Source organism: Erythrolamprus reginae, chromosome 10 (genome assembly GCF_031021105.1).
Source record: "Erythrolamprus reginae isolate rEryReg1 chromosome 10, rEryReg1.hap1, whole genome shotgun sequence".
Lineage (NCBI taxonomy): Eukaryota > Metazoa > Chordata > Lepidosauria > Squamata > Dipsadidae > Erythrolamprus > Erythrolamprus reginae.
The window spans coordinates 4,531,753-4,660,933 of NC_091959.1; the positions used below are offsets into that span (position 1 = coordinate 4,531,753).

Sequence of the window (129,181 nt, forward strand, 5' to 3'; positions counted from 1 at the left end):
GCCAGCTGTGAAAAGATCGGCTTGGCTTCCTTCCATCCCCAGATACTTCCCCCAGTTTTCAGCACCAGGGCAACTTCCAGGAACGGCTTTATCATCAGGCCCCCTTCCAAATTAACAGGGGGAGGGGGTCGCACGCAGGGGTGGGCACCTGGGCCTGGAAAGGGGCAGTGGGGGGCGTGGGGGGGGCACTCGACCTTTCCACACTTACTGCCTGCTCTCACCATGTTTATTTCTCCTCCCCTTCCGCTGGTGGAAAGCTCTTATGCAGAGGTCGGTCAAACTTGGGCAACTTTTAAGACGAGTGGACTTCAACTCCCAGAATTCTCCAGCCAGTTACGCTGGTTATGCTGGACATGCTGGCTGGAGAATTCTGGGAGTTGAAGTCCACAACATAGAAACATAGAAGATTGACGGCAAAAAAAAAAAGGCCTCCTGGACCTGGTCCATCTAGGCTGCCCTTATACTATTTCCTGTATTTTTATCTGAGGATGGATATACTGTATGTTTATCCCAGGCATGTTTACATTCAGTGACTGTGGATTGACCAACCACGTCTGCTGGAAGTTTGTTCCAAACATCTACTACTCTTTCAGTAAAATAATATTTTCTCATGTTGCCTTTGATCTTTCCCCCAACTAACTTCAGATTGTGTCCCCTTGTTCTTGTGTTCACTTTCCTATTAAAAACACTTCCCTCCTGGACCTTATTTAACCCTTTAATATATTTAAATGTTTCGATCATGTCCCCCCTTTTCCTTCTGTCCTCCAGACTCTACAGATTGAGTTCATTAAGTCTTTCCTGATACGTTTTATCCTTAAGACCTTCCACCGTTTTTGTAGCCTGTCTTTGGACCCCTTCAATTTTATCAATCTCTTTCTGTAGGTGAGGTCTCCCGAACAACAACTCCCAAAATTCTCCAGCCAGTTATGCTGGTAATGTTGGACACGCTGGCTGGAAAATTCTAGGAGTTGAAGTCCACAAGTCTTAAAGTTGCCATGTTTATTATGTATTTCATTTTGTTGTGAGTCTGAGGAACAGACAAACAAGTAATCCAGGTTCGCCTGGTGCACCAGTTGCGGCCCTATCTGGACCGGGAGTCACTGCTCACAGTCACTCATGCCCTCATCACCTCGAGGCTCGACTACTGTAACGCTCTCTACATGGGGCGACCTTTGAAAAATGTTTGGAAACTCCAGATTGTGCAGAATGCAGCTGCGAGAGCAATCATGGGGTGTCACACCAACACTCCGCAGTCTGCATTGGTTGCCGATCAGTTTCCGGTCACAATTCAAAGTGTTGGTTATGACCTATAAAGCCCTTCATGGCACCGGACCAGAATATCTCCGGGACCGCCTTCTGCCGCACGAATCCCAGCGACCAGTTAGGTCCCACAGAGTGGGTCTTCTCCGGGTCCCGTTGACTAAACCAGTGTTTTTCAACCAGTGTGCCATGGCACACTAGTGTGCTGCGAGACATGGTCAGGTGTGCCGCGAAGAAGGAAGCTCAGGTTCCAGTCTCGCAACTTTTTGCTGAGAGAGAGAGAGAGAGAGAAATCAAGAGAGAGAAAGAAAAGAGAGAAAGAGAGAGAAAGCAAGAGAGAGAGAAAGAAAGCAAGAGAGAGAGAAAGAGAAAAGGAGAGGAAGGGAGAGAGAGAGAGAGAAATGAGCCAAAGGGGGAGGAAAAAAGAGAAGTGAGAAAATGATTGAGACAGAGAATGAGAGGAAAAAGAGAGAAACAAAAGAGAGAGAGAGAATTGAGTCTTGATTTAAAGCATATGATAAAAAGCAACCAAAGAATAAGAGAAAACCCCCAGCCCTCACCTGTTTTTGGAATTGGTTCAAGAGTGTGTATACACACACACACACAAGGGTGGGGAGGAGACAGGGATGGAAAAAGAGAGGAGAGTGTCTTAGGGTGTCATTTTGTGTCAATTTGGTTGGTGGTGTGCCCCAGGATTTTGTAAATGTAAAAAATGTGCCGCGGCTCAAAAAAGGTTGAAAATCACTGGACTAAACAATGTCGTTTGGCGGGACCCAGAGGAAGAGCCTTCTCTGTGAGGGCCCCGACCCTCTGGAACCAGCTCCCCCCTGAGATTAGGATTGCCCCCACCCTCCTAGCCTTTCGTAAGCTCCTTAAAACCCACCTCTGTCGTCAGGCATGGGGGAATTGACACTTTCCCTCCCCCTAGGCTTATAAAATTTATGTATGGTATGCTAGTATGTATGATTGGTTTCTAAACTGGTTTTTTTTAAATTAACTTAAATATTAGATTTGTTTACATTGTATTATTATTGCTGTGAGCCGCCCCGAGTCTGTGGAGAGGGGCGGCATACAAATCTGATTAATAAATAATAAATACATAAATAAATCCAGAGACCTGTTAATCTGTCAAGCTTTTTTAGACATTAAAAGTGGTGAAGAGCATAAAAATAATCTTAGAGAAGAATAAAAAGTTTATCTTTCTTATCTCAAGCCGAGCAGTGCATCAGTACTTTCTGCTTTGGACCTTGAGCCCAACTTTCAGGAAGTCGGTCTTACGGGCAACGTCTCTGAAGTTTGGAGAATTCTCACTCTTTCCGGTCAGACCGAATCTTATCTGTGGCATTTCCTAGTTTTATGCACAGGGAAAGTCTTTCATTGGTTCGATTGGTTTATAAAACCCTAAAGCCATGCCAAAGCTTTCACATAAAAATCTTACTTTACTGCTTGGAAGAAAGGCTTCCGGTGGTTAGTATATCTCAGGGAAGACAAGACTTGTTTCTACATAACATAAGAACCTAAGAAGAGCCATGCAGGCGTCTGTAATATGGTAAATGATTTAGCTTTACTAGATAAATGGTCAAAGCAATGGAAACTGCAGTTTAATGTTTCCAAATGTAAAATAATGCACTTGGGGAAAAGGAATCCTCAATCTGAGTATTGCATTGGCAGTTCTGTGTTAGCAAATACTTCAGAAGAAAAGGATTTAGGGGTAGTGATGTCTGACAGTCTCAAAATGGGTGAACAGTGCAGTCAGGCGGTAGGGAAAGCAAGTAGGATGCTTGGCTGCATAGTTAGAGGTATAACAAGCAGGAAGAGGGAGATTGTGATCCCCTTATATAGAATGCTGGTGAGACCACATTTGGAATACTGTGTTCAGTTCTGGAGACCTCACCTACAAAAAGATATTGACAAAATTGAACGGGTCCAAAGACGGGCTACAAGAAAGGTGGAAGGTCTTAAGCATAAAACGTATCAGGAAAGACTTCATGGACTCAATCTGTATAGTCTGGAGGACAGAAGGAAAAGGGGGGACATGATCGAAACATTTAAATATATTAAAGGGTTAAATAAGGTCCAGGAGGGAAGTGTTTTTAATAGGAAAGTGAACACAAGAACAAGGGGACACAATCTGAAGTTAGTTGGGGGAAAGATCAAAAGCAACATGAGAAAATATTATTTTACTGAAAGAGTAGTAGATCCTTGGAACAAACTTTCAGCAGACGTGGTAGATAAATCCACAGAGACTGAATTTAAACATGCCTGGGATAAACATATATCCATCCTAAGATAAAATACAGAAAATAGTATAAGGGCAGACTAGATGGACCAGGAGGTCTTTTTCTGCCGTCAGACTTCTATGTTTCTATGTGGAATCGGGCCAAAGCCCATTGAGTCCAGCATTCTGTGTCCCACAGTGGCCCACCCATTGTCCATGGGGATCTTGAGCAGAAAGAGAAGGCAAGACCCTCCCTTTCCCCTGAACCCCAACAAATGGTACTCAAGGGAATCCTGCCTGCCTCAACCAACATAGAGGCGGCACTTGGACATCTCCGGGACCGCCTTCTGCCGCACAAATCCCAGCGACCAGTTAGGTCCCACAGAGTTGGCCTTCTCCAGGTCCCGTCGACTAAACAATGTCATTTGGCGGGACCCAGGAGAAGAGCCTTCTCTGTGACGGCCCCGACCCTCTGGAACCAGCTCCCCCCAGATATCAGAGTTGCCCCCACCCTCCTTGCCTTTCGCAAGCTCCTTAAAACCCACCTCTGTCGCCAGGCATGGGGGAACTGAAATTTTTTTTCCCCTTCCCCCTAGGCTTATAGAATTTATACATGGTATGCTTGTTTGTATGATTGGTCTCTTAAATTGGGGTTTTTAGATTATTTTTTAATATTAGATTTGCTGCATTGTCTTTTTTATTGTTGTTAGCCGCCCCGAGTCTTCGGAGAGGGGCGGCATACAAATCTAATAAATAAATAAATAAATCTGTTTCAATAACCACTGATACACTTGGCATCCATGAATCTGTCTCATCCTGCCTTGAAGCTCTCCAGGCTGACAGCTGTCACGACCTCTTCTGGAAGGGAATTCCATCAACCAAGGACCCTCTGGGTGAAGAAATATTTCCCTTTATTTGTCTCCACTTTCTTACCTATGAGCTTTAGGGAGGGCCCCCCTTGTCCTAGTATTGTGTGATAGAGAAAATAATTCTTCTCTATCCACCTTTTCTATCCCATGCATGATTTTACACACTTCGATCAAGTCACCCCTTCAACGCCGTCTTTCAAGGCTGAAGAGACCAAGGCGTTGCAACCTGGTTTCATAAGGGAGGGGCTCCATTCCCTTGACCATTCTTGTTGCCCTTTTTTGCACCTTTTCCAGTTCCATTATATCCTCCTTGAGGTCCGGTGACCAGAACTGTACACAGGACTCCAAGTGTGGTCTCACCATCGATTTGTACAGAGGCAATACAACACTTACCAACTTACTTTCGATTCCCTATATTTCGATCGATGGGACGGTTGTTGTGTACAGCAATGCCTAATGCTAGGGTAGGCAAAGTTGGCTCTTCTGTGACTTGTGGACTTCAACTCCCAGAACTCCTGAGCCAGTCATGCTAGCTCAGGGATTCTGGGAATTGAAGTCCACATGTCATAGAAGAGCCAACTTTGCCTACCCCCAGAAGTGGAATGGACCACCTTTGAGTTGTCGAGGATTATTTCAGACCAAAAGTGAGGGACAGGTCAGAGGTCAGCTTCTAGTGGTTATTTGGGCTGGCTCCATCAGCATGCTGACTAGGGAATCCTGGGAAATGAAGTCCACCCATCTTAACGTTCCCAAGATAGAAACATAGAGGTCTGACGGCAGAAAAAGACCTCCTGGTCCATCTAGTCTGCCCTTATACTATTTCCTGTATTTTATCTTACAATGGATATATGTTTATCCCAGGCATGTTTAAATTCAGTTACTGTGGATTTATCTACCACGTCTGCTGGAAGTTTGTTCCAAGGATCTGCTACTCTTTCAGTAAAATAATATTTTCTCATGTTGCTTTTGATCTTTCCCCCAACTAACTTCAGATTCAGAAGATGATGGAAGTGATGGATTTGTGTTTTATTTTTACAACAAGGGCCACCAAGCTTGGCAACTTTAAGACTCCTGGACTTCAGTTCCCAGCATTCCTGGGTGTGTTGGGGAATTCTGTGAGTTGAAGTCCACAAATCTTAACAGATTATTAGAGTTTGTTGCATAAAATGAAATCCAGAAGCAGGCACAGATAACTGATTCAGCTGGAGTTTCCTGCTAACCTGTTGTCTTTTTTATTCTCCCTCTTCCCTCTGTGCTGTCGTTCAGGGACACCCATCAATCGCATCCCAATCATGGCCAAGCAGATCCTGGACCTCTACATGCTCTACAAGCTGGTGACCGAGAAAGGAGGCTTGGTGGAGATCATCAACAAGAAGATCTGGAGGGAGATCACCAAAGGCCTTAACCTCCCCACCTCCATCACCAGCGCAGCATTTACACTTCGCACCCAGTAAGTCCTGGCAGGGCTGTGGATGGATGGGCAGTGCAGGAGGAGTCGTCCGATACCTTCGGCCCCATCAGGGAGTTGTAGTCCACAACTCTTAGGAATTGCCAAGGTGGCACACCCTGTCCTAACATTTTTGTGTTCTTTCTTTCTTTCCTTCCTCTCTCTCTCCTTCCTTTCTTTCTCTCTCTCTCTCTCTCTCTCTCTCCCTCCCTCCCCTTCCTTCCTTCCTTCCTTCCTCTCTCTCTCTTCTTTCTTTCTTTCTTTCTCTCTCTCTCTCCCTCCCTTCCTTCCTTCTTCTCTCCCTCCCCTTCCTTCCTTCCTCTCTCTGTCTCTCTTCTTTCTTTCTTTCTTTCTTTCTTTCTTTCTTTCTTTCTTTCTTTCTTTCTTAATTGGACTTATATGCCGCCCCTCTCCCTGGACTCCAGGCAGCTCACAACATTTAAGTAAAAAACACAGCACATAAAACACTTCTAAATCAAATTAACATAATAATCAATTTTAAATATTCTAAAAAAGCAAAACGTTTAAAAATCAAACATTCAGATACACTCTACAACATCCTACACATTCACTGGCTGGGGTGGCATAAATCCCTCCCTCCCTCTCTCCCTCCTTCCTTCCTTCTCTCCTTCTTTCCTTTGACCTATATGCTTCCCTGAGTGTTTAAGGTTGCAGACCTCTGACTTAAGACTCACATACCATGTTACAGTGCTTTCACATCACTGTATCAGCTGTTTTACAGAGTCAGCCTGTTGCCCCCAATAATCGGGGTCCTCCGTTTACTCCCCTCGGAAGGCTGGAAGGCTGAGTCAACCTTGAGCCTAGTGAGATTCGAACTGCCAAATTGCAATCCTGCTGTTTTGTCTGTGGCGCATGACAGGGGGAGGAAACCCAGCAGTTGGGCTTGGATTTGTACTGTTTTTGTTGTTGTTGTGAGCTGCTCCGAGTCTTCGGAGAGGGGTGGCATACAAATCTAAATAATAATAATAATAATAATAATAATAATAATAATAATAATAATAATAATAATATAAAAATTCTCTGGCACCTCCCAACAGCCTTTTCTGTTTCTCTCCCCAGGTATATGAAGTACCTCTACGCCTACGAATGTGAGAAGAAGTCCTTAAGCTCCCCTGCTGAGCTGCAGGCCGCCATCGACGGCAACAGGAGGGAAGGCCGGCGGCCCAGTTACAGCTCCCCCTTGTTCAGCTTCTCCCCCGCCACCCCGGGACCGCCTACGCTCCTCTGTCCCCCCAAGATCCGCTTCCCCCTTGTTAGCCTCACTCCCAGCAGCACAACTAGCAACCCACACCTGTCTCCAGCGGGCACTCTCAGGAAAGGTCAGCCAGAGCACCATTGTGGTTGTGGTTGTTGTTGTTGTTGTTACTGTATTTTTTGGAGTATAAGACGCACCTTAGTTTTTGGGGAGGAAAATAGGGAAAAGAATCTGCTTACCAGGTATTCATCTGGCTAGCAACCTTAGTCTGGTCAGCTTCAGCACATTATTTGATCCCCTGGTTAGGGCTTAAAAAAACTTTATTCAGAGAGAGTAACAATGAAAGAGCTTGCAAAAGACAGTAAGAGCTGAGAATATCATTAGCACCTGGAAAGAAACAGTCGGAGCAAGTAGAGCAATGGAAAAAACCCTGCAAAGACTTAGGGCTTGGAAAACATTATTTGCAGTGAGTAACAATGAAAGAGCTTGCAAAAGACAGTAAGAGCTGAGAATATCATTAGCACCTGGAAAGAAACAGTCGGAGCAAGTAGAGCAATGGAAAAAACCCTGCAAAGACTTAGGGCTTGGAAAACATTCTTTGCAGAGAGTAACAATGAAAGAGCTTGCAAAAGACAGTAAGAGCTGAGAATATCATTAGCACCTGGAAAGAAACAGTCGGAGCAAGTAGAGCAATGGAAAAAACCCTGCAAAGACTTAGGGCTTGGAAAACATTATTTGCAGTGAGTAACAATGAAAGAGCTTGCAAAAGACAGTAAGAGCTGAGAATATCATTAGCACCTGGAAAGAAACAGTCGGAGCAAGTAGAGCAATGGAAAAAACCCTGCAAAGACTTAGGGCTTGGAAAACATTCTTTGCAGAGAGTAACAATGAAAGAGCTTGCAAGCAGGAAAAAGCTGGGAACATTGTTAGCACCTGTTTGGAAAGAAACATATTCGGAGCAAGTTAGAGCAATGAAAAAAACCCTGCATAGACTTTAGATTAGATTAGATTAGATTAGATTAGATTTATTAGATTTGTATGCCGCCCCTCTCCGGAGACTTGGAGCGGCTCACAACAGCAAAACACAGTACAAATCCAATGATTAAAAAACAGTTAAAACCTTTAATATAAAAAACAGTCATACATCCGAGACAAACCATACATAAAACGGAACGGCCCAGGGGAATCAATTTCCCCATGCCTGACGGCAAAGGTGGGTTTTAAGGAGTTTACAAAAGGCAAGGAGGGTGGGGGCAGTCCTGATCTCCGGAGAGAGTTGATTCCAGAGGGTCGGGGCCGCCAGAGACAAGGCTCTTCCCCTGGGTCCCGCCAGACGACATTGTTTCGTCGATGGGACCCGGAGAAGGCCGACTCTTTGGGACCTAATCGGTCGCTGGGATTCGTGCGGCAGAAGGCGGTCCCGGAGGTATTTAACCCTGATCTAGGGTAAAGCATGGCTTGTTGGTTGAATGGTTGCTTGTTTATTGCGGGAACCGAGTTTGCGTCTTCCCACATCTCCTGAGAACGTCTCTCCCCGCTGCAGGTGATGGCCTGACGTTGACCACCTCCGCGCCAAACCGTCTCGCCATGCCGGTGAGCTTGGCCAACCCGCAGGCCAGCATAGCAGCCACCCGAACGGCCACCTTGGAGCAGTTGAAGGAACGGCTGGAGTCCGGAGAACCAGGCGAGAAGATAGCCCGGATGACCGAGGAAGAGCAACGCTTCGTCCAGCAGGCCTTCCAGAGGAACCTCTTCAGCATGGCCCGACAGCTGCCCATGAAAATTAAGATCAACGGCCGAGGTGAGACCGCTCACTTGCTCCGGTTCCCCTCGCTTGCTCCAATCCAGTGGCAACCCCCCATGGAGTCTCTGTTTAAAAATAAAAATAATTAATTTTTATAATATCAATAACAATAGAAAATACACACAACTTATAACAATGTGCTCGGTGTTTAAGTGCCCGCCACTAGACAATATTCAAGCCCCTCCACCAAAATGGGGGCATATTTTGAATATACCATTTTAACTCAAGAGCAATATATCCATTTACATATTAAAAAGTGGTTCTTATTTATTGTTTATAGCTTGGTCTTGAATTCTACTGACCACTTTTTTTTTTAAATTCAATTTTTTAATGCCGCCCTTCTCCTTAGACTCAGGGCGGCTTACAACATGTTAGCAATAGCACTTTAAAATATATATATATATATATTTGTATGAAGAGCCAAAAAATTTCCAAACCCCAGGTTCGTATCTAGAAATGTTCGTATCACGGGGGGTTCGTATCACGAGGTACCACTGTATAATTAAAATAATTAAAATCACTTAATTAAACACAGCAATAGCACTTTTTAACAGAGCCGGCCTATGGCCCCCCACAATCCGGGTCCTCATTTGACCCGGAAGGACGGTAGGCTGAGTCAACTGTCAGCCAGCCAGGACCGAACTCCTGGAGTAAGCAGTGAGTTTGAGAAGGGAGGGGAGAGATCAAGGGTGAACCTTTTCTTTAAGAGTAGATAAGCTGTTCTATACATTACAAGCCTCAATCAGCCCTCCTTAGTTCTTCTCTCCATCTCTCTCTCTCTCTCTCTTCCCCTCTTCAGAAGATAAAGCAGATCCAGCAGCAACAACAGCATTCAACTGGACCCCTTCTGGCTTTGGCAGCATCAACATGTCAGTGGAAATAAACGGCACAATCTATGCTGGTGAGAGCATTGGGAAGGAAGCCCAGGGGTTGAAATTGGGAGGGTGGGTGCAGAGGGAGGCCCCCCCCCCCCCGAACTACCTCTTTGGGGTTCACAGTTGCGATCTCTCTCAGACCTTATTTCGTGGTGGCCACTTGGGAGGTTTATCTGTGTCCTCAGGGGTCACCCAAGTGGTCCTTAATTAATTAATTTATTTTATTTATTTATTGGATTTGTATGCCGCCCCTCTCCGGAGACTCGGGGCGGCTAACAGCAACAATAAAACAGTGTACAATAGTAATTCAATACTAAAAACGATTAAAAACCCATTAATACAAAACCCATACATACATACATACCATGCATAGAATTGTAAAGGCCTAGGGGGAAAGAGGATCTCAATTCCCCCATGCCTGGCGGCAGAGGTGGGTTTTAAGTAGCTTCCGAAAGGCAATTAATGGTTCCTGCACTCTGTAATTTTTTTCCCCTCTGGAAATCCATTCCTAACCCCACCCCACTCAAAGGGTGTTCATCCCAAACTCTACAGCTAAAAGTATGTGGAGATCCTCAATCATCTAGATCAGTGTTTCCCAACCTTGGCCACTTGAATATATTTGGACTTCAACTCCCAGAATTCCCCAGCCAGCGAATGCTGGTCATGACCTTTAACATGGCATTGGACCAGATTACCTCCGGAATCGCCTGCTACCGCACGAATCCCAGCAACCAATAAGGTCCCACAGAGTGGGCCTTCTACGGGTCCCGTCGACTAAACAATGTCGTTTGGCAGGCCCCAGGGGAAGAGCCTTCTCTGTGGCGGCCCCGGCCCTCTGGAACCAATTCCCCCTGGAGATTAGAAATGCCCCCACCCTCCCTGTCTTTCGTAAACTACTCAAGACTCACTTATGCCGCCAGGCATGGGGGAGTTAAGATATTCCTTCCCCCTAGGCCATTACAAGTTATGCATGGTATGTTTGTTTGTGTGTATGTTTGGTTTTTATAATAAGGGTTTTTAGTTGTTTTATTAATTGGATTGTTACATGCTGTTTTTATCATTGTTGTTAGCCGCCCCGAGTCTGCGGAGAGGGGCAGCATACAAATCCGATAGATAGATAGATAGATAGATAGATAGATAGATAGATAGATAGATAGATAGATAGATAGATAGGTGATATGATATGATATGATATGATATGATATGATATGATAAGATAAGATAAGATAAGATAAGATAAGATAAGATAAGATAAGATAGAGGCCAAGGTTGGGAAACACTGATCCAGATCATGGTTGTCCCCAAGGTGTTTTTTCAGAAGGCAAACTGGGCTTTCTTGGGGGTTTTTTCCTTTGGAAGACATTTCTCTTCTCATCCGGGATGCTTCTTCAACTCTGATCGGATGGCGGAGAATGGAAGGATGTACACTCCTTGCAGACAAGATGGCCGTTTGCATCATTTTAGAGCAGTGGTTCTCAACCTTTTTAATGCCGCAACCCCTTAATACGGTTCCTCCTGTTGTGGTGACCCCCCACCATAAGCCTAGTGCCAATTCTCCCAACAGAGCTTTAAGCGGATTGGCAGGAAGGTCAGAGGGACACTCCCCCACTGATTGGTCGGATTGTAAAAATATGTTCCAAGGTGCCAAAATAGAAGCTTTAGTTCCTTAACAGTATGGGAAATTTGTTTTTTTCCCAGGGTCTTAGGCGGCTATTCGACCCCCAAAGGGGTCCCGACCCCCAGGTTGAGAACCACTGTTTTAGAGGGTCATCGAGGCCACTTGGAGGTTTACCTTTGTCCTTGAGGTCGACCCGAGTGATACTTTTTTGCAATAGCGCATTTGCGAGTCTTCCAAAAGATAAAATGTAGTTGCTTGCTGCGCCGCTTCCACTAACTCTCCTCCTCTTCTTCCCAACCCGGCAGGTGTCCTCTTTGCTCAAAAGCCCGTCGTCCACCTCCTTGCCGGCTCCAACACCCAGAGCACCAGCGGTGGGCCGAGCAGCAGCTCCCCCAGCCCCACTTCCTCCAGAGGCACCCCCAGCGCCGAGCCCTCCACCAGCTGGTCTCTCTGAGGGCTCCTGGCTGGCTCGCTCTCCAGCCTCAAGCGGCTCCTGTGTCCCCGGGAGAAGTTTCTTCTCAACCACCCTCTCCCGCCTCCGGGAACCCCCTTCCTGCCCCCTCCCGGGCCAGCCGCCGAGAGGAGCCGCTACTGTCTCCACGCTAGCGAGTTTTCCATCCGGGACGATGGACCTCGCCGGCTTTTTAAGCCTTTGTTTTTCAGGTCTTGCCGTGTCCTCCGTGACGATACGGGAGGGGAAGGGGACACGAGGCGTGTTTCAATCAGGGATTCTCTGGAGAGGCCAAGCAATTTTTTCTAGATGACTGATCATGGCCAGGGTTAGGGTGGCGAAAGGCCCCCGGCGACAATACCCGGAAGCCAAAAGAGTGGGGGGGTTGCTTTCTTTTTTTCTTTCACTCTCTTTCTCTCTCCTCCCTTTCCAAATAAGCCTGCCGTGTATTGACAATCCTCCCCTTATAGCCCACTCCCCCAAGGCAGGAGGAAAAATGTCTTGATCCCCTCTTATTATCCTTGCTCGGCGTCCTTATTGCATCCGTCCCTCCCTTCTCCCCTTTCTCTTTCCATCTCTCCCGACTCCCTGCCATTTCCCCGAGCTCGTTTGAAGAATTATTTTCAGCACAAGAAGTTCCCGGGATGGGGGGACCTTCCTTTGCGGCTATTAAATCCTACCTTCTTTTTTAAAGAAAACGAGAAAGCGATTTCCTGGGCAGCCCATTTCAGGAATTTGGCCTCCGGTCTGAGACTTAGCGGTTAGAGGACAGTCCTGGAAGCTACTTCTGCTCATCACCAGGTGCCAGAGGTTTTGCCAGATCGAATCTCAGTCAGCTCAAGGTTGACTCAGTCTTCCATCCTTTCGGTCAAATTGAGGACCCAGATTGTTGGGGGCAAAAGGCTCTCCGCAAACCAAGAGGGCTGTTAAGCACTGTGAAGCGGTATATAAATCTAAATGCTATTACCTGGAGTAGAAGGTCTCGCCTACCTGCCAGAGGCTGTGGGTCTCTTTGCTTCGTCCCTCCTGTTTTCGGACTCAAGCGTAGGAATAAACGGTAGGAAGGAAAGTCCCTCTGGTTGAGAAATAGCAGCGAAGGCAGAAATGGGTTCGACACTGGTGTTTGCTTTGAGCGAAAGAGAGATCGCGTCGGTCCTGATGGCTTCCTTCTCATCCTGCAGAATCCCACGTCTGTTTTCTCCCGTGAATAGAAAACGGGCTCTTTTCGGGGCCTTTCTGGCGACGAATCCCAGCTCTGCAACCTGTGATGTTTTCCCCAAACCAGGATGTGCTGAAAACTAGCTTCTCTTTTTATTTCTCCTCCCCTCTTCTGACAATGCAATCATTGCCTCTCTAATCCTAACTTAACATCATCTTGGGTTCTTGTTTTTAAATAATAGCCGCTTTTTGCTCCGGTCAGCAATGTTCTCCCCGAAGGGGGAAAAAACGTCCCATCCTGGTCATATTCAGTCATCCTACATAAACTGCGACAGCTTCTCCCGAGCAGATGAAATACCTCAAAAAAAAAAAATTAAAATAATGTACTTATTGCTGTGTTGTTGGGTGGGTTGGGTTTTTGTTTATTTTCCCCTGTTTTGTTCCCCCCCCCCCTACCTCTTCTGGAAGGATTTGCGTATGTTAAAAAGCTTCTTTTTATATGTCTCCTCGACTGCTTTTTAGTTTGAATTTTATATATTGTAGCACCAAAGAGACACCAAAACGAGAGAGGGAGAGAGAGAGGGGGCAAAAGAGGAACAAAACTTTTTCCCCTGGCTTGAAGTAATGGAGGTTTTGGGGTTTTTCAGTAGGCCAGGGAAGCGCTTAGCACAAACCATCGTGGGAGAGAAATTAGCATTGATGGCAGGTTAATTCCTTCCGTAACCCAGAAAAGACTTTACTCCTTCTACAGCAATGTTTCTCAATCTTGGCAACTTTAAGACTTGTGGACTTCAACTCCCAGAATCCCCCAACTGGAGAGGTAGGCAAAGTTGGCTCTTCTATGACATGTGGACTTCAACTCCCAGAATCCCTGAGCTAGCATCATTGTCTCAGGAATTTTGGGAGTTGAAGTCCACAAGTCATAGAGGAGCCAACTTTGCCTGCCCTCTGCCCCAAATGAAATCCACTCGGCTGAGTTGAGAAACATGACCTTATAGCAGGGGTCCCCAAACTTGGCAACTTTCAGGACTGGTGGACTTCAACTCCCAGAATTCTCCAGCCTACTATTCTGGCTGGGGAATTCTGGGAGTTGAAGTCTACAAGTCTGAACGTTGCCAGGTATGAAGACCTCTGCCTTATAGCCCTGATGGCATCGTGCCACAGGTAACGCAGAGAGCTATATTGGAGGGCATGCGAGACTTTGCCCTGTGTCAGCTCTGGCGCGCATGGGTGCGCTGGCCAGATGATTTTTTTCGGCCTTGGAAAAGGCCGTTTCGCCTTCCAGGGGCTTTGGGGCAGCTTCCCTGAAGCCCCGGAGGCAAAACAAATCACCCAGCGGACAAATCAGGAGTTTGGAAAAACGCACTCCGGTTTGCTTGTTCTGCTGGGGTTTTTTCCACTCTGGAGGGTTCAGGGAAGCTTTTTCGTGCAAAAATACAACCCGATGGGCAAACCGGACGTGCGTTTTCCAAACTTTTCCTGTTGTGCTGTTTTTTGCACTCCGAAGCTTCCCTGAACCCTCTTTGTCTGGGGAAAATTAACCTCCCACCACTGCTGCTGTCTCTTCAGGACGCCTTAGGTCCCTGTTTTTTTTAAAAAAAATCCTGCCCCAGCCATGCCCAAATTTGCATCCTTTGCAGAGAAAGGTGTTGGAGTCCCTGGAAGTGGCTTTCGCAGGGGTGGGGTGGGCAGCCTTCATTCCTTGTAGCAACGGGACGCAGCTAACCGGAATCCAAGCAGGGAGTAAAAGAGTTTGTTCCTCTCTGGTGGGGGTTTTTTGGGGTGGGTGGGTGGGTGGGGACGGGAGGGAGGGGTTGAACTAGATTTCAAGAGGGTTTGTAACAATATATATATAAATACATAAATATATACCTCATTCAGATAAGCTGCGGCATCACACGTGGGCTCCGTTCATTTGGGGTGGGGCTCTTTAGTTTTGCTCTGCTCGCCGCTTTTTTTTTTTTTGGACTATGAAGCCCCTCGGTTTCAGGGCTGCCCACCGTGGTGGTGGGGGCGTTCCTCTCTTCCGTGGGATTTCGGGGAGGGGTCCGTAAGCCAGCAACAGTACGCCTCAATTGGGGAGAGAGGGGTGGGGATTCTTGCTGGCGGCAAGGGAGGGGAGCCTTCACTCTCCCCTTAACCTCACTCGGGATGTTAAAAAGATTGTATTGGCACTCAGGACTTTTCAGTACGACGGGAAAGGCAGATATTGCATTTTCAGAGGGTGGCTTCCTTCCCAGCGTCCCTTCGACCCCCCAAAGGTCCTCGTAGCAACTTGGGCAGGCAAATTGGGCGTTGATGGGAGTGTCCAGCTTCTAAAACACCTAAATCAGTGATGGTGAACCTATGGCATGGGTGGCGCGCAAGCCGTTGCCCTAGCTCAGCTCCAACGAACGTGTGTGTGCCGGCCAGCTGATTTTTGGCTCACAGAGACTCTGGGAAGGTGTTTTTGGCTTCCAGAGAGCCTCCAGGGGGATGGAGGAGGGTTTTTTTACCTTCTGGCTCCAGGGAAGCTTTGGAGCCTAGGGAGGGCGAAACGTGAGCCTACTGGGCCCACCAGAAGTTGGGAAACAGTCCATTTCCAGCCTCCGGGAGGGCGGAGGGAGCTGTTTTTGCCCTCCCCGTGCACAATAGTTTGTGTACACGCTCTTTCGAAAAAAAGGTTTCGCCATCACTGATCTCAATCTTCACCTGGACTCTGGGCTGCTGCGCGCCAAGGATGCTTAATTCGGTCCAGCCCAACTCCGCATCCTTTTGAGCAGTGAGATCTCTGCTCTTGGAATCAGCCAGCTGAGGAACGCAGGGGGCTACCCTCTGATATTTCAAGGGTCTTTCTCCCCACTTTCGCCCCTCAACAAACGGGGGGACGGCGCTTGTAGGCAGCCCCAGAAGTTGGATGGACGTGACCTTCCCTTCCAAGCGGAAGGAGTAGGAAGGTACCACCCCCCCAACCCTGAGCCCCAGGAGAAGGGCGGCATAGAAATCTGAATTAATAAACTAATAAAATAATAAATAAACCCAGAAAGATCTGCACACAAGACCCTATGCGGCCCTTTCCGACTGCTGCTGTTCTCTCTTTTTCCTTTCCTTCCCAAGGGGTAAGAAAAAGGAAGGAAGGTAGTAAAATCTCAGATCAGGTCTTGACAGCAGCCTTGGAAAGAGTTCCGTCTTAACTATTTAAAAGAAAGAAAGACAAAGTGATAGCCTAGATGGTGAATAACTAAAATACCTCAGATGTTTTTTTTTTCCTTCCAGCAAAGTGTCTGTATATGTTGTCGTTGGGGTTTATTTTTTTCGTTTTGTTTTGATTTGTTTATTTGTTTTCTATCTTAACAAGTTACCTGAATGTTTATATTCCAATAAACTTCTACCTCTTCAGATCGTGGCTGATTTTATTTTATTTTTATTACATATTAAGTATGTAATATAGAATAGAATAGAATAGAATTTTATTGGCCAAGTGTGATTGGACACACAAGGAATTTGTCTTGGTGCATATGCTCTCAGCGTACATAAAATAAAATATACATTTGTCAAAAATCATGTGGTACGACACTTAATGATTGTCATAGGGGTCAAATAAGCAATGAAGAAGCAATGTTAATAAAAAATCTTAGGATATAAGCAACAACTTACAGTCATACAGTCAACATGGGAGGAAATGGGTGATATGTAAGTATTATTATATATTAAGTATGTAAGTATGTCAAACCAGGCTGTCCAGCAAACCTGGAAAACAGGGAAATTAGCCATTCTGGAAATATCGGAATTATCGGAATTCATGAAAACAAACCCGGAATAAATCAGGGGGGAAACCAAATTGTATTAAAATGTGTAAACATCAGGGGGAAATCATGTTTTAAAAAAAAAACGGATCGCGCTGCCTGGCAGAGTCAAGCAAAAAGGAGCATAATTCTGGCTAGCGATATTTCTCCACGGCTTAGCCGTTTGGTATGACATCGTCTACGATCGCGCCTTAACTAGATTGCAAGTTACAGGGAAATATCGGGATTTCAAAATGCTTTCCCCCTGGACCCGCTGTCAAATCCACTGAAAAAAAGGTGAGAGGCATTTTGGATGCCTCAAAAACTTCCTGTAAGATTTATACAATTAAATATTAAATGTATACGATTAAACATTATATGTATACGTTGGGTTGTGAAAGCCCCAACACTCAACACCTTCAAAAAGAGATTGGACTGCCATCTGTCTGGGATATGGTGTAGAGTCCTGCTTGAGCAGGGGGTTGGACTAGTCACTGGATGACCTGTAAGGTCCCTTCCAACTCTAATAATAAATAAAAATAAAGTTCAATATCTTTACTACCAAATATTTCATAGAATGGCTCTTTTATTTTTATTTTTTCTTTAAATGATGTTGCAGGGTCAAAACATTGCTGGCTTTCCTAAACACAGGCACTGAATCGTCGATCCAAATTAGCAAAGAGGATTCAAACAGATCTAAACTATGGGCAAAGCATCATTCTATGCTCACCTTTGGTTGTCAGATTTGGGCAATGCAGTGTTAACGGTCTCTTTGGCAGGCTTTTAAGTCAATTTTTTAAAAAATCCTTTTGAAGCATTTTAATCTTATCGTTCAGCTCGCTTTGTCTTCATCTTGTTTGGCAGTTTTGCACAGTAGGCCTGATTTAATCGGGGGCTAATTTGTGGCTCTGAATATGTTATTGTGAATCCGATTGATTAACGGGCGACAAAGATAAATGAATAACCAGTTAATCCTGGTGCCGCCGTGTCCTTTTGAAGCGAGGGAATGCCGACTTGCACTTTGGCAAAAGAATCCAAGGGAAATTTAGATTCTGGTCTAATCTGGCACACAATCCATAGTTACTTTCATGGCTAAGGCTCAATGGATACAAACGCTCTGCACCATGGGCAACTTTATACCATGTTTCCCTGAAAATAAGACACTGTCTTATATTAATTTTTGCTCCAAAAGTTGTGCTACGTCTTATTTTCGGGGGGTGCCTTATATTTCTCAAATAAGACAAATTCACAGGCAGAAAAGCTGACAACCCCAAAGAAAGTGTACTGTACGGTACACTGATTACGGTACGGTACCTGTCAGTATGGCACCCACCCACACAAACGACGGCACTTATATGGTACAACAGTATACTCCCGCTATTGCAGCTTCCGGCCACCAGAGGAACTACAGTCTACGCACTGTAGTGGAGACTGTAGTGGCGGTGAGACAGCAGCAGACTGTGTCTGCTGTACTGGACGGTACAAAGCGATGGGAGGGGCCAGCAGGGGACGCCACATTATTACGGCACCGCTATGAACAGCTTTGAACGGTACCGTATGTTTTTCCACCGTACCGTATGTAAACTTGACTACGCCTTATTTTCAGGGGGTGCCTTATATTAGCAAATTCTGCAAAACCTCTGACATGCCTTACTTTCGGGGTACGTCTTATTTTCGGGGAAACGGTAGAAACATAGAAACATTAATGGGTTCCTGCCTGTAGGGGTCACTCTAGAGTGGTAGCGAAAATGGACTTCTGAGCGCAGCTCCGCATCGCCAGCAGGCGTGCATGCGCGTCGGTGTGAGATTTGTCTTCCCATGCAAATCTTGCGCAAGGGTGCTCATGCGCGTTAAATTTCCCTGGTTTTTAGACTTCTTTTGCTTCTGCTCATGCGCGGAAGCAAAGAAATAACAAAAAATCGGCGAAATCTGCCGTGCGTGAGCGTCCTCGCAGGAGATTTGGCTTCTGGTATATGTGCAGGAGCTGAATCTTGTGCCGACGGGCACCCGCCAGTAACGCATGCACCTGAGCCGCCCACCGGGAGTCCTAGCGATGGGGAAGAGCTTTCCTTCCCAAACTCGGATCTCCTGCCTGACGTTTCTTCTGTCCCGGGAACCAACCGTGGTGGTTTCCAAATGTAAAATAATGCACTTGGGGAAAAGGAATCCTCAATCTGAGTATTGTATTGGCAGTTCTGTGTTAGCAAAAACTTCAGAAGAAAAGGATTTAGGGGTCGTGATTTCTGACAGTCTCAAAATGGGTGAACAGTGCAGTCAGGCGGTAGGGAAAGCAAGTAGGATGCTTGGCTGCATAGCTAGAGGTATAACAAGCAGGAAGAGGGAGATTGTGATCCCGCTATATAGAATGCTGGTGAGACCACATTTGGAATACTGTGCTCAGTTCTGGAGACCTCACCTACAAAAAGATATTGACAAAATTGAACGGGTCCAAAGACGGGCTACAAGAATGGTGGAAGGTCTTAAGCATAAAACGTATCAGGAAAGACTTAATGAACTCAATCTGTATAGTCTGGAGGACAGAAGGAAAAGGGGGGACATGATCAAAACATTTAAATATGTTAGTTAAAGGGTTAAATAAGGTCCAGGAGGGAAGTGTTTTTAATAGGAAAGTGAACAGAAGAACAAGGGGACACAATCTGAAGTTAGTTGGGGGAAAGATCAAAAGCAACGTGAGAAAATATTATTTCACTGAAAGAGTAGTAGATCCTTGGAACAAACTTCCAGCAGACATGGTAGATAAATCCACAGTAACTGAATTTAAACATGCCTGGGATAAACATATATCCATCCTAAGATAAAATACAGAAAATAGTATAAGGGCAGACTAGATGGACCAGGAGGTCTTTTTCTGCCATCAGACTTCTATGTTTCTATGGTTACAGATCCCTTCGGTTCTCTGGCGATTCGGGCCTCTCTCGGAAAGGGGACCATGGTCTTGGGGGCCCAAAAGGCTTGGGGGACAAGAACCCTGGGCTTCGGGGCCCGGGTGAAGCTCCTTCGTCCTCTACGTGCTTTAGGGGGCCTTTGAGAGAAACCACGGGAGCTAACGAAAGCTTGTCAGATGCTGACGATGTATCGGAGAGGGTCGGTCCGTGCGGCTCAAGAGAAGCGTCAGAAGGGAGAAGCACCACCCTGATGCTCAAAGAGGGGTCCCTCTGATCCTCCTCGACGCAGGCTGGAAGCGCTTCCTGGACCTCTACGTGGTGGGAAGAGGATGGAGCATCATCCTTCGGCGAGGAAACTTCCAGGATCTCGTGGCAAGGAGCCCTTTGCGCATCCTCCCATCCAGGGCTGGTGGGAAGCCTTGCAGCCTGCAGCTCCTTGGGACTCTCTTCCGACGGCCGCTTGGAAAGCTGGCGGATCTGTTGAATCTGTTCCCGGAATCTCAGTTTTGCTGTTGAGAGGAGATTAAACCGAGTTTTGTTTTAATGGCCAGTCATTCACTACAAGTGGTCCTCGACTTACAACGCTTACAGCACTCAGCTGAGCGACTGTTCAAATGTCTACGGCATAGATCTATTTTGAGCTTATTATGCTCTCATCAGTTAGACATACCCTTATGGGATTTGAACCTTTAGCCAACTGCATACAAAGCAGGATATAAACCTCCAAATCAGCTTTTACCAGGGATAATTGCATGTATGCATGTATTTATGTAGCGCCTCACCTTGCGTTAAGTTCTCATTTTTCTCTTTCAGAGTTTGAATTTCACAGGCCATGGCGGAAATCTGGAAGTAAGAAAGAATGGTGGAAGGTCTTAAGCATAAAACGTATCAGGAAAGACTTCATGAACTCAATCTGTATAGTCTGGAGGACAGAAGGAAAAGGGGGGACATGATCGAAACATTTAAATATATTAAAGGGTTAAATAAGGTCCAGGAGGGAAGTGTTTTCAATAGGAAAGTGAACACAAGAACAAGGGGACACAATCTGAAGTTACTTGGGGGAAAGATCAAGAGCAACATGAGATAATATTATTTTACTGAAAGAGTAGTAGATCCTTGGAACAAACTTCCAGCAGACGTGGTAGATAAATCCACAGTAACTGAATTTAAACATACCTGGGATGAACATATATCCATTGTAAGATAAAATACAGGAAATAGTATAAGGGCAGACTAGATGGACCATGAGGTCTTTTTCTGCTGTCAGTCTTCTATGTTTCTAAGAAGGAGCCCAGAACCTTCTAAGAGCCTGCAGCCAGATGATGAAAGTAACTCTAGCTTTACTTTCGGGTCTTATTTAAATTATTTTGATCTTGGCTTCCCCCCCCCCCCTTTTTTTTTTTTCCAAATAAAAATTGAAAACCGGTCATTGAACACTTGCAACAGCCTTCTCCAGGTCGGAGGAAAACCCGGGAATTATCATTTGAACTTCACCAAGGAAAAAGAAAATTAAACTAATGTCGTAAAAAAATTGCAACCCTCAGTATCCTTGCGTTACTCAATCATCGTTTAAATGGGTGGAATTTGACTGCAAGTGTGATATACCGTTCATTTTTCAATAACGGAGAATTTAGCAGGGTTGCAGTCTAAACCCATTTCACGAACCCCCATTTAAGAAAGGAATTGAATGAAAATAAAGAGAAGTGATACAGAGAAACCTGGATTGGTTTAGTATCTAATTGTAAGTAAGCTTTACTGAATATAGCTACAGTAAAGTTCCTGTAAATAGAAGAATAAGAAAATATTTTGCACTGAAGAATGAAACTGTTTTCTACAAACATGTCTTCATCATTTATCTGCACTGGTTCACTTAATTGCCACAGTATATTCTGGTATTTTACCAACAATCTTCTTTCTCTGTGGTTGGTTTTGAGGAACGCAGCCTGCAAATAGGTTGTGCTTACCACATCGGTTTTGGCTTTCAGCTGCTGCCGTAGACTCTGTCCTTCCTCCCTCTTGGATGCGTCTCCAACTTCCAAATGCCTTTCTCCTGTTCTGTCGGGCTCTCTGGTAGACTCCTCCCAAAAATTCACAGGTACAAATTTCAGACACACACACGTTTGAAAATTCAAAACAATGTTCTTCATAATGAAAAGTCACTTAAACTAAGCCCTCTTTTTGTATAGCAAAGAGCACAGGTCTCCAAACAAACTGGTAATTTGTACAAGTCCCTTATCAGTTCTGTGGTACTTAGCTTGCAGCTGTGAGGCAATTCACAGTCCTTCTTCTTTCACAAAGTGAAACACACTTTGCTCTGGTTTAGTTTCCAAGCGGGGAAAAATCAGCACACAAATGTCAAAGTCAGTAAAGCAGGCACGAAACATAAGGATCAGATAATCCTCCACAATGGCCAAACCCACAGGCTGCTATTTATAGCAGCCTCACTAATGACCACAGCACCACCCAACCACAGGTGGTCTCATTTTCTTTGATAATAATCTCTCAGTTGTTGCTGCCTATGCATCGCTCTCCGCATGCGTGGCTGTATCATTAACTCTTGTTCTGAATCCAAGGAGGAGCTAGAGAATTGATCTCCTTCTGAGCTGTCTGCCACACTCTCCTCCTCCCTGTCACTCATGTCTTCTTGGTCAGAGGAGCCTTCATCAGCGGATTCCACCGGGGGCAAAACAGGCCTGCAGCATGTGGATGTCTCCCCCACACCCACAGTCCTTGGGGCAGGAGCTGGGCCAGAGCTAACCACAACATCTTCTGAGGAAGGTCCAAGGGATTCCTGTGAAGTGGTCTTTGGGAGAAGCAAACTGGAAGTCATGCTGGTGGTTCTTCATTTTCAAGGCTGAGAACCCCCATCCTCAAAATCGCATCTTGCGAGAAAAACCAGGGTGGTTTGGAACAAACTAAAGCATGGCTTGGCCCAGCATCCTCATTCCTACCCTGTGTTACAGTTAGGGGTTGGCAATATACAAAGAAGCGAACAATGAATGTTTGTTTTTATTGAAGTACTATAGCTTTAAGAGGCACTGTTGCATATTGCCATAAGAGGGAGCCAAAGAGCATGATTTTTCTCTCTTTGCTCTCTCTGTTCATTTCTGCTGATTCACTGTGACTGATGTAGTAAGAGTTTTGTGTTTGATGACTTCTGCATGCACAGAAGCAAAGAAATCACTGAAAATCGGCAAAACCTCATGCGCGAGATCATCCGTGCAGCAAGAATTTGCTTGCTGCGCATGTGCAGAAGCCAAATCTTGTGCTGAGAGGCATGTGCACTCCCCCTGGACATGCACGCACCCATGAAGGTCCTGGAGAGCATGCCAGTAGTGGCTGGTAAATGCAACTCCCGCCTCCCTCCAACGTCCCTAACGGTATCAACGCAGCTGGGGTTCAACAGGTTGGCCCATCAAGACGATGGAAAGATGGAATCTCACCAGTGCTCGCGGAGCATTCTGAAGGGCCGTTGAGCTCTTTTCCTGATGGTCCTTCCTGGCTCCTGCTTGCTGTTGCCTCTGTCGGAAGAGTTCCTTCAGCTTTTGGAGAAGAGAAACAAATGGAAATAAGAGTCCAGCTAATGACAGTGATACCCAGACCTGACGGGTTCTAGAAGCTATGGAGGCCATATTAACTAGATCAAGTGGGATCTGCAATCGAAGAATACGGCGCAGCTAAACATGGAGTTATAAAAGTTCTGTGATGCTTCAGGTCAGGGATGAAATTCAAAATTTTTCCCTACCAGTTCTGTGGGCGTGGCTTGGTGGGCATAGCAGAGGAAGGATGCTGCAAAATCCCCATTCCCTCCCCACTCCAGGGGAAGGATACTGCAAAATTTTTGGACTCTTGATTTAGTTTGGATGACATGAAAAATCTCCGAAAATTAGGAAAAAATATGGTGGCATGCACAGACTGGCACCGGAGCTGTCGTGCCTAAATTACATCATCGGCAGGCTACTACCGGAGCGCCCAAACTGGAGCGCATCGGTAGGACTCCACCAGGGACACAATCTGAAGTTAGTTGGGGGAAAGATCAAAAGCAACGTGAGGAAATATTATTTGACTGAAAGAGTAGTAGATCCTTGGAACAAACTTCCAGAAGACGTGGTTGGTAAATCCACAGTCACTGAATTTAAACATGCCTGGGATAAACAGATCCATTGTAAGATAAAATACAGGAAATAGTATAAGGGCAGACTAGATGGACCATGAGGTCTTTTTCTGCCGTCAGTCTTCTATGTTTCTGCTTCAATGGTCTTCTCCTTGCCCCTCAACGAGATGGTCAGAGGGAGAAAAGATGGGAAGGTAAACCCGGACATCTCACCTGCTCAGTCACTGAATGATGTTGTAGCCTGAGACCTTCCAGCTGATTCCCAACACTCTTGGTCTCCAACCCACCAGGACGCCCCTAGAAGGAGTGGGGAGGGGGGAATAAACGAGAACTCTGGGTCAGCAAGAATGCCAAAATTATAGAATGAGCGGGAGGACTTTAGAATATTATAAAATATGGGACAAACTTTATAAAGGGGTAGAGGAAAGAAATGGTAAAAGGAAATTAAATTATAGAGATATTGAAAAGAAGTTAATAATTGTAGCAGTTGTAAATGTAATGTCCAGTAAGATGCGCCTGTCGTGACCTTCGGAGTCCATCTGCCACCCCCAAATTACACCCTGCTCCGAGACCCACATCTTAATAATCTTAATATGTTAAAGGGTTAAATAAGGTTCAGGAGGGAAGTGTTTTTAATAGGAAAGTGAACACAAGAACAAGGGGACACAATCTGAAGTTAGTTGGGGGAAAGATCAAAAGCAACGTGCGAAAATATTATTTGACTGAAAGAGTAGTAGATCCTTGGAACAAACTTCCAGCAGACGTGGTTGGTAAATCCACAGTCGCTGAATTTAAACATGCCTGGGATAAACATAGATCCATCGTAAGATAAAATACAGGAAATAGTATAAGGGCAGACTAGATGGACCATGAGGTCTTTTTCTGCCATCAGTCTTCTATGTTTCTATGTTTCTATCTCTAGAATGGGTGAAAAACCAGGTCTAAATACAAATGCTATTGCTATGTCTCCAAGCTCACCTGTCTCATAGCAAAAAAGGATGTTGAGACTAGAAAAAGTGCAGAGAGGAGCGACAAAGAGGATTAGGGGACTGGAAGCTAAAGCATAGGAAGAACGGTTTCAGGAACTGAGCATGAAAAGAAGGACCAGGGGAGACATGATAGCAGTCTTCCAATATCTCAGGGGCTACCACAAAGAAGGAGTCAATCTATTCTCCAAAGCACCTGAGGGTGGAACAAGAAGCAATGGGTGGAAAGTAAAAAAGGAGAGAAGCAACTTAGAACTAAGGAGGAATTTCCTGACTGTGACAACCATTAACCAGTGGATCAACTTGCCTCCAGAAGTTGTAAATGCCCCAACACTGGAAGTTTTTAAAATGTTGGATCTGTCTGAAGCAGGGGGTTGGACTAGAAGACCTCCAAGGTCCCTTCCAACTCTGTTGTTGTTATTATTAAGTGGGATGGAGTATGGAGATCCCTTCTACATGTAGCTCAAACATTATTATTATTTTATTATTATTTATTAGATTTGTATGCCGTCCCTCTCCGAAGACTCGGGGCGGCTCACAACAACGATAAAAACAATATTATAATGGCACAAATCTAATATTAAAAATAACTAAAAACCCTATCATAATTAAAACCAAATAGCACATACATACCAAACATAAATAATAATGAGCCTGGGGGAAGATTTGAGGTAGGTGCTGGATCCAGCTGACATGGCTACCAGATCAGAACTAACCTTCTCATAAGAGGTCCCTGGACTTTCTCTTGTTATCTTCGGCTCTGATGAAGTCCTCGTCTCCAACATGGCTCTCGCCTCATCTTTGCCATGCCTGAGGTCTCTCAACGCTTGGTCCCTGAAGACAAGAATTCTTTTGAACTAAACCGCAGAGCAGATGGTTCCTCTTGGAAACTGTACTGAATGCTTAGGCTTTCGGCATAAAAGAACCCCACAAATCAAAATGAAGAAGCACAGGAACTGAATTGAAACATGCCTGGGATAAACATAGATCCATTGTAAGATAAAATACAGGAAATAGTATAAGGGCAGACTGGATGGACCATGAGGTCTTTTTCTGCCGTCAGTCTTCTATGTTTCTATCTAAAAATATAAAAAGCACTTTTTTAATTTCCTGAAGAATATGGACGTTTCTCTTCCTGGGGAGATCTAGTGGTTCTTTCTACCTTGAGATCCCTGCCTTGCTGCCTTGCTTTCCTTACTTTTCAATAAGTTGTTCCTCCAAAACACGGACCAGTTGCTGCAGCCTCTGCTTCTCCAAACTCCATTCGGTGTTCTACCAAGAAACAAGAATGCAAGTCAGCAGACAAGAAGCTTGCCAGCCCTGAGATGGTGCTGCAGTGGTTCTCCAGGGTATCACTTGAGACTTAAAAACATAGCACTGGCTGTGCCAAGTTCCAAAAATGACCGAGCAATAAAGGAGAAAAGCAATGGGTGGAAACTAAACAAGGAGAGAAATAACTTTGAAATAAGGAGAAATTTCCTGACAGTCAGAACAATTAACCCATGCAACAGCTTGCCTCCAGACATTGTAAAGTTTTTCTGATTCACTAATTGCCACCATATATTCTGATATTTTATCTAATCCTCCTGTGTTTGTTTGTTTTTATTTATTTTATTTTATTTTATTATTGTATTGTATTGTATTGTTAATTTATCTCTCTCTCTCTCTCTCTCTCTCTCGCTTTCTATCTATCTATCTATCTATCTATCTATCTATCTATCTATCTATCTATCTATCTATCTATTTATTAGATTTGTATGCCGCCCCTCTCCGTAGACTCGGGGTGGCTAACAACAGTAAAAAGACAATATGAACAAATCTAATATTAAAAGTAATATTAAAAACCCCAATTTAAGAAACCAACCATACATACAGACATACCATGCATAAATTTTATGAGCCTAGGGGGAAGGGAATATCTCAATCACCCTATGCCTGAAGACAGAGATGGGTTTTAAGGAGCTTACGAAAGGCGAGGAGGGTGGGGGCAGTTCTAATCTCTGGGGGGAGTTGGTTCCAGAGGGCCGGGGCCGCCACAGAGAAGGCTCTTCCCCTGGGTCCCGCCAAATGACATTGTTTAGTCGACGGGACCCGGAGAAGGCCAACTCTGTGGGACCTAACTGGTCACTGGGATTCGTGCGGCAGAAGGTGGTCCCGGAGATATTGTGGTCCGATGCCATGAAGGGCTTTATAGGTCATAACCAACACTTTGAATTGTGACCGGAAACTGATCGGCAACCAATGCAGACTGCGGAGTGTTGGAGTAATATGGGGATACTTAGAGAAGGCCATAATTGGTCTCGCAGCTGCATTCTGCACAATCTGGAGTTTCCGAACACTTTTCAGAGGTAGCCCCATGTAGAAAGCGTTACAGTAGTCGAGCCTCGAGGTGATGAGGGCATGAGTGACTGTGAGCAGTGACTCCCGGTCCAAATAGGGCTGCAACTGGTGCACCAGGCGAACCTAGGCAAACGCCCCCCTCGCCACAGCTGAAAGATGTTTCTCTAATGTGAGCTGTGGATCGAGGAGGACGCCCAAGTTGCGGACCCTCTCTGAGGGGGTCAATAATTTCCCCCCCCCCCAGGGTTACTCCGGACAGAAAGTTCAAAAGATCAAGTACAATTAAAAAGCCCAGAAAACAAGGAGGAAAACTACCCAGAAACTGTTGGCCACACCTTGGCTTGGAGAACCTGGTTCTGCGCTCTCGTTTTCTCCAGCTCTTCTTCCTTGGTCTTCAAAACGTCATCTGCTTCCTCCCATCGGTTTCTCCAGTCTTGGGAGATGGACTTTTGGTCGTCCAATTGCTTGCTCAACTCTTCGGATTGTCTTTCAAGGTCCTGGCAGTGAACCTGTAGTAGATCCTTCTCCTTCTGCAACTGGATCTGAGATTCCCTAGGGAACCAAAGGAAAAACAAGGTAGAAGGTCCATGGAAAAGCTTTCGGTTTAATAAAATTGCAAGTTTACAGTTTGGGCTTGACCTCTCAGCGGCTTTTGATACCATCGACCATGGTATCCTTCTGCGCCGACTGGAGGGGTTGGGAGCAGGAGGCAATGTTCTCCAGTGGTTCTCCTCCTACCTCTCCGGTCAGTCGCAGTCGGTGTTAGTGGGGGGTCAGAGGTCGACTCCGAGGTTTCTCCCTTGTGGGGTGCCTCAGGGGTCGGTCCTCTCCCCCCTGCTATTTAATATCTACATGAAACCGCTGGGTGAGATCATCCAAGGGCATGGGTTGAGGTATCATCAGTATGCGGATGATACCCAGTTATACATCTCCACCCCATGTCCAGTCAGTGAAGCAGTAGAAGTGATGCCGGTGTCTGGAGGCTGTTGGGGCCTGGATGGGTGTCAACAGACTCAAGCTCAACCCCGATAAGACGGAGTGGCTGTGGGTTCTGCCTCCCAAGGACAATGCCATCTGTCCGTCCATTACCCTGGGGAGGGAATTATTGACCCCCTCAGAGAGGGTCCGCAACCTGGGCGTCCTCCTCGATCCACAGCTCACATTAGAGAAACATCTTTCAGCTGTGGCGAGGGGGACGTCTGCCCAGGTTCGCCTGGTGCACCAGTTGCGGCCCTATTTGGACCGGGACTCACTGCTCACAGTCACTCATGCCCTCATCACCTCGAGGCTCGACTACTGTAACGCTCTCTACATGGGGCTACCTTTGAAAAGTGTTCGGAAACTTCAGATCGTGCAGAATGCAGCTGTGAGAGCAGTCATGGGCTTCCCTAGGTATGCCCATGTTACTCCAACACTCCACAGTCTGCATTGGTTGCCGATCAGTTTCCGGTCACAATTCAAAGTGTTGGTTATGACCTTTAAAGCCCTTCATGGCAGCGGACCAGAATATCTCCGAGACCACCTTCTGCTGCACAAATCCCAGCGACCGATTAGGTCCCACAGAGTCGGCCTTCTCCGGGTCCCGTCAACTAAACAATGTCGGTTGGCGGGCCCCAGGGGAAGAGTCTTCTCTGTGGCGGCCCCAACTCTCTGGAACCAGCTCCCCCCAGAGATTAGAACTGCCCCTACCCTCCTTGCCTTTCGTAAACTCCTCAAAACCCACCTTTGTCGTCAGGCATGGGGCAATTGAGATATCTCCCCCAGGCCTATATAATTTATGTATGGTATGTTTGTAGGTATGTCTGCTTAAAAATGGGGTTTTCTTAACTACTTTAAATTTAAAATTGTAAATTATTAGATTTATTATGAATTGTTTTATTATGTTGTGAGCCGCCCCGAGTCTACGGAAAGGGGCGGCATACAAATCTAATAAATAAAATAAATAAAATAATAAATAAATAAATGTCCATCCTTGCATATGTTGTGAACAGGCAAAAAAACACAGAGAGATTTGTCCTTCTGAAAGGATTTGATTACTTCTCCCAAGTTTGGAAGGAGGTCTGGATGCTCCTCACCTGAGATTTTCACACCTTCCTTGCAGAGCTTTCCTGGTGGTCTCCTGGCCCTGTTGCTCCTCCGTTCTTTCGAGAAGGCGCTTCTCCTTCTCTTCCAGCCAACGGGTCCGCTCGTCCTCCAGAGCCCGGATGTGATGAGCATGGGACCTCTCTTCCTCCTCCAGAAGACGAAGTTTCTCCAAAAGAGCTTCCAGCTTTCCGTGGCTCTCAGCTGCAGCAGAAGAACGATCTGCGTTCGCCTGGGAGAAGAATTGCGAGAGCGAAAGGGCTCAGTTTTATAAGAGCCCTTCATCTGGGAACCCACTTGAGCTGGGTTCAGCTGGGCATAGCTACAGGTACGTTCCCCAACTAGGATCCTAGACCTTGCTCCTCCTTCTAGCACTGATGAGATTACCTAGTTGGGTAAGGAAACGTCTCCAAGAAAACAAGCAAGCTCAGAGAGAACGAAGGACTCTGCAATTCAACCCTGAGCTGCAAATATTCTATGGAAGAAACACAGAAATATTAGAAGACTGACGGCAGAAAAAGACCTCATGATCCATCTAGTCTGCCCTTATACTATTTCCTGTATTTTATCTTAGGATGGATCTATGTTTATCCCAGGCATGTTTCAATTCAGTTGCTGTGGATTTATTTACCACGTCTGCTGGAAGTTTGTTCCAAGGATCTACTACTCTTTCAGTCAAATCATATTTTCTCATGTTGCTTTTGATCTTTCCCCCAACTAACTTCAGATTGTGTCCCCTTGTTCTTGTGTTCACTTTCCTATTAAAAACACTTCCCTCCTGGACCTTATTTAACCCTTTAACATATTTAAATGTTTCGATCATGTCCCCCCTTTTCTTTCTGTCCTCCAGACTATACAGATTGAGTTCATTAAGTCTTTCCTGATACGTTTAAGACCTTCCACCATTCTTGTAGCCCGTCTTTGGACCCGTTCAATTTTGTCAATATCTTTTTGTAGGTGAGGTCTCCAGAACTGAATACAGTATTATTCCAAATGGGGTCTCACCAGCGCTCTATATAAGGGGATATTTTCTCACGTTGCTTTTGATCTTTCCCCCAACTAACTTCAGATTGTGTCCCCTTGTTCTGGTGTTCACTTTCCTATTAAAAACACTTCCCTCCTGGACCTTATTTAACCCTTTAACATATTTAAATGTTTCGATCATGAAGAAGAAGAAGAGGAAGAGAAAAAGGAGGAGGAGGAAGAGGATGGGGGGCGTTGGAAGGGACCTTGGAGGTCTTCTAGTCCAACCCCCTGCTTAGACAGGAAACCCTACACTACTTCAGACAGATGGTTATCCAACATCTGCTTAAAAATTTCCAGTGTAGGAGCATTCGTAACTTCTGCAGGCAAGCTGTTCCACTGATCAACTGCTCTGACTGTCAGGAAATTTCTCCTTAGTTCTACTAGATAGTTCGATAGTTAGACAGACAGACAGACAGATGAGAGAGAGAAAGAGAGAGAGAAGAGATAGATAGACAGACAGACAGAGAGAGGAGGAACACAGTTCATTCCCAGAAATGGGATTTACCCGTCTAACCGATTCCATCTCCTCCTTCATGAGGACTATCTCCTCTTCCTGTTGATTGGCCCAAGTCTTATTCCTTGCAAGCTCTGATTTGAGAGCCGAGATCTGGTCTGCGTATTCTTCTCGATTTTGTTGTGCCTGCTTCAACTCCAGGCTGAGGTGCTGGACTTGCTCAAGCAAGGCTGCGTTTTTCTGCAATAAAGTTTTCCCGAGAGAGAGAGAGAGTTTTCATAGAACCATTTTTCATCCATGTTTATTTATCTACTTACTTATTCATTCATTCATTCATTCAGTTTATTTATTTGTTTTGTCATGTACTTATTGATGGTATACAAAGATATAATAATAATTATTATAATATAATCATTCATTCATTTGAGACATTTATATGCCATCCAATTCCAGCAGGATTCTGGGCAGCTGACAATAATCCCAATCAATTAAAAACAATATAAAATACAATAGCAATAAAACAGCAAATGACGACGTAAAATACATTAATAACCCCATACATACTGTCGATCATTCCTGATCCCAGGCCTGCCGGAAAAGCCAGGTCTTGACGGCTTTTCAGAAGACCGGTAGAGTGGGGATAATATGGAATTCCAGAGGCAGTTGATTCCAAAGGGTCAGAGCCACCACAGAGAAGGCCCCGCCAGCTGACATTGTTTGGCAGATGGGACTTGGAGAAGGCCAGCTCTGTGGCCCCTTATAGGCCCATAAACTACAGACAAAGGTGTCCTTCGAAAAGGAAAACAATACAAGGGCAATTTGTTGCCTTGAACCAAGACTTTTAATTTTAAAAAAAATACCCACCTGTTTGATGTGCTTGTAAGCAGCTTGGAGTTGGCGCCTTTCTCGCTTGGTTTCCAGGGAGTTTGGGGCTGTTGGGCGGCTGGCTGAGCTCGGCTCTCCCTGAAGACGCAAAGGAAGAGAAATGGGCTTGTGTTCTTAGAAATAGCTCTCAGACCATCACGTATAACAACGGGGAAGTCCACAGAGCCTCGGAGGCGCAGTGGTGAAAGTGCGGTACTGCAGGCTACTTCTGCTGATCGCCGGCTGCCAGCAGTATGGCCGATCGGATCTCAGTGGGCTCAAGGTTGACTCAGCCTTCCATCCTTCCGTTATTTGCATTATCTCCTGTAGCCATTGGTGATACGGCTACAGGAGCCTTCGAGTCTTTGGAGAGGGGCGGCATACAAATCCAATTAATAATAATAATAATAATAATAATAATAATAATAATAATAATAATAATACTTATTATTATTATTATTATTATTATTATTATTATTATTATTATGTCAGTACAACACAGCAAACGAGATCACTATGCTGGATTTCGTATTTCATCACCAGTCGGGCGCTTCCCAAGCACCTAGGACTGCGGGATGTAGCGGCGAATTATGTTTGCCGATCCCAGTAAAGCGGCCTTTTGCAATTGGCAGGTGGAGATTTTGTCAATTCCAATGGTTTTCAAATGTCCGCTGAGATCCTTTGGCCCTGCGCCCAGCGTGCCAAGTACCACTGGGACCACTTTCACGGGCTTATGCCAGAGTCGTTGCAGCTCGATTTTTAGATCTTCGTATTTCAATAATTTCTCTAGCTGCTTCTCCTCAATTCTGCTGTCTCCTGGGATTGCGATATCGATGATCCATACTTTCTTTTTCTCCACGATCACAATGTCTGGTGTGTTATGCTTCAGAATTCGGTCAGTCTGAAGTCGGAAGTCCCACAGTTTGTTTTGCTTGCTCATTTTCGACCACTTTATATATAATTATTATTACTATTACTATATTACTATTACTATTATTATTATTTATTCCAAAGTTCAGACTAACCTCCTTGACGCATTTCAGCTGCTGCACCATCTCATTTCGTTTTTCTTCTAAGGTTTTGATGCACTTCTTCAAAGCAGTCAGGCTCTGTTGAAGGTTTTTCAGCTCCAGGCTGACGTCCAAAGTTTCCTGGGTCTGAAGAGAATGTTCCCATTATTTTTTGTTTCAGCCACCATGGCGCAGTGGTTCGAGTGCAGAACTACAGGCTACCGCTCCAAGTCTCCGGGGAGGGGCGGCATAAAAATCTAAATTATTATTATTATTATTATTATTATTATTATTATTATTATTATTATTATTATTATTTCTGCTGCCTGCAATTCGGCAGTTTGAATCTCCCTACCTTGCACAAGAGCTATTTGTCTGTCCCTCTATATAAAAAAGGCCGTGTGTTTGTGCTCAGTCACTCATGCCCTCATCACCTCGAGGCTCGACTACTGTAACGCTCTCTACATGGGGCTACCTTTGAAAAGTGTTTGGAAACTTCAGATCGTGCAGAATGCAGCCGTGAGAGCAATCATGGGCTTCCCTAGGTATGCCCATGTTACACCAACACTCCGCAGTCTGCATTGGTTGCCGATCAGTTTCCGGTCACAAGGTGTTGGTTATGATCCGTTTCAATAACCACCAATACACTTGGCATCCATGAATCTGTCTAATGCTGCCTTGAAGCTCTCCAGGCTGACAGCTGTCACGACCTCTTCTGGAAGGGAATTCCATCAACCAAGGACCCTCTGGGGGAAGAAATATTTCCCTTGATTTGTCCTCACTTTCTTACCTGTGAGCTTTAGGGAGGGCCCCCTTGTCCTAGTATTGTGTGACAGAGAAAAGAACTTTTCTCTATCCACCTTTTCTATCCCATGCACGATTTTACACGTGCACGACAGTACATGTGCACATGCCCACACCCATAATGCAATATCCTTCCACCCATGCATGCACGTACAACCCTCTATGCTGCACTGGTTTTTTTCAGCGCTGTTGTAACTTTGAATGATCGCTAAATGAAGTGTTGCAAGCCAAGGACTAGCTGCATTTAATTGTGCCCCGCTGCAGAATTGCAAAACAAACTGAAGTTTGGGGCCGTTTCAGAATCTAGATGTTAAGATTTGGAAGGTTTTTCCTTACCCCAGGTTTGTTCTGATCGAAACCTTGGGAAAACAAGCAGTGGTCCCTTTTGCCAAGGTACGACTTTGTCTTGACCAGCTCCATTTCCATATTGAAGATCCTGAAATACACACCGAAGAAGACAATGGATTCGATAAGAGTTGAAATATTAAAAGGAAGGAGAGATGATGGTTAGAATATCTCTTATTATTATTGCAATTGCATTATTAGGGGATTAGAAAATAGAGATAGGAAATGGGAAAATAGCAGGGGTTTAAAAATCCAGCAGGTTCTGATAGGTTCTGGAGAACTAGTAGTGTAAATTTTGAGTAGGTCAGAGAACCAGCAAATATCACCTGTGTCTGGTCTCAGAGGGGGTGGGTGGGAATGGAGATTTTGCTGTATCTATCCCTACCACGCCCATCAAGCCACACCACACCCAATTAATATTTGTTGCCAGGCATGGGGAGTTAGGATATTCCTTCCCCTAGGCCATTACAAGTTATGTATGCTATGTGTGTATGTTTGGTTTTTATAATAAGGGTTTTTAGTTGTTTTATTAAATTGGATTGTTACATGTTGTTTTTTATCATTGTTGTTAGCCACCCCGAGTCTGTGGAGAGGGGCGGCATACAAATCCAATAAATAATAATAATAATAGTAATAATAATAATAATAATAATATACCCTTAGATACTATGGTTTTATGTATGGATTGTTAGGTTGTATGATTGTTTTTCTTTTTATAATGAAGGTTTTAAATTGTTTTTAATATTAGATTTGTACATGTTGTATTGTTATTGTAAGCCGCTCTGAGTCCTTGGAGAGGGGCGGCATACAAATCTAATAAATTATTATTAATATTATTATTATTATTATTATTATTATTATTATTATCATCATCATTATCATTATTATAATTCACGTTAAAAAAATTCACCACTGGAAAATCGTATTATATATATTGACACATAATATATCATCATTATCTATATGCAAATGATAGAAGTTGAGAAATTATTATGCATACATAAACAGCACTATTATTATTAGTATTGTATCTGTTGTGCAGATATTTGTCTGGTTCAGGGTGTGGAGTTTGTGGTGGGTGGGGCATTTTATTTTATTTTATTTCTGATTGTTATGTGTGGTGGGACTGGTCTCTTGAGTGTCACGTGACTTTCGTTGTCAGTGACAATTCCTTTTTATTGACGGTGACAATGAAATATTTAAATTTAAATACAGTGATCCCTCGATTATCGCGAGGGTTCCGTTCCAAGACCCCTCGCGATAATCGATTTTTCGCGATGTAGGGTTGCGGAAGTAAAAACACCATCTGCGCGCATGCGCAGATAGTGGAGGGTCGCAGCCGGCCTGGGGGGCTTTCCAGCACCCCCCCGAAGCCGGGCTGGGGGCTCGGGGGGTGCTAGGAAGCCCCCCAGGCCGGCTGCGACCTTTTAAAACAGCAGCGCCGCGTCCCAGCTGACTTCTGAAGCCAAAAGCCAAAGGCGAACTTCCGCGCTTCAGAAGTCAGCTGGGACGCGGCACGGCTGTTTTAAAAGGTCGCAGCCGGCCTGGGGGGCTTCCTAGCACCCCCCCGAACCCCCAACCCGGGTTCGGGGGGGTGCTAGGAAGCCCCCCAGGCTGGCTGCGACCTTTTAAAACAGCCGCGCCGCGTCCCAGCTGACTTCTGAAGCCAAACGCGGAAGTGGTAAAGCAAAAAAAAGGTGCACGTATTTTTAATTTATTATTTTTTGTAAAATCGCAATATAGCGTTTCGCGAAGATCGAGATCGCAAAAATCGAGGGATCACTGTACTTCGACCCAGACAATACATTGTGGTATAGGGAAAAAACCCGCAAAGTATTTTTTAATTAATATTTTTGAAAAACCGTGGTATAGACTTTTCGCGAAGTTCGGACCCGCGAAAATCGAGGGGACACTGTACTCCTGTTCTCCAAGTAGAGGGCTACTCACTTGTCATCCAGTTCCCTTTTTCGTTCCCTGCCTTCTGAACGAACAACTTCCAGCCACTTTCTTTCCTTTTCCAGGTAGGTATAGGAACTCTCCATCTGCTGCAGGAAAGACAAGGGTCAGGTGAAATTTCACAGGCAGGTCTATGCATTAGCCAGAGTTTTGCGGGAGAGGGAAGAAAAAAAATAATCGGTATTTTTCTCCTTAACGATTTCGGCAAAAGAGAATTTGCCTTAGAAAGTCTTTCATGGAGAATATCATTCGCCCCATTGTATAAGGTTTCTCGTCGCGAATTCTTGCAGTTAGCAATGTTAGCAATACTGTTGTTACGTGAATCTGCCTTCCCCGTGGAAGTTTATGCACTATTTATTGAATGCTTACGTAGTTTTTTTATTGTCCTTCCTTCTCTAGTATCTTAGTATGATCCTTAATTACTTTTTGTTCTGCCGGGCTCTCTGGTAGGAGCCTCCCGAAAGTTCAAGGGTAAAAATTTCAGACACACACACACACGTTTGAAAATTCAAAACAATGTTCTTTATCCCAAAATTCAAAATAAACTAAGCACTCTTTTTGTATTGCAAAGAGCACTTGTCCCAAAACAACTGGGTAGTTTGTACAATTAACCTTAAGCAGTCATTAAGTAGCTAGCAGTTGTGAAGAAACCTCACGCCCCTTCTTCTTCCAACGAGATGAGACAGACACACACACACACACACACACACACACACACGTTGCTCTGCTTTGTTTTCAAAGGCGTGAAAAATCAGCAACCCAGAATTCCTGACGAACTGCGATCAGATACTTTTCCACAACGGCCAAACCCACATGCTGCTATTTATAGCAGCAGCCCTAATTACTGGAGCCCCACCCAACCACAGGTGGCCTCATTTTCTCTTGTAATAATCCTTCATTTGTTGTCTCCTATGCATCACTCTACGCATGTTCAGAATCCAAAGATGATACAGATGATTGATCTCCTCCTGGGCTGTCTGCCAAACTCCCCTCTTCCCTGTCACTCACGCTTCCTTGGTCAGAGGAGGCTTCGTCGGCAGATTCCATCGGGAGCAAAACAGGCCTGCGGCATGTGGATGTTTCCCCCACATCCACCTGCACATTCCTTGGGGCAGGAGCTGGGCCAGAGCTAACCACAACAACTTTTAAAATAGGAAATAATTAAATAGCACGCTTTTACCCACAAACGCTTTCATTTTAACCATTATCTAGAATTGAAGTTTTATGGCAATTAAAGAAAATTGAGCTACTTGCTTAATCTGTTATCATACTGAACCTTGTGGTCAAAAATTGGAGAGGTCGTTACATTACCTTCTGTTTTAGGGAAGAGAGCTCAAATTCCATCAGGTCGACTTCCAACTCGAGGTTCCGCGCTCCAAATTCTTTCGGTGGTCCCGCCAGAGAGCCGCCCGCCCCTCCGAGCTCCCCATTCCTTAGCGACTCTTCCAGGAAGTTCCCCTGCAGATCTGGCTGTGAGCCGCTCCACCTTTTTCTAACCAATGGCGAATCGGAATTAAAATCCTTTGTGTTGGAGTTAGGAAGGTGGGAGAAGGAATTCCGCCTGGTAAGATTTGAACCTGCGGACTGCACGGGGTACTCCAGATTCCTTGGGACATCTCTGCTAAAAATAATAAATGCGTAAATAAATAAAGAGCTGAAGCAGCTGCTTGGGTGAGAAGGGAAACATCTTTGTTAGGACTCTCCCCATAACTCAGTGTTTCCCAACCTTGGCAACTTGAAGACATCTGGACTTCAACTCCCAGAATTCCCCAACCAGCATTCGGAATTCTGGGAGTTGAAGTCCAAATATTTTCAAGTTGCCAAGGTTGGGAAACACTGCCATAACTATTGGGTTGGCAATATATTGCTGCAGGTGTTAAAGACTGTCACAAGAGGGAGCTAGAGTTCATATCTTATTTCTTTGAGTCACTCTCTCTGTTTCTCTTTGTCTGGTTACTCAGTGATAGGTTTGCTTGGCATTTTCTCTGCAATCTCTTGGTATTATAGTCATGTATTACAGCTAGAATGTGTTTAGGCTTAATATCTTTGTTTGCTGATTATGACAAAGACAATTGCTATTGCTAACATGTTATAAGCCGCCCTTAGTCTAAGGAGAAGGGCGGCATTAAAAAAATTTAAATAATAATAATAATTATTATTATTATTATTATTTATTAGATTTGTATGCCGCCCCTCTCTGTAGACTCTGGGCGGCTCACAACAATAATAATAACAACGTGCAATGTAACAAATCTAATATTTAAAAGAAAGTATCTAAAAACCCATCATTTAAAACCATACAACACAAGCATACCATACATAAAACTATATAAGCCTGAGGGAGTTGTCTCAATTCCCCTCTGCCTGGTGATATAGGTCGGTCTTAAGCAATTTACAGAAGACAAGGAGGGTGGGGGCAGTTCTGATCTCTGGGGGGGGAGTTGACTCCAGAAGGCCGGGGCCACCACAGAGAAGGCTCTTCCCCTGGGGCCTGCCAGACGACATTGTTTATTAAATAAATTGGTAAGAAAGACTTTTAAATAATATTTGGACTGTTATTCTGTCTCGTTATGTGTATGACTTTGGACTGTTTATCTGAATATGTTTATTTATCAAAGTAATTCATGTTAGTATATCTGTGTGTGGCTGAACTATTATTCACAACTAATCTCAATCTAAACAAAAGAGTAAAACCCACATTAGATTTCATGCCAAAGCTTCCCCACTTGGTATCCAGTTTATTCCAAACCTACATTCTGTTGTTGGCTTGATTATCAGGCTGGGACCCCACAGACATGGCTCTCAGAGGCTCAAGGTATTGGAATTTCATGCTGGTTCCTCCTAAGCTGCTTCGTGGGCTGCTGAACTCCAGGGCTGCTGTTACCCCATTGCTCATTAGCTGAAAAAGGAAAATAAAGAATTTCAAAACTCAGTCGGGACAATGTGACCATCCTAGACCAGGACAAGAGGGCAGGGCAAGAAATAATGGGTGGAAACTAATCAAGCAGAGAAGCCACTTGGAATTAAGGAGAAACTTCCCAACAGTGAGGACAATTCACCGGTGGAACATCTTGCCACCAGACGTTATGGCTGCTCCATCACTAGAGGTTTTTAAGAAGAGACTGGACAGCCACTTGATTGAAGTGGTACAGGGAAGGGGTTGGCAACCTTAAACACTTAAGAGAGGCATTTGTGCCCATTTCCCACAGAAAAGAAAACACCGGGAGCCACAAAACTCTATTTTCTGAGCGGCCAAAAAAATAGCATACGTAGTTATTATTACAGTGTTCCCTTGATTTTCGCAGGTTCAAACTTCGCGAAAAGTCTATACCACGGTTTTTCAAAAATATTAATTAAAAAATACTTTTGTGTTTTTTTCCCTATACCAAGGTTTTTCCCACCTGATGATGTCATATATGTCATTGCCAAACTTTTGTCCACCTTTAATAAATATTTATTTTAATAAACTTTAATAAATAACCCTGGTGAGTAATAATCTAAATGGTTGCTAAGGGAATGGGGAATTGCAATTTAGGGGTTTAAAGTGTTAAGGGAAGGCTTGTGATACTGTTCATAGCCAAAAATAGTGTATTTACTTCCGCATCTCTACTTCGCGGAAATTCGACTTTCGCGGGCGGTCTCGGAACGCATCCCCCACAAAAATCGAGGGAACACTGTATTATTATTTATTATGCATTGGATTTGTATGCCGCCCCTCTTTGCAGACTCGGGGTGGCTAACAACAATGATAAAACCAGCATGTAGAAATCCAATTAATAAAACAACTAAAAACCCTTATAATAAAACCAAACATACACACAGACATACCATGCATAACTTGTAATGGCCTAGGGGGAAGAGCTATCTCAACTCCCCCATGCCTGGTGGTATAAATGAGTCTTGAGTAGTTTAGGAAAGACAGGGAGGGTGGGGGCAGTTCTAATCTCCGGGGGGAGTTGATTCCAGAGGGCTGGGGCCGCCACAGAGAAGGCTCTTCCCCTGGGGCCCGCCAAACGACATTGTTTAGTCGATGGGACCCGGAGAAGGCCAACTCTGTGAGACCTAACCAGTTGCTGGGATTCGTGCGGCAGAAGAGGGTCCCGGAGATATTCTGGTCCGATGCCATGAAGGGCTTTATAGGTCATAACCAATACTTTGAATTGTGACCGGAAACTGAGCAGCAACCATTGCAGACTGCGGAGTGTTGGTGTGACATGGGCGTATTTAGGGAAGCCCATGATTGCTCTCGCAGCTGCATTCTGCACGATCTGAAGTTTCCGAACACTCTTCAAAGGTAGCCCCATGTGGAGAGCATTACAGTAGTCGAGCCTCAAGGTGATGAGGGCATGAGGGACTGTGAGCAGTGAGTCCCGGTCCAGGTAGGGCCGCAACTGGTGCACCAGGCAAACGCCCCCCTCGCCACAGCTGAAAGATGTTTCTCTAATGTGAGCTGTGGATCGAGGAGGACGCCCAGGTTGCGGACCCTCTCTGAGGGGGTCAGTAATTCCCCCCCCCAGGGTAATGGACAGACAGATGGAATTGCCCTTGGGAGGCAAAACCCACAGCCACTCCGTCTTATCCGGGTTGAGTTTGAGTCTGTTGACACCCATCCAGACCCCAACAGCCTCCAGGCACCAGCACATCACTTCCACTGCTTCGTTGTCTGGACATTTACTGCGATAGGAAAAGCATGGCCAGAGCCGAGAAGGGGAAAAAAGGGGGGGGGGAAATCGATTTTTTTCCTATCAGTTTTGCGTACCTGACTGTACCCGTAGGAGCCCATCACTGCTGATAGACCACCACGTTTCCTCCGTGTATCTTTGACTACTCAGAGATTACTCTGCACACACCTTAACAGTGCTTACCTGTGATGGAAAAGGACGCTTTGAAGGAAGGGTCTTTTCTGCAGCCAAAAGGGATTGAGAGAAGGACATGGGGTTCTCGCTGATATTTTCTGAGTCTTGACTGGGAAATCTTGAGCTTCCCACCTCCACAGAGCTGTGCTGGAAACCTCCATCGACGCCTCCGTATCGGGAAGGCAAACTCTGAAATCCAGTCCACTTACGGAGCAACATTTAAGGAGTTAAAATTGACGTCTCTTTCCTAAGCAATGGGGCCGAATCAATGAGATGCTCCAATCTGGAATTCTGGCTGACGGAGGTTTCTGAATCCAGTCTGAAGAACATTATTTATTATTTATTTATTTATTAATCAGATTTGTATGCCGCCCCTCTCCGCAGACTCGGGGCAGCTCACAGCAATAATAATACAATGTAAACAAATCTAATATTTAAGTTAATTTTAAAAACCCCAATTTAGAAACCAATCATACATACTAGCATACCATACATAAATTTTATAAGCCTAGGGGGAGGGAAAATGTCAATTCCTCCATGCCTGACGACAGAGGTGGGTTTTAAGGAGCTTACGAAAGGCTAGGAGGGTGGGGGCAACTCTGATATCTGGGGGGAGTTGGTTCCAAAGGGTCGGGGCTGCCACAGAGAAGGCTCTTCCCCTGGGTCCCGCCAAACGACATTGTTTAGTTGACGGGACCTGGAGAAGGCCAACTCTGTGGGACCTAACTGGTCGCTGGGATTCGTGCGGCAGAAGGCGATATAAAAAAAAAGGAGATATAAAAAAGAGCTGGATATAATAAGGAAAAGATAGACTCTGGGGCAGTTTTACATGGAAAAATTCTACTGAAAGAGGAAAAAGAAACCAAATTTTTCCCAAATTAAATAAGGACTTTACCCCAACACTTTACCCTTAGATTATCCACGGTTGACCTATCCAGAGGTCAGTAAGGGGCGAGTATAAGTGCACTAGAGTGCCTTCTGTCCCCTGTCCTATTTATTTATTTATTTATTGGATTTGTATGCCGCCCCTCTCCGGAGACTCGGGGCGGCTAACAGAAACAATAAAGCAGTGTACAATAGTAGTCTGATGCTAGAAACAATTAAAAACCCATTAATATAAAAAACCAAACATACATACATACGGTACATACCATGCATAGAATTGTAAAGGCCTAGGGGGAAGAAGGTCTCAATTCCCCCATGCCTAACGGCAGAGGTGGGTTTTAAGCAGCTTACGAAAGGCAAGGAGGGTGGGGGCAATTCTAATCTTTGGGGGGAGTTGGTTCCAGAGGGCCGGGGCCGCCACAGAGAAGGCTCTTCCCCTATTGCTCTCCTATATCTCCTATACCTTTCTTCTATTCCTATATCTCTTCTTCTATTCTTTCATTGATATGTTCTATTACTATACCTTCTTTTCTATTATCTCTTAGGTATATTTTACTATGAGTATCTCCTCTATAAACTTCATGATGTATTTTACTATGCGTATATAGATATATACCCACCAAAACCCTCATTGTGTATTGGACTAAATAAATAAATAAGTAAGTAAATAAATAAGTAAATAAATAACTGTATAGCAGACTCATTGTTTGAAAGAGATCCCAGGGAGGAGGGGAAACTGATTCGCACATTCAGCCAAAACTCTGTAGAGGAACAGTTCCATAATCAGAAATAATTTTAATTAGAAAGCTACGTTTTTTTCCAGACTGTTCGATACATTGCAGCAAATGAGTTCAGCATGCTTTTTAAAGGGAAAAATTGCAGAGAAAAGTGATTTTAAAAAGCGACGATCCTTCCGGCTTACCTCCTAATAATCAGGGCTACCAAGCGGCGATCTCAGAATAAACTGTGGCATGAACAATATCCCCACTTGATCAGCTTGGCTTCTGTAGGCACTAGCTTTCTTCCCCCAGGCCAAGAGGAATAGGGCAGTTGCTACTATGGGAACTGTGGTGGCAACTCATCTTGGCACTTACTCACTTTCCATTGTTCAGGAAACGGGTAGGTTTGAAACGTGGTCACCTGCCAGGTTAAGAACAACAGGAAAAGAGCCAAGCGGAGAAAAGTAAACAGGGCTGGCTGCTCCTTAAGCTGCGAAGGTAGAATAGAATAGAATTTGAAATGAAAGAATAGAATAGAATTTGGAATAAAGATTTAGATTTATTGGATTTATATGCCGCCCCTCTCCGCAAACTCGGGGCGGCTCACAACAATGGTAAAAACAATACATAATAACAAATCCAATACCCACCAATCCAATTACAATGTTAAGCTAAAAAATTAATAAAAAACAACCCCAGAATATTAAAAAACAAGCACACAATCAATCTAACACCAAAACAACATGGGCAAGGGGGAGATGTTTCAGTTCCCCCATGCCTGACGGCAGAGGTGGGTTTTAAGGAGTTTGCGAAAGGCAAGGAAGGTGGGGGCAATCCTGATCTCAGGCGGGAGCTGGTTCCAGAGGGTCGGAGCCAACACAGAGAAGGCTCTTCCCCTGGGTCCCGCCAGACGACATTGTTTAGTCGACGGGACCCGGAGAAGGCCCACTCTGTGGGACCAAACGGTCGCTGGGATTCGTGCGGCAGAAGGTGGTCCTGGAGATATTCTGGTCCGGTGCCATGAAGGGCTTTATAGGTCATAACCAACACTTTGAATTGTGACCGGAAACTGATCGGCAACCAATGCAGACTGCGGAGTGTTGGAGTAATATGGGCATACTTAGAGAAGCCCATAATTGCTCTCGCAGCTGCATTCTGCACGATCTGAAGTTTCCGAACACTTTTCAGAGGTAGCCCCATGTAGCGAGCGTTACAGTAGTCGAGCCTCGAGGTGATGAGGGCATGAGTGACTGTGAGCAATGACTCCTGGTCCAAATAGGGCCTTAACTGGTGCACCAGGCGAACCTGGGCAAATGCCCCCCTCGCCACAGCTGAAAGCTGTTTTTCTAGAGCAGAATTTGGAATTTGGAATAGAATAGAATTTGGAATAGAATAGAATAGAATTTGGAATGAAAGAATAGAATAGAATTTGGAATAAAAGAATAGAATAGAACAAAACAGATTTTTAAAATTGTGATTGGACACACAAGGAATTTGTCTTGGTTCATCTGCTCTCAGTGTACATTAAAGAAAAGTTTGTCAAGAATCATAAGGTACAACACAATGAAATCATACTAGGAACCGGTCAATATAAATTGTAAGGATACAAGCTGCAGTCATACAGTCATTTGTGGGAGGAGATGGGTCATGCGCATGATGAGATTAATAGTAGTGCAGACTTAGAAAATAGTTTAACAGTGTTGAGGGAATTATTTCTTTAGTAGAGTGATTGCATTCAGGGGAAAAAAACTGTTCTTGTGTCCAGTTGTCTTGGTGTGCAGTGCTCTATAACATTGTTTTGTGGGCAGGAGTTGATGCAGTTTGAAGCAGCAAAGATGGGCAGTTTGATACGGTAGCAGTGGCTACCCAGATTGTTGGGGGCAATATGCTGATTCTGTAAACTGTTTAGAGAGGGCTGTAGAGCGTTAAGTGCAAATGCTAAATGCTAAGTTACTTTTTCAAGGGCTGTTGTAACTTTGAACACCTTGGTCTCTTCAGCCTTGAAAGATGGCGTTTAAGAGGTGACTTGATTGAAGTGTATAAAATCATGCATGGGATAGAAAAGGTGGATAGAGGAAAATTCTTTATCGCACAATACTAGGACGAGGGCCCCCTCCCTAAAGCTCATAGGTAAGAAAGCGAGGACAAATAAAGGGAAATACTTCTCCACCCACTGTCCTTGGTTTATGGAATTCCCTTCCAGAAGAGGTCATGACAGCTGTCAGCCTGGAGAGCTTCAAGGCAGGATTAGACGGATTCATGGATGCCAAGTGTATTTCAGTGTTATTGAAACGGATGTCCATGTGCTGCCTCTATGTTGGCTGAGGCAGGCAGGATTCCCTCGGGTACCATTTGTTGGGGGTCAAGGTAAAGGGGGGGTTTCCTTCTCTTTCTGCTCAAGTTCCCCATGGACAATTGGTGGGCCACTGTGTGACACAGAATGCTGGACTCGATGGGCTTTGGCCTGATTCAGTAGGGCTCTTCTTAGGTTCTTATGAATGGTCACTTGTAAGTCAAGGATTGTTAAGGGGCGTACATAAATACACCAGATTGTCTACCATCCTCTGTCCTAGAGTCTCTCCTATATATCATATATCTTCTATCTCTTCTATCCATCATATCTCTTGTATCTCTTATATTTTCTGCTATTCTCTCTAGTTATATTTTACTCCTATATTTTTCTTCCATACTCTGATACATTCTACTCGTATATATCCTCTATTATTATTGTGTATTATTGTGTATTGGACAAAACAAACAAAGAAACAAACAAACAAATAGATTATCTGTACACAGAATAGCCATTTGCCTTAATTGTTTTGGTTTTTGTATAAATTATATAACGTTGGAATGGCTTCCCAGTTGACTTCGATCTCAAATGCCTTCAAATGCGGTTCCGTCTTAAGTTTAGATATAGTTTTTGCCTTAAGTTGACTTAATTTTTTTATGCTCCATTTTAATTAGTTAGGAGACCTTTTTAATTCCTTTGCACACTTGATGATATATTTTCCCTACGCGTCCCTCTTGGTAAAGCTGCACGGAGCCCTCAGAGATTCGGCAGCGTATAAATTGCAACAATAACACTCAACAACAGCAACGACAATAACACGTCTCCCTTGGCCAGCCTACGCTTCCTTGCCGCAGTCCTCCGCTACCACGGAGTCGTACGCCTAGAGCGGACCGACGTGGCGTCGGGCCAAACGGGGAGGACCTCGGCGCTTTAGCCGCTCTAGCCCGCGCGACGAGATTCTCCCCCGCCTCCTTTTACAGCGCTCAGAACGACCGACTGCGCCTGCGCGCGAATTTCGCTTTTCCTCCTCGTCGGTGTCGGCCGAGGAGCCGTGTCGGAGGGCCTTGGAAGGGCCGGAAACCGAGGTGAGGGGCATTCGTTCGCTACCGGGTATCGCTTCTGAGGCGGAGAAACTTCCCGAAAGCGGGGGAGGGAAAAGAAGCGGGAGAGCCGGGCCTAGTCGGCGTACTCCAAGCCCGCCACTTCTGAGGGGAAAGGGAGGCTGAAAGGAGTGGGCGGAGCTTAGCGGCCTTCGCAGGGGAGCCGGCCACGCCTCACGTTCTATTCCCCCCTCCCCTCCCGGGAGAGAGAGAGAGATTTGTCTGCCACGAATTCGGTCGCGCGCGGCGCTCTCGTCTCAACTCTCGCGGGAACACAGGCGCCAGCTGGGAAGACGATGTGGACGGGCCCCCGTTTTTGGGACGCCGGGTTTAGGGGGCCCCCGCGCGCATGGGACCCCCGCCGGGTAGGGGCCCAGGAGGGGAGGCTTCGAAGGAGCTGGGTTGCCGCCCTTGCGGCTGTCGATCGGGGCAGGGCCCTCCCGACGGGTGCGGCCTGGCCTGGCCTAGAGGGGGGAGGCCTCCTTGGGAGTGGGCAACGTCGGGACCGGCTGGGCAGGCGGGCGGGGAGGGCGCTTCGGGCCTATTGGAGGGATGTAAAGGCTCGGGGAGGGGGAGATGCGCTCCTGTAAGGCCTGTGGCAGCTCCTGAGCCTGAGCTCCTTTAAAAAAAAAAAAATCACGTCATGAAATACATCCTATCAAGATTTGGCCCAGTTTTTTCTTATTCTCGCTCCTTAAGCCATGATGGTGAGGTTCTGGATAGTTGGGTTTTACCCATTTTTGTGCCAACAGGCCTCCCCCTCCCCAATTCGTCTTTAAAACGCGATCTACGGGCAGTCCTTGACTTACGACTTACGAACGGTTGAGTGTGGGGTTTTTGAGGGCTGTTATTGCGTTTTATATTTCTGCGGTTTGATATTGTGATCTTTTTTATGCTAATTTTAATCCCTGTTGTTATTGGGAGCCGCCCCCCAGAGTCCATTGGAATTGAGTGGCGAATAGAATAGAATTTTTTTATTTATTAGATTTGTATGCTGCCCCTCTCTGTAGACTGGGGCGGCTAACAACAATAATGAAACAATGTATAACAAATCTAATATTTAAAATAATTAAGAGACTTATTTAAAAAACCGGACATACACACAAACATACCATGCATAAATTGTATAGGCCTAGGGGGAAGCAAATATCTTAGAGGTGGGTTTTAAGAATTGAATTCTTTATTGACCAAGTGTGATTGGACACACAAGGAATTTGTCTTGGTGCATCTGCTCTCTGTGTACATAAAAGAAAATATAGATTTGTCAAGAATCATGTGGTATATAAACTTCACTAAGTAAATAAATATACTGCTCAAAAAAATAAAGGGAACATTCAAATAACACATCCTGGATATGAATGAATGAAATATTCTCATTGAATATCTCATTTGCACAACTGTATTCCATTTGCACAACAGCCTGTGAAATTGACTGTCAATCAGTGTTGCTTCCTAAGTGGACAGGTTTGATTTCACCGAAGTTTGATTTACTTGGAGTTATATTCTGTTGTTTAAGTGTTCCCTTTACTTTTTTGAGCAGTGTGCTAAAGAAATAAATCAGGGAGTCCAGCGTTTGTGCTGAGACATTTGTGAAGTGAATTCTCCTCTCCCCCCCCCCCTTCCATGACAGTTCTGGCTGCCATGAAGTGAATCGCTGGTGATGGATTGGGTTAAATAACTGCCTTAAATGGCGCTTACTTATTATAGGTAAGTGGGGGTACTCCCTGACTGACCACAGCAATTGAGCCCAAAATTTTGATTGCTAAGCGAGACATGGGTTAAATGAGCTTTGCCCCATTTTTGCAAACCTTTCTGGCCACCTTTGTTAAAGTGCATCACTGAAGTTAAGTGAGTAACGCCATTGTTAGGTGAATCTGGCTTCCCCTTTGACTTGGATTGCTAAGGAGGTCGCAAAAGGGGGAATCACCTGATCCCAGGACACTGCAAATGTCATAAATATGAACCAGTTGCCAAGCGTCTGAATTTTGATCACGGTGGTAAATGTGGGAAATGGTCATAAGTCGCTTTTTTCAGTGTTGTAACTTTGAAGGGTCACTAAACAAACTGTTGTTAAGTCGAGCACTGTATTCTTTTGTGCCATGTGAAATAATGACGCATCCCTGGGGTGAACCAGGCCTTTGGTTCTTGTTTTAGTTGAATGGCTTAGGTACACCTGCTCTTCAGCCTTCTGGCCACTGTCCAGGTGTGTCAGACTACAGGTGTAATGGACACCTGTAACTTGGAAGGCTGTTAGTGGTCAACTCAATATGGTAGTGACTGCTTTGAACCATGGTGCCTTTTGTTATTTTAGTGCCAAATATATAAATTAATTTATTCATTTATTGAATTTATATGCTGCCCTTCTCTGAAAACTCAGGGCAGCTCAGGCACAACATATAAAAAACAATACAAAAACAATTCTAATCCCAATTATAAAATTGATCTGAAAAACCCAAGTTATAAAATCATACAACCCCACTCATTCATATCACAATTATACTGATGGCCGGAGCAATAGCTTGCATGTTATTTTTACAAATTTTAAACTTAAGTTTCTTACGTGTGTACATTTTCTGATCATGCATCAGCTACTACTTTGCTTTTTAAAATGTAAACCTTTATTGTAAGAGGTATATGTAAATTTCTAGTGGGAAGAGAAAATATTAGACAAAGGGCACTATTGTTTTTTTTTAATCCCAGAGTCATTTATCCCCAGTTCTACAATTGGGACTTTGAGAATAAATTAGAAAGTAGAATCTGATTACCAAGGCTTAGGAGTGGTGGAATATTTTTTTAACATAATTGTTTTGTTGACACCTGGTATGGAAGAATATTTGGCTGGAGCTTAATTTTATGAGTAACCATTCTTTTCTTGCCTTAATAAATGGTTAGCCTTATAATTTAGAATAAAATTTCTATCTTTAAACATTAATCCCACACAACTGCTTTTTATAGATACTAGTAATTTGTACATACTTTAAGCATGTTTATATAATACTAATTTTTAGTACATTATTCCTGCAGCTAGTAATTTTTTGTTACCTTATTTGTTATTTCATGACTTTGTTATTTTTAGTGAATTATACTGACTTAAGAAATTTCTGGTTTTGTTCTATTTATTTTAGCAAGTCAAAACAGTAATTGAGTTACTCTGACTTGCAATCCTAGCTGTTTGCATTACTATTATTTCTCAAACAAGCTTACCACATAGAAAGAAGTAACAATACCCTTAATGATGTACACAGTGACTCTCATTAAATTTATCTTGTGTCAGTTATGCTTAGCTTATAACATTTCCAACAGAACCTTAATGTAAATAGGTAATGTTCCTTTAACACGAGGTGCTCTTAGACAGTCTGTCTGTTGCTTATGTCATAAAGGTCTTTTTAATGCCACGTAGGAATATTCTTGAATTTGATGCTGTGCTAACCTGTCTTCTTAAGGATATTCTACTTTTAAAAAAATCAGTATAATAAGATTTTTGATGTTTGTGAATGGTGGCAAAAAGGTGTGAATTATTGGGATGAATTTCTTGTGCTGGAGAGGTGGTTTCTTCCGTTCACACGCGTTGTCTCCCCTGTGTTTTCAGATGCATCACTGTAAACGTTACCACTCTCCTGAGCCCGAGCCCTATACGAGCCATAGATGGAAGAGGCGGCGGTCTCGTAGCAGAGAGCACCATGAGGGAAGACCACGCTATCCCACTCTCCGGGATTTCCCTAGGAGGTCGCGTTCTAGAAGGTGAGCTGCTTGAAACCAGCATTTGACTGCTCGATAGTAGATAATGATCTGAAAGGGGAAATTATAAGTGCGTTTGCTTGGAGATACTTTATCATCTACTTTATCATCTAAGGGTTAAATAAGGTTCAGGAGGAAAGTGTTTTTAATAGGAAAGTGAATACAAGAACAAGGGGACACAATCTGAAGTTAGTTGGGGGAAAGATCAAAAGCAACATGAGAAAATATTATTTTACTGAAAGAGTAGTAGATCCTTGGAACAAACTTCCAGCAGACGTGGTTGGTAAATCCACAGTAACTGAATTTAAACATGCCTGGGATAAACACATAGAAACATAGAAGACTGACGGCAGAAAAAGACCTCATGGTCCATCTAGTCTACCCTTATACTATTTCCTGTATTTTATCTTACAATGGATCTATGTTTATCCCAGGCATGTTTAAATTCAGTTACTGTGGATTTACCAACCACGTGTGCTGGAAGTTTGTTCCAAGGATCTACTACTCTTTCAGTAAAATAATATTTTCTCACGTTGCTTTTGATCTTTCCCCCAACTAACTTCAGATTGTGTCCCCTTGTTCTTGTGTTCATTCTCCTATTAAAAACACTTCCCTCCTGAACCTTATTTAACCCTTGAACATATTTAAATGTTTTGATCATGTCCCCCCTTTTCCTTCTGTCCATATCCATCGTAAGATAAAATACAGGGAATAGTACAAGGGCAAACTAGATGGGCCATGAGGTCTTTTTCTGCCATCATTCTTCTATGTTTCTATCTCTGTGAGTTTCAAGAATCACAGACAATTTGAGGCACAAAGTTAGTGCTATACATATCCAACACCCGCCTCTCCCATCTTTCAGGTTTATATAGAGTTGAGGAATTTTGCTTTCACGTTTGGTGAGGATGGGGGAGAATTGTTGACCTTTTTTTTCATCACTGATGATGAAAATGCTCCTCCTTTTGGATGGAGCAAGATTGCTGTTGTGCTCTTATTTTCTTTTTCTTGGGTCAACCCACAGCTTACAGAGTCTTGGTTCCTCCAAAGCAGGGCGCTGTAGTTAATTCTATCATTGCATCAGATTGTTTTAGATTGTTGGTTGCTGGATACAAATTCAGATAAGGGATCTTTCCTGCATTCCCTGTTTTCCAAAACGTATAATGAAACATTAGTTGTCTGAGTTCTTGTTTGTGCAAATAATACATAACTAATTTTAGGAAGAACTAGGAGGCTTTTCAGATAAAATGAAGAGGGGTGGGAGAACCTAGACATAATATTTAGAATCAGTATATCAGTAAGTATCCACCACTGCATGGTGCCTAGCAGAGAGCTTGTGGCATTTTAAAGTGAATTTTAAAATCCACTCCCACTCTTAGCGTCCAAGCAAAGCTTTGAAAACTGGCTTGGCTGGTTGGCCTGAAGGAGAAGCTGTTGGCTGGAGGTGGTTGGTGCACTAACAAGAGAAGGAACTCCACCTCTCCCCTCCAAACCCTTGATTTTTAGTTTGCTTCATTGTTGTTTTGTAATTGTAATCTCCTTTTACATTTATAATAGTCAAATGCCTGTGGGTTTTATCCTGCTGTAAATCATAAATCATTCTGCCCTCTTAACAGAAATAGATCAGAGACAAATATAGAAGTCATCCCTCTACCATTCACACTCTGAATCTCTCCAAACCCTTTGAAGTTTGGCCTATGGGACTGGAATTAAAAAATGGAATGGAAATGAGATACTTCTGGGGAGCAATCTGCTAGGCCAGTGTTTTTCAACCAGGGTGCCGTGGCACACTAGTGTGCCGCGAAACATGGTCAGGTGTGCCGCGAAGAAGGAAGCTCAGATTCCGGTCTCACAACTTTTTGTTGAGAGAGTGAGAGTGAGTGAGAGAGAGAGAGAAATCAAGGAAGAGAGAAAGAGAGAGAAAGAAAGCAAGAGAGAGAAAGAAAAGAGAAACAGAGAGAAAGCAAGAGTGAGAGAGAGATAAAGCAAGAGAGAGAGAGAAAGAAAGCAAGAGAGAGAGAGAGAAAAGGAGAGGAAGGGAGAGAGAAATGAGCAAAAAGGGGAGGAAAAAGGAGAAATGAGAAAATGATTGAGACAGAGAATGAGGAAAGAGAGAGAAACAAAAGAGAGAGAAGTGACTCTTGATTTAAAGCATATGATAAAAAGCACCCAAAGAATAACAGAGAAAACCCCCCCAGCCCTCACCTGTTTTTGGAAATGGTTCAAGAGGGTGTATACACACACAAGGGTGGGGAGGAGACTGATGGAAATAGAGAGGAGAGTGTCTTGGGGTGTCATTTTGTGTCATTTTGGTTGGTGGTGTGCCCCAGGATTTTAAAATGTAAAAAATGTGCCGCGCCTCAAAAAAGGTTGAAAATCACTGTGCTAGGCTTCTTGCTCCCCCTTCCCTGATATGTGGCTGAGATTTGGGCAGCACATCCTCTAGATGTGGAAGATTGACTCCAGCGTCTGCTTCAACATAGAAATTTATCGTTCTTAAGAATCACACCCCTGTATTCCTTTGCATGTTGCTGTGGAACTGAGAAAACCAGGCAACGTTGTAGTATTCAGCTTTAAAGGCTGCCAAGGTTGGCCTGGCATAGGTTGTCATTGGCATCTCCACAGTACAGGGTGGGCTAGAATAGACGAAATCAAATAAGGACACTTAAAGGTCAGATGTGACCTACAGTTATAGGACGGTTGGCTTTAGCAGTGCGCATCGAATTACCAATTTCACTTTTATACATTGCTTGGAGTCCTGAACTAAGAGAAATTGGCAGATAAGCCTGAACAGGCTGTTTCATTGTGAACAACGAAGGTAATGTGCAAACTGCTTTGTATTTAAGGTACAATTTGTGATGAACTGAAATTAAAACTTGCACATGAGACACTACAGTGAAAGGTTTTGTTTTGCCTGGGAACGCCCTTTCTTCAGAATAATTTTCTGTATGTTTGTGAGGATTGAAAATTGAAAAAGGCTCATTATAATAATTAATAATAATAATTTATTGGATTTGTATGCCGCCCCTCTCTGCAGACTCGGGACGACTAACAACAATAATAAACACAGCATGTACAATCCAATAATAAAAAACAACTAAAAACCCTTATTATAAAACCAAACATACACACAAACATACCATGCATAACTTGTAATGGCCTAGGGGGAAGAGCTATCTCAACTCCCCCATGCCTGGTGGTATAAATGAGTCTTGAGTAGTTTATGAAAGACAGGGAGGGTGGGGGCAGTTCTAATCTCCGGGGGGAGTTGGTTCCAGAGGGCCGGGGCCGCCACAGAGAAGGCTCTTCCCCTGGGGCCCGCCAAATGACATTGTTTAGTCGACGGGACCCGGAGAAGGCCAACTCTGTGGGACCTTATCGGTTGCTGGGATTCATGCGGTAGCAGGCGGTTATCCTAAAAGAGACTAAAGAGATAATAAAGCAAAGAGACTCTACATTGTTTGCTGCAATTTGTGTACCAGAAAGTTATTTTCATGAGTGAAAAATCTAATACTGGGCCCATAAAGCCGTTGATCGCCATGCAGAGAGACTTTTGAATAAAGAGGCCCCTTGATCTTGGAGGCTGAAATTCTAGCCTCAATTCAAATAGGGCATGGATTTATACATATGTGCCAGAAATATCTGCTCTTCTCCAAATCCTAATTAATTGTTCTATGTGCTACATACTGACCCTTCTGTTGGCAATTAACAATTCTAGTATCAAAGCTGTTTAGGACAACTCAGACAATTGTAGATTCCTTAAAAGCCTGACTGATTTTTACTTCATAGGGAAATATATGCTGGCGAAATGGGGCAAAATAGGAATAATGTGGGAAAGTTTGTTATGGTGGACTATAATCTCAATGGAAGCCTGCTTCCCTGCTTCTTTAGTTGTTTGCTTAGAAACAGGTGTAGGCAAAGTTGGCTCTTGTATGACATGTGGACTTCAACTCCCAGAATTCCTGAGCTAGCATGAGTGGCTCAAGAATTCTGGGAGTTGAAGTCCACAAGTTATCGAAGAGCCACCTTTGCCTACTCAGAATAATTTTTAATAGAACTGCAGCCACAGAATAAACAATCCTAAACAGCTTTGATACAGAAATATGCTACAGTCAATGATGTCATGAGACCTAATTGGCAGGTGCATCTGCTGACCGGTCAGTTAAGATTTGTGTGTTTGTTAAGAGTTGTTTTAGGCAGCTGTTGTGTTGGCAGTAAGTTAATGTCCTATGTCCATTTTGCCCCCCGTTTTGTTTGCAATTCAGCCAGGACAGATTGCATTACCAGAGAGGGTACCGAGACAGGACGGACAATGAACTGCACAAGTTTGAAGAGCAAAGCCCGTCTTTTGTAGAGGACTATTACTCTACCCGTCGTTCACGCCACCACAACAGGAGATCTCGGGAGCGTCACCGGACCAGGAAGCACCAACATCGCTGCCGGAAACGTAGGACCAGGTCATGTAGCAGCACCTCCTCGGTGAGTAGCATCCAAAACGAATTCAGGAAATGTACTAGGGCCCAATGACCTTCTAGCTCTTTTTCAGCTTTGATTAACATTGGGTGAGTACTTCTAATCGCTATCTTTTTTTTGTTTTTTTCCTTCCCCTCCTTCCCCTCTCGGTACGGTTTCTTAAGAGTTCTTGTCTGGTGCGATGCTGGTTAAGTTAGGCTTGGTAACCCAGCTGTGAAAAAGCTTGTAGTGGATGAGAATCCAGTGAGGTGTTTTTCTGAGCTGCACTGGGAGGTGACGATTCAAGGGGCGTTTGTGCACATGACTCAGGACTTCCTTCCTTTTCCATTCTGAGGCGTCCACCCCATAATATGCACGGTGACGCTTGGTTAGCTGTCCTCAGGGCCTCAGGCTGTTCCTCTGCCTTTGCAACAGGACAGCTTTCTTAGCCTTGGACCCCAGCCAAGTTGTGTTGGACTTGGCTGAAGAACTTCCACTTCCTGTCATAACAGCCCCCTTGGAGACAATTCTGGTGAAATCTAGACCCTGCGGAGTATACAGCTAGTCCTCGACTTACGACCGCAACGGAGCCCAATATTTCCGTTGCTAGGTGAGACATTTGTTAAGTGAGATTTGTCCCGTTTCACAACCTCCCTTTCCATGGCGAAATCCCAGCAGTTGATAAGTTAATAATCCGGGACGTTAAGTAAATCTGGATTCCCCCCCCCCATTGACTTTGCTTGTCAGACGGTCACAAAACGAGGACCGCATGACCTTGAGACCCAGCAACGATCATGAACCAGTTGCTGAGCACCTGAATTTTGATTGTGAGGATGCTGCAAAGGTCATAATTGAAAAACAGATATATGTCACATTTTTCAGTGCCATGATCATTTTGAATGGTCACTCAGTGAACTGTTGTAAGTTGAGGACTATCTGTATAATCAGCCTGAATAACCTGACGCCTGGCAGCCTCCTAGTTACGCATGGCAGCCCCCCAAGGACTCAAAGAGCTCCAGTTGATGGGAATTTGAGTAACTGCTGAGCAATAATACAGGTCCACAATGTAGATTCAGCCTGTCAGAGGTTTGGGGGAACACAGACAACATACAGGTTTTCTAGCTCTGGTTACAACTATGTTCCTATTTAACATATTTTTAAATTAAATTAAGAAATAGTTCCCAAATCTCATCCACAGATTGGCTGTAAAGGAAACAAGTCATTTAATAACAAAACAGCAGCGACTTCTGATTCATACACCTCTCAGGTCCCTAAAGCTGGAGTCCAGGGCTGTAATTGCTCTCTGCCCTTACACACCTAGCAAAGGGGAGGGAGCTTTGTGGATGGTTTGAACCAGTCTGTCCTCTTTCCTTATCCTGTTTTTCAATTACACTTGCTAATATCTTACAGGTTGCTCATTATAAGTCTCCCCATTCCCTCCACAACCCTTCACTTGGAAATTTGTCCCACTAAGTACGATTTGCAGTGTTTAGGATACGGAGTTTGCTCGGTGTGACCTAAACCGTTCTGTTTTCTTAACCTTCTTTAACATGTTTAAGGTTCTTAAAGATTATCTCATCTTGACTGTTCCAACTATTTTCTCTTAGACCAATACTCCTAGTTGTTCTCCAGGGGAAGGTGAAACAAGGGGAGGCAGATTTCAAACGAACTATATAACACTTTGCTTAGATAAAAAGGTTATGATAAAATGGCAATTGGGATAGTTTTTTATAATAGCGGAATTAGGATTGTGTGGCTGTTTTCTTCCCATTCCTTCAGTACACTAGAACCTAGTAGCCACAAAGGACTCCTTTTCCATTTTGGTATCCCCCCCTCATTCTTCAAGAGGGCCAGAAACTTTCCTGAGCATTGGGGTGGTGTGGGACTGACCCCTATGACTTTAGCTGGCTTTTGGCCCTCTATAGAAGAGCCAACAGTCACATTTTTAAAATGCTCCACTCCCACAGGATTCCTGTCTAAGTATTAAAAGCAAAGGAGAGATGATACCAGGCTTATCAAAAGATAGAAAAAATTAGGTTTGCAGTGGTTTCCACCTGATCAGGAGGGTGCTTCAAAACTGAACAGCCACTGGGCTAGCAGGGGGCAACCTAGGCTGCTGCTAATATTTTGGGGGGATTGGGGTTGTTGATAGAGGTGCTCCTTCCATTGAATCCTCCTTTCCTGCGCGGCTAGGGTATCTTCCCTTAGTGATTAAGAGTTGGTGGCAGTTGAGGCCTTGGGGAGCCTGCCCAGTCCCTGGGCGCAGGCCAGCTGCTTACCCCTACTGCTCCAGACCTACTGCTGCGAGACTCCAGCCCTCGCCTGCCACATAAGCTATTCAGTTTCTTTACATACCTGTAGCTGTTTTTTTTAACCTTTGTTTTGAAAGTCGGTTTGTGTCTTGACGTGTCCCTTGCAATATCCCTATCGTTATATATGCTGTGTGCCTTATGAATTGCTGGGATCTGGAAAATCCAACCACCGGACGCATCGTCGTCTCTCCGCCTTTGAATGACAACTCAATCTGCCAATCGGAAACTGCCCGCTGTGTGCGATTGGTCGGATGGCGTTTCGGGGGGCGGTGTGTACAGAGAAGCCAACAGAGCAATAAGCGCAGCAGGAGCGTGGAAGATGACAAGGAAGGTCACCTGGTGTGCAGGATCGGCGATTGGCTCCAAGAGCGATGTACAGCCACCTTTCGTAAAACTTTACCTCTCTACTTTCTATCCCCATGTTAGACGAGATCGCTCTCAGTGTACGGGAGGGGTCTCTAATGTTTTATTGCTTGTAAATGGACTGAACAGTAATTGCTTGACTACAGAAAACTAGACAACTTGTGCGTTAAAAGAGTGTTAGCAGTCAGAGCTTTTCTTGATATTTTTTGAACGCTGTGAAATTGCAGGATCTCCCACCTCCGTGCCCCTGCCCGTCGCTCACATCCGCCTCTGTTTTTTCTCCTAGACGAAATTGTGGGCAGCCTTGGCGAAGGGACGTTTGGCAAAGTGGTGGAGTGCGTGGACCATGCCAGGTAGGAGTTATTTAAACGCCTGGCCGGATTATTAAGGCTCTTCTCCCGGAGGGCAGAGATCTGTCCTCTTTACCTCGAGAGCAGAGGTCAAAACCTTTGAGCTTTCCAAGGCCACTGATAGCATGTTTATGTTTATTAGATTTGTATGCCGCCCCTCTCCGTAGACTCGGGGCGGCTCACAACACAATAAAAAACAGTTTACAACAAATCTAATAAATTTACAATTTAAAATATTTTTTAAAAACCCCATTATTCAACATCCATACACACAAGCATACCATATATAAATTGTATAGGCCCAGGGGAGATATTTCAGTTCCCCCATGCCTGACGACAAAGGTGGGTTTTAAGGAGTTTACGAAAGGCAAGGAGGGTAGGGGCAGTTCTAATCTCTGGGGGGAGCTGGTTCCAGAGAGTCGGGGCCGCCACAGAGAAGGCTCTTCCCCTGGGGCCCGCCAACCGACATTGTTTAGTTGACGGGACCCAGAGAAGGCCCACTCTGTGGGACCTAATCGGTCGCTGGGATTCGTGCGGCAGGAGGCGGTCTCAGAGATATTCTGGTCCAATGCCATGCCAATGCCTAGGTAAGCTAATTTGTGCTCCTACTGAGAAGCCACAGCGCATGCTATAAGTGGCCTTGGAAAACTCAGGGGTTTTAACCCCTGCGGGCATATTTTTCATCTTGGGCTTAAAGAATAGAATAGAATTTTTATTGGCCAAGTGTGATTGGACACACAAGAATTTGTCTTTGGTACAAATGCTCTCAGTGTACATAAAATAAAAGATACATTTGTCAGGAATCGTGGTACAACACTTAATGATTGCCATAGGGGTCAAATAAGCAATGAAGAAGCAATATTAATAAAAATCTTAGGATATAAGCAACAAGTTACAGTCATACAGTCCACATGGGAGGAAATGGGTGATAGGAATGATAAGAAAAACTAGTAGAATAGAAGTGCAGATTTAGTAGAGAGTCTGACAGTGTTGAGGGAATTATTTGTTTAGTAGAGCAGTGTTTTTCAACCAGTGTGCCGTGGCACACTAGTGTGCCGCGAGACATGGTCAGGTGTGCCGCAAAGCTCAGCAAGAGAGAGAGAGAGAAAGAAAGCAAGAGAGAGAGAGAAAGAGAGAGAGAAAGCAAGCAAGAGAGAAAGAGAAAGAGAGAAAGAAAGTGAGCGAGAGAGAGAGAAAGAGAGGCAGGGAAGGAGGGAGAGATAGAAAGAGCAAAAAAGAGAGGAAGGAAGGAAGAGAAAGGAAGAGGGATGGAGAGAGAGAGGAAGGAAGAGAGAGAAAGAGGGAGAGAAATAGAGCGAAAGGGAGGAAGAGAGAGAGAGAGATAATTTTTTTTGTCTAAACTTTTTTTAGCCCCCCCCCACTCCCCCCCCCCCCACTCAATGTGCCCCATGATTTTGTATATGTAAAAAATGTGCCGCAACTCAAAAAAGGTTGAAAATCACTGTAGTAGAGTGATGGCGTTTGGAAAAAAACTGTTCTTGTGTCTAGTTGTCTTGGTGTGCAGTGCTCTGTAGCGATGTTTTGAGGGTAGGAGTTGAAACAGTTTGTGTCCAGGATGTGAGGGGTCAGTAAATATTTTCCCGGCCCTCGTTTTTACTTGTGCTTCCCCAGGATGATTCCAAATGGGTGCAGCCTGGCCAGTTGGCATTGAGATTCCCATATTTCATCAGAAACGGCACAGAACTTTATATCATCACCAGCTCCTTCTCCCCCTTGGATAGTAAAGGGAAAGAGGGAAGAAAGAGAAAATTGGGAACGCGAGAAAAACTGCCATTTCCAAATTGGTTTAATGACACCAACACCTTTTGCTATTGGCATCTTTTCACCAAGACGCTAAGACTCTCCTCCTTCTTTTCTCTTGGAAAGTTTGCCATCGTAACTTTTCCCAATTGTCAGCCCAAAGTATTGTAAGAGAAGGAAAACACACTCACGCTCTTTTGTGACCTTAAGGGAAGAGGGAAATCTGCAATGAAGGAGGCAGCCTGGAAAACACCCCTCAGGGGAGACGTACATCCCCAAAGTGAGAAAAGAGGGTGAAAGAGAGGAGGCATGTCAGTTCCTTCCAAAGCAAGGCAGCGGGTTCTGTGCCCAAGCAATGCTGCTTAGAACCCAGTTAGTTGGGAGTATACGGGGGTTCTAGGGAACGTTTTGAAGATCTAGGACGGAGCTCTCCAGACTTGGAAACTTTAAGACTTGTGGACTTCAATCCCCAGGATTCTCAGCCAGGTTGAAATCGGGTAAAAGCAGTTGCCAAAACTCTGGCACCAACTTCTCTAGCGGGGAGCTTGTTTTTCTAGCTGATCGATCAATCCAACTGTCAAGGTTCCAGGTACCATCCAGACTAAATCAGGGTCAAAGTGCTCCTCAGAGTTCCAATTTATTGCCAGAGCTGTCCTAGCATCTACACTGGGAAACCTAGATCTGAGTTTCCCACCCGGTTGAAAGTTCACATCCCTTGTCCCCCCCCACCCACAAACCTGTCATGTTGCCCACTCAGATAGTGCCAGCATGGCAAGTCCTCCTGCTTCCGCCCAGGTTTGCAGGTATAGGATGGCCTTGAACCCCTCGAAAAAATGTGACTGCATCTGTTCCCTCATGAAATCACCCCTCCCAAGTTCCCATCAACATCAGGCCTTCTATAGATAGTGTGGCAAGCGGGTAATTTATCACCAACTTCTGCACTGTTTTGACACCAACTCTTGTTCTTGGAGACGTGTCATCAGAATGCCAGGAGAGGGGATTTCAACTCAACACCAACGCGGAGCTGCTGCCCCCTTATCCTGAGAGCTGCTTCCTGTTGGTGTTTATTTGGTCCACTGTGTCTGTCCATGAGCAGATGGGGTGACACACAGCTTTCAGCGTTAAACTGAAAGAAAGTTCCGAACGTTGACTCTAGAAGGGTCTACAAATATTTGAGGGGCGGTGGGAGAAAATGGTATATAGTAGTGATGGCGGGCCCTCTTTTCCCCTCGCGTGCCGAAAGTGTGTGCTATGGGTGTACCATAATCCTATAAGCCCCCACGTGCCCTGCTCCCTCTGCGCATGTGACCCCCACACACCCTGGTGCTGCCCCGTTTCCTGACTTTTTGTGGGCCCCGCTGTGCCTGTTTTTTTACCCTCTCCGGGCTCCAGAGGTCTTCTTGGAGCCTGGGGAGGCTGAAAATGCCCTCCCAGAGCCTTTGCACTAGCCGAAAATCATGCACATTGGAGCTGAGCTGGGGCAACTGCTCTTTTGCCAGCAGATAGGCTCCGCGTGCCACCTGTGGCATGCATGCTATAGGTTCACCATCACAGGTATGTAGAGAACGTCTTTCAAAGTGTTTCTCAACCACGGTTTCCTTGTTAGGCTGATGCAATTTTCCCTCCCTGGGACTGAAGGCCCTATAAATTGTTACCGCATGCACTCCCATGACACTCAACATTGTTGGGAGTGGCAGTTGGCTGGCAGTCAGCTGGGCAATCCGTCGGTCCCCTTTCAAGGGGCCTGCCCAGCTCAGAGCTTGAGCATCTTCAAGACCCCCTACTCCAAAGTGAATCTGCCTTTCCGTCGAGAGAAAGTTTGTTGACGGTCTTGACCTCGAGGGAAAGTCTTCACTTCAGGGACCCCCTTAAGCAGAGGTGGCCTGTCAGTGCAGGGTCTTACCTTCATAACATCTGGACTGATGCCACCCTGAATTTCTACATAATCTTCTGACGGGGCATTTGGGGGACATTAAGACGATGCACCACTGGCGGATGTGCCACTGCTTTAATTGAACACTAGAAAATGAACACTGAATCATCCAGTTATTTACTCCCTTCGTGACTGCTTTGTCATCAAGAAACGGCATCATTAAGTAGAATGAAGCCTTTCTGGCCTTCAAAAGAACATCTTGGGGGCCTTCAGGCGATGAGATAGGCAGGTGAAGCATAATTACTCCGAAGACCTTTATTTGATTTAATTATTATAGTGCTTGATCTTTTCCTTTTTGCTCTGTTGTCTTTTGACACCTGTCTCTGGGAGCTTGAAAGGAAAGAGAAATTGGTTTCCTCTGTTTTGGGTTTTGATTGAACAAAGTACAGTGATCCCCCGAGTTTCGCGATCTCGATCATTGCTAATCGCTATATCGCGATTTTAAAAAAAATATTAATTAAAAAAAAAACCACTTCCGCGTTTGGCTTCGGGAGTCAGCTGGGAAGCGGCGCGGCTGTTGGCTGCGGGGGGAGGGAGTTAGGAAAGTCCTACTTCTCCCCCCGCAGCCAAAAACTCAAAGCCTGTCTCCTGCTGCCCGGTTTAGCCAGGACACGAGCGGCGAAATGACTTGGAGGAATGTGAAGCTGAAACCGGGCAGTTTGGACTTCCCATTCCTCCAAGTCATTTCGCCGCTCGTGTCCTGGCTAAACCGGGCAGCAGGAGACAGGCTTTGAGTTTTTGGCTGCGGGGGGAGAAGTAGGACTTTCCTAACTCCCTCCCCCCGCAGCCAAAACTCAAAGCCTGTCTCCTGCTGCCCGGTTTAGCCAGGACACGAGCGGCGAAGTGACTTGGAGGAATGGGAAGTCCAAACCGCCCGGTTTCAGCTTACATGGTCTTGGGGTTTCCCCTTTGCGTGGGCGGCGGGCGGCACCCAGGGAAGGTTCCTTCGGCCGCCGGTCTGCTCCGCAGCGCGGCAGCAGCGAGGAGCCGAATATGGGGTTTCCCCGTTGCCCACGCAAAGCTCCTCGCTACCGCGCTGCGGAGCAGATCAGCTGTTGGGCGGTCTTCCCCGCCGCCCACACGCAAACTCCACCATCTGCGCATGTGCGGCCATGGAAAAAGGGGCGCGCATGCGCAGATGGTGTTTTTACTTCCGCACCACTACATCCCGAAATATCGATTATCGCGAGGGGTCTTGGAACGGAACCCTCGCGATAATCGGGGGATCACTGTATTGGATTTAATCTCAGCCACTCCCTCACTGGAAATGTCTGCTGTCATTTATCTAATCTTAGATGCTTGGAACAAACTTCCAGCAGATGTGGTTGGTAAATCCACAGTCACTGAATTGAAACATGCCTGGGATAAACATAGATCCATCCTAAGATAAAATACAGGAAATAGTATAAGGGCAGACTAGATGGACCAGGAGGTCTTTTTCTGCCTTCAGTCTTCTATGTTTCTAACAACCCCCCTCCCCTTTCTCTCCTCTTTCTCCACCTGCTCCGCAGAGACAAATCTCTGGTAGCTTTGAAAATTATTCGAAATGTGGGCAAATACCGTGAAGCAGCCCGATTAGAAATTAACGTCCTAAAGAAAATCAAAGAAAAAGAAAAGGACACTAAACAGTAAGTATTGCCTCTGCCGTTTATGTTGCCGTTTCTTTTTCCAATGAGGATCCTGGAACAACCTGCGGGTGTGGGTGGGGAATCATGAAATAGGCAGCTCTCTTACCCTATAGTGGAAGGAGAGAATCAGCACAGGCCCCTCCCAAGAATTTCTAAACATTAAGGAGTGCTTATTCTATTAATTCCTTTGAATGTTTTAGTTTTTGAGGAAGTAGATACTTTCACAGGCACAAGTCCTTGTAATCTTAGGCAATTTATCTCTGTAACTTACTCGTAGAAGCTCCATTAAGTTGCTTTTCCTTCGCCCCAGATTTCCCAGTAACCCTAACGTGCTTCTGCTTGAAGGGTGGGGGGAGAATTCTTAAAAGGCAGCCCCATCGAATTTGACAAGGCCGTAATGAAGGGCCAGGCAGTTCTGTTTCTATGGCAGACAGATTTCCACCCTCCCTCTGTTTTTTTCTTCCTCAGGCCTAGCCTGTGTGTCTTGATGTCGGACTGGTTCAACTTCCATGGCCACATGTGCATCGCCTTTGAGCTGCTGGCCAAAAACACTTTTGAATTTCTGAAAGAGAATAACTTTCAGCCCTACCCTCTTCCGCAGATAAGGCACATGGCCTACCAGCTCTGCCATGCCTTGAAATGTAAGTACCACTCTTGTGGCTTAAGGAGAGAAAAACAGAAATAAAGATCTCTGTTTTCTCATTGCTTGGGGAGGGATGGGGTTTTATTTATTTATTCATTCTTTCATTCATTCATTTATTTATTGGATTTATACGCCACCCTCTCTGAAGACTCGGGGCGGCATACAAATAGTTAATTTAATTATCCTTGCTTAATATCCCGATCAATCCTGCAGTATTTAGCAGGATTGTGGGCAGTGTTCCCTCTAATTTTTTGGGGTGGGTGGGTGGAAAAGTATAGTGTCTGAGCGGCAGTCCCTTTGGGACTGGGCGGCACAGAAATAATAAATGAATGAATGGATGAATGAACAAACAAACAAACAAAAAACCCACCCTGTTTTGCCTCAGAGAATTTCAAAATAAAATACTGTATTGTGTGTCTATAACAGTGAGCTCATAATAGGGCAACTCTATCAATATCAAAATGCCACTTAAATAGTTGAGCTAGTTTCAAACTAGATTTTGATTTTCTTTCTCTCTTCCTTACTTCCATTCTTTTTTTTCTCTTTTTCTTCCTCTCTTTTTTCTATCTGTTTCTCTCTCTTCCTCCCCTCTCACTCTTTCCCTCTCGGCTTCTGGGCAGGTTTGGAAAACTCTTGAGTTGATGATGATTTTTAAGTGAGCAATTGCTCACTGCTCAGCTTAGAGGGAACTATGATTGTGGGTCCAATGGCCAATGAGCTGAGTTTTTTACGAGGGATTGTTTCTCTGGTCATTGATGGCATAAAATTTAATAGGTGCACTGTGAAGCCGGGTGGGGGGAGGGAACAGAAATGAATTCAGTCTCTTAAACGTCCATAATTTGGGGGTGATGAATATCGCCCTTTTCAGTAAATTTTCTTTCGAAAAGCCTAAACGCTTCACAGCATCTTTAAAAATAAATTGGCCTCTTTCTAAACAAGATATTCTGGTTGTTAAATCCCTATTAGACTTCAGCTCTGGATTACAAGTCGGGAGCTGTTAACTGCAAAGCTGATTATAATGTCTCCTCTCCTTTTTCCCCAGTTCTGCACGACAACCAGCTGACTCACACAGATCTCAAACCTGAGAACATCTTGTTTGTAAACTCGGAATTCGATACCTTGTACAATGAGAAAAAGGTGGGTTTCATTTGAATGGGGAGGCCAGCCAGTTGCTTTTTGCATGGAAATGGAGGAATACGAATTTGTGACTGGGCAGGAGGGAACAGCTTATGATTAAAGCAATAAATTCTGGGTGGCAGTTTCCCCAGATTCCAAAAGCTGTGTAAAATCGCAACTACCCTTCCCCGTATCTCTGATTCTTGTTGTACCTTGACTTAAGCCTGTTTGCTGATGTTGAGCCATTTAACATCTTGTGTTAGCTTTGGGGATGGACCGGCGGCCTCTTTTCTGCCTTGCAGAACTGTGAAGAGAAATCTATCAGGAACACTAGTATCCGGGTGGCAGATTTTGGAAGTGCCACATTTGACCACGAGCATCATACCACTATTGTGGCAACCCGGCACTACCGGCCGCCAGAAGTGATCTTGGGTGAGTCCACACTCATTTATATTTCCCTGTTGATTTTTGACATTAAACCAATCCGCTAAATAGAGAAGAGAGAATAGAATTAGATTTCTTTATTGAATATTCTTTATTGTTGTGGGAGTTACTTGTTTGTGTTATGTTCAATTGGACTGAATGTATATGATTGTGCAGCAGATGTTGTGTACAATGATATATTTTAAATGAGTTGTTAAATTTTTAATATTAGATTTGTATTTAGAATAGAATAGAATTTTATTGGCCAAGTGTGATTGGACACACAAGGGATTTGTCTTGGTGCAGATGCTCTCAGCGTACATAAAATAAAATATACATTTGTCAAGAATCGTGTGGTATGACACTTAATGATTGTCATAGGGGTCAAATAAGCAATGAAGAAGCAATATTAATAAAAATCTTAGGATATAAGCAACAAGTTATAGTCATACAGCCCTAAGTGGGAGGAAAAGGATGATAGGAATGATGAGAAAAACTAGTAGAATAGAAGTGCAGATTTAGTAGAAAGTGTGACAGTGTTGAGGGAATTATTTGTTTAGTAGAGTGATGGCGTTCGGGAAAAAAATTATATTGTATTGCTGTAATGTTGTGAGCTGCCACGAGTCTTCGGAGAGGGGCGGCATACAAATCTAATAAAAAGTGGTGGGACCAGTGGGGAGTGGGGGAGAAATTGTCCTTGTGTCTAGATGTTTGGTGGCCCAGGGCTAGGCAGAGTTGACTCTTCTATGGCTTGTGGACTTCAACTCCCAGAATTCCTGAGCCAAACATGTTAGCTCAGGAATCCTGGGAGTTGAAGTCCACATGTCATAGAAGAGCCAACTTTGCCTACCAGGTTGTGAGGAGTCTGTAGATAGTTCCACAGCTCTCTTTTTGGCTCGTGCAGGATACATGTCCTCAATGGAAGGCAGGCTGCTACAGCAATAAAGAATTGAAGCAGTTTGGACATAAGGACTGAGTGGTGGAGAAAGAATGCAGCAATCTATAGGTGCGATGGTGAACCTATGGCACGCATGCCATATGTGGCACGCGGAGTCATATCTGCCGGCACGCGAGCAGTTGCCCTAGCTCAGCTCCAGCGTGCATATCTGCACCAGTCAGCTAATTTTTGGCTCGCGTGGGGGCTCCAGGAGGAAGTTTTCAGCCTCGAGGGGTGAGGGGGGCCTTTTTCGCCCTCCCTGGGCTCCCAGAAAGCCTCTGGCGCCTAGGGAGGGCAAAAAAACGGGCCTCAGGCCCATCAGAAGCCAGGAAACGGGGCAGCAGGGAGGGATGTCATGCGCAGGGAATGGGGCAGAAGCAGGAGGTCACATGCGCACGCGGGGTTGGGCAGGTGGGGGGCATTGAATTATGGGTGTGGGCACATGAGTGTGGGCAATAGCAATGCACTTTTGGCACGCAAGGAAAAAAAGGTTTTGCCATCACTGGTTTATAGATTTCAGTTGTGACCACAGGTGCATCTTCACTTGCTATGCAGAACCCGTGTGATTTTGTCCCTTCTTCCGCAGAACTGGGCTGGGCACAGCCTTGCGATGTCTGGAGCATTGGTTGCATCCTCTTCGAATATTACCGAGGATTCACACTTTTCCAGGTATGTGGATTTCATTGTCTCTGGATAGATTATTATTATTATTTTCTTCTGCGTTAAAGAGCGAGCGCTTTGACACGCTTTCTGTTATGTAAGCTATAAGCAGTCCTTGTATAAGGACTGGAAACTCCCATCTCCAAGGGATGTCACAGTGTAGTGTCACATGAATGAATCATTAATCAAATCATTCTGTGTCGTTAAGTGAGGACTGCGACATCTGGCTTCCCCATTGACTTTGCTTGTTAGAAGCCAGCTGGGAAGGTTGTAAGTCAGTGATGGTGAACCTATGGCACAGGTGCCACGCAGAACCATATCTGCAGGCTCACGAGACGTTATCCTAGTTCAGCTCCATCATGCATGTGTGTGCTGGCAAGGTTTTGGCTCGCACAGAGGCTCTGGGAGGGCATTTTTGGCTTCCAGAGGGCCTTGAGGGGCGGGGAAAGCTGTCTTCACCCTCCCCAAGCATTGAATTATGGGTTTGGGCCTTCGCCCATGTGCAATAGTGCACGCCCACAGTCTTTCGGCACCCGAGGGAAAAAAGGTTCGCCACCACTGTTGTAAGTTTTAAGCTAGACAATGTCACAATTGCAATAATTTGATCACAAGCGCACCCTGATGGCCACAGTTATTACAAGGAGCTGTCATAAGTACCCTTCATTCAGCACCGTCATAACTTTGAACAAGCACTGAAGGGGTCAGCAAAATATACAATTTTCCTTGCCTGATAGTTGCAATATTCGATCCATAGTCCATTTACTTAATTGCACTGAGTGTGTCGTCTTTATTACGTTTTGGCGACTGGTTGACTTTGGCAGCATCCAACCTCTAGTCTGCTTGATATAAAGAAGAGATACTTTCTTGAAATCAGTGTGAGAAGAAAAATGCTGGTCCTTGTGTTTCGTTTGGTTTTGCCTTCTGCTGCAGACGTAGTTGGTAAATCCACAGTAACTGAATTTAAACACGCACGAATCCCAGCGACCAGTTAGGTCCCACAGAGTGGGTCTTCTCCGGGTCTCGTCAACTAAACAATGTCGCTTGGTGGGACCCAGGGGAAGAGCCTTCTCTGTGGCGGCCCCTGCCCTCTGGAACCAACTCCCCCCCAGAGATTAGAATTGCCCCCACCCTCCTTGCCTTTCGTAAGCTCTTTAAGCTGTTCTGTTTAAGAAAAATAACAAATCTTATGTTCCCGGGTCACCCTGACCCGGACCGAAAACTCTTCATTTGCAGTGCTTATGTTTGGTCTTTTTGAAAGCTTTTTTCACTTGGAAAGTAGTCTGAACATTTCTGCACACAATGATATGAAAATTGAAATGAAAAAAGTAAATCTTATTGGTTTATTTTGCGGATATAATGCACGCCCCCCCTGTTTTTGTGAAATTTTTTTCAATTTATGGACAGTTTTGCTTGCAAAATGCATTCTATTTTACTAAAGTTGCTATGGGATTGGTAGCTTGAACATTTCTGAACATAATGATATGAAAATTGAACTGGAAAAATTGATGCATATTGGTTTATTTTGTTGATGAAATGCACGCCCCCCCCGTTTTTTTAAAATAGTCTTCACTTTATGGATAGTTTTGCTAGCAAAATACATTCTATTTTACTAAAGTTGGTGTGGGATTGGTAGCTTGAACATTTCTGAACATAATGATATGAAAATTGAACTGGAAAAATTGATGCATATTGGTTTATTTTGCACATAAAGTATGCCTCAATTATTTCAATTTATATAAAAATTATGCTGTTAATTTCAAACTTACATACTTTTTTTTAGTAAAATGGATTTGTTTCATAAAATTAGTTCTCTGGCTACAATGTGGTTGATTTTCAAAAGGATATTCCAAATATTTCTAGACAAATATGTATAAACAGTGACAATAATGGCACACAGCAAGGCCGAGGGGGGGGTGGCCCTTTTGTGGCAAAAATAAACCAATAAGAACCATTTTTTTCAGTTCATTTATATTTTTCTTATATTCAGAAATGTTCAATTTAGTATATCAAACCTTTTGGGGGAAAATTCCTTAGGGATTTGTAGCCTTAAAAAATAGAAATTGACACGAAATTAAAAAAGGATGGGGGGAGGGGCTTTTTGATCAAAATAAAAATATAAGTCTCAATTTTTCCAGTTCAATTTTCATATCATTATGTTCATAAATGTTCAAACTAGTTTTCCAGTTGAAAAAGTTTTCAAAAAGATCAAATTCAAGTATCTAAAAAAATTATTTTTGGTCCGGTCACATACGAACAGAAACAGATTCAAAGTTATGATTTTTTTTTGCCCAGAAAACAATTAGCCACCACCCCAAAAATATTTTTTGATGATCAGCATTGTTAAATTGAGTAAATGAATGCCTAAGATTTTAAAGAATATTTCGGATTTGGAGCATAAAAAAATAAAAAGTGAAAATGGTTGCAAGCAGCCAAGGGGGGGGGGGGGGAGGCCTTATTTCTGATGTTAAAAAACCAATAAGAATCATTTTTTTCAGTTCCTTTATATTTTTCTTATATTCAGAAATGTTCAAGCTACCAATCTCACACCAACTTTAGTAAAATAGAATGCATTTTGCAAGCAAAACTATCCATAAATTGAAAAAAATTTCACAAAAACGGGGGGGGGCGTGCATTATATCCGCAAAATAAACCAATAAGATTTACTTTTTTCATTTCAATTTTCATATCATTGTGTGCAGAAATGTTCAGACTACTTTCCAAGTGAAAAAAGCTTTCAAAAAGACCAAACATAAGCACTGCAAATGAAGAGTTTTCGGTCCGGGTCAGGGTGACCCGGGAACATAAGATTTGTAACTTTTTTTGCCCAGCAAAAACTAAGCCCCCCACCCCCCCAAAAAAATTCTCATAGAGAGAACCCCTGAAATGATAAATAGTCATGAAATTTCAAGTTTCAGATATGCAGGGAAAATTTTTTACAGGGACTCAAACTTGGCTTCGGGTCACATACGACCCGAACAGAACAGCAGGGTTAAAACCCACCTCTGCTGCCAGGCATGGGGGAACTGAGATAGTCTTTCCCCCTAGGCCTTTACAATTTTATGCATGGTATGTCTGTAGGTGTGTTTGGTTTTTATAATAATGGGTTTTTAACTGTTTTTAGTATTGGATTATTATTGTACGCTGTTTTATTACTGTTGTTAGCCGCTCTGAGTCTGCGGAGAGGGTCAGCATACAAATCCAATAAATTTATTTATTTATTTATTTATTTAGATTTGTATGCCGCCCCTCTCCACGGACTCGGGGCGGCTCACAGCAAGATACAACAAATTGTGACAAATCCAAATAAATTTAAAATATTTTAAAAAGTTTAAAAAGAACCCCATTTACTAACAAACACACACACAAACATACCATGCATAAATTGTACATGCCCGGGGGAGGTGTTATAGTTCCCCCATGCCTGATGGCAAAGGTGGGCTTTAAGGAGTTTACGGAAGGCAGGGAGAGTAGGGGCAGTTCTAATCTCTGGGGGGAGTTGGTTCCAGAGAGTCGGGGCCGCCACAGAGAAGGCTCTTCCCCTGGGGCCCGTCAACCGACATTGTTTAGTTGACGGGACCCGGAGAAGGCCAACTCTGTGGGACCTAATCGGTCGCTGGGATTCGTGCGGCAATAATAATAATAATTATTAATAATAATAATAATAAATCAAACTTCTGTGAAATCATACTGTGCACTTAGGAAGCAACACTGATGGACAGTCAATTTCACCTGCTGTTGTGCACATTCATCTTTGTACAGAACAAAGTATTCAATGAGAATATTTCATTCATTCAGATCCAGGATGGGTTCTTTGAGTGTTCCCTTTATTTTTTTTGAGCAGTGTACAACACTGCTCAAAAAGGGCTTTTAACTGTTTTAATATTGGATTGTCATATGCTGTTTTACTACTGTTGCTAGCCGCCCCCGAGTCTACGGAGAGGGGCGGCATACAAATCCAATAAAATAAAACCAATCAAATCAAACGTGTTTTCTTTGACTTCACAGACTCACGAGAACAGAGAACACCTAGTAATGATGGAGAAAATCCTCGGCCCAATACCACAGCACATGATCCGCAAAACTCGGTAGGTGTGCTTGACTCCGAGTAAGTCCGGTCTTTTCAGGAGCAGGAAGGTAGGCCATTATCTTGTCACCTTGGGCAAGAGGACCAGCCAGGGATTACTTGTTGACAGGGTAAGACGTGGGTCAAGGTTTTTCCTCCAAGAGTAACATATGCATAGTGAAACACCAAACCTCTAAATGACAGGTTTGTTTACATGATGTTGAGTAGTTTCTGCAGTGGTTTAATTTAAGTGCTTAGGGGAGGAAAGGAGTTTTCTGCGTGTCTTTAAGTTTGCTTGTCTCAACCCTTAATGTTTGTTTTTGTGTGTGTTTTCTTTTCCCTTGTTTACAATTAGGAAACAGAAATATTTTCACAAAGGGAATTTAGTCTGGGATGAGAACACGTCTGATGGGAGATACGTGCAAGAGAACTGCAAACCATTACAGGTAATAATGTTCTTAATTCATTAAAAACACTGGACCATTCAACTTTCATTATGCCTCTGGAACATTTTCTGAGCCAATATTAAGTAACGGGATCCATTGGCTGGAAATGTCTTGTAAATGGGGGGGGGGGGAGGGAAAGAATTAAGTCCACATGCCCTAAAATGAGCTAAAAGCTACATTTAAGGCCTCCATCTCTCCTTCCCCCCCTCCCCCCCAGCAAATCAGGAGACAGGTTGGCATAAATTTTATTTATTAATCAAGCACAATTTCACCGGACAAGATTCTGATATTTTTTTAAAGGGTTCACCCCTGAAAATTTCCCATCTTGCCTGGTGTTACCAGTGTAACCTTTTAAAGATTATCCCCTGCATATTGCTATCCTGTACATACACTGCTCAAAAAATAATAATAATAAAGGGAACACTTAAACAACAGAACTCCCAAGTAAATCAAACTTCTGTGAAATCGAACTGTCCACTTAGGAAGCAACACTGATTGACCATCAATTTCACATGTTGTCAGCACATTCAACTTTGTACAAAGTATTCAATGAGAATATTTCATTCATTCAGATCCAGGGTGTGTTCTTGGAGTGTTCTTTATTTTTTTAAGCAGCGTTTATTGCTAATGTATACAGTGTGTGTGTGTGTGAGAGAGAGAGAGAGAAATTAATTTATTTAAAAATCTCATTATGACAAGAAACACCTGTGACATTCCAAGGGCCTGTAGGTAATGCACTTGCCCTTCCTCCCCCCAAAAAACCCCCAGGAGCAATTTATGGATCCCTGTCCCGTCTTCTCTCCTCAGACGTACATGCTGCACAATTCCAGCGAGCATCTGCAGTTGTTTAACCTGATGATGCAGATGTTAGAGTTTGATCCAGCGCAGCGGATCACGTTCGGCGAAGCTCTCGTCCACCCCTTCTTCGCCGGCTTGTCTCCAGAGGAACGGCGGCTGACTTGCCGAGACTCGAGCCGCGATCTAAGCAGATGACAGACAGGTAGAGGGGAGCAGCTCCCGGCGGGATGTGTAAATACTCTGAGATTGGTCTGACCTCTGCAAGGAACAACGTCCCGTCCCCAGAGCACCATGGACTGCGGTGTTGGCGCGATCTCAGGTCGGACAACGGACGTGGGAGGGGAACGGGACCGCAGTCCAGAAGCACAGATTTATCTCATAATTTATATGTTGTAAAGTTCAAATAAAGTGTTTCATATTGTTTGATAATTTGTTATGGCTGCGTCTAGCTACTTGGGACTTCCCTTATGGATGAACTTTTACCTCTTAACAATAAAAATGGTAGTTTTATATCTTGCCACAAATCCCGGAATTTTATAATAATGTTTCTTCCCTTGCTGGCTGTGTTTTAAGTCCACACCCCCCCTTTTTTTTTTGGTAAAGGAGGACATAGGCTCTTTTTGGTGTATTTTTTGGTCACTTGTGGCTAATTTAGTTGTGAAATTGATTACATATTTATTTATTTATCTAAAGATGAGCAGCTTTAAATGGAATATTTGATAAGTATGCTTTGAATGCCATACTAGACAGTATCATGACAAATCCAGAATTGAAATAAGCTACCGAAAAGTGCCGATAATGATTGGCTACCAAGCCATCATTACCCCACGTGTTCTGACAGACCCACTGCATCATTCCGAGTGATGATTTACGGAAAAGGTCTGATTTTCAGGGTTTTACAGAACCACCTGAAAATCTTGCATCAGTTCAGCCCAAGCTTGTGATCTGAAAAAATGTGAAACTTATAATAAATTGGATGTTACATGCATGGCATGGCTGTAAACTCCACAGTAAGAATCGGGACGTATGCAAGTTTTCTGCCTGAGTCTCCAATTTTAATTATTTTTTAACATTTATGTGCCTAAAGAATGGTCTAGTAGTGACGGAGTTCGTTTTCCACTCAGGAAAGTGGAGAGTTCAATCCTAGGTGGTGGCAAATAATGGTTCTCTCTTAGGATACCAAGGAAAAAAAATACCTGCTGCGAACTCTGCATAGCATCAGGAAAGGCTATCAGGCCAATAAAATGCTCAGCCTCGTCCAGTTGCCCCGACTGATTACAACTAATAAAATTTAAGCCTAAATTACTGCGTGGCTTCAATCAGGGCTGACGGTTCTTTTTTGGGGTGGGGTGGGAGAGAGAAAAGGGCCCCTTGTTTCCTGCAAGGGGTGGAGCAAACGGAAATGAACACGACTCGGCACGCGAGCTGCTTTACTGCAGTTTAATCATTGTGATTTATGAGAATTCTGCGCGGCATCTTTGGAGACGAGAGAAGGCTGAGCGTGGTGGTGGGTTTCTTGAAGCGCCCCCCCCTTTCGTCAATACATGGGAGTCCCCCGAAATCTAAGGACTGCGTGAACAATCCCCACCCCCGTGTAGCAAGAACCCGGCCCCCACAGAGCCTCGTTAAGACATTTCCCCACAAAAGTGGAGAAAGGAAGAGAGGAAACCGATGGCCGCTACGACAGTGCCCGTGGAAACCGGTGGTTCATGCGCTTTTCAGTGTGCAGGACCACAATTGTTGCCAGCCAGTTGCCTCTTCAAGGTGTTCTGGATTGCCTGGCAACATCACGTCCATTCTATTGCTCCGTGCGGTCATTCTAAAGGGGAAGACCACTGCGCCCGGCTCAAGCGCTTAGATCTTCCTGGACCTTTGTATCCAATGGGAAAAGCACAGGTCCAACAAAACTCCTCGTTCTTTCAGTCTTGTGCACGCTGTCTCGTGCACGCACGCGCGCGCACACACACACAAAAAAAGGAACAGCCATTAATCCGACATTAATCTTCGCGTGTAAAATGGCAGGAGGACGCGAGTTACGGTGGGAACCTAAAACGTTGGCACAATCCCATCCGCTTCTCCATCACCCCAGGCGTCCTTGGGACACACCCACACACCACAACCGGAGAAGCAAGGGGTAGTAAACCCGCGAGCTGGGAAATGAGGGATGGTCAGCCCTGGAATGGAGCAAAGGATCGCGACCCAATGGTGACCCAAAGACGGGAAGTCCAAGAACACTTGAGCTTGAAAGAAAAGAAGGAAAGAAAAAAGGACAGCCCCAAGCACCAGCTAAATTGTGATCGTTTCTCCTGTGATCGTGGATTGTGGTCGGGGCAGAGCCCAAGCCACCTTTCCCAATTCTAGTGCTGGGGGGGACCCCAAATCCCCCCAAAAGTTTAAAAGAAGAACCACAATGGTCTAACGCAACCAAGGAAATGAGAGGAGTAAGAGGACACGTCTGGCCATCTTCTAACCATCAACGTGAGCTGCCTTAAGATTCTCCACGCAATGGCACAGGAGCATGGACGGCTCCGAGGAAGAAGGCAAATCCTTGTGCAACGGATTCTCTTGACCTGTTGCGCTGGTGTCCAGAAGTTAATATCCCCCCCCCCTTTTAAGGCGTCCACAAACGTTTTGATAACGGTCAGGATGCATCGGGTAAAGCCGGAGGTTTGTCTTGTCCTGGACCACCGGCCAGTCTTCCCTCCCCACCCCTTTAGGTCGAGTGCAGAGGGGATGACAAACTTGCAGCCGAAAGGCGAGTGGTAGTTGATGCCCACCTCCTGGAAGACTTTCTGCGGGATGCCGATGTCGCAGAGGTAGAGGCGGCCGGCCCTCTCGCCCAGCGGCAAGGGGAGCCCCAAGGCCAGCGACCACTTGGCCTCGACTTCTTGCTCCATTTCGTTCACGGGAGGGTCCAAGCTGAGGACGGGGGCTCTGTTCTGGTTGGCCCAGTCTACGGCCGCTTTGTACCAAGGCTGATCCCTCAGGAAAGCGTTTTCGTGGCAATCTAAGCAGTTGATCACTAAGTCAACGGGCGTCTCTGGAAGATCTAAGGGAGGAAAAGAGGGGACATTAAGTAACGGGGTGTCGGGCTTAAGTGGGGGAGATTGAGGTTCAACCCCAGTCATGGATCGCTTTGGACCTCTTCCTCTCTTTTTAAAAATATATATTTTATTGTTTACATATGAATATATTGAATGCACTGCAGTGGTTCTCAATCTAGGGGTCGGGACCCCCTTTGGGGGCCAAATGACCATTTCACAGCGGTCACCTAAGACCATGAGGGGGAAAGACAAATTTCCTATGGTGTTAGGAACTAAAGCTTCCATTCTGGCGCCTTGGAACATATTTTTACAATCCGACCAATCAGGCGTTTACAATAGGGGTGTCCATCTGACCTTCCTTCCAATCAGCTTAAAGCTCTGTTGGGAGAATTGTTTTGGGGTAAGTATGGACTTGATTTAAACCATGACTTTCCTTAAATGTTCTGCCCATCTTTGTTTTGAATGGGGTTGCTAGTAGTGGATGGAGAGAAGGTGAACAATAACAGGAAGTTAGATGAAAAGACCAAAAACTCATAAATTTCCTTTGCACAATACTGGAAGCAAAAAAAAATTCCCCTGGATGAAGTGGTGCTGAATTGGCGCTAGACTTATGGTTGGGGGTCACCACAACACGAGAAACTGTATTAAGGGGTCGTGGCATTAGAAAGGTTGAGAACCACTGGAATACAGTGTAATTGTCATGGCGTCCCACTTGCCATGTAACAAAGGTGAATAACAAATAACAAATATACAGTGATCCCCCGAGTTTCGCGATCTCGATCTTTGCGAAATGCTATATCGTGATTTTTTCACCCGATGACGTCACTCCCTTCCTTTCTCATCTTTCTTTCTCTCTCTCTTTCTCTATCTTGCTTCTTCCTCTCTCACACTCTCTTCCTCTCTCTCTCATCTCTTCTTTCCTTCTCTCTCTTTCTCTATCTCTCCCCCTCTTGCTCTCGAGCGGCGGGCGGCACCCAGGGAAGGTTCCTTCGGCCGCCCAGCAGCTGATCTGCTCGGCAGCGCAGTAGCAGCGAGGAGCCGAAGATGGGGTTTCCCCTTTGCGTGGGCAACGGGGAAACCCCATCTTCGGCTCCTCGCTGCTACTGCGCTGCCGAGCAGATCAGCTGCTGGGCGGCCGAAGGAACCTTCCCTGGGTCTTCAACTCCCAGAGCGGCGGACAAGCGGCGGCTGGACAAGCGGCGGAAAAGCGGCGGCCGGACAAGCGGAAAAGCGGCGGAAAAGCGGCGGGCGGAAAAGCGGCGGACAAGCGGGCAGGCAGGCGGCTCCTCAGCTGCTGGGTCTTCCCAGGTGCGGAAGTAAAAACACCATCTGCGCATGCGCGGCCATGGAAAAGGGCGCGCATGCGCAGATGGTGTTTTTACTTCCGCACCACTACATCCCGAAAAACCGATTATCGCGAGGGGTCTTGGAACGGAACCCTCGCGATAATCGGGGGATCACTGTATAGTATTTTAAATAGTACTAGTGTTGGACAGTTATTTCTGACCACCATATTCTAGAGCACAGGTCCCCAAACTTAGCAACTTTTAAGACTTGTGGACTCCAATTAGATATAGGAGGCAGCATTAGAACAGTAATATATACCTAGAAAAAAGAAGTTATATGTATAGAGATGATATAGAAAGTATATCAGTCTAGAAGTGGCAGTGGTCAATAAAAGATGCAGGGGTATAAGTTATCAGTCTGTTAAACCTAAGGCATAACTATGGTTAGAATCACTCGGAGAAAGGTTAAAAGGAAGTAGACAGGTGAAGGGAGAAGAGAAGAAATGGAGGGAAGTAGGAAAGGGGAGAGAAGGAGAAAGAAAGTAGGAGGAGGGGAAGAGGGAGATAAAGGAAGGGGAAAGAAATGAAGAAAAACAGACATAAATAGCAGTATACATAGGTGCAAAACTGATTTATGATAGAATGGATAGAACTGTATAATTATGTGTGTTTTGACATGACTTATGGTACATGCATGGATGTGTACATGGAGATTGTGAAAAATAAATAATTATTTTTATAAAAAAAATTAATACCACCAAAAATGGCGAAAAAAAGGAATTTGGGTCCTCCATCACCTCTGCCTGCGACCGAATTCACCTGTTCAGGATGTATCCCTGAGATGGAGAAAACAAACCAGAATCTCCCCACTAGATGGAGCTGAGAAGATTGAAAATGTAACAGGCTGTCAAAGGAAGCTAATGCCCTTTTTTTTTTGCATCTAGAAGCTTCCATGGACCTCAACGTCCTTGGCTTTTTTTCCAGCTGCCCCTCGGACACTAGCAAAAATATATCCCAAATCTGCCACCATTGTCTCCCCTGGTTCTTCTCTTCTCTAGAGAAGTGTCCCAACCTTGGCAACTTGAAGATATCTGGACTTCAACTCCCAGAATTCCCCAGCCAGCATGCCAGCTCAGGAATTCTGGGAGTTGAAGTCAACATGTCATAGAAGAGCCCACTTTGCCTAGGCCTGCCCTAAACTAGCCCTGCCCAGTCCCTGCAACCGTGTCCATCGTATAATTTAAAAGGCTCCGTTTCCACTGTTGCATTTACCTTTAATGCTGGACACCTGGTGCCCTTGGGTCTTGCTGAAGAGGGTCAGCTCGTTGGTGATGGATTCCAGCATCTTGACAAAATTGGGGAGGAACAGAATGACGTCCACCTCGTGGTTGGAGAGGTGCCGACCACAGCTGATCCCCTGGGCGCCTTTCACGTGGGGGCCACACAACAAGGCCACGGTGGGTCGCTGGTGAATGTTTTTAGGGTTCAGCCTGAAAGGGAACAAGGGTTTAGTTAAGTGAATTTTCACACGAGGGTGCAGAGGAGAAAACATGTCACTTTTTCTAAGAAACAGTTCAGCCACTTAGAAACATAGAAGATTGACGGCAGAAAAAGACCTCCTGGTCCATCTAGTCTTCCCTTATACTATTTCCTGTATTTTATCTTAGGATGGATCTATGTTTCTCCCAGGCATGTTTAAATTCAGTGACAGTGGATTGACCAACCACGTCTGCTGGGAGTTTGTTCCAAGCATCTACTACTCTTTCAGTAACATAATATTTTCTCATGTTGCTTCTCATCTTTCCCCCAACTAACCTCAGATTGTGTCCCCTTGTTCTTGTGTTCACTTTCCTATTAAAAACACTTTCCTCCTGAACCTTCTTTAACCCTTTAACATATTTAATTGTTTTGATCCTGTCCCCCCTTTCCCTTCTGTCCTCCAGACTACACAGATTGAGTTCATGAAGTCTTTCCTGATACGTTTTATGCTTAAGAACAAAAGGAATAGGATACCAACAATTGGATACCAAGAATTAGATGCCAAGGGTATTAGCGGTTATTGAAACGGACGTCCAAGTGCCGCCTCTATGTTGGTTGAGGCAGGCAGGGTTCCCTTGGGTCTCATTGGTTGGGGGTCGAGGGCAAGGGAGGGCCTTGCCTTCTCTTTCTGTCCAAGATCCCCATGGAGAGTTGGTGGGCCACTGTGGGACACAGAATGCTGGACTCGATGGGCTTTGGCCCGATTCAGCAGGGCTCTTCTTGGGTTCTTAATAAACATTTTGAATCCTTTACCGCAGTGGTTAGAGTGCAGTACTGCAGGCTGCCTGCAGATTGGTAGTTCAAATCTCACCGGGCTCAAAGTTGACTCAGCCTTCCATCCTTCCAAAGTTGGTAAGATGACCCAGATTGTTGGGGGCAAGAGGCTGACTCTGTAAACCGCTTAGAGAGGGCTGTAAAGCACTGCAAAGCGGCATATAAGCCTAAGTGGTATTGTTACTGCCCTTCCTTCCTTCCTTCCTTCCCTCCCTCCCTCCCAGTGGTTAGAACGCAGTATTGCAAGCTAACTGCCCACAGTCAGGAGTTCGACCCTCATCTTCTCAAGGTTGACTCAGCTTTCCATCCTTCCGAGGTCAGTAAAATGACGAACCAGAGTGTTGGGGCCAAGAGGATGACCCATAGAGAAGGTGTAAAGCACTGTGAAGCAGTATATAAGTCTACGTGCTATAGCTAGTTCCTTTCCTCCTTCCCTTTATTCCTTCTTTCTTTCTTTCTCTCTTTTTTCTTTCTTCCTTCCTTCCTCCCTTCTTTCCTTCCTTCCTTCCTTCCTTTTTCTTTCTCTTTCTTCCCCCTTCCCTGTGCTTGGAATGCAGTATTGCAGACTAACTCTGCCAACTGCCAGCAGTTCGATCCTAAGGGGCTCAGGGTTGACCGAACCTTCCATTTTTCCGAGGTCGGTAAAATGAAAATCCAGATTGTTGGGCCACAATTTGCTGACTCTGAGAACCCCTAGAGAGAAAAAGCAGTGTGAAGCGGTGTATAAGTGTAAGTGCTATTGCTATTTACCTGTTGGGTCCTCCGAGCAAACTCAGGGCCATCTGGCTGGCGCACACACCTGTCATTTCCAACCTCCGTTCGAGACTCAAGCCATGTTTCTCGGCCACCGAAAGCAGCTTTTTGTGGAGCTCGTAAGAGACGCTCGGGACGACTAAGCCAGAATCTGAAACCCAGAATCAGGAGAGAGGTTATCAAGAGGCCCTGGGCAAAAGGAGCAGGACGGATCCATAACCCAAATCGCCATCCAAGGGGAGGTCAGGTTTAAGCAACAGGACTGGATCCTTTTAAACTTGGCCATCCCATCCCAGAGTTCTTTAGGGCAGTGTTTCCCAACCTTGGCCACTTGAAGATATTTGGACTTCAACTCCCAGAATTCTGGGAGTTAAAGTCCAAATATCTTCAAGTGGCCAAGGTTGGGAAACACTGCTTGCTTTCTTTCTTTCTTTCTCTCTTTCTTCCTTCTTTCCTTCCTACCTTCACTCCTCCCTCCCTTTCTCTTGTTTCCTTCCTTCCTTTCCTCCTCCCTCCCTCCCTCCCTCCCTCATGTTTCCTTCCTCCTTCATGTTTCCTTCCTTCCTTCCTTCCCTCCTTCCTTCCTTCCTTCCTTCCTTCCTTCCTTCCTTCCTTCCTTCCTTCCTTCCTTCCTTCCTTCCTTCCTTCCTTCCTTCCTTCCTTCCTTCCTTCCTTCCTTCCTTCCTTCCTTCCTTACTTACTTACTTACTTACTTACTTACTTACTTACTTACTTACTTACTTGAATGCTGCCCCTCTCCGCAGACTCGGGGCGGCTAACAGCAGTAAAAAGACAAATATAACAAATCTAATATAAAAAGTAATTTTAAAAAACCCAATTTAAGAGACCAATCATACAAACAGACATACCATGCATACATTTTATAAGCCTAGGGGGAAGGGAATGTCTCAATTCCCCCATGCCTGACGACAGAGGTGGGTTTTAAGGAGCTTACAAAAGGCAAGGAGGGTGGGGGCAACCCTGATATCCGGGGGGAGTTGGTTCCAGAGGGCCGGGGGCTGCCACAGAGAAGGCTCTTCCCCTGGGTCCCGCCAAACGACATTGTTTAGTCGATGGGACCCGGAGAAGGCCAACTCTGTGGGACCTAACCGGTCACTGGGATTCGTATTATTATTATTATTATTATTTATTATTATTATTATTATTATTACTATTACTATATTATTACTATATTACTATATTATTATTATTATTATTATTATTATTATTATTATTATTATATTATTATTATTATGCCTTTGCGCCCCCAAAGGAGGTGAACAGGAGGTGTGTGGGGTTGGGCTACTCTCCAAGGGAAGGAGGCCTCTTTCGCCATTCGCATTTTGCTGGCCTTGCGTGCCTCCGCAGCGCTTGGCTCCTAATAGCCCTTCGTGTGTAAGGGGAGATCTTTGCTGGGAACACGAGAGAGAGAGAGAGAGAGATAAGGTGTGCGATTACACAGCCCCGCTGCACGCCAAGGACAAGGCTGCGCTTAGGGCTGCATCGCCTTTCGTGCCAATTGTTCTCGGACCTGGAGCGTGAGAGCGCCGAGGGTTCCCCTCCCTGCCTCGCACACACGCAAGGGCAACCAGTCGGACCAGCTTATCACAACCAGACGGTCTCTTAAATAAACTCAGAAAAGGCGGAGGCACCATCTGAAAAGGCAGCGTGTAAACCTGGAGGGGAAAATATTATATATGGATATAGGTGTAATTACAGAGCTGCAACCGGAGGCTGGCCCGGAGCCAGGTTTAAATTACACCGCGGCTGCGAGATAGAGGAGAGTCGAAGGAAACAGCTTAGGACTGGACTTGGTATCGCCGGGGTTGCCTGGTCCGAAGTAGACACTGCCGGCACAGCTTTGTGAGCAAAGGAGGCTGTTATGCTTCCTCTGTTGGGTTCCTACTTTTCTCCAACTCTTCTGTCTGTCATCTGCACCTCTATCACTGCCTGGTTCGGTTCTGCAACCCAACAGGACCGACACAGACTTCAGAGGAGAATCAGAACTGCAGGGAAAAAAAACAATGGCTGCCAATCTGCCTTCCATTGAGGACTTGTATACTGCACGAGTCAAAAAGAGGGCGGGGAAAATATTGACTGACACCTCGCATCCTGGACATAAACTGTTTCAACTCCAACCCTCAAAACATCTACGGAGATATTTGGACTTCAACTCCCAGAATTCCCCAGCCAGCATTCGTTGAAGTCCAAATATCTTCAAGTTGCCAAGGTTGGGAAACACTGCTATAGAGGAACCATTGAGTCGGTCATCTGCACCTCTATAACTGTCTGGTTCGGTTCTGCAACCCAACAGGACCGACACAGACTTCAGAGGAGAATCAGAACTGCAGAAAAAAAACCAATGGCTGCCAACCTGCCTTTCATTGAGGACTTGTATACTGCATGAGTCAAAAAGAGGGCAGGGAAAATATCTACTGACCCCTCGCATCCTGGACATAAACCGTTTCAACTCCTGCCCTCAAAACGTCGCTACAGAGCACTGCACACCAAGACAACTAATTACTAGACACAAGGACAGGTTTTTCCTGAACGCCATCACTCTGCTAAACAAATAATTCCCTCAACACTGTCAGACTTTCTACTAAATCTGCACTTCTATTCTACTAGTTTTTCTCATCATTCCTATCACCCATCTCCTCCCACTAATGACTGTATGACTATAGCTTTGTTGCTTGTATCCTTACAATTCATACTGACTGGTTCCTAATATGATTTGATTGCTTATTTGTATCCTATGACAAGTGTTGGACCTCATGATTCTTGACAAATGCATCTTTTATTTTATGTACACTGAGAGCAGAGGCAACAAAGACAAATTTGTTATGTGCCCAATCACACTTGGCCAATAAAGAATTCTATTCTATTCTGTTCTATTCTATCATTCCAAATTCTATTCTATTCTATTCTTGACAAATGCATCTTTTATTTTTTGTACACTGAGAGCATCTGCACCAAAGACAAATTCCTTGTGTGTCCAATCACGCTTGGCCAATAAAATTCTATTCTATTCTATTCTATCATTCCAAATTCTATTCTATTCTATTCTATTCTATTCTTGACAAATGCATCTTTTCTTTCATGTACACTGAGAGCATCTGCACCAAAGACAAATTCCTTGTGTGTCCAATCACGCTTGGCCAATAAAATTCTATTCTATTCTATTCTATCATTCCAAATTCTATTCTATTCTATTCTATTCTATTCTTGACAAATGCATCTTTTCTTTCATGTACACTGAGAGCATCTGCACCAAAGACAAATTCCTTGCGTGGCCAATCACACTTGGCCAATAAAATTCTCTCCTCTTCCCTTATTCCAATTTATTCCCATTTATTGTTTAGGTAGCATATGAAGCAGATATTAAGAAACCAGCCTTGACTCTGGGTTTGGGAAGCACAGCAAAACTCAATCCTCATCACATTCCTAGATAACTCCCTTCTCGTTAATCAAAGCATAGGCAGAAGCTCACCACATACTTTTGCTAACACAGGAACCCAGCACACAATGTATTGGGAGACAGAGACCATGATTTTTAGGATTTCTTTTCAGGCACGCCACAGTTTCTCAGCTCTTCCATGGAAGAATTGAAAGTCCATGCCTCCATTTCCCATAATCCTTCCTTTATACACCCTGGAAGTGACATCACACCTCAAAGAGCTAAGGCTGTGAATTAACACCTTTTATTCTGAATCTCCTCTCACCTTCTGGCCATCCTTCTATAGCGAGGATAGAAACATAGAAGTTTGATGGCAGAAAAAGTCTTCCTGGTCCATCTAGTTTGCCCTTATACTATTTCCTGTATTTTCTCTTAGGATGGCTCGATGTTCATCCCAGGCATGTTTACATTCAGTTCCTGTGGATTTACCAACCACGTCTGCTGGAAGTTTGTTCCAAGGATCTACTACTCTTTCAGTGAAATAATATTTTCTCACGTTGCTTTTGATCTTTCCCCCAACTAACTTCAGATTGTGTCCCCTTGTTCTTGTGTTCACTTTCCTATTAAAAACACTTCCCTCCTGAACCTTATTTAACCCTTTAATATATTTAAATGTTTCGATCATGTCCCCCCTTTTCCTTCTGTCCTCCAGACTATACAGATTGAGTTCATGAAGTCTTTCCTGATACGTTTTATGCTTAAGACCTTCCACCATTCTTGTAGCCCATCTCTGGACCCGTTCAATTTTGTCAATATCTTTTTGTAGGTGAGGTCTCCAGAACTGAACACAATTGTTTTCCACTAATATGTCTTCCTCACTTTCTGACTGCGACCAATCTCCCATTGTGACATTAGCCACCTCTGGCTCTCCCCAGTCACTGTCTATCACTCTCACTCTCGGGTTCCTCTGGCAACCCCCTGGCCCAGGCTGGCCGGAGGGGCCTGGCTCATCCTCTTCAGAATCAGGCATGACCTGAGGTGGACAAGGATCACTCCCAACCCCAACCTACCGGTGCAGAACTCTTTGCTCGCGTGGGGGACGGTGATCCTTCTGTAGACGATGGGCTCGGACTCTAATATGTTCTCGTCGTGGCGATAGCGGGCGGACGCCTTCTCGCTCGGCGTGCCTCGGGAGCGGGTCCCGCTCTTCCTCTCGTACGTTTCTATCTCCTCGAACACTGCGGCCTTATTGAAGAGGGCCAGGTTGCCCTCAAAGTCAAAATCGGTGTCTGGGATTTCTTCGATGTCGTCCCCAAAGCATTCGTCGTCCTTGTTCTTCATCTGGCCGTTCTTCATGCCGCTTTTTTTCGGAGTCGCCTGGTTGGGATGACGGCTACTGGACGACCCTGAAAGGAAAGACAACTGAGGTCAGAAGAGTCGAGGATCTGCTAAGGAGGATTGTCAAAGACAGGGGTGTTAAGGAGTGTGCAGAGTAATCTCTGAGTAGTCAAAGATTCACATACACAGAAATATCTCTCTCCCCCCCCCCCCCTTTCTCTTTCTCTTCTCTCTCCTTCTCTCTCTCTCTCTTCCTCTTTCTTTCTGTATCTCTCTTATCTCTTTCTCTTCTTCTCTCTCTCTTCTCTCTCTTGTCTCTTTCTCTCTTTCTGTCTCTTTCTGTCTCTTTCTCTCTCCTCTCTTTCTCTCTCTTCCTTTCTTTCTCTCTCTCTCCTTCTCTCTCTTTCTCTCTCTTTCTTTCTCTCTTCCTTTCTTTCTCTCTCTCTCTTTCTGTCTCTCTCTTCTTATCTCTTTCTTCTCTCTCTCTTTCTCTTCTCTCTCTCCTCTCTCTTGTCTCTTTTTCTCTCTTCCTTTCTCTCTCTCTCTCTCCTCTCTCTTCCTCTTTCTTTCTCTCTCTCTCTCCTCTCTCTCTTTCTCTCTCTTCCTCTCTCTTTCTCTTTCTCTCTCTCTCTTCTTCTCTCTCTCTCTCTCCTCTTTCTCTCTCTCTCTTTCTGTCTCTGACAGCTCCGTTCCCTCTTCCCCCTTGGAGCTCTCAGGTTGCCTTGATGATGAACCTGACTCCCACACTTTCTCCTCATCTGATTCGGCTGCTGGAGGGCCAGCGGTCAACAGTCCACAACAACCGATCCCTGGTGCCCCCAAAAGTTGGGGCCCCTGCCGTAGAGAAAGCAGGCAGAGCAACAGACTGCAACCACAGCTACCGCCAAGGTGGGACCATCGAGTAAAACCCAAAGTCCTAAGAGACTCACACGAGTTGTGCCTGCGGCGGAAGTTTTTGGATGGGTTCAAGGATTCCGTGTGTCGGTCCATGTAGCTCTTAGAACAGGGGTGCAACTGGGGAGAGAGAACAACTTCTTGGGTCTTCGCGTCGGTTCTCCTGGGGATGTTCTGTGGAGCGCTGCTGGGCTTCTTCGGCAATTTGCCCGTGCCGTTCTGGCTGGCCCCAGCCGGACACTCGAGGGCAGGAATATCGGAGTTCTGGAAGTCTCCACATTGTCCGTTATCACCAAGGCCCGGAATCTGCAGGATCTTCAGCTCCGTGATATCCCCAGCCCTAAACAGGGGGAGAGGACCAGAGATGAGGCTAACTGGACATAGTGCTTGCCTCTCATTGCAACCTCTGTTCTGCCAGCCAGTGGTGGGATAGAAGAGGAACAGCTACGCATCTTGAGGGCTTCAGGTTGGGAAAGAGTGCTATGTAGCAGCATAAGCCATCCTGGTTTATACACTACTCAAAAAAACACAATATAACTCCCAAGTAAATCAAACCTCTGTGAAATCAAACTGCCCACTTAGGAAGCAACACTGATTGACAATCAATTTCACCTGCTACTGTGAACATTCAACTTTATACAGAACAACGTATTCCATGAGAATATTTCATTCATTCAGATCTAGGATGTGTTATGTGACTGTTCCCTTTATTTTTTTTGAGCAGTATATTATGTTATATATATAATATATGTTATATATATTATTGTATGATATAATGTATTATTATATTATAATAAGGGGCGTGTGTAAGTGCACCCAAGTGCCTTCCGTCACCTGTCCTAATGTTTCTCTTTACTGGTATTATATAAATTAGATTAGATTAGATTTATTGGATTTATATGTCGCCCCTCTCCGCAAACTCGGGGCGGCTCACAACAAGGCAAAAACAATACATAATAACAAATCCAATACCCACCAATCCAATTACAATGTTAAGCTAAAAAATTCATAAAACAACCCCAGAATATTAAAAAACAAGCACACAATCAATCTAACACCAGAACAACATGGGCAAGGGGGAGATGTTTCAGTTCCCCCATGCCTGATGGCAGAGGTGGGTCTTAAGGAGTTTGCGAAAGGCAAGGAGGGTGGGAGCAATCCTAATCTCAGGGGGGAGCTGGTTCCAGAGGGTCGGAGCCGCCACAGAGAAGGATCTTCCCCTATCTCTGTATACTACCAATACATACAGAGGATCGTTTACCTGAAGGTAACCTCGGGTACCAAACATTTGACTCCGTTATGGAAAGGTCCAGTGAGTGAAATTGTCTGGCTAGCTTGATTCACCGCAGACACTCGTCCCTGGTAGACTCCCAAGCTGTCTCCACAATTGATCGAGACGATGCTTCCAAGCCAATCCATAGCCATGACTGCTGTGATTGCTGCAAAACAATCAAAGGGGGGGATGAGCTAACATATAGGGTGGTACCTCTACCTACGAACGCCTCTACTTACGAACTTTTCTAGATAAGAGCCAGGTGTTCAAGATTTTTTTGCCTCTTCTCAAGAACCATTTTCCACTTACAAACCCAAGCCTCCGAAAGTGTAACCGGAAAAGGCCGGGAGAAGCCTCCGTGGGGCCTCTCTAGGAATCTCCTGGGAGGAAACAGGGGCGGAATAGGCGGGGAGAAGCCTCTGTGGGGCCTTCTCTAAGAATGTTCTGGGAGGAAACAGGGCCAGAAAAGGTGGGGGGAAGCCTCTGTGGGGCCTCTCTAGGAATCTCCTGGGAGGAAACATGGCTGGAAAAGGCAGGGAGAAGCCTCCGTGGGGCCTTCTCTAAGAATGTCCTGGGAGGAAACAGGGCCAGAAAGGGTGGGGGGAAGCCTCTGTGGGGCCTCTCTAGGAATCACCTGGGAGGAAACAGGGCCTCCACCCTCCCTGTGGTTTCCCCAATCGCATGCCTTAGTTGCTTTTACATTGATTCCTATGGGAAAAATTGCTTCTTCTTATAAACTTTTCAACTTAAGAACCTGGTCACGGAACGAATGAAGTTCATAAGTAGAGGCACCCCTGCACTGTAATGGAAGGGAATATTTGTAGCTCAGGGTTGAGTCCCTGACTGTCTCTCTTTCTCAGCTTGGCAAGACGTTTCATGACCCAACTAGGGAACATCATCAATGCTAGGAGAGAATGGGGTTTGTGGAGTGAGTGAGTGAATGAGAGAGCTGGAGGAGCGTGGTGCCCTTGTGGCTCTCTCAACTTGATTTTCTTGAAGACCTTTCACTACACATCTAGGGAACATCCTCAGTTTTAGGAGGGTTTGTGGAATGAAGGAGAAGGGAGGGGGAGGAGGAGGAGGACCCAGATTGTTGGGGGCGATATGATGATTCTGTAAACAGCTTAGAGGGCTGTAAAAGCACTGCGAAGCGGTATACAAGTCTATTGTATACAAGTATACAAGTCTTGGCCCCGCTATATAGAATGCTGGTGAGACCCCATTTGGAATAATACTGTGTTCAGTTCTGGAGACCTCACCTACAAAAAGATATTGATAAAATTGAACGGGTCCAAAGACGGGCTACAAGAATGCTGGAAGGTCTTAAGCATAAAACGTATCAGGAAAGACTTCATGAACTCCATCTGTATAGTCTGGAGGACAGAAGGGAAAGGGGGGACATGATTGAAACATTTAAATATTTTAAAGGGTTAAATAAGGTCCAGGAGGGAAGTGTTTTTAATAGGAAAGTGAACACAAGACAAAGGGGACACAATCTGAAGTTAGTTGGGGGAAAGATCAAAAGCAACATGAGAAAATATTATTTTACTGAAAGAGTAGTAGATGCTTGGAACAAACTTCCAGCAGTAAATCCACAGTCACTGAATTTAAACATGCCTGGGATAAACATATATCCATTGTAAGATGAAATACAGGAAATAGTATAAGGGCAGACTAGATGGACCATGAGGTCTTTTTCTGCCGTCAATCTTCTATGTTTCTAAATGTTATAAATGCACACGTGTACACTGGGAGCATCTGCACCAAAGACAAACGCCTTGTGTGTGCAATCACACCTGGCCAATAAAGAATTCTCTTCTATTCTATCTAAACTGACTGAGGTTGCAGGTTCATAACCTGCCCTGGAACCCAGAGCCCAACTTTGGACAATCCCTTTCATTCCCAAGGCTGTCAATAGAGGGGGGAGAAAAGAGCCCCCCATTGAACCTAGGGAGACTCTTCCGGCTCTTCCGCCTTTCGGGACCCCAACCTCTTCATTCTGGTCTATGGACTGAACTGGGGGGGGGGGAGTGACGTCACTGCCTCCCAAAGGGGGCGTGGCCGCCCCCTCGCGCTCTGCCTGAGCGCTCCCACATCCCCCCCAGGCGGGAGAGCGACCGGGCAGCCGCGGCCCCGGCTCGGCCACGCGCGGGCCTCCCCGCGACCGCTTCCACACCTGGGACAAGCAAGCCGAGGAACCGCGGCCTCCCGCCTTCGCTTCGCTCGATTCTTCTCTTCGGACGCCTTCGCTCCGGAAATGTCGCCCCAGCAGGGGAAGCGGGCGTCACTTCCGTTTCCGCCTCGCTTTAAAGGCTCTCTAGGGATGAGGCGCGGAGGCGGCGGCCTTCGTGGGAAGGTGCTCAGGGGCGCGTGCGCGAAGCTGAGTCAGCGTTTCTCAACGAACAGAAATGGGAATAGGGATAGGATGGAATAGAACTTGGGATATAGAATTGAATAGAATTTAGGGTATAGAATAGAATATTACAATAGAATAGAAAATTGGAATAGGATAGAATAGAGTAGAATTTAGGTTATAGAATAGAATAGACCTTATGATATAGAATATAATAGAATATTACAATAGAATAGAAAATTCAAATAGAATAGAATAGAATTTAGGATATATAGAATAGAATTTAGGATATATAGAATAGAATTTAGGATGTAGAATATGGTAAAATATTACAATAGAATAGAAAATTTGAATAGAGTAGAGTAGATAATTTAGGATATAGAATTGAATAGAATAAAAAATTCAAATAGAATAGAATAGAATTTAGGGTATAAGAATAGAATTCTTTATTTCACCAAGTCTGACCGGACACTCAAGGAATTTGTCTTTGGTGCCTCTGCTCTCAGTGTACATAAAAGAAAAGAGACATTTGTCAAGAATCATGAGGTACAACACTTAAGGATTGTCATAGGGGTCAAATTAGCAATCAGGAAACAATATTAATATAAATAGTAAGGACACAAGCAACAAAGTTACAGTGGGAGGAGATGTGTGATAGGAATGATGAGACAACTAATAGTAATGCAACCTTAGTGAATAGTTTGACAGTGATAAGGAAATTATTTGTTTAGCAGAGTGATGGCATTCAGGAAAAAAATGTTCTTGTGTCTAGTTTTCTTGGTGTGCAGTGCTCTATAGCGTCGTTTTGAGGGTAGGAGTTGATACACTTTATGTCCAGGATGCGAAGTGTAAATATTAAATATTTTCACCGCCCTCTTTTTGACTCAGGTCCTCGATGGAAGGCAGGTTGGCAGCAATTGTTTTTTTCTGTGGCTCTGATTCTCCTCTGAAGTCTGTGTCAGTCCTGTTGGGTTGCAGAACCGAACCAGACAGTTACAGAGGTGCAGATGACAGACTCAATTATTCCTCTGTAGAACTGGGTCAGCAGCTCCTTGGGCAGTTTGAGCTTCCTGAGCTGGCGCAGAAAGAACATTCATTGTTGTGCGTTTTTGATGACGTTTTTGTTGTTAGGTGACCATTTTAGGTCTTGAGATATGATAGAACCTAGAAATTTGAAGGTCTCTACTACTGATATTGTGTGATCTAGTATTGTAAGAGGTGGAAGTATGAATGGGTTTTTCCTAAAATCTACCACCATTTCTACGGTTTTGAGTGTATTCAGTTCCATATTGTTCCGGTCACACTTCCCAATTGCCATAATTCCTCACCTCACATGGTTTCAAGATTTGTGGACTTCAACTCCCAGAATCCCCCTTATTAGGGACTTGTGGGCGTTTTATTCATTAATGTTATTGAACTGAGTTAAATAAGTGAGCTAGTCCAGAGGTTTTAAATTTGCCAAGATTGAGAAATACTCAGGTAGGCCATAATTCAGATCTTGAAATGTGGTAATGTCAATAAATCAAGCGTTTGCGGGAAGCTCTTTTGGAATTCAGCAAAAATCAGCAAGAATATGTAACTCTAAAACCCCAATATATTATTCAAAAAAGCATCAGGTTACTGTACTGTCTTCCTAAAGGTTTCTATCCCTTTAAAATATCAGATTTTCCCGTAAAACAGCAATTGACAAACTCTCAAGCCATCTCATAGAAATCCATTTTTATTTTTATGTTTACAATATATAGTATACAATACTTCATAGAGATCTGGGTCATCCAAATTCTAAATCTCTATGCAGAATCAGTGGCTCTTAGGCAGATAATTGAGACATAATGTGCATTTAATAATTCAAAGCACCTTGATCAAGCATCATTCCTCAGTCATCACAGTTCAAATGCCTATGGTTAGTTAGTTCATCTTTGACGTATTTTCATTTCAGTTTTCCTCGAAGAATGCCAAAGAGTATACATACTATTTTCCGCAATTTCTTCTACAAGAAAGCCCGCGAGGTAGATTAAGATAAGAGAGAACAGCTAGTTCAAAGTCATCACACAAGAGGCAAGTTTTTGAAGACAAGTGCCTACTTTCCAGGTCAATTTCTTCCCTACAATCTATTTACGGTATTTGTTTTGTCAAGTACATATTGGTGGTATACAAAGATATAATAATATTTATATACATGATACTAGTCAAAGATTAGGAGGACATTAGGAGGACAGGGGATGGAAGGCACTCTGGTGCAATTATTTGTTTGTTTGTTTATTCTTTCTTTCTCTTCTTTCTTTCTTTCTTTCTTTCTTTCTTTCTTTCTTTCTTTCTTTCTTTCTTTCTTTCTTTCTTTCTTGGATTTATATGCCGCCCCTCTCCGGAGACTCGGGGCGGCTAACAGCAACAATAAAACAGTGTACAATAGTAATCCAATAGTAAAAACGATTAAAAACCCATTAATATAAAAACCAAACATACATACAGACATACCATGCATAGAATTGTGAAGGCCTAGGGGGAAAGAGCATCTCAGTTCCCCCATGCCTGACGGCAGAGGTGGGTTTTAAGTAGCTTACCAAAGGCAAGGAGGGTGGGGGCAATTCTAATCTCTGGGGGGAGTTGGTTCCAGAGGGCCGGGGCCTCCACAGAGAAGGCTCTTCCCCTGGGTCCCGCCAAGCGACATTATGCACGCCCATTAAAAAAATATGGAATGCTTCACGAATTTGCGTGTCACCAATCTTGCAACTATTTAGACCCCATCACTGTCACTTTGCAGAGATCTAAACCAGGCCATCCCTATATCAACATCGAGGTCCAGGTCCTATTGCCTTCTCAAGATCTAGATCCAGATTCCACCCGTGTGATCTTGCAAAGTTCTAGATCCACCCCCTACCCTGTTCTCTTGCAAATATCTAGGTCCAGGTTGCATCTCTGTCCTCTTGCAAAGATTGAGTTCCTTCGTCTATGCCTGTTGTTTGCAAATTTCCAGGTGCTATCCCTTGCTAAACAACAACAGCCACCTTCTTTATTTTGTACGTCTGAGCCCCTTAGAAGGGGAAGTTGGATTTGCACCTGAGGATGGCCACCTACTTTGGTGTACCAAGATGTGTTGATAACATTCCTCTTGCACATGGACAATGAAGTCTGAAGGACTCTACCTTTGACATGCAAAGAAGTTGCTGTATAACATAGATGAAAATCCTGTCTGCGTTCTGATATCAGCGCGAAATTTTAGAATTCCCTGGGGGTGGCTTTTTCGGCAAGCCCTCCCAACTGTAACAATTCATCATTGTGCTTCTCAGTTCTCCTTCTTCTATAGTTTTACACCTCATGAAATAATGCCACATTGGAAAGACACTTCAATTCAGTGTGAACTGCCCATCACAAATGCACAGGATTATTCAAGGTTCAAATTCAGGGCCTGTTTAGATCAACTTGCATTCCAGGATAATTCAAAGGATGTGAATTATAAAAGCCCTTATGAGATTATCCCCATGATATAAATTCCCCCAGGTATATACCGTATTTTTCAGGGTATAAGACACATTGGAGTATAAGTGTGGAGCACAACATAGTTTTTGAGGAGGAAAATAGGCGAAAGAATCTGCTTACCAGATCTTTATCTGGTTAGCATCCTTAGTCTGGTCAGCTTCAGTATATTATTTCATCCCCTGGTTAGGGCTTTTAAAAAAACCTTATCCAGAGAGAGTAACAATGTAAGAGCTTGCAAGCCAGTAAAAGCTGGGAACCAGTTAGCACCTGGTTAGGGCTGGAAAGAAACATTCAGAGCAAGTAGAGCGATGAAAAAACCCTGCAAAGACTTAGGGCTTGAAAAACATTATTCTCAAAGAGTAACAATGAAAGAGCTTGCAAGTTAAGAGCTGGGAAGATTGTTAGCACTTGCTTAGGGCTGGAAAGAAACATTTGGAGCAAGTTAGAGCAATGGAAAAAACCCTGCAAAGACTTAGGGCTTGGAAAACATTCTTTGCAAAGAGTAACAATGAAAGAGCTTGCAAGATAAGAGCTGGGAAGATTGTTAGCACTTGATTAGGGCTGGAAAGAAACATTTGGAGCAAGTTAGAGCAATGAAAGAAACCCTGCAAAGACTTAGGGCTTGGAAAACATTATTTTCAGAGAGTAACAATGAAAGAGCCTGCAAGGTAAGAGCTGGGAAGATTGTTAGCACCTAGGTAGGGTTAGGGGAATAAAAGCTTTGAAAAAAGCTGCATTCAAAATACAAGACAACTGAATTTTCAGACTTTTAGGGAGGAAAAATGTGTGTCTTATACTCCAAAAAATACAGTATATATATTTTTGCGGCAAGCTAGTAACATCATTGTGGGTGGCTGAGCCACTCCAAATCAAACAATAAACCCCATCAGAATAAGTAGCCCCTCGTCCCCTTCCTGGACAAAGGTCAGACTCTGTTCTTTCCGGAGTTCCCTTCCTAGAAACGGGTTTTGACCTGGAAGTGTTCGCATTTCTTGTATTTCATAGTCAGGCCGTACTGGGGGGTTGTGTCCATCATCTCTATGCCAAAGAGACTGAATTCCAGCTTTTGCACCAGAGTGGTCAGAAACAGGAACACCTCCCATTTGGCAATGGTCTGTCCGATGCACTGCCTTCTGCCCAAGCCAAAAGTCATGACTTTTTCACATTCCGCCCGGTTTATTCCTGTCCCGTCGTCCGTGAGGAATCGTTCGGGGTTGAAAACGGAAGGCTCGTTCCAAAGTTTCCTGAAAGACAGCAAACACACCATCTAGATTTTTTAAAAAATTAATTTTTATTGATTATAAAAAAGAAAAACAACAACAAACATAACAAAACATTAAATGAGCCTTTCCTAAACGTGGACTGTAGGTGGTACACATCACAAAAGCAAAAATTTCATGCTGTGAGTATGAAAAGTGATTTTTATGAATATATCAAGTTAATATGCATGGTATCTTTGGAATGTTTGATTGTTTTTACATTAAGGGTTTTAAATTGTTTTAATAATTGAATTTGTACTATGCTTTATTGTTGTGAGCCACCCCAAGTCTTCAGAGAGGGGCGGCATACAAATCTAAATAATAATAATAATAATAATAATAATAATAATAATAATAGTAATAATAATAGTAATAATAATAGTAATAATAATATAGTAATTTATCACTAAGTAGGGATAACATAAGTTAAGGTTAACATAATTTACATTTTCATTCTTATTTTGCTTATATTTGGATCTTATATAGTCAAATTTGAACTCCATAGAATTGTAATGATACCATCCAAAGATCTTTACTATTAATTTGTCAACTATATTGTGCAACCCAGATTTTAATCCATTGCATGTAGAACTTTATTACATTGCTTGCCTTGGCAAGGAGTTATAGAGCTGTTCTTGGCAATACTTACGGCTCATGGTTGACTTGCCATTGGTTCACAAACACACAGGTATCGTTTGGAATATAGAAGCCGTTCAGTGCTGTGTCTTTAGTGGTGCTAAAAGGAAAGAAAATATTTGCGGTAACAGCTGACTACTATTGACCTGTAGCATTTGAGTGTGGTGTGATTGTATAGTATTGATTGTTTTTAGTAATAATGGGTTTTAACTTGTTCTTTTTAATATTAGATTTGTATTATATTGTATTGTTATTGTTGTTGTGAGCCGCCCCGAGTCTTTGGAGAGGGACGGCATACAAATCTAATAAGTTGTTATTATTTATTAGTAGTCGTAGTACAACCACACGAAAACAGTCACGAATAGTATTTTCTGCAACCCTGGAGTCACCACGAAGATGGGTTCACACATCATGGCAAGCCAGAGTTTGTTGAAGTCCAGCTTTTTGGATTTAGCACAATGAGCTAAGTTCACCCACAACAAACTCAGGACTATGTTAACTTGGAGTTCACAAGTTTATTTAATAATATATATTTATTGCTCCACCCTGCACGAAAGAATCTAATCCAGTGATGGCGGACCTATAGCCCTGGTCCCACAGGTGGCACGCAAAGTCATATCTGCTGGCACGCGAGCCGTTGCCCTAGCTCAGCTCCAACGTGCATGTGTGTGCCGGCCAGCTGATTTTTGGCTCGCACAGAGGCTCTGGAAGGGCATTTTTGGCTTCCAAGGAGCCTCCAGAGGGGCATTCCCAGCTCTAGGGAAGCCTTTGGAGCCTGGAGAGGGAGAAACACGAGCAAAAGTTGGGAAACAAGCCGTTTCCGACCTCCAGTGGGCCTCCAGGAGGCAGGGGAAGCAGTTTTTGCCCTCCACAGGCATTGAATTATGGGTGTGGGCACTCGCGCATACACAATAGCACATGTGCATGCTCTTTGGGCACCCGAGGAAAAAAAGGTTCGCCATCACTGATCTAGTTAATTGAAGTTCAATATTACCATAATTTAGTGCTAGAGAACATAAGAATATAAGAAGAGCCCTGCTGAATCAGGCCAAAGCCCATCAAGTCCAGCATTCTGTGTCACACAGTGGCCCACCAATTGTCCATGGGGATCTTGAGCAGAAAGAGAAGACAAGACTCTCCCTTTCCCTTGACCCCCAACAAGTGGTACTCAAGGGAGTCCTGCCTGCCTCAACCAACATAGAGGCAGCACTTGGACATCCGTTTCAATAACCACCAATACACTTGGCATCCATGAATCTGTCTAATCCTGCCTTGAAGCTATCAGGGCTGACAGCTGTCACGACCTCTTCTGGAAGTGAATTCCATAAACCAACGACCCTCTGGTGAAGAAATATTTCCCTTGATTTGAGAAGAATTTGAGAGAAGAGTCAAGAGAATTCAAGAGGGATGGAATTTGGTTTGTGGCAACTCAACTACTCAAAGCTGATGACAAGTTTAACTCCACCTCTCAGTTCTGCCTATGATTCTCCCACATATTTGTTCCGAACTCTGAACAAAAATCCTCAAAAGTTGGGGTATTGTATCTCAAGATACTTCAGATGATCCTGGATCACTTAATCACTCCTTTTTTTTGTCCTAGTGACCTCTGATTTTCTAACACAAGTTACTCTCCAGAGAGTTCAATCTTACCAATGTGGGATTGTGAAGGGCATGAAGGATGAATGCCTGAACATCTCGTACATAAAAGCTTCAGAATAAGGGAGCATGGCACGATCCGACTGCTTGGGGGTCCTTTCTCTTCCAATGACTTGGTCTGTGAGTCAGAAGAAAAACAGAAATAAAAGTCAAGTCTGGTCTACTGGGGAAAGCACTAAAACAAATTATAAAAGGCCGTGGAATATGTTTTCGCTAGCAACTGGACAGACTGTGAAAACTTAGTGATTTGTGACTTTGAGACATGTAGCCAAGCAATTATTAAGGACTGGTGACCAGTGTTCCCTCTAATTTTTTGGGGGGGTGGGCAGAAAAGTATAATGTCTGAGTGGCAGTCCCTTCGGGACTGGGTGGCACAGAAATATTAAATAAATAAACAAACAAACAAACAAACAAATAAAAAACCCACCCTGTTTTGCCTCAGAGAATTTCAAAATAAAATACTGTACTGTGTGTCTATAACAGTGAGCTCATAATAGGGCAACTCTATCAATATCAAAATGCCACTTAATATAGTTGAGCTAGTTTCAAACTAGATTTTGATTTTCTTTCTCTCTTCCTTACTCCCATTCTTGTTCTTTCTCTTTTCCTTCCTCTCTTTTTTCTATCTGTTTCTCTCTCTTCCTCTCTCTCTCCTTCCCTCTCACTCTTTCCCTCTCGGCTTCTGGGCAGGTTTGGAAAACTCTGAGTTGATGATGATTTTTAAGTGAGCGATTGCTCACTGCTCAGCTTAGAGGGAACTATGCTGGTGACACCTCTGAATGAAATTTGAAATTAGGCTGAACCTGTCAAAAAAAAATTGGACCTGAGAACTGTGATTTTAAAGTCTGCTCAGCTCAGAGAGATGTCTTCCTTAATTTGACAAGCTTTGCTCAAGAAATCAAGTTTCTGTGTCTATGATTCCTACGGGATCCCACCACTGAGGATGGATGACTCTGGGCCCATCACTCGCTCCCACCCCAACTCACCAAATAAGAGGCCTGTTAGATATACGTATTCCCCGACTTGGGTTATTTGTAAAAATCATAAGAGTGGGTTACAAATAAGTAAATAAGAACAGAACAGGGATGGAAAGTCACTCTTGGAAAGGGGCTTTTAACAGTCACCACATCTGGATTTACCTAGCTCTTCTTGAATTCTCCTCTGGATTTCTGGATAAGTCACCAGATACAGAAGGCACCAGGACAGAGCGGTAGAGACGGTATCAAATCCTGAACGGAGACAAAACGAAAAGGTATGCAGCCATAATCCTTCTCAAAAGTCTTGAAATGATAAGGTTAAATTAAATCTGGAGGATTCTATTGAAAAAAATATATATGTTACACCTTCCCAATTTGATTAAAAATTTGATTATCGTATGCAAGACTACTGGAGATAAGGGAGACTCAACTTCCCACCTGTCAATTGTGTGTTGACCAAAAAACCCAAGGAAAATACAATAATGGCTGAGAAACATGAAACTGAGGGACCCAGCTTGTGTGTCCGGGGGGGATTATGAATCAGAGATAGGCTGTATATTGTCTTCAAATGCATTGACAGTACTGGATAGTATTGAAATGCACATGGGGAAAAAGAACAAGGAGTTTTGCTTTTAGGTGAATAAGTTTCTTACCAGCTCCAAAGAGTTCGTTGACGATACCAACTATGTTCTGATCCTCAAGAGCATTGTTGGCATTTAAGTTGGTTTTTTTATCCTGGCAGAAGCTGATGAGCGAATCCGTGATATCTCGGATGTTATTCTGGAATACAGATCAGAAGGACAGGTCATGTAACCCTAACGTCTCGCCCATACAACTCTCAATTTCATGAAGAACCAACATTTATTATTTAGATCAGTGTTTCCCAACCTTGGCGACTTGAAGGTATTTGGACTTCAACTCCCGGAATTCTGGGAGTTGAAGTCCAAATATCTTCAAGTCGCCAAGGTTGGGAAACACTGATTTAGATGGCCCACATGCCAAATATTTTTCTGCAACTAGGTCATTAGGCATTGTTCTCACTGCCTATTGGTTAACAGTGGTTTGTTGAATAAGCCAGGATTGGCCGGGTTCACATATTCGGCTGACTCGGATTGTATTCAGGCTACAAAAATGGTGGAAGTTCTTAAGCATAAAACTTCATGAACTCCATCTGTCTAGTCTAGAGAGGACAGAAGGGAAAAGGGGGACATGATTGAAACATTTAAATATCTTAAAGGGATTAAATAAGGTTCAGGAAGGAAGTGGCTTTAATAGGAAAGTGAACCCAAAAACAAGGAGCCACCCACAATCTGAGGCTAGTTGGGGGAAAGATCAGAAGCAACGTGAGTAAATATTATTTCACTGAAAGAGTAGTCAATGCTTGGAACAAACTCCCAGCAGACGTGGTTGGTAAATCCACAGTCACTGAATTTAACCATGCCTGGGATAAACATAGATCCATCCTAAGATAAAATACAGGAAATAGTATAAGGGCAGACTAGTATTGGATTATTATTATATGCTGTCTTATTATTGCTGTTAGCTGCCCTGAGTCTCCGGAGAGGGGCAGCATACAAATCCAATAAATAAATAAATTAAATAAATAGATGGACCAGGAGGTCTTTTTCTGCCATCAATCTTCTATGCTTCTATGTTTCTGGTTGATGTGCTGAGTCACATGTGTCTATGTATTCAAATTACAGTGTTAAATTCACACATCATACCAAGCCACAATGTGTCTAGTTTGCTTTGCTTAGCATGTTGTGCAAAGTCAGCCAACATTGGTTAGCAATAGCAATAGCCTTTAGACTTATATACTGCTTTATAGTGCTTCTACAGCCCTCTCTAAGCTCTTTACGGAGTCAACATCTGGGAATCCAGAGCATGGTCCCATGGTCTTTCGAGAGTGAAGGATGCCACACCTTATCAAAGCTCTCATAATGTTCTTCCACCATCTTCCGCATCAACATGTTGAATCTCCGGTTGAGATCTTTGAAGGCTTCCATGCTTTGGCTGGGAAGATATTGGAGAATCGGGAAGAAATCGGCCGGATTCCCGGAGGCGGCCACCACCCCGAAATCATTGTTGATGTCCACGATCTTCAGGAGTTCTTGATCGTCGTGATTGTAACGCTTCCCGAAACACATGGCGCAGATGACGTTGACCACGGAGATGACAACGTACTGGAAGGGCTCGAAGCTCTCTTTTTCTTTCATCAGGGCCTGGAATTTGGTGACCAGGTACTCTGCTTCTTTGGAGATGTGTTCCTCCAGAAGGCAAGTCGAGGAGTTTGGGCTGGCCGTGTCCCCAAAGGACTTCAGAGCGTTCTGGGCCAGCTTTCGGCGGAGGCGCCAACTCTCCTCGGAATTCCGACCGAAGGTGAAGGTCTTGCCATCACCGATGAACTTGAAGCTGTAGAGATCGGGGCGCCCGGCGAAGTCTCCCCCTTGCTTCACTAAGGCTTGCTTGATGGTCTCCGACCCGCTCAGCACCACCACCGGCCTTGCGCCCAGGTGAATGAGCATGACGTCGCCATACTTCTGGCTCAGCTGGGTCAAAGCCAGGTGAGGGTTTTTCCCCAGGTCTAAGAGGTTTCCGATCAAGGGGTAGCCGCTCGGCCCTGGGAGCTTCCTTAATCCCGCTGGGATCCGTTGCCGGAGTTTGAGGAGAAGCAGCAGTAGGCAGAAAACGGCAGCGAAGATCAAGGTTTCGGAGACGGAGGGCATGCCCTTGCTTGCGATCCACGCAGTCGTCATCTTCCTAAATATTATAGTCTGCTGGGGAGCAAAGAAGCAGAGAAGGAAGGAACGGGATGAGCTTTATATTTCTAGATCTGTTTTCTATTGTGTTCATCTTTTTAATTTTGTAAAAACACTTCTTTAATTTTATAGAATAGGATAGTCTACAGAGAGGGGTGGCATACAAATCTAATTAATAATAATAATAATAATAATAATAATAATAATAATAATAATAGACTAGACTAGATATAGAACAGAACAGAATGGAGTAGAATAGAATAATGGAGTGGAGTGGAATGCAATAGAATAGAATTAGAATAGGATAGAATAGAAAAGTGGAGTGGGATAGGACAGGATAGAACAGAATAGAATATAGTAGAATAATGGAGTGGAGTGGAGTAGATTAGAATAGTAGAGTGGAATGGAATAGAATAGAGGACTGCAATAGAATAGGATAGCATAGGATAGACTAGACCAGAACATAATAGAATAGAGTAGAATAATGGAGTAGAGTAGAATAATGGAATGGAACAGAATAGAATAGGATAGAATAGAAAAGTGGAGTGGGATAGGATAGGATAGAACAGAATAGAATATAGTAGAATAGTGGAGTGGAGTAGATTAGAATGGAATGGAATAGAACAGAATAGAATAGATTAACAGAGCTGGAAGGGACCTTGGAGGTCTTCTAGTCCAACCCCCTGCTCAGGCAGGAAACCCTGCACTATTTCAGACAAATGATTACCCAATCTCTTCTTTAACACTTCCAATGTTGGAACATTCACACCTTCTGGAGGCAAGCTGTTCCACTGATTGATTGTTCTCTCTGTCAGGAAATTCCTCCTTAGTTCTAAGTTAATATCAATGAATCTTATTTCTACGAATAAAAAGAAGCGACCACAGCCAGCAGCCTTTAAATAAATCGCTTCTTTCCTGGACTTACCAAGAAAAAGGGAAAAATAAAATAAGAAGTGGAAATGAAAAGCAGGACTTTGCAGGAGGACGCGCGTGGGTTCCCCCGCAGCTCCCGCTTGGCAAAACCGGCCCGCTCTGGCTTCGCTCTTACCCGGCACCGCAAAGAGGCTTCACTCCGGCGTCGCTCCGCTTTTGTGCAGCGTCTTCGCCGAAGATGCCCCGCAATGCAAAGCGGAGCGCAAAGAACTCGGCTGCTGGCTTTGAAGCGCCCGCTCGGGACCCGGCTTTATATGCGCCTCCTCGGGCTCCGATTGGCCCGGAAGGTTCGCCTCTCGTGACAGGCGGGCGTCTGTCGCTGCTTCCAGGAACCCGGGTTGTGCTGACCGAAGGGCGTTTGGACCGGTGGTTGGCAAGGGGTTTATTCCTGAGTAAAGGCGGCTACTGGGCACCGGCCGCTTTCTTTGCCTGGAAGCCCAGTCTTCTCCTTCCCTGAGATAGAGAAAGGAATGGAATAGGAAAAAATGGGAAATAGAATAAAACGGGATGGGATATAGAATAAAAGAGAAGGAAAGGGAGAAAAGAGAAAAGAATGGGATGGAATAGAATAGGGGAGGGAAGAGAAGAGAAGAACAGAATAGAATAGGGAAGGGAATAGAAGAAGAACAGAATAGAATAGAATAATATAATGTAGAATTGAATAGAATAGAATAGAATATGGAAGGGAAGAGAAGGGAAAATGGAATGGAATAGAATAGAATACATATTATGGAATGGAGTAGAATAGAACAGAACTGAATATAGAAGGGAAGAATAATAGAATAGAAAATGGAATGGAATAGAATAGAGCAGAGCAGAATAGAATAGAATAAAATAGAATAGATAATGTGGGATGGAATAGAACAGAATAGAATAGAATAATGGAAGGGACCTTGGAGGTCTTCTAGTCCACCCCCCTGCTGTGTTATGTTAAAGGGTTAAATAAGGTTCAGGAGGGAAGTGTTTTTAATAGGAAAGTGAACACAAGAACAAGGGGACACAATCTGAAGTTAGTTGGGGGAAAGATCAAAAGCAACCTGAGAAAATATTATTTTTCTGAAAGGGTAGTAGATCCTTGGAACAAACTTCCAGCAGACGTGGTAGATAAATCCACAGTAACTGAATTTAAACATGCCTGGGATAAACATATATCCATCCTAAGATAAAATACAGAAAATAGTATAAGGACAGACTAGATGGACCATGAGGTCTTTTTCTGCCGTCAGACTTCTATGTTTCTATGTTTCTATGCTGAGGCAGGAAACCCTACACCATTTCAGACAGATGGTTCTCCAACATCTTCTTAAAAACTTCCAGTGTTGGGGCATTCACAACTTCTGGAGGCAAGGAGTTCCACTGATTAATTGTTCTGACTGTCAGGAAATTTCTCCTTAGTTCTAAGTTGCTTCTCTCCTTGTTTAGTTTCCACCCATTGCTTCTTGTTCCACCTGCAGGTGCTTTGGAGAAATAGCTCGACTCCCTCTTCTTTGTAGCAACCCCTGAGATGTTGGAAGACTGCTATCATGTCTCCCCTGGTCCTTCTTTTCATTACACTAGACGTATCCAATTCCAGGAAACGTTCTTTATATTATTTTTATTTGCAAATCCAATTTTTAGCACGTTAGAGTCCAACCCTACATATTTTCCCTATTATTCAATTCAATTCAATTTATTAGATTTGTATATAAATTATATAAATTTGTATTTGTATTCTTTTCTAACCACCTGTATTTTCCAATATATTATATATATTTTATTTTAGCACAAGTCCACCACATATGGTAATAGGTGCCTATTTTAGGGGGGGATACATTTCCAACATTGGCTAGACATATTTTTAAACATTTTTAGCTGACCTAGCAAGTGGGTGAGTGCCATTCATAGAACATTGTATGGTAAGAAGTTACCGTTGTCAGTTTATAGTTCCTTGTCTTAATTAACTTTTCAGCACAATTCAACAATAGGTCTAGAAGAAAGTTTTATTGGGGATGGTGTCTAGGGTGGTATCTTAACAAAGTTTAGATGAGGAAATGATTCAAGGGTTGGGTTGGGAGCTGAGACATCTGGAGGACTTTCTCCGATCCCATCTCAATGTCATAAATTGGGAATTTGACGTTGCAGAAAATCAACTGGCTGTTTTGTAGATTTGTTGCTTCTCCTGCTTTGCTTAGAGCTGGGGTGGCGCAGTGGTTAGAGTGCATCACTGCGGGCTACTTCAGCTAACTGCTAGCTGTAGTTCAGCAGTTCAAATCTCACTACCGGCTCCAGGTTGACTCAGCCTTCCATCCTTCCAAGGTGGGTCAAATGAGGACCCGTATTGTTGGGGGCAAGAGGCTGATTCTGTAAAGCGCTTAGAGAGGGCTGCAAAATCACTGTGAAGCGGTATACAAGTCTAAGTCACTGCTCACAGCCACTCATGCCCTCATCACCTCGAGGCTCGACTACTGTAACGCTCTCTACATGGGACTACCTTTGAAAAGTGTTCGGAAACTTCAGATCGTGCAGAATGCAGCTGCGAGAGCAGTCATGGGCTTTCCTAGGTATGCTCATGTTACACCAACACTCCGCAGTCTGCATTGGTTGCCGATCAGTTTCTGGTCACAATTCAAAGTGTTGGTTATGACCTATAAAGCCCTTCATGGCACCGGACCAGATTATCTCTGGGACCACCTTCTGCTGCATGAATCCCAGTGACCAGTTAGGTCCCACAGAGTGGGCCTTCTCCGGGTCCCGTCAACTAAACAATGTCGCTTGGCAGGACCCAGGGGAAGAGCCTTCTCTGTGGCGGTCCCGACCCTCTGGAACCAACTTCCACCAGATATTATAATTACCCCCACCCTCCTTGCCTTTTGTAAGCTTCTTAAAACCCACCTCTGCCGTCAGGCATGGGGAAACTGAGATAGTTGGGGGAAAGATCAAAAGCAACATGAGAAAATATTATTTTACTGAAAGAGTAGTAGATAAATCCACAGTAACTGAATTTAAACATGCCTGGGATAAACATATATCCATCCTAAGATAAAATACAGAAAATAGTATAAGGGCAGACTAGATGGACCAGGAGGTCTTTTTCTGCCGTCAGACTTCTATGTTTCTATGTTTCTGTACTCTTTCCCCCTAGGCCTTTACAATTTTATGCATGTTATGTCTGTATGTATGTTTGGTTTTACAATAGGGGTTTTTAACTGTTTATATTGGATTGTTTACTGTTTACTACTGTTGTTAGTCGCCCTGAGTCTACGGAGAGGGGCGGCATACAAATCCAATCCAATCTAAGTGCTATTGCGATTTTGCCTTTTCCTACACGATGTTTCTCCTTAGTTCTAGATTGGTTCCCTGCTTGAACCAAACCTCTCCAGATTTAGTTAATGCAACATGGCAAAAGAGGGGGCATGGATTCATACCGCCAAAGAAAAATAAGAATGCGCTCTTGCAGGGTGCAAAGAACAACCAGTGTTTGGACAAAGAAATCACTGATGAAACTAACTAGTTGGGTAATGAAATGTCTGCAAGAAAATAACCAAGCTCAGAGAGCACGAAGGGCCTCGCTGTCCTCCTCCTCCTCGTTCTAACACTGATGACGTTACATAGTCGGGCAATGAAACGTCTGCAAGAAAAAAGCCAAGATCAGAGAGCACCAAGGACGGTTCATTTCAACCCCAAGCTACAAATATTCTCCTTTTTTGAAATCAGAACAAACAATGTCCTCTAATACAGTGTTTCCCAACCTTGGCAACTTGAAGATATTTGGACTTCAACTCCCAGAATTCTGGGAGTTGAAATCCAGATATCTTCAAGTTGCCAAGGTTGGGAAACACTGCTGTAATAGAATCGGAAGGATCCCACAGAGTTGGCCTTCTCCAGCTCCCGTCAACTAGACAATGTTGCTTGGCGGGGCCTAGGGGAAGAGCCTTCTCTGTGGTGGTCCCGGCCCTCTGGAATCAGCTCCCTCCAGAGATTCGTACTGCTCCCACCCTCCTCATCTTCCACAAGAAACTAAAAACCTATTTATGCCGTCAGGCTTGGGGTCACTAGTCCCTAGCCTCTGGCCAATGAGTATGTTATATGTTTGTGATCTTGAATCTGAATGAATGGTTTTTAATGTTACAAGGATTTTAGAATGGTTTTTAGATTAGTTATTTATATTATTGGATTTCAGAAGTTTTACTGTATATTGTTTTTTTTTTAATATGTTGTGAACCGCCCCGAGTCCTCAGCGAGGGGCGGCATACATGTCCAATTAATAAAATAAATAAATAAATAATAAAATATAGTTTTTTATTTTGAGGAAGATTGTGATCCTGCTGTATATAGGACCCGGATTGTGGGGGCAATATGCTGGCTCTGTTAAATAGTGCTATTGCTAATGTTTTGTAAGCCGTCCTGAGTCTAAGGAGAAGGGTGGCATAAAAATTGAATAGATAGATAGATAGATAGATAGATAGATAGATAGATAGATAGATAGATAGATAGATAGATAGATAGAGCGGTGGTGAGACCCCATTTGGAATACTGTGTTAAGTTCTGGAGACCTCACCTACAAAAAGATGGATAAAATTGAACGGGTCCAAAGACAGGCTACAAAAATGGTGGAAGGTCTCAAGCATAAAACTTATCAGGAAAGACTTCATGAACTCCATCTGTATAGTCTGGAGGACAGAAGGGAAAGGGGGGACATGATCGAAACATTTAAATATGTGAAAGGGTTAAATAAGGTTCAGGAGGGAAGTGTTTTTAATGGGAAAGTGAACCCAAGAACAAGGGGCCACAATCTGAGGTTAGTTGGGGAAAAGATCAGAAGCAACGTGAGAAAATATTTGAGTGAAAGAGTAGTAGATGCTTGGAACAAACTTCCAGCAGAAGTGGTTGGTAAATCCACAGTCACTGAATTTAAACAAGCCTGGGATGAACATCGAGCCATCCTAAGAGAAAATACAGGAAATAGTATAAGCGCAGACTAGATGGACCATGGGCTCTTTTTCTGCCGTCAGTCTTCTATGTTTCTATAAAAATAAAACAACAGGGACAATTCATGAGCCCTGAATCCGAGACACCCGTCCCTCTTGTTCCTAAGCTGGACAGTGGTGCAAAGCCATAGCTGCCTGTTTATTTCACTTTAGCCATGACTTTATCATGTCGTGTAAAGCCACAGCAATAACCTCACCTACCCAGTGCACAAACGCATGTTTTCTTATCTCTCCAGGTTTTTAATCTTATCTGGCTCTTTAAAGATTCCCCTTTTTCATGCTTTGATTTTTTCTTTTAAAAAAATTACCCCTGGGGGTGAAGATGTCTGGAGACTCCAATTTGTCCAGCCCTGGAGCAAAAAAAAAAATAAGGTAGGACAGGCGTAGGGTAGATGTTTGCACAGCTTTGCGTGAGAAGCAACCGAGGTTAGCCTTTGCCCTCTGCGCCGGCTGATTTTTTCCGGGGGAACAAAAGTGGGAAGCAATCAGAACGCCCAAGCCGGAAAAAAAAAAATAGGAGGGCCTCCAACTTCCTGAACAAGAGGGCACCACTGCGGTGGCACGCAGGAGCAATAACACACACACTAAAGCACACGCAGCCCCAAATTAAGAGGCCTTAATATGGAAAATCCCCAGGCTGTTCCAGCAAACCTTAAAATAGTCACTCGGCACATCAACCGCTTAGAAACATTAAAAAAATAGAAGATTGACGGCAGAAAAAGACCTCCTGGTCCATCTCGTCTGCCCTTATACTACTTCCTATGTTTTATCTTAGGATGGATATAGAAACATAGAAGATTGACGGCAGAAAAAAGACCTCCTGGTCCATCTAGTCTGCCCTTATACTATTTCCTGTATTTTATCTTAGGATGGATCGATGTTTATTTTATTTATTTTGTCCAATACACAAAGAAAGTAATAGAGGATATATTCGTAGTAAAATATACCAGAGGAAGAATAGAAGAGAAGATATAGGAATAAAATATATCAATAAAAGAATAGAAGGAAAGATATAGGAGATATAGGAGAGCAATAGGATGGGACGGAAGGCAAGTTAGTGCACTTATGCACGGCCCTTACTGACCTCTTAGGAATGTTTATCCCAGGCATGTTTCAATTCAGTGACTGCGGATTGACCAACCACGTCTGCTGGAAGTTTGTTCCAAGCATCTACTACTCTTTCAGGAAAATAATATTTTCTCACGTTGCTTCTGATCTTTCCCGCAACTCGCCTCAGATTGTGCCCCCTTGTTCTTGTGTTCACTTTCCTGTTAAAAACACTTCCTTCCTGAACCTTATTTAATCCTTTAACATAGCTACCTCTAGGGTCTCCTGCTTGAGTAGGGGTTGGACTAGAAGACCTCCAGGGCCCCTTCCATCTCTATTCTGATTGATTGATTGATTGATTGATTGATTGGATGATTGACTGATTGATTACTGGAGATTTTTAAGAATGGATAGCCACCTCTAGGCTGTCCTGCTTGAGTGGGGGTTGGACTAGAAGACCTCCAAGGTCCCATCTCTGTTTTGGTTGGTTGGTTGGTTGGTTAACTGATTGGTTGATCGATCACTGGAAGTTTTTAAGAAGAGACTGGAGAGCCACCTCTAGGGCCTCCTGCCTGAGCAGGGGCTGGACTAGAAGACCTCCAGGGCCCCTTCCAGCTCTATTCTGATTGAAAGTCCGACGCCCCTTCATCTATAGCAAAATTGGGCGAAGCAGAAAGAAGCCAGCCCAGCCATCAAGGGCTGAAGGCGGAGCGGGACCCCCGACGCTGCCCGTGGAGGCGATGGGGTGCGTCTCCCGCCCGGCACGCGATGGGACAGGCGGGGCGAGGAAGCGGGCCGGGAGGCGGAGGCGGCGGCTCGCGTGCGGAGCCGAGGCTGGGAAAGCGGCCGGGGCGGAGACGCCGCGCCGCTTCGCCCTTGACACGCACTTCGGCCGGCAGACACGCACGGAAGGAGAAGCTCTGGCGGGTGGGGGCACCCCGGCTTGAGGGGTCGGGGGATTGGGAAACCGACTAGATGGCATCGATGGGTCCCTGTGGTTTTTGAGTTCGGTCGCAAGGGTGGCTCTTTTCGTCTTCTCCTCTCTTTCTTTCTTTCTCTTCTCTCATCTTCCTTCTCGCTCTCTGCGTCCCTCTTCCTTCCTTCCTTCCTTCCCTCCTTCCTTCCTTCTTTCTTTCTTTCCTACGTTCTTTCCTTCTGCCCTCTCTCCCTCTTTCCTTCCTTCCCTCCCCCCTCTCATTTCCTCCCTTCCCCTTTCTTATTTTTCTTCCTTCCTGCTTCCCTCCCTGCCACCTTCTCTCATTCCCACCTTTCTCCTTTCTTATTTTCCTTCCTTCCCTCCTTGCTTCTTTCTTCCCTCTCCCCACCCTCTCTCATTCCCTTCCTTCCACTTTCTTATTTCCTCCCTCCCTCCTTCCCTCTCTTCCTTCCTTCCTTCTTTATTCCCTCTCCCCACCCTCTCTCATTCCCTCCCTTTCCCTTTCTTATCCTCCTTCCTCCCTCCCTCCCTTTCTTTCCACCTTTCCTTAATAAAAGTCATTGCATGACTCCGCAACCCACTGTACCACTCCTTTAGAAATGATCTCGCTTCGACATCCATATGTCCGCAGAGGTCATTTGCTATCACCTTCCCCATCCATTGAAGGTCCCATTTAAAACTGGGCCCTTGTCTCCCAAGCCTTGATCCTTTCAAACCTTGATGGGCATCTGAAATTTCCAAAGGAGAAAACCATAACCTCCTAAACTCTTTCCCTGCACTTAACAGGTTCCCTTAATTGCCTGTAGCTTTTCCCTATAACCACAGTTGAGACCAATTACATTTTCAAAATTTTATGAAAGCGTGTCTCTCCAGAAAGATCATAGATGAGACTATCCCCAAGAGGTGGTGCATCCAGAATAAAACTAGAGTTTTGAGGGACCTTGGAGGTCTTCTAGTCCAACCCCCTGCTCAAACAAGAAAGCTTATATACCATTGGAAACAAGTGGTCGTCCGATCTCTTCTTAAAAACCTCCAGTGTTTTTAAGAGATTCTTTCATCCAACAGAAAGAATAACAATGCTATGAAAGCTTTTGTTTTCATAATCCTATTTCCCTCGGAGCATTTATCTATGTGGTTATTAAGAGTAAATGCACGGATGTGTCAGATAATCAATCAATCAACTTTAATCCCATTGCGTTGGTATGTTGTAAACCGCTCAAAGTTTTTGGAACTGAGTGGCTTGTAAGCTGCGGTAATAAATCAATAAGCAATTTAACTTTTCTTGTGGCGTTCTGCAGAATAAAAAGGATGTTTAAGAAATATGAACTGTTTTTGCTTTTTTGCTGATACATTTGTATTTTAAGCATCTATGTTATTATAAGCATTATACTATACTATGCTATGCTATGCTATACTATACTATACTATACTATACTATACTATACACTATATTTATTATATTCACTGCTCAAAAAAATAATGGGAACACTTAAACAACTCGGTATAACTGCAAGTAAATCAAACTGTCCACTTAGGAAGCAACACTGATTGACAATCTATTTCACTTGCTGTTGTGCACATTCAACTTTGTACAGAACAAAGCATTCAATGAGAATATTTCATTCATTCAGATCTAGGATGTGTTATTTGAGTGTTCCCTTTATTTTTTTGAGCAGTATATTATGTTATGTCAATATTATATTATGATATACTGTATATATATATATGTGTGTGTGTGTGTGTGTGTCACATGTTTAAGCTGAATTTGAAAATTAAAAATATATGTAGATTGTTCTGAGTTCGGGTTTTGCCCCGTGCAATATTTTGAGTGTCTATGCGACGTTTCGGTGAAATCACATTCACCATCATCAGGCTGAAGTTTCAAGCTTCGTGCTGTTGTAAATATTGAACACGGGGCAAAACCCAAACTCAGAACAATCTACATACATATACCCGTGAAAATCTACGAAAACATATATAGATATTTGTTTTCGTAAATTTTCACGGGTATATGTATGTAGATTGTTCTGAGTTCGGGTTTTGCCCTGTGTAATATTTTGCATGTCTATGCGACGTTTCGGTGAAATCACATTCACCATCATCAGGCTGAAGCTTGGAACTTCAGCCTGATGATGGTGAATGTGATTTCACCGAAACGTCTCATCAGCTAGCCATACCCACTGGGACTTGAACCTGCAACCTTTGCCTTGTAAGGCAGAGAATTATCCTCTAGGCTACAGTATCCAATCCCTTCAGCTCTGCACCAGGGAAGGATTACATAGTTTTGTGTCGAATCACCCTGGTGTATTGAAGGAACATCACAGCTCCTTTTTTGCCTCTCGGCCCAACCCAGGGCCATTTCCACGGCAGTTGATTTTATTGATAGCTGACAATTCTATCTGTATGTGTCACATGTTTTTTTTCCTGAATTTGAAAATTAAGGGAGACTAGGATAGATCTATTTCGGCCTTATTTTGGCCTCATCAGCTAGCCATACCCACTGGGACTTGAACCTGCAACCTTTGCCTTATAAGGCAGAGAATTATATATATAAAATATGTTATATATATTATTGTATTATATAATATAATATTATTTTATTATGTTATATTATAATAAGGGGCGTGCATAAGTGCACCAAAGTGCCTTCCATCCCCTGTCCTAATGTTTCTCTTTACTAGTATTATATAAATATTATTATATCTCTATATACTACCAATACGTACTTGATAAACAACATTATTTCCTTCTTCCAGTTTCTCTATTTGGCAATAAGGAAGAAGCCTCACATCAAGATCACACATTTATTTGTTGATATAATTCCTCCCCATTGTTTGTATTTACGTATCTTTTGATCTTGGTGTTGCTTCCTTATTAATGTGACTTTTCTTTTTAAAAAAAAATAAATTCAATATATCAATGCTCCTTTTTTAAAAATAAAAAACCTCCCCTCTACACACCTCTCAAACGCACCCTCCCATATAACGTCTCTGTTGTTGCGCTTGTGTGTCAGTTTTGCAATGCCTCCGATGGCGTGTCACAAACACGAAAAAAGGGGGTTCGTTTTGAAGCCAGGTCCCCATTTAAAAACAAAACAAAAGCAATATTTCTAACTGCTTGGAGTGGAAGTCCGAATGGCCTGTGCTTCAAGAGAGATAAAGGGAGGAAAACCTTCCTTTGGGTTGTGTAGGCTTGCGTGTGTGATTGTGTGCAAAGTGGTTCAAGGTTAAAGATTATCATCATTGCAGCTTTTGGGCCGGAGGGCAAGAGATTTTTTTTTTTACCCCTGGAGGTCAAAAGATCACTTCTGTGCGTGAGAAGTTCTTTGGCCTCAGCTCTGTAAATTTCCTGTGCAGATAAACAGGTCCTGTGGGGGTGCTGAGGGGGGTCTCTTTGGTGGTGGGACCAAATCCCAGGGAGAAGGAGCTTGGGCATTGTGTGACCGACAAGGACAAGATGAAGTAAGTGTGTTTATGGACATTCATCCAGGTCATAGTTGTCTCAAGGATGCGGCTTCCAAAGGCAAATGGACTGTTTTATTTTCCTTGAGGGAGGAGGAGGAGGAGGAGGAGACAGAAGAGAAAGAAGAGAAGGAGGAGGAGGAGGAGACAGAAGAGAAAGAAGAGAAGGAAGAGGAGGAGGAGGAGGACGAGAAAGAAGAGGAGGAGGAGGAGGAGGACGAGAAAGAAGAGGAGGAGGAGGAGGAAGAGGAGGAGACAGAAGAGAAAGAAGAGAAGGAGGAGGAGGAGGAGGACGAGAAAGAAGAGAAGGAGGAGGAGGAAGAGGAGGAGACAGAAGAGAAAGAAGAGAAGGAGGAGGAGGAGGAGACAGAAGAGAAAGAAGAGAAGGAAGAGGAGGAGGAGGAAGAGGAGGAGACAGAAGAGAAAGAAGAGAAGGAAGAGGAGGAAGAGAAGGAGACAGAAGAGAAAGAAGAGAAGGAGGAGGAGAAGGAAGAGAAGGAGGACGAGAAAAAAGAGGAGGAGGAGGAAGAGGAGGAGACAGAAGAGAAAGAAGAGAAGGAGGATGAGGAGGAAGAGGAGATGGAAGAGAAAGGAGGAGGAGGAGGAAGAGTAGACAGAAGAGAAAGAAGAGGAGGAGGAGGAAGAGAAGGAGACAGAAGAGAGAAGAGAAGGAGGATGAGGAGGAAGAGGAGATGGAAGAGAAAGGAGGAGGAGGAGGAAGAGTAGACAGAAGAGAAAGAAGAGGAGGAGGAGGAAGAGGAGATGGAAATCGTGGGATTTCGTGGGAAATCGGAACACAGGTTCTGAAGAAGGCCATGTCAGCCCCTTCTGCATCAGATCAGATGCCAAGTTGCAGTGGAGAAAATCTTTCTCTTAATTTATGACCAACCGCCTCCCCTTTCGATTCACACTGTTGCCGGGGAGTGGTCCATTAGACCGCTCTGTAATGGTGTAATCCTGGAGTCACCAAACGTGGACACTTTAAGACCTGTGGACTTCCACTCCCACAATTTCCCAGCCACCCTGGCATCTAGGGAACACTGGGAGTTGAAGTCCACAGGTCTTAAAGTGGGCAAGTTCAGAAAAAACAACCCCCTCCCCCCGGGTTGGTTCCTCCCAGTTTGGACCGGTTCGCCCGAACTGGTAGCAAACTGCTGGTGACATCACAATGATGTCAAATGTTAAGTGTTGTACCAGATGATTCTTGACAAATGTATCTTTTTCTTTTATGTACACCGAGAGCATCTGCACCAAGACAAATCCCCAGCCCTCTGGAACCAACTCCCCCCAGAGATTAGAACGGCCCCCACCCTCCTTGCCTTTCGTAAACAACTTAAAACCCACCTCTGCCGTCAGGCATGGGGGAATTGAGATCCTCTTTCCCCCTAGGCCTTTACAATTCTATGCATGGTATGTATGTATGTATGTATGTATGTTTGGTTTTTATATTAATTGATTTTTAATAATCAATACCAAATTACTATTGTACACTGTTTTATTGTCGCTGTTAGCCGCCCCGAGTCTCTGGAGAGAGGCGGCATACAAATCCAATAAATAAATAAATAAATAAAATAAATCACACTTGGCCAATAAAATTCTATTCTATTCTTTGTTAGAAGGGCATTATAAATAAAAGTTTACTTATTATAAACGAACGAACCTACTAAGGTAAGCACCAGGTACTGTTTGCTGACCGAGATCTTACAATAGTAGCCACTTTTCCTGCTGGGTGTTTTTGCAGGCTGGGTTGCTTAGCCCAAGATCACCAGGGTGTGCCCAGGAAGGGCAAGGGAGGTACAGTTTGCCTGGCACGCAACAATTTTGCAGCCAGAAGGATGGTACTTCGCCCAGCCTGGCATGGGCACGGTGTTTCGTTCTCACCCAGCTTTGTTATGAAGGGTTTTTCTTTTCCCTTCAAGTTTTGTTATGAGAACCTGTTTTTGCATGTGAAAGAAAAATAGCACACACAGATTCTCAGGGAGATGGATGGCTTTAGACTTTTAGCTCCTGGTGAATGCAAGGGTGTGCTTTCTGCAGCCTCGGGAGGTTCTAAGGAAAGATTGTTCCCCGTCCTTTGGACATAAATGCAGATATACAGTGATACCTTGTCTTACAAACTTAATTGGTTCCGGGACAAGGTTCGTAAGGTGAAAAGTTTGTAAGACGAAACAATGTTTCCCAAAGGAATCAATGGAAAAGCGATTAATGCGTGCAAGCCCAAAATTCACCCCTTTTGCCAGCCGAAGCGCCCGTTTTTGCGCTGCTGGGATTCCCCTGAGGTTCCCCTCCATGGGAAACCCCACCTCCGGACTTCTGTGTTTTTGTGATGTTGCAGGGAAATCCCAGCATCGCAAAAACGAGCGCTTCGCCGGCAACAGAAGTCCGGAGGTGGGGTTTCCCAGCGAAGGGAGCATCAGTGAAATCGCAGCATCACAAAAACACCAAAGTCCTCGAAACCCCACCTCCAGAGCTCTGTGTTTTTGCGATGCTGCGATTTCACTGAGGCTCCCCTCGCTGGGAAGCTCCACCTCTGGAGTTTCGTTGCCAGCGAAGCGCTCGTTTTTGTGCTGCTGGGATTCTCCTGCTGGGACTCCCCTGCAGCATCACAAAAACATGGAAGTCCAGAGGTGGGGTTTCCCATGGAGGGGAGCCTCAGGGAAATCCCAGCAGCGCAAAAACGGGTGCTTCGCTGGCAACGGAAGTCCAGAGGCGGGGCATCCCAGCGGTGGCGGTGGGTTTGTAAGGTGAAAATAATTTCTAAGAAGAGGCAAAAAAATCTTAAACCACGTGTTTGTATCTCGAAAAGTTTGTATGATGAGGCGTTTGTAAGACGAGGTATCACTGTATTCAGAAATTCAAATACAGTGGTGCCTCTATTTACGAACTTTTATTAATGTTATTATTATTATTGTTGTTGTTGTTGTTATTGTTATTATTACTGTTATTATTGTTGTTGTTGTTATTATTATTGTTATTGTTGTTATTGTTATTGGTATCATTGTTGTTGTTGTTGTTGTTGTTGTTGTTGTTGTTATTATTATTATTATTATTATCGTTTAAAAAAGACTTGACCAGGTCAATGCAATGTCCACACAATATGTATGTTCATATAGAATAGAATAGAATTTAGGATAGGATAGGACAGAATAAAATAGAAAAAAGTATGAAATAGAATAGAATAGAGTAGAGTAGAATAGAATAGAATAGAGTGGAATAGAATAGAATTCTTTATTGGCCAAGTGTGATTGGACACATAAAGAATTTGTCTTGATGCATTTGCTCTCAGTGTACATTTAAAAAAGATGAAAAATATGAAAACAAAAATTAAAAAAAATATTGACAAAAAGAGGTCCTTCTGTCCAGCCAGAGTCCAAGCGTCCAGCCAACAGAAGTTGAGTGAACTTCCCTCCCCCATTGGCTCTGTCCTTTCTCCCTGTGTTTGCCGTAGACAACCTATTAAATGTTGACCAAGTAGCTTTGCACGCAACCCTGGGCAATCGTTAACATGGAGACAAGCCAGATGTCACTATAGTTTGGTTGGGCAACCCCAGAGATGTCAACATCTTGCGATCTGGCAAAGGGAGGGCAAGAGAGGCTGGCACAAATTTTGCAGCTCCCAGCCTGGGGCTTCCAAAATGATTCTGCTTCCTCGGCTTTGTTTATTCGTATCAAAAATAACACAATTAAAAATAAGGCGTTCCGTGCAGCGTAACATTCAAAATATAAAATACAAGACCAACAATATGTAGAGGTTAAACAGAAACCTGGTCCAGAAACTTAGCATATTCATTGCTTTTTGTCACTCTGCTGTGAGGTACACAAGTTTATGCTGATTGGGATGTGAAGGACAGATGTACATATGTGTTGTTGTTGGTAAGGCATCACAATCACAAGGGACAAATGCCACCGTTTGTTCAGAGTGTCTCTGGATCTTATTGTAGCTTTGTCTAATCTGTTGCGCCCTGGCAAAGTCTATACCAGTGAGGGTGAACCTACGGAGTCTACGGAGAGGGGCGGCATACAAATCCAATAATTTATTTATTCATTCATTCATTCATTCATTCATTCATTTATTTATTTATTTATTTATTTATTTATTTATTTATTTATTTATTTATTTATTTATTTATTTATTTATTTATTTATTTATTTATTTATTTATTTATTTATTTATTTATTTATTTATTTATTGGATTTGTATGCCGCCCCTCTCCATGGACTCGGGGCGGCTAACAACAGTGACAAAAAATAGAATGTAAAAAATCCAATACTACAACAGCTAAAAACCCTTGTTATAAAAACCAATCATACATACAAACACACCATGCATAAATTGTAGAAGCCTAGGGGGAAAGGTTATCTTAATTCCCCCATACCTGACGGCAGAGGTGGGTTTTAAGGAGCTTACGAAAGGCAAGGAGGGTGGGGGCTATTCTAATCTCTGGGGGGAGTTGGTTCCAGAGGGCTGGGGCCCCCACAGAGAAGGCTCTTCCCCTGGGCCCCACCAAACGACATTGTTTAGTTGACGGGACCCGGAGAAGGCCCACTCTTTGGGACCTAACTGGTCACTGGGATTCGTGCGGCAGAAGGCAGTCCCTGAGATAATCTGACCCGGTGCGATGAAGGGCTTTATAGATCATAACCAACACTTTGAATTGTGACCGGAAACTGATCGGCAACCGATGCAGACTGCGGAGTGTTGGTGTGACATGGGCATATTTAGGGAAGCCCATGATTGCTCTCGCAGCTGCATAATGTGCCAAAAGGGGTCGACTGTAATCGGCTATATGAGTTTTAAGCCACCTCCCACCTGGTCACATGACCTTCAAGCCACTCCCATCCGGTCACGTGACTTCCAAGCCATCCCCATCTGGTCACATGGTCGGCAAGGGCGTCCCAACAAGTCACATGATTGGCAAGCCACTCCCACCCAGTCACGTGACTTTTCAGCCACTCCCACCCAGTCACATGACCAGCAAACCCCCCCCCCCAAATCTGGCAACATGACCGGCAAGCCACTCCCACCCAGTCACATGATCTTGAAACCACCCCCATCCGGTCACATGATCATCAAGCGAGTAGAATGCTTGGCTGCATTGCTAGAGGTATAACAAGCAGGAAGAGGGAGATTATGATTCCGCTATATAGAGTGCTGATGAGACCACATTTGGAATAATACTGTGTTCAGTTCTGGAGACCTCACCTACAAAAAGATATGGACAAAATTGAACAGGTCCAAAGACAGGCTACAAGAATGGTGGAAGGTCTTAAGCATAAAACATATCAGGAAAGACTTCACGAACTCCATCTGTTTAGTCTGGAGGACAGAAGGAAAAGGGGGGATATGATGGAAACATTTAAATATGTTAAAGGGTTAAATAAGGTTCAGGAGGGAAGTGTTTTTAATAGGAAAGTGAACACAAGAACAAGGGGACACAATCTGAAGTTAGTTGGGGGAAAGATCAAAAGCAACATGAGAAAATATTATTTCACTGAAAGAGTAGTAGATCCTTGGAACAAACTTCCAGCAGACATGGTTGGTAAATCCACAGTAACTGAATTTAAACATGCCTGGGATAAACATCCATCCATTGTAAGATAAAATACAGGAAATAGTATAAGGGCAGACTAGATGGACCATGAGGTCTTTTTCTGCCGTCAGTCTTCTATGTTTCTATGTTTCTATGAAGCGGTATATAAGTCTACATGCTATTGCTAAACCTCCTGAGATCCAAGAAGATTGGTTCACTAGCTCTTCTTCTTCCAGCATTCCAGGAGATAGAACATAAATATTATTTGACGACGTCTTCCTTCAAAACAACTTTCGACATCTCCCTTTTGTCTGGCGGCCTTAGAATTTCCTTTGTTGATAAAAGATTTAACAGAGAGCCTTCAGGATAATAAACGTAGGGGTTACTATTTGTACAAGATAACGGCTTCCAGCCAAGCTCATCTCCTGGTGAATTCCCGAATATGTAGGTAGAGTTTCCGTTTTGGCAGCAGAAGAGAAATGGATAGCCACTGCCTTCTCCTAAATATATCTTCTGCGGCTTCCCAATTGGATCTAAATTAAGGGGTGTCCAACGTTGGCAATTTTTAAGACTTGAGGACTTCAGCTGCCAACTTTAAGGTTTGTGGAGCCACGGGTGAAATTCAATGTTTTTCTGTATCGGTTCTATGGGTGTGGCGTAGCTTTGTGGGTGTGGCATGGCTTTGTGGGTGTGGCATGGCTTGGTGGGCGTGGCGTGGCTTGGTGGGCGTGGCGTAGCGGGCATGGCATGGGAAGGATACTGCAAAATTTATTTATTTATTTAATTTATTTATTTTGTCCAATACACAAATAGAGGATATACTTGTAGTGAAATATATCAGAGAAAGAATAGAAGAGAAGATATAGGAATAAAACATATCAATGAAAGAATAGAAGAAAAGATATAGGAACAGAAGAAAAGATATATGAGATATAGAAGACACAATAGGACAGGGGACGGAATTCCCATCCCACTCCCAAATGTGGGGTTGACCAGTTCTCTGAACTTACTCAAAATTTCCGCTGCCAGGTTCTCCAGAACCTGTCAGAACCAGCTAAATTTCACCCCCACGCTGGAGAATTCTGGCGATTGAAGTCCACAAGTCTTAAAGTTGCACAGCCCCTGATCGAAAGTCTTTAGGATTTATTGATAGCTCTTCTTTCCAAACACCAGATTCCCCATGGTCAGTGGTTGCAAAATTATATTAAGTCGCCACAATTTACTTGGTCAAGTGTATGGCATAGGAACAAGGTATAAAACAGTATGAAACAGCCAAGTTTATCCATGCCAATAGCTGTGTGGGTGTTTAGTTGGGATGCATTTAAAATTACCACTAACTTAGCCAAAAAAATATTGACTTATTCATTCAGGTCAATAAAATAAATCACAACATGTTTGATATCAGTAAATAAGGTAGTAAAAGCGTAAATAGTTGACAATATAGATAAAGCAATAATGATGTATGTACAGTCTGCTTTTCCAAGGATCAGAAATGTAAACAACGAAAATAGTGGTGTGCTTTCTTTCTTTCTTTCTTTCTTTCCTTTTTTTCTTTCTCTCTCTCTCTGTCCTTTCCCTTCTTTCTTCTTTTTTTCTTTTTCTTCTTTCTTTTCTTTCCTCCCCCTTACCCTTCTTTGCCTCTTTACTTGTATGTTTGCATTGCTGTTGTTTTTTAACATATTCGGAATTGTATTGTTGTTTTACATGTCAATAAAAATTTGGGGGGGGAAATAAATCACAGCATAGAACAATGATGAAAAATAGATTTCAATATTTTTGATGGGTTTCCATTCCTCCAACTGGGGAGTTGGGTTCAGGAGGGCAAAACCCTAGATGGAAATAAGTTACATTGAGATGATGAGAGACTTCAGTGAAGCTTCTGAAAAGCTCTGGTTATTCAGTGGGTCCCTTCGGAAAATCGAATTCCCCCTATGGGGTGTTCTTCACAGCCCAATTTCAGATAGCGTGAACTTTTCTTCCCTTTATCTCTGTTTTTTTTCTTTCTTTCTCCTTCTTGGCTCTGAAACATGGCACGAAGCTGATCGCTAGGGCTTCTCACGCGAGGTTGGCTAATCTTTAACTTGATTTTATCCCAACTGTTCAGGAGATCTTGTCCTTTTTCAACCAAGGATGAGCTCATCAGAAATGGGTTTTTTTATTTTTTACTTTAGTTTGTCTGTCTGTCTGTCTGTCTGTCTGTCTGTCTGTCAGTCTGTCAGTCTGTCAGTCTATCTGTCTGTCTGTCTGTCTATCGTATCTATCTATCTATCTATCTATCTATCTATCTATCTATCTATCTATCTATCTATCTATCTAATCCATCCATCCATCCATCCATCCATCCATTCATCCATTCATCCATCCATTCATTCATTCATTCAAATAATAATAATAATAATTGTGAAATACGAAGATCTAAAAATCGAGCTGCAACGACTCTGGCATAAGCCCGTGAAAGTGGTCCCAGTGGTACTTGGCACGCTGGGCGCAGGGCCAAAGGATCTCGGCGGACATTTGAAAACCATCGGAATTGACAAAATCTCCACCTGTCAATTGCAAAAGGCCGCTTTACTGGGATTGGCAAACATAATTCGCCGCTACATCACGCAGTCCTAGGTGCTTGGGAAGCGCCCGACTGGTGATGAAATACGAAATCCAGCATAGTGATCTCGTTTGCTGTGTTGTACTGAGATAATAATAATAATAATACGGTATAGTATAGTATAGTATAGTTTAGTATAGTATAGTATAGTATAGTATAGTATAGTAGTTAGTATAGTATAGTATAGTATAGTATAGTATAGTAGTATAGTATAGTATAGTATAGTATAATATAGTATAGTACAGTTAGTATAGTATAGTATAGTTTAAATATGTTAAAGGGTTAAATAAGGTCCAGGAGGGAAGTGTTTTTAATAGGAAAGTGAACACAAGAACAAGGGGACACAATCTGAAGTTAGTTGGGGGAAAGATCAAAAGCAACATGAGAAAATATTATTTTGCTGAAAGAGTAGTAGATCCTTGGAACAAACTCCCAGCAGACGTGGTAGATAAATCCACAGTAACTGAATTTAAACATGCCTGGGATAAACATAGATCCATCCTAAGATAAAATACAGAAAATAGTATAAGGGCAGACTAGATGGACCATGAGGTCTTTTTCTGCCGTCAGACTTCTATGTTTCTATGTTTCTATAGTATAGTATATTATATTATATTATATTATAGTATAGTATAGTATAGTATAGTATAGTATAGTATAGTATAGTATAGTATAGTATAGTATAGTATAGTACAGTACAGTACAGTACTGTACAGTACAGTATAGTACAATATAGTACTGTAATAAAGATACGTATTAGTTAGCATGATTTGGGTAGTCCCAAGTCTGGTCTATCTTTTGAAGAGTTGACAAGTTATTTACTGATGTATTAAATGTATTTATTTGCTTTCAGCTCCAGAGAAGAGTTTACGGATTAAGGTAGTGTGCAATATGCATACCTAGCCAGCTGGAGTTTATTCAATAAGCCAGGCTTAAACAATGTTTGAATGGAAAAGAGAACTTCAGACCTTCATTACCAGCGAAATCTGGCACGATCTTGGTAATCAAGAAGCACATTATTTATTACCTGTTTTTAGCCCAGTGCCACGGGGATAGAATATTTTCCTTGGATTTTCTCCAGCTGAACTTGGAAGGTTCACGGGTTAAATAATCATTTGCCCGCTAGGAGAGCACAGAAAAACCTTCTCATAAGGCATCCAGCGACTGGCAAGAGAAGGAGGTGAAGACATTTGGAGGAGAACTTTTACTCGTGGGCTTTGTTTGCATTCATCCCTGGTTCTTATTCTTCCTAATTTTTACCAGGTATTTATTATGCAAAGCAGGGAGGGAGGGGAGGGGGAAGGAAGGAAGGAAGGAGGAGGAAAGGAAGGGAGGAAACAAGAGAAAGGGAGATAGGAGTGAGGGTAGGAAGGAAAGAAGGAAGGAAAGAAGGAAGGAAGGGAAGGGAAGGGAAGGAAGAAAGGAGGAAGGAAAGGAAGGAGGGAAAGGAAGGGAGGGAGGAAGGAAGGAAAGAAGGAAAGGAAGGAAGGAAAGAACAAGGAAGGAAGGAAAGGAAGGAAGGAAGGAAGAAGCAAGGAAAGGAAGGAGGAAAGGGAAGGAAGGAAAGAAGGAAGGAGGGAAAGGAAGGAAGGAAAGAAAGAAGGGAAAAGTAAAGTCAACAGGGGAAGCCAAATTTGCTTAACAATCCTGTGATTCATTTAACAACTGCAGTGATATCGCTCAACAGTTGTGGCAAGAACGATTATATAATTGGGCTGGGCTCACTTAACAACCACTTTGCTCAGCAATGGAAATTCTAAGCCCCATAAATCAACGATTCCCTGTACTGATTTATTTTATTTTATTTTATTTTATATTTTATTTTATTTTATTTTATATTTTATTATGTTACGTTATGTTATATTATTATGTTATGTTATGTTACGTTACGTTACGTTACATTACATTATATTATATTTTATATTTTATATTTCATTTTTAAAATATTTTTTATTTATTAGATTTGTATGCCGCCCCTCTCTGTAGACTCCGTATTTTATTTTATATTTTATTTTATTTTATCTTATTTTATTTTAGTTAGAAGGGACCTTTAGTTAGAAGGGACTATTTTATTATGTTATGTATTGTATTGTATTGTATTGTATTATATTGTATTATATTATATTATATTATTATTATATTATATTTTTTATTTTTTTTTATTTTTTAAATTTATTATTTATTTATTAGATTTGTATGCTGCCCCTCTCTGTAGACTCCGTATTTTATTTTATATTTTATTTTATCTTATCTTATTTTAGTTAGAAGGGACCTTGCAGGTCCTCTACTCCAACTCCCTGATGGTACAGGAGATCCTACGTCATCACACTAGTCCAACAGCAGTCCAAACTTTTCTGGAAAGTCTCTAGTGTCGGAACGTTCACCACCTCTGCAGGCAAACTGTTCGACTGGTTCACAGATCGGCAAAGTTGGCTCTTTTATGACTTGTGGACTTCAACTCCCAGAATTCTTGAACCACTCATCCTAGCTCAGGAATTCTGGGAGTTGAAGTCCAACTTCATAGAAGAGCCAACTTTGCCTACCGTGGCACTGGTTGATCGCTCTCACCGTCAGAAAGTTCCTCCTCATTTCCAGGTTGAAGGAGACTGCGTCCAACTGTCGCTCCTCATCTGGCTATCTGGTGCTTTGGTTGATTTATTTTTAAATAAATACATTTATTTACTTGATTTACGCCTTCCCTAATTCTAGAAACATAGAAACATAGAAGACTGACGGCAGAAAAAGACCTCATGGTCCATCTAGTCTGCCCTTATACTATTTCCTGTGTTTTATCTTACAATGGATCTATGTTTATCCCAGGCATGTTTACATTCAGTTACTGTGGATTTACCAACCACGTCTGCTGGAAGTTTGTTCCAAGCATCTACTACTCTTTCAGTGAAATAATATTTTCTCCCGTTGCTTTTGATCTTTCCCCCAACTAACTTCAGATTGTGTCCCCTTGTTCTTGTGTTCACTTTCCTATTAAAAACACTTCCCTCCTGGACCTTATTTAACCCTTTAACATATTTAAATGTTTCGATCATGTCCCCCCTTTTCCTTCTGTCCTCCAGACTATACAGATTGAGTTCATTACGTCTTTCCTGATACGTTTTATGCTTAAGACCTTCCACCATTCTTGTAGCCCATCTTTGGACCCGTTCAATTTTGTCAATATCTTTTTGTAGGTGAGGTCTCCAGAACTGAACACAGTATTCCAAATGTGGTCTCACCAGTGCTCTATATAAGGGGATCACAATCTCCCTCTTCCTGCTTGTTATACCTCTAGCTATGCAGCCAAGCATCCTACTTGCTTTTCCTACTGCCCGACCACACTGCTCACCCATTTTGAGACTGTCAGAAATCACTACCCCTAAATCCTTCTCTTCTGAAGTTTTTGCTAACACAGAACTGCCAATGCAATACTCAGATTGAGGATTCCTTTTCCCCAAGTGCATTATTTTACATTTGGAAACATTAAACTGTCTTTATCTTTCCTTTAATTTCAGTCAAGCTTCATCCAGGTTTGCCATGTGGTTCCTGGGCATCCTGGCCTCGATTTCGGCTACCGAGGTCCTGATTGGCCTGGTTGTTTTCTGCCTCCTCTTCATCGTCCTCCGAAAACGGACCTCCCAGGGCTCTCCAAGAATCCCTGGACCACGCGGCTACCCTTTGATTGGCAACATGCTGGAGGTGGGCAAAAATGTCCATCTCAGTTTGACTCGAATGAGGGAGACCTACGGAGACGTCATGATGATCCGTATTGGGACAATGCCAGTCTTGGTGCTGAGTGGCTACGAGACCATCAAGGAAGCTCTCGTAAGACACAGCGAAGACTTCAAGGGACGTCCAGACATTTACATCTTCCGCCATGTGAGTGACGGACAAAGCATGGCGTTCAGCACAGATTCTGGACCGGTCTGGTTCGCTCGTCGCAAGCTGGCTCAAAACGCCCTGAAGACCTTCGCGTCTTCACCCAGCCTCACCTCCTTCTCCACCTGCCTTTTGGAAGACCACGTCGCCAAGGAAGCCCACCATCTGAAGGCGAAACTCCTGGAGGTCATGCTTGCCAAGAACCGCCTGGATCCCTATCTCTACTTGGTGGTCGCTGTGGCCAACGTGGTTTTGGCTATGTGTTTCGGCAAGCGTTACGATTACGATGACGAAGAACTGGTCAACATTGTGACCAATAGCGAGCAGTTTGTGGAATCCACCGGCTCGGGAAATCCATCCACCTTCATCCCTCTTCTCCGGTATCTTCCCAACAGCGCGATTAAAAAGTTTAAGAGCTACAACCAGCAATTTACTTGCTTCCTGCAGAAGAACGTGAAGGAGCATTACGAGACCTTCAGGAAGGTAAGACGTTGTTGGGAGAAATCTCCAAGCTGAGCAAATAGATTTAAACTAAATGTCCCCAGCTCTAAACTAGATTGCAAAAAATGCGACTTCAGCAATAGAGTAATCAACACCTGGAATGCGCTACCTGACTCTGTGGTTTCTACTCCTAACCCCAAAACCTTTAACCTTAGATTACCTACAGTTGACCTCTCCCCCTTACTCTTTGTGCGGTGGAATAAATAATGGTGCCAGCCGAATTGAAGGTTGTGTCCCTCAAGAGTAAACACTCTTCAGTTTCTTAATGTCACCCAATCCTTTAACCAGGATAGAGATGCGACTGAATGATATATCCTCCAGTCTGGTACTCCAAGACTGGCCCTTAGTCTATGGTCTTGCATAAATGTAGCTTTAATATAGTCTTGCATAAATGTAGCTTTTATTCTTGCTTTTCTTTTTGACCAGATAAATTTGCGTGTGATTTTCTTTTTAGATAAACAAAAAAGAGATTTATTTAGTTTGATTGGTGCCGACGAAAACAAGAATACGATTACCCTCTCCCCCTTTCTAAGAGGTCTACAAATTCTGACATTTGTGGTATTTGATAATTTCACACACACACACACACACACACACACACTCATGAAAGTTATTTTCCATTTGCTATTTTCCTAATACAAAATCCACCCAAAATCTGATGGAACACCCATGGGATTCTATATGAAAAAGGTTATTGTCTTCGATTTCTCTCAAGGTGGGCTTCCTATTTTAATAAAAATGTCTGGTTGTTCTTGAACTCGCCTCTTCCGTGGTATTGTTGTAAAGTCAACGCAACGTTCCTTGATCTTCTTTCCTTTCAGGATCACATTCGCGATATCACCGATTCTCTCATCGAGGAAAGCCAAAAACAGAAAGTTGATGCCAAAATGAAAACTCAGCTGCCCGCTGGGAAAATTGTGAATCTGGTCAATGATATTTTTGGGGCAGGTAAGGTCTTCATCTGAGGGTCTAATCCAAAGTGAATTGCAGGCTCACAACATAGTGTTGGTAGGATGCTTGGTTGCATAGCTAGAGGTATAACAAGCAGGAAGAGGGAGATTATGATCCCGCTATATAGAGTGCTGGTGAGACCACATTTGGAATACTGTGTTCAGTTCTGGAGACCTCACCTACAAAAAGATATTGATCAAATTGAACGGGTCCAAAGACGGGCTACAAGAATGGTGGAAGGTCTTAAGCATAAAACGTATCAGGAAAGACTTAATGAACTCCATCTGTATAGTCTGGAGGACAGAAGGAAAAGGGGGGACATGATCGAAACATTTAAATATATTAAAGGGTTAAATAAGGTCCAGGAGGGAAGTGTTTTTAATAGGAAAGTGAACACAAGAACAAGGGGACACAATCTGAAGTTAGTTGGGGGAAAGATCAAAAGCAGCATGAAAAAATATTATTTTACTGAAAGAGTAGTAGATCCTTGGAACAAACTTCCAGCAGACGTGGTAGATAAATCCACAGTAACTGAATGTAAGCATGCCTGGGATAAACATATATCCATCCTAAGATAAAATACAGAAAATAGTATAAGGGCAGACTAGATGGACCATGAGGTCTTTTTCTGCTGTCACACTTCTATGTTTCTATGTTTCTATATAAAAACAATATACAGTATACATATCTTGTGTGTATGTTTGATTTTATAGTAAGGGGTTTTAGTTGTTTTTATTATTGGATTGTTACATGTTGTTTTTATCATTGTTGTTAGCCGCCCCAAGTCTACGGAGAGGGGCGGCATACAAATCCAATAAATTATCATCATTATTATTATTATTATTATTATTATTATTATTATATCCAATTAATGTAGCTAAAAAACTTTAAAAAAACTCTACTAACATTTAAAATCATTCATTCCCATTCACACAGCAAGACATACTATACTTGTCGGCCAGGGGACGAAGGTCTAATGGCCCCAAGCCTGGCGGCACAGACAGGTCTTTAAACTTTTACAGAAGGCAAGGAGGGTGGGAGCAGTGCGAATCTCCGGGAGGAGCTGATTCCAGAGGTCCGGGGCCTCCACAGAGAAGGCTCTTTCCCTAGGTCCCGCCAAGCAACATTGTCTAGTTGACGGGACCTGGAGAAGGCTGACTCTGCGGGAATTGATCGGTCGCTGGGATTTGTGCGGCAGAAGGCGGTCCCGCAAGTAATCTGGTCCGATGCCACGTAGGGCTTTATAGGTCATAACTGTTGTGTATACTCCTATTCAGTTTGGGGATTTTTCAGATTCTGATTCAGAAAGTGGTTATAAAATAGTGACAGGGCCTGATTTAGAGGCAGAAGGAGGAGGAGACCAACCACAGGACGTTTCTATGGGTTCAGATTCAAGTGAAGGAGAAGCAGATGCTAGATGGGTAAATCCTCATTTCAGATGCTTGCAGAGGCGAACGGAGCAACTGTCCTGGAAGAAATATTAAGGAGAGGAACGGGTTAATTAATTAAGCAATTAATTCGTCACGTCCAGGTGTCAGCGGAAAAGAAGAGTTGAGTCGTCAATCTGCTATTAAGAAATATGGAGGGGTTTTTTCACATGTAAGCTATACCTTGTGTGCTTTTAATTGCAGTTTTTATGACTCTGGGCTAACTCTGACTAGCCATAAATCTTAGAATGACTTGTGGAATGTTTTAATGATTTTGATGTTGCCTTGCATACCGAAGTTTAAGGTAAGAGATTAGCGCTGCCTGCCAAGATGATTCAGTGTGGAACAAAGGAAAGAAAAGTAAAGATTATGTGGTGTTTTACAAATATATGCATTTAGCAATCCTTTGTTCCAATTATCAGAGGCCTTCGCCGGAGACCAGAACAATAACCAAGACTTTGAATTGTGCCCAGAAACCAATCGACAGCCAATGCAGTCCGCGGAGTGTTAGAGAAATATGTGTATACCTTGGAAGGCCCATAACTGCTCGCGTGGCTGCATTCTGGACGAATGGTAGGGGTAGCCCCACGTAGTTTGATTTGATGGATCTTGATTAGATTAGATTAGATTAGATTAGATTTATTGGATTTATATGCCGCCCCTCTCCGCAAACTCGGGGCGGCTCACAACAATAATAAAAAACAGTACATAATAACAAATCCAATACCCACCAATCTAATTACAATTTAAAATGAATAAATTCATAAAACAGTCCCAAAATATATAAAAACAGGCACACAGGCAATTAATCAAATAGCAAAACAACATGGGCAAGGGGAAAATGCTTTAGTTCCCCCATGCCTGACGGCAGAGGTGGGTCTTAAGGAGTTTACGAAAGGCAGGGAGGGTGGGGGCAATCCTAATCTCAGGGGGGAGCTGGTTCCAGAGGGTCGGGGCCCTCACAGAGAAGGCTCTTCCCCTGGGTCTCGCCAGACGGCATTGTTTAGTCGACGGGACCCGGAGAAGGCCAACTCTGTGGGACCTAACCGGTTGCTGGGATTCGTGCGGCAGGAGGCGGTCCCGAAGATATTCTGGTCCGGTGCCATAAAGGGCTTTATAGGTCATAACCAACACTTTGAATTGTGACCGGAAACTGATCGGCAACCAATGCAGACTGCGGAGTGTTGGAGTGATATGGGCATACTTAGAGACGCCCATAATTGCTCTCGCAGCTGCATTCTGCACGATCTGAAGTTTCCGAACACTTTTCAAAGGTCGCCCCATGTAGAGAGCGTTACAGTAGTCGAACCTCGAGGTGATGAGGGCATGAGTGACTGTGAGCAATGACTCCCGGTCCAAATAGGGCCGCAACTGGCGCACCAGGCGAACCTGGGCAAACGCCCCCCTCGCCACAGCTGAAAGGTGTTTTTCTAATGTGAGCTGTGGATCGAGGAGGATGCCCAAGTTGCGGACCCTCTCTGAGGGGGTCAATAATTCCCCCCCCCCCCAGGGTAATGGACGGACAGATAGAATTGTCCTTGGGAGGCAAGACCCACAGCCACTCCGTCTTGTCTGGGTTGAGCTTGAGTTTGTTGACACCCATCCAGGCCCCAACAGCCTCCAGGCACCGGCACATCACTTCCACTGCTTCGTTGACTGGACATGGGGTGGAGATGTACAACTTGAGCAATTTTATTCTTCTGTTCCCGGGGAAAAGAAATCCATGGAAGCATCTGGAAAAAGCCCTTCTGGGGGTCACACCCTGGTGTAAGTCAGGAGGAGAGATGGAGTTATTTCAGTCCCGCCGTTTCCTCTTTTTATGCACGTGTGTTGTGGTTACAGGTTTCAGCACAGTGTCCACGGGCTTGTCCTGGTCTCTGATGTATCTCATCACTTATCCCGAAATTCAGAAAAAGATCCGGGAAGAAATAGGTGGGTTCTTTTTTTCCTTTCCTGCCAGGAGAACTAATCTGGAACCAGGAGTTGTTATTTTTCCCCCTTGTTTGTTTGTTTATTTGTTTGTTTGTTCAACTTCTATGCCGACCGCTGCAAACTTGACTGTAAAAAATATGATTTCAACAATCGAGTTATCGAAGCGTGGAACGCATTGCCGGACTCAATAGTGTCAACCCCTAACCCCCAACACTTCTCCCTTAGACTCTCCACGATTGACCTCTCCAGGTTCCTAAGAGGCCAGTAAGGGGCGTCCATAAGTGCACTGGTGTGCCTTTCGTCCCCTGTCCAATTGTCTTTCCTTTCTCTCACTTATCATATATATTCTCTTCGTTTCGTATATCCTCTCCTCTAAGTTCACTTTTACCCTTATACATATTACCACATGTCAATTTTTCTTCCTATGTATTTGTGTATTGGACAAATGAATAAATAAAAAAATAAATAAAAATAAATCTTTTATTTTTTTTTGGTCGTCCCTGCCGTCCAGATGTTACCATTGGCAGAGAACGGAAGCCGCGATTGTCCGATCGCTCCCTGCTCCCCTATACAGAAGCCTTCATCCTGGAAGTCTTCAGGCATTCTACCTTCGTGCCCTTCGCACTTCCCCATTGGTAAGTCCCAAATTCCAAAAAAGAAAATTTTGGGGGGAACAGTGCGGCCAGGCGGTAGGAAAAGCAAGTAGGATGCTTGACTGCATAGCTAGAGGTATAACAAGCAGGTAGAGGGAGATTGTGATCCCGCTGTATAGAGCGCTGGTGAGACCCCATTTGGAATAATACTGTGTCCAGTTCTGGAGACCTCGCCTACAAAAAGAGATTGACAAAATTGAACGGGTCCAAAGACGGGCTACAAAAATGGCGCTTTTAGATGTCTTTTAATATATTGGATTGGTCACATTGATTTTTGTGTTGTGAGCCGCTCCGAGTCTCCAGAGAGGGGCGGCATACAAATCTAATAAATAATAATAATAAAATAATAATAATTTTACTTCCCCCCCCCCCCACACCACACACCCAGCCAGGCCGACTCTTTGTTGTCTTTGAATATATATATCACATGTTTTTTGCTGAAATTTTAAAATTAAGGGAGACTAGGATGGCACCATTTCGGCCTTGTTCTGGCCTCATCAGCTAGCCACACCCTTACTGGGATTTGATCTGGCAGTTTCTGCCTTATAAGGCAGAGAATTAACAGCTGAGCCACCAGACCTGATCCCTTCAGCTCTGTACCAGGGAGGGGCTATATGTTTTTTATGTCGGATCACCCTGGTATATTGAAGGAACGTCACAGCTCCTTTTTGCCTCTAGGCCCAACCCAGGGCCATTTCAAGGCAGTTAATTTATTCATAGCCGACAACTATATTCTGCATGTATCGCATGTTTTTTGCTGAAATTTTAAAATTAAGGGAGACTAGCCACTCCCTTACTGGGATATATATTAATTTTCTTGTTTCCTTTTCAGCACCACCAGAGACACCGTCTTCAAGGGCTACTTCGTTCCCAAGGACCTCTGCGTCTTTATCAACCAGTGGCAAGTCAACCATGATGAGTAAGTAGTGAGTTCTCATGGAATAACAGAAATAACAAAAATAACAGAATTAGAAGGGACCTGGGAGGTCTTCTAGTCCAACCCCCCTGCTTAAGCAGGAGACCCTATACCTGTGATGGTGAACCTATGGTACATGTGGCAGAAGGGGCATGCAACACCATCTCTCCAGACATGTGAGCCATTTATTTATTGATTTATTCATTCGTTGATATATTCATTCATTGATTTATTCATTTATTCATTTATTCATTCGTTGATATATTCATTCATTGATTTATTGATTTATTCATTTGTTGATATATTCATTCGTTGATTTATTGATTTATTGATTTATTCATTCATTGATATATTCATTCGTTGATATATTCATTCGTTGATTTATTGATTTATCATTCGTTCCGTGACCAGGTTCTTAAGTAGAAAGGTTTGTAAGAAGAAGCCATTTTTCCCATAGGAATCAATGTAAAAGCAAATAAGGCATGCGATTGGGGAAACCACAGGGAGGGTGGAGGCCCTGTTTCCTTGCAGGAGATTCCTAGAGAGGCCCCATGGAGGCTTCTCCCTGCCTTTTCTGCCCTGCTTCCTCCCATGAGATTCCTAGAGAGGCCCCAAAGAGGCTTCTCCCTGTCACGGAACGAATGAAGTTCGTAAGTACCACTCTGTCTCACTTGATCTTGATCTGGGATGTGTGAACTGAAGCCAGAAAACCCAGATTTTTGCCCTGTTGGCTTCAATCCTTGCGTTCTCGTTGCAGGAATCTCTGGAAGGATCCCTCCGCCTTCGCTCCCGAGCGTTTTCTCAGCGCCGAGGGGAAAGAAATCAACCCGGATGAACGGGAGAAAGTCCTGCTCTTCGGTCTGGGGAAACGTCGGTGCATCGGGGAGCCCATCGCTCGAAGGGAACTCTTCCTTTTCTTGGCCATTTTGCTCCAAGACCTGGAATTCAGCGTCCCTGACGGGGTGACAGTGAACATGACCCCCCTCTATGGCCTC

The 129,181-nt window shown here is 43.9% G+C and overlaps 6 protein-coding genes across 16 annotated transcripts in view; 3 read left to right on the top strand and 3 right to left on the bottom strand.

The window, feature by feature from the left end:
- ARID3B (AT-rich interaction domain 3B) overlaps positions 1-13,420 on the top strand; it is a 36,650-nt gene extending 23,230 nt beyond the window's left edge. The window contains 5 exon segments of the mRNA XM_070763252.1: positions 5,614-5,797; positions 6,875-7,134; positions 8,554-8,811; positions 9,614-9,715; positions 11,613-13,420. Of these exon segments, the coding sequence (XP_070619353.1) occupies positions 5,614-5,797; positions 6,875-7,134; positions 8,554-8,811; positions 9,614-9,715; positions 11,613-11,761 (953 nt within the window). The 3' untranslated portion in view covers positions 11,762-13,420.
- Positions 13,421-16,781: 3,361 nt separating this feature from the next.
- Positions 16,782-42,317, bottom strand: LOC139173432 (golgin subfamily A member 6-like protein 22). 4 transcript variants are annotated; one of them, XM_070763254.1, is made up of 18 exons: positions 42,231-42,317; positions 40,433-40,742; positions 38,321-38,466; positions 36,879-37,188; positions 35,559-35,653; positions 33,603-33,702; positions 32,478-32,609; positions 31,453-31,551; positions 30,640-30,828; positions 29,102-29,340; positions 27,362-27,578; positions 25,885-25,958; positions 25,403-25,520; positions 23,914-23,997; positions 23,030-23,128; positions 21,551-21,664; positions 20,369-20,429; positions 16,782-20,095 (listed from the first exon to the last, which is right to left on the bottom strand). In XM_070763254.1, the coding sequence occupies exons 2-18, from the start codon at positions 40,640-40,642 to the stop codon at positions 19,578-19,580; spliced, it is 2,805 nt and encodes a 934-aa protein (XP_070619355.1). In that variant the 5' UTR covers positions 40,643-40,742; positions 42,231-42,317; the 3' UTR covers positions 16,782-19,577. The 4 variants fall into 4 exon arrangements, with proteins under 4 accessions (XP_070619355.1, XP_070619356.1, XP_070619357.1 ...); XM_070763255.1 differs by lacking the exon at positions 42,231-42,317 and having other exon boundaries at positions 35,559-35,656; positions 36,879-37,185; positions 40,433-40,729; XM_070763256.1 differs by lacking the exon at positions 42,231-42,317 and having other exon boundaries at positions 21,551-21,661; positions 35,559-35,656; positions 40,433-40,729.
- A 2,948-nt stretch (positions 42,318-45,265) lies between these two features.
- On the top strand, positions 45,266-71,466 carry CLK3 (CDC like kinase 3). Of its 6 annotated transcripts, none has more exons than XM_070762193.1 (13): positions 45,266-45,402; positions 49,007-49,158; positions 53,418-53,631; positions 56,196-56,289; positions 56,566-56,632; positions 61,835-61,951; positions 62,420-62,592; positions 63,637-63,731; positions 64,013-64,142; positions 65,657-65,739; positions 69,736-69,815; positions 70,149-70,239; positions 71,047-71,466. In XM_070762193.1, the coding sequence occupies exons 2-13, from the start codon at positions 49,007-49,009 to the stop codon at positions 71,230-71,232; spliced, it is 1,482 nt and encodes a 493-aa protein (XP_070618294.1). In that variant the 5' UTR covers positions 45,266-45,402; the 3' UTR covers positions 71,233-71,466. The 6 variants fall into 6 exon arrangements, with proteins under 6 accessions (XP_070618294.1, XP_070618296.1, XP_070618298.1 ...); XM_070762195.1 differs by having other exon boundaries at positions 45,269-45,402; positions 63,974-64,142; XM_070762192.1 differs by having other exon boundaries at positions 45,400-45,782.
- A 997-nt stretch (positions 71,467-72,463) lies between these two features.
- On the bottom strand, positions 72,464-87,622 carry EDC3 (enhancer of mRNA decapping 3). Of its 2 annotated transcripts, none has more exons than XM_070762189.1 (7): positions 87,512-87,622; positions 85,324-85,492; positions 84,098-84,402; positions 82,901-83,236; positions 78,431-78,584; positions 76,640-76,857; positions 72,464-74,086 (listed from the first exon to the last, which is right to left on the bottom strand). In XM_070762189.1, exons 2-7 carry the CDS (start codon positions 85,485-85,487, stop codon positions 73,431-73,433), a joined length of 1,833 nt encoding a protein of 610 aa, XP_070618290.1. In that variant the 5' UTR covers positions 85,488-85,492; positions 87,512-87,622; the 3' UTR covers positions 72,464-73,430. The 2 variants fall into 2 exon arrangements, with proteins under 2 accessions (XP_070618290.1, XP_070618292.1); XM_070762191.1 differs by having other exon boundaries at positions 85,324-85,501.
- Positions 87,623-89,390: 1,768 nt separating this feature from the next.
- On the bottom strand, positions 89,391-99,602 carry LOC139173090 (cytochrome P450 1A5-like). 2 transcript variants are annotated; one of them, XM_070762629.1, is made up of 7 exons: positions 99,504-99,602; positions 97,619-98,470; positions 96,350-96,476; positions 95,859-95,948; positions 94,714-94,837; positions 93,077-93,163; positions 89,391-92,412 (listed from the first exon to the last, which is right to left on the bottom strand). In XM_070762629.1, exons 2-7 carry the CDS (start codon positions 98,450-98,452, stop codon positions 92,124-92,126), a joined length of 1,551 nt encoding a protein of 516 aa, XP_070618730.1. In that variant the 5' UTR covers positions 98,453-98,470; positions 99,504-99,602; the 3' UTR covers positions 89,391-92,123. The 2 variants fall into 2 exon arrangements, with proteins under 2 accessions (XP_070618730.1, XP_070618731.1); XM_070762630.1 differs by having other exon boundaries at positions 97,619-98,473; positions 99,504-99,599.
- Positions 99,603-119,112: 19,510 nt separating this feature from the next.
- Positions 119,113-128,193, top strand: LOC139172737 (cytochrome P450 1A5-like). The gene is made up of 6 exons (XM_070761958.1): positions 119,113-119,196; positions 121,443-122,289; positions 123,129-123,255; positions 126,528-126,617; positions 127,129-127,252; positions 128,103-128,193. The coding sequence occupies exons 2-6, from the start codon at positions 121,465-121,467 to the stop codon at positions 128,191-128,193; spliced, it is 1,257 nt and encodes a 418-aa protein (XP_070618059.1). The 5' UTR covers positions 119,113-119,196; positions 121,443-121,464.
- Positions 128,194-129,181: the final 988 nt, after the last annotated feature.

What these genes read in the sequence shown, in the direction of transcription:
- LOC139173432 (XM_070763253.1), bottom strand. Translation starts at nt 40,642, where the DNA reads ATGTTGCTCCGTAAGTGGACTGGATTTCAGAGTTTGCCTTCCCGATAC. An exon ending in ACCAGGTTCTCCAAGCCAAG is followed by an intron (nt 25,959 to 27,361) that starts GTGTGGCCAACA and finishes GTTTCTTGGTAG; the next exon opens with AACACCGAATGGAGTTTGGA. An exon ending in AAATGAGAACTTAACGCAAG is followed by an intron (nt 20,096 to 20,368) that starts GTGAGGCGCTAC and finishes TCCTCTCAACAG; the next exon opens with CAAAACTGAGATTCCGGGAA.
- CLK3 (XM_070762194.1), top strand. Translation starts at nt 45,714, where the DNA reads ATGTGGACGGGCCCCCGTTTTTGGGACGCCGGGTTTAGGGGGCCCCCG. An exon ending in CGATTGGCTCCAAGAGCGAT is followed by an intron (nt 56,290 to 56,565) that starts GTACAGCCACCT and finishes TTTTTCTCCTAG; the next exon opens with ACGAAATTGTGGGCAGCCTT. An exon ending in AAAGAAAAGGACACTAAACA is followed by an intron (nt 61,952 to 62,419) that starts GTAAGTATTGCC and finishes TTTCTTCCTCAG; the next exon opens with GCCTAGCCTGTGTGTCTTGA.
- EDC3 (XM_070762189.1), bottom strand. Translation starts at nt 85,487, where the DNA reads ATGGCTATGGATTGGCTTGGAAGCATCGTCTCGATCAATTGTGGAGAC. An exon ending in GAGCAAAGAGTTCTGCACCG is followed by an intron (nt 78,585 to 82,900) that starts GTAGGTTGGGGT and finishes TCTGGGTTTCAG; the next exon opens with ATTCTGGCTTAGTCGTCCCG. An exon ending in TTGCTCGGAGGACCCAACAG is followed by an intron (nt 76,858 to 78,430) that starts GTAAATAGCAAT and finishes GTTCCCTTTCAG; the next exon opens with GCTGAACCCTAAAAACATTC.
- LOC139173090 (XM_070762629.1), bottom strand. Translation starts at nt 98,452, where the DNA reads ATGACGACTGCGTGGATCGCAAGCAAGGGCATGCCCTCCGTCTCCGAA. An exon ending in ATTATGAGAGCTTTGATAAG is followed by an intron (nt 96,477 to 97,618) that starts GTGTGGCATCCT and finishes TCTGTATTCCAG; the next exon opens with AATAACATCCGAGATATCAC. An exon ending in GAGAATTCAAGAAGAGCTAG is followed by an intron (nt 94,838 to 95,858) that starts GTAAATCCAGAT and finishes TCTGACTCACAG; the next exon opens with ACCAAGTCATTGGAAGAGAA.
- LOC139172737 (XM_070761958.1), top strand. Translation starts at nt 121,465, where the DNA reads ATGTGGTTCCTGGGCATCCTGGCCTCGATTTCGGCTACCGAGGTCCTG. An exon ending in ATTACGAGACCTTCAGGAAG is followed by an intron (nt 122,290 to 123,128) that starts GTAAGACGTTGT and finishes CTTTCCTTTCAG; the next exon opens with GATCACATTCGCGATATCAC. An exon ending in AAAGATCCGGGAAGAAATAG is followed by an intron (nt 126,618 to 127,128) that starts GTGGGTTCTTTT and finishes CCTGCCGTCCAG; the next exon opens with ATGTTACCATTGGCAGAGAA.